The sequence below is a fragment of the Gopherus evgoodei genome, chromosome 1 (genome assembly GCF_007399415.2).
Source record: "Gopherus evgoodei ecotype Sinaloan lineage chromosome 1, rGopEvg1_v1.p, whole genome shotgun sequence".
NCBI classification, from domain to species: Eukaryota; Metazoa; Chordata; order Testudines; family Testudinidae; genus Gopherus; species Gopherus evgoodei.
Window position 1 is genome coordinate 311,620,973 of NC_044322.1, and position 144,179 is coordinate 311,765,151.

Consider the following 144,179-nt stretch of genomic DNA (forward strand, 5'->3'; position numbering starts at 1 on the left):
CACGATTGTGGTTTAGCTCAGGACTCAATCAATTAACTCACATTAATACAGGCTCACTAACTCTAATGTAGGCAAACCAGTGTACATGTACTTTGCAAGCCTCCACACATGGCTCTGCCAATGTCAGGCCTGATGTAAATCACCAATACTGTCCTAGGGTGATCAGATGTCCCGATACTTGGGAGTTTTTTCTTAATATGGGCTCCTATTACCCCCCACCCCCATCACAATTTTTCACATTTGCTATCTGGTCCCCTATACTGTCCTGACTGTGTCTTCAGCAGTTGTGCCCAGTTACGTGAGGTTTCTGAAGGAGCCTAAATAGCAACATGGATGAGGTGCCCAAGCTCACTGCCAGTTGTGATTTACCTATAAAAATGGGATTTAAACAATTATTTCAAGTGGTAAAAATCAGAGGAGCCAGGATTTTATCCTTCAAAGTCAATAGTAAAATTTCCCGTTGACTTCAGTGGGCTCAAGTTTTCACTCTAGACTGGGATCCTGCAGGCTCAGTGAGATAAAAAGGCAACATGATGAGAATTAAGAAACAGGTTGAACATTTTGGGGCTGATTCTCTTCCCACTATAGTAATTTACTGGTGTAGTTCCTGATTTATGCTGGTGTGTAAGTCACTGGAGAAACAACCTTTAGGTATTGGGGCTGGAAATACACCAGTAGAAAAGTTGGTTAACTACTTCCAATGGATTGGATGCCTAAACATCTATCATTACAACACTCTGTGCATTCCTGATAACTGACTACAGCAAGAGCCATGCGGGTCTTTTTAAAGCTGAAAATTGGCAAATCACATGCATTTTTTTTGACATGAGTCCAGAAGGCCTTGCACTAGAAACAAGTGCATGAAATATTTTTAAGTTTTGTGATGTGTACATTTTAAGGCATTGTTTTGGCTCCCGTTTTCTGTAGGAATTCTGATGTTTATGGAGGGAAAAGCATACCCTGTCATGGGGATTCAGAGCAATGACAGGAAATTCTTACTGGCCATAAAAAATAATTGTTTCAGTTCATGAAATAGCAAAGCCTTTTTGTTTGCATTATTTTTTGGGATGTGAGAAATGGAAAATAGTTTCCATAGACAAAGGCCTCTCATTTTACACCAGAAAAACTGGTGAATATTTTCCATAAAACTCTGCCTAGGAAAAATTTATTGAAATCTAAAACTTTGCTCCTCCAGCTGAATTCCTACTCACTTACCCCACCCCAAGAATGCAGAATGCAGTGGCTGAAATGGTGACATTTTCAGTCTGATGCACATATATTGGCACACTACTGAATATTAGTTATTTGCACATTACTGCTTGTGATGCAAACATTGGTCACTTTGCACAGCTCTAGTTTTCGTTGGTAATTTGTTGTTGTTGGGAATGCAAAAAAGTCTGACTACCTTCAGCTTCAAAACTCTAGAGAACGTGTTGCAGCATCACTGGCAATTTTCTTAATTCCCCATGATAGGCCAGATTTGGTTCTGTCCTATCCAGGTGTGCGTGGTGTAGAGGCCACAAAGGAGCTTTCATCAGTTTTTCCCCCAGCGCAAAAGCAGGGCAAAACAGTAGCCCTCATGCTCTCCTGAGCAAAGTACTCCCCAAGGCTAGTGCCCATAGCAGTGCTAGCCTCCCACAGAGGGCAGAAGGATGTTGGGCCATGGCCCCACAAAGTGTGTGTGATGGGTTGAGTCACAGAAACTCCCTTGGGAACTGCAACCTGATGTGCCGGGACTACCTCTGAGCCCATTTTCCTGGCAGTTTGGGACTTCAGTGCCCTGCCTGGTTGTGCCAGGCCCACTAGCCTGCTACAAACACAGACCCAGGTCTGAACCACATCCCCCAAAAGCTGCAGGCTTAACTGAAAACAGCTTAAGAAGTGCTCCTGTCTCCAACACCTAGATATCCGGTTCCCAATGGGATCTAAACCCCAAATAAATCCATTTTACTCTGTATAAAGCTTATACAGGGTAAACTCATAAATTGTTCACCCTCTATAACACTGATAGAGATGCACAGCTGTTTTCTCCCCAAGGAATTAATACTTGCTCTGGATTAATTAATAAGTAAAAAGTGATTTTATTAAATATAAAAAGTAGGATTTAAGTGGCTCCAAGTAATAGATAGAACAAAGGGAATTACCAAGCAAAATAAAATAAAACATGTAAGTTTAAGCCTAATACCTGAATTTAGTGTCCTACTGTAAATCTCACCCTCAGATGTTCCAAAAAGCCTCTTTTACAGATTAGACTTCCTCCTAGTCTGGGTCCAGCAATTACTCACATCCCTGTAGTTACTGTGCTTTGTTCCAGTTTCTTTCTGGCATCTCTTTGGGGTGGAGATGCTATCTTTTGTGCCAGCTGAAAACAAAATAGAGGGATTTCCAGGGGCTTATATAGCCTCTCTCTTGTGGGTGGAAACCCTTCTCTCTCCCTGTGGAGAATCACAGGTACAAGATGGTGTTCTGGAGTCACATGGGCAAGTCACATGTCATGCATGACTCAGTTTTCTATAGGCCGAATCTTTGCCCACATATTAGCCTGAATGTTCCCAAGAAAGCTCAGATGTGGATTGGTGTCTATCAAGGTCCATTGTTAGCGAAGTACTTCCATTTACTTGAATAATCCCTTCCCACTATGTTGATCAAATCTGCCTTAGGTGCTTTCTACAGCAAACACTTTAAATACAAGCATAAAGCCAATGCTCATAACTTCAGATATAAATATGATACATGCATACGAATAGGATGAATACATGGAGAAGAACATAATCTTTGCAAAGATATGTTACATGACATATCTAGCATAGAACATATTCCAGTTATGTCATATTTACACTCATAAGCATATTTCTATAAAGCATTATGGGGTGCAACATCACAGTGTGCACTGAACATCTCACTCTCTCCGAGGGTGCATTTGCACTACAAGAATTTCCAAGTATTTTTCTGCATCACTGCAGCTATTTCTGGGCTACCAATAGCTGTAGCTGTAGTATAGACAGGACACTGGCATACTTTACCACTCTGTTTAATCTTGAGAGCAGGGTTAGATGACATGGTCCAAAAAATACCCTGGGAGCAGTAGTGCAAAGAACATTGGAGGTTTGGAGTAGATGTATCAATGCAGAAAAAAGTTTACAAACTTTTTGTTCCTCAGTGCCTCCCAGATCTCCTGCTGCAGGGCAGTGATCTTTTGCAGCATCCCCAATCTGGAATGGTGCCATCAAGGATCGGCTGAGTTCTGTATCTTTGGAGATATTCCTGTGTTAACCCTTGTGGCTGAAACATTGCTACTATTTTCTATGTGTAGCTTTTTATAACTTCCTTGCTCTGTGTGTTACCTGCCTGCTGGCTCTGAATCCCCATTGTTAGTCTCTGTCTATAACATCTGGCTGATTCCATCTCAATGCTGTGAAATGAAGCCATAATGCGAGTCACTGCTAAATATTTTGTCAGCATAAAATTAAGTGGACTGTTCATTCTGTGCGTACTCCTAAACATACATAGATATGCACAGTAGATGGTGCTGTGCTTCCCTGTCTTTCTGCACTGAATGTGATATCTCATTAGCAAAGCTTTTCAAAGCTAGACTTTAAATTATTAATAATTTCTTCTGAATTGGCTGATCAATTGATATTACATATTTGGAGAGACAGTTTTCTTAACTGTGCACCTGTTTTGTTCTATGGAACTTAAAGACTTAAAGACTGTGTGGTAATTTACAACACTAATCTAAATTCTTCATACACTGAGAGAATAATATTGACTCTTAAATCTTTTAAGAGGGGCTTTTAATACACGTGGAGACCAAGCTTGTTTTGGATTGATAATTCTTTACCATGGTAATATTTAACATGTAAATTACAAAGGACAATGCAGAGTGGTGTATGTAAATAAATCTGGAACAGTTAATATATTAGGAAGCCTTGAGAAATCCCTGTCTTTAGGAAATAGTATTTTGTAAGAGAGCTGATAATAGGATACAAAGATCCTAATCTGATTAGAGGAGGAGTTGATAATGGATTTTTTTTCATACCAGGGATTTACATTTTACGCTAGCAATGCTGAGCTCTTTAATATAATAAAAAGCTGGGCATGGTGTCAAAAATGGAATTTATGTTGCAAAGTCAATAACTTTGCAGACCTAGGAAGATTAGATTTTAAAATAATGTTGGGGGTGGGAGGGAGGAAGGTATTCTCTAAGGCAGCACCTGTGGGTCTTCTAGTACGTTATATGATGTCTATCTAGTTCCCTGATTCTGGAATTTGTTCCATATGGACAGACACCTGCTTTCTTACTGAGCTCCACTGAAATCAGTAGGGATCTGCATAGGTGCAAGGTTTTTGTGTGGAACAAGTTGCATGACCGGGGCTTTATTTTGTAAACTTGTTTCCTTGGGTTAGGGATTGTGAGTAAAATCCTGGTCACATTCAAGTCCCATTTTAAGAAAAAAATTCCCATGGACTTGACTAGAGGAAGGATTTCCCCTCTTCTATTTCTTGTTAAGCATTGGTGCACTGTTATAGTAAATAATATTATTTCTAGAGCTAGTCAGGAATTTTTCAGCACACGTTTTTTTCATTGGAAGATGCCAATTCATCAGAATTGAAACATCCCTTAGGAATGTGTTAGCATTAATGAATTGTTTGTTTAAAAAAATTATAAGTAGGAGAAATTGTCCTGTTTTGATGTTTTTGGAATAAAACATTTCAATTTTCAATTAGAAATGACATCAGGTTTTGAATTTTTTGTTTAATTTTTAGCTTAAATTTATTTTAAGAAAAAAATCTAAATGAAACAACTTGAATTTATAAAAATGATAAATTTCAATCTACCTGAACCATTATTTCCCCTGGGTTTTCTATTTGTGAAAATTTTTGAAATTTTGACTTCCTGTCCCAATCCTAGATGGCAAAATTTTTCAAACTCTTGACAATTATGATAGAAGAAGACAACCACTTCTTGTCCAGCTTTAATTATTTCAAGCCTGCAATATGCCTGCATTCCTGTCCTATCAATTTTCTTACTCCTATTTCAGTGATACCAAATCAAGAAACAGCCCAACAAAAAATAGACTTTTTTTTTGGTTGACAACTTCCCTATGCATTTGTGAACAATGAATTTAATGTCATGTTAGTGAAGCTAAAAGTATGATACTGTATTGACATATGAGTGGTTCACTAACATCTGGAATTATCAGTTCTGAAGTGCCAGAGAGTTACTGATGACAGGTTCAAAAAATGAATAAGGGAGGGTTTTTCCTTAATAAAACTATGAACCTCTCAGAAGTAATGTTGTTGCAGCAGCTTTCACCAGTGGAAGTTGAGAGCACTTATCACATTATAGGAAGGATCCTTTTCAAAATAGGCCCTAAAGGAGAAGTTGCTTCATCTGAATGACCTAGGCTCCAGAGTCATAGCCAATCTGATTTTAAAGAAAAAGTAGTAGTAGTAACTGAATGTCAAAGCTTTGATTGGAAAAGAAAAAGCTATTATTTATACCATAGTAATAGAACAAATCTCAAGGGGAACCTACTGCCATAATCATCTTTTCATTATTTTTGTATTACTAATATGATATGGAACATACCACTCAATGTAGTAGAGTCAGTCTTTCGTCTTCTAAATTATTACTATATTACCACTAAAGGTTGGTAATCACTGACAAATCACTTCTGTACCAAATGACTGGAAGATAGCTAATGTAATGCCAATATTTAAAAAGGGCTCTAGAGGTGATCCCGGCAATTACAGACCGGTAAGTCTAACGTCAGTACTGGACAAATTAGTTGAAACAATAGTAAAGAATAAAATTGTCAGACACATAGAAGAACATAAATTGTTGGGCAAAAGTCAACATGGTTTCTGTAAAGGGAAATCGTGTCTTACTAATCTATTAGAGTTCTTTGAAGGGGTCAACAAACATGTGGACAAGGAGGATTCAGTGGACATAGTTTACTTAGATTTCCAGAAAGCCTTTGACAAGGTCCCCTCACCAAAGGCTTTTACGTAAATTAAGTTGTCATGGGATAAAAGGGAAGATTCTTTCATGGATTGGGAACTGGTTAAAAGATAGGGAACAAAGGATGGGGATAAATGGTAAATTTTCAGAATGGAGACGGGTAACTAATGATGTTCCCCAGGGGTCAGTCCTAAGACCAATCCTATTCAACCTATTCATAAATGATCTAGAGAAAGGGGTAAACAGTGAAGTGGCAAAGTTTGCAGATGCTACTAAACTGCTCAAGATAGTTAAGACCAAAGCAGACAGTGAAGAACTTAAAAAAGATCTCACAAAACTAAGTGACTGGGCAACAAAGTAGGGGAAGGATAGCTCAGTGGTTTGAAAATTGGCCTGCTAAGCCCAGGATTGTAAATTCAGTCCTTGAGGGGGCCATTTAGGGATCTGGGGCAAAAAATTGTCTGGGGATTTGTCCTGCTTTGAGCAGGGGGTTGGACTATATGACTATATGACCTCCTTCTAACCCTGATATTCTATGATTAACCTTAACTTTACTGGCCTTTTCATTTAGTATCATGCCAAGCTCAGACTGTTCAACCACCAGCAGCAAATGACACACAAATTTTGAGTTCACTAACATTCTCAACAGCACAGCATGGGGCTTTAGTTTAGTAGTTATTATTCGTATTACCAGAATGCTTAGGAGCCTTAATCCTGGACCACCACCCCCATTGTGCTAGGTGCTGTACAAACAAAAGCATGTCCCAAGCAGCATGCTGAGCTAGGAAGGATCGAGCTCTTGTCCTTCATGTGAGAGAGAGGCTTGACAATGACAATCAAGCAAATCTAATTTAGTTCAAATAGGTAGGTGCATCTTGGCTTTTTTGTCATTTTATTTTATATTTGTCCCACCTTTCCCTATAGTATGAGGGATTTCCCTCTGCTGCAGGCATGATACTAGAATTGATGCACCAAAGTCTAGCCGTCGTTGGCAAGAAGAAAGATAACGTAGCCCTGGGTGCTCTTTTTAGAACTCTAGTGTATCCCCCTGTACGTGAAATGGAATCTCCTCAGACATCTAATAACTCAGCAATAGCTGATCCTGTGCTGGCAAGTATGACTGCTGGATTGCTTGGGGAATCTCAGAAGAAAAGTGTTGGCAGTAGCAGTGGACGGGTCTCTTTCCTCTGGCTTATTAGCAGCCAAGTAAACCAACTCCAGTGGCAGTGAAGAGTCACTTCATCAGAGGCCTTGTTTCTACGCGTTGGACAGAGAGAGTTGAGGTCACATCCTGTGAGATCTGACCTCAGGTTCACCAACTCCTTCACAGAAGTGGATGTCACATAAAATATACTCAAGCTACCACTCAGGTAAGCCATCCTCTGCTCAGGAGATAAAGTTCTGTTGGTGTTTCCTCTTCTCAAAGCAATGGGTCGTCTTACCCAGCTGGAACGTTTGGGAGCTGGTACAAGTTTTCTTCACTATCTCACATGGAAGAGCCAACTGGGGTAGTCTGGGTAGGGATCATTATTCTTTCCATGGAGGACAAGGAAGAGGGTGCTGAGGGTCAGGAGGGTTCTTTTATCTTCTCTCGTGTGGCTGGGAAGTAGGACAGCTTATGTCTGATGGCTCAGAGGTCATCAGGTCTTCTGGCAGCTGGAGCAATAATTGATTATTGCTTCCCAGTTCTACCTGGGTGAGCATTAAAGAAGGAAACCAAATTTTCTGTTTCACAGGAAATTCTGAAATTTCCAAATTTTCCTGTTCCAAAATGAAATGAAAAGGGGGGCGAGAGAGAAGCTATTTCCTGCCAAACAAAATTCTAAAAAACATTTTATTTCATGTCAATCAAAACATTTCATTTCAATACAATAAAAATGTTTTTGTTTCAGTTTTGACATTTAAAATCTTGAATTATAATTTTATAACTTTTCTTTTTTAATTGTATATTATAAAAGTCATTTTGAAGTGGAAAATCAAACAATCCATTCTGAAGCAGTCTGTTCTGACCATATCAGAATACTCCATTATGTTTTGTCTAAATAAAATGTTGTCAGAATCAACATAGTTCCACACAACATTTCCATTTCAATGAATCAGCATTTACCTTGTGGAAAAAACATTGTCAGGAAATTTCTGAGCAGCTCTACTAGTCACTCAGCAGTAGACCCAGTCTGAATATTTTTTTTTGACTGTAAATATTACATAGACTCTAAGGCCAGAAGGGACCATCATATTCATCTATTCTCACCTCCTGCACATTTCAGGCCACAGAATCTCACCCACCCACTCTTGTAATAGGCCCCTAATCTCTGTCAGATTTACAGAAGTCCTCAAATTATGATTTAAAGACTTCAAGTTACAGAGAATCCACCATTTGCACTAGTTTAAACCTGCAATGTGATTGATATAATTTGTCTGAACATGAGTAGCACAATACTTGATGCATGACAGAGGTGGGGGATAAAGGGGTGGGTGAGTTAGTTTTTTCTGAATGATACCAAGTACAAATAAAATAGTGTGCTGGCAAATGGTAACATTGTGTCTAACAGATATATTATTAATAACCATAGTTTATATAGTTATAATTCCAGCAAAGGGTCCTTATGCTGTAATAAACCACAAGAACAAAGCTCAGCTGTGGGCTATAATTGTAACCTTGCAATCAGCATATGCAAATGCTTTTATTTGTAATAATGCATAACTTTTAAAATATTTTTTTCTTGCAAGAAGAGAGATGATCTCACTGTTCTTTGCCACCTTTTCTCCTAGGTTGTTATTTGTGTACTACTAATGCTTATTCGTTGAAAATATGTTAATAGTTTAGAAATGAAATTGGAATTTTGAAGTATCTGATGCCCTTTTAACACATTTATGCTGTGCCTTAAGCAATAACACTGGTTCTAAAACACAACCAGATTAAAAAAATGTGGCTTTCATTGCAGTTTATGTGTCTACAAGCTAGAAAACTGTCACTGATTGCTGGGATATAATTGACCACTACATATGATAAACGCATTATTGATTGAGTGAATGTGACCTGCTTGTGTTTGAAATGTCAGAGAAAAAAATTGAGTCGTCATACTATATTGTGGTGGTGTTGGAGAAACAGACAAATATTATAACTAATGACAGCCTACCAAGGGTTATCTCAAGAATGTAGGGAATATTAATCATATGTGGTAGATTCACATTGATTCATCTTTGGTTGTAAGAAGTAGACAGGGAAATAACGTGTTATGCTTTGCAATGTGTGGGGGGTTTTTTGGTTTGTTTTTTTAAGGAGGCACTTCTTTAATTATGCAGATCCATCCTCTGTGACGGTCTCATTTTTACTATGAAAATCTGTCTACTCTACGCAAGAGATGACACTTCCGGCCCCCCAATCTTCATAGTGCTGCCAATCTCTCTGAGGATGCACACATCAGAACTTAGTCCTTCAAAGGTTTCACAGCTTGCTCACTTGCTCCTCATTATTCGGTCTAGAAGAAGAGGGAGGAGCCAGCTGTAATAGTTATCTTGTATGGGTCCCTTCCACTTCAGTTTTGGTAACTGGCCCTGGAGAAGCTGCCATGGTTCATAGTGTGTGAGATTGGTGACTGGCTATGCAGTAAAAAGCAACTCTCTTGACAAGCCAAAAAACATGGGAGTGAGTGTGTTTCAGTACTTTATAAATCAGTTGAAGTATTATGTTTTATTTATGATTTATAAATGTATTTGAATTTTAATTATAGATACTTTTTCAAAGATCTATGCATTCCAGAGGGGAGAAAAGTACCTCAAAAGAATACTGGGAATGACCTGATTATGAATAATTGTCATTTCTTCAGCCAGTCTAGCTGAACTGACTCTCTAGGGCAGTGGTTCTCAAAGCTGGTCCGCTGCTTGTTCAGGGAAAGCCCCTGGCGGGCTGGGCCAGGCCAGTTTGTTTACCTGATGCATCCACAGGTTTGGCTGATCGCGGCTCCCACTGACTGTGGTTCACCTCTCCAGGCCACTGCAGGTTGCAGGAGGTGGCAGCCAGCATGTCACTCAGCCCATGCCACTTCCCGCAGGCCCCATTGCCCGGATTGGTGATTCGCTGCCAGTGGGAGCTGCGATCGGCCGAACCTGTGGACTTGGCAGGTAAACAAACTGGCCCGGCCAGCCAGGGACTTTCCCTGAACAAGTGGCGGATCGGCTCTGAGAACCACTGCTCTAAGAGAACAACTTGGCATAGAATTCCAAAGTTTTATGCATGGTCTTATTGCAGAAGATTATAAGGAAATGAGTTAGGATCGCCTTTTCTGGAGAACAGATCTTTCCTGAAGCTCAGGAAAAGATGATGATGATGATGATGATATCGTGAGCAGAAAAGGGTTTCTAATGGTACTGAAAATATTTTTAATTTAGTATAAAGAAAAGTGTTGCCATTTCCATTAGGGAACAGTGTCCTGAACTGAAAAAGGACCCAATTTCCATCCTAGACTTAATCTCAAATTTTCAAGCTTGACCTCAGACTAAATTTTTTAAAATTAAGAGAAATGTTACCACCTTTTCAACAAAAACTGCTATTTGCCATTGGAAATCATGGGGCAACATGCAGTGGTGTCACTAGGCATGGTGTCACTTAGCAGCTCAAAGGGTTCCTACTATACTATTACCTCCCAACACTTAAAAAGAACGAGGAGTACTTGTGACACCTTAAAGACTAACAAGTTTGAGCTTATGCCCAAATAAATGTGTTAGTCTCTAAGGTGCCACAAGTACTTCTCATTTTTTTTGCTGACACAGACTAACATGGCTACCACTCTGACACCTCTCAACACTGTTCATTGTATTTAACATGGACTTGTTAGCAAGTGTATTAGTATGTGTTGTGTATGTATATTGGTGAGTGGTAAAGGGGGTCCTAAAATATTTCTTGTTAGGGCTCTCAGTGGGTTAGCACTGCCTCTGCCTCCATAAAAGGAGTAAGAACCCCCTCTAATACACCACATTGGGCTACCCTAGAATTTGGGTCTGGATAAGACTCCTTCTGCTCCCATCCCAGATCAAGTGGGTGGAGCCTTGACTCCATCTCCCCACTGATTGGCCAGTGCAGCTGAAATGGCAGGAGGTGACTGAGGGTGGAAATGATCATATTGCAATTTTGCTGCACTGTATACTGACTGTCTGAATCCAATTAATTTGAAATGGCAGCTGCTGACAAGCACACACTAACCCAGCCACTGAGTAGCCAGCTGCTATTGTAAAGCTTCTTGATCTTTTGAGAACATGGAAAACAAAATTACACCTTTCTAAACAAGAGGCAACCACTTGTATATGACAGTTATGCACAATGGATAATGTTTTCAGCAAATGTTTAATTACAATAGACCGGTGCCTAAATTGTCATAATTAATGTGAACCTGTGCTAGAGTTCACAGCAGCCAAGACTTTTTATACTGGTGGATCACTCTCTTTGAAATTCTCTGCACCTAAATAGCAGGAAAAGCTGCTATTAGAAATCTCTGTAATAGCTTTTATGAAAGCTGTGGCTAATTTAGAGCCCAATTAAACTCAGAAATCCAATTATTTCTGAATAACATAATTGCAAGAAAGTAGCTAGCATTGTAAGTATGCACTAACTATTATGGAAAATGTTTTTTTTATTAAAAGCAATCAGTTCTATACCAGTGAAAAGATGTTTGTAGTTATCATGAAGATGGCCTGCAGATTTTTGGAATTCTTCTCCATCACTAAGATGCATCAAAAGTAAGAAATCCTATATTTTGGTCCCATGCATGTTTTAGTACATATATTTTCTAACTCCAAATGGAGAACAAAAACATATTCAAGTTGAGCCATTTAAATGAATATTTGAACAAATAGTCTCCCTCCCAAACCTCTAACATATATCTACACTGCAAAAACCCTCTGTCAGTGAATCTCAGAACCTAAGTCAACTTAGACTTGAGGCTCACAGTATGGGTCCAAAAATAGCACTGTAGGCATTCCCGCTTGGGCTGGAGTCTGGGTTCCAGGAGCCTCCCCTTTTGCTGTGTTTCAGAGACTGGGTGCCAGCCTGAGGGGGGGGATGTCTATACTGCTACTTTTAGCCCAGTAGCATGAACTCAGATCAGTTGACATAAGTTCTGAGACTCAGTGCCATGGGTTTTTTTCAAGTGTAAATGTACCCAGAGTCAGTACAATAAAGCCTTTTTTAGTGAAAGAGCAACAAAATTGCTAAGCTCTCACTGTACAAATAAAAACAATTGACTTGATCAGCTTAGACAGTGACAAACAATAAGAACGTTGCTGGAAAGAGTTGATCCTTGATGTGCAGAAGCTAACAAAAGACCTGCCTTATAACAGAGCTCTGGATGAATATGAATGATGAAAACAAGAAATCTGGAAACACAAAGATGGATTTGCCAACTCTGGATGTCAAATGACAAATTCGCTAGGGGCACACTCATGGCCCTGGCTATGCATCTGCACACATTTGTAAGGGGCAAAGGTAGCTCTTATTCCCTTGTCTGGGCTTTCTGTATCTCTGGTAGCAGCACAGGGAAGAGTCCTTTGCAGGACTGCCACTCTCCTTCCTATGCAGTGGTCAGAGGCAGGGAGTGAGCAGAGACTTAGCTCCGCCCCTCCAACCACTGACCCAGGTATAGGGCTGCTGAAGCAGTGGGGAAACAGGATCTGAGTTGTGACCCTCCAAGTCCCTGGCTGGGCCCTAGCCTGTCCATACATGCTGCTCTTTACGCACGGCTTGTGGCAAAGCCACAATGGAGTCTAATATGATAGCTCATATGTTGGGCTAAATATATTACTTGAATGTATTGGGCTAACTACTGCAGTCCCTTACTGAGGAACAGATCATATCATTCTTATTTATGCACTGAATATAGACAAACCCACAAAAAAGATGCCTATAGTGAGGGAAGGTAGACAGTTTCAGCCCTTTTTGCACTATTTCACAGAAAACCCTACCTGTAAATTTACACACCGGGGACTCTCTAGTTCCAGGGTCAGTAAGGCTGAGTGAGGAGGGGCTGTGACTAGGGAAAAATCCCTCGCTGTGGCATCATTAATTTCTAAGCCTGTAGGCAAACAATGTCTTCAGTATCTTATAGGGAATCCTCACCCATGCTGTCCGACCCTCTCAGCCCCCCGCCCCCTGGGGAACTTTGGGCTGGGCCTGGGCAGGGAACTACTGGGAGCATGGCTGCAAAAGGAGCTGGACTGCCATGAGTTTGAAGTGGGCCTGAGAAATAGCACAAAGTTACTGGGCCTGCATGTAAACGTACTGGCCATCTGAAGATGCTCAAGATCTGCACAATTTTCCTATGAATCTTGAGACAGCCACAAGTGAGAAGGGTACTGCCACAGGGCAGGCTAAAGCAGATACCTTCTCTACGTCACAAGATGATTTGGAAGAAAGCCTACAGCTGAAATTCACATTCCTGTAAAGTTTTTACCTTAGGAGACCACAATTTGGCTTTCAGTCCTTATTCAGAGGCAAAACTACAGTTCAAGTTAACTGGAGTTTTGCCTAAATGAGGACAGACTAGGACAGTAGGATTTGGCCTGCTGCTATGAAATATCATTCTTGCTGACCTGCATTGTTTTATAACATACTGTGTAACAATATGAGACAATATCAGTAAAATATTATACATCGGGATGGGAGGGGGGTAGGGGGAGAGAAACATCCTGTAAAAGATTAAAATCTGTAAAGATCTGTAAAATATCTTTATACATGTACCCAAACAAAAATAGATTTCATGAAACTCTTGAGCCCCATTACACAAAAGAACAAATCCGTTCAAATGAATAACACAGTGTTGCAGCAAGGTTATCTGTTTAACATGCCTCTGCTATACATACAGCTTTGTGCAGAACCTCTCCTGGTTTGATGAAAGCCAAGGTCATTGAAGCTAAAATGCTTCGTCTGGTTTTTTTAAAAAAACAGATATCTGAATTATGAGCACTTAAAAAACTATCTGTACAGAGCTGACAGGAAGAATTTATTATTTCAATTCTGGAAACAAGATAAAAGAAATGAAATAAAGTCAAACTTCGAAGTATAAATTAGGGAAAGAAAGTGTTCATCTTCCAGGAACATGTAAACTGCTATCTATTTGGCATGCTTAGACATAACATCTTTTGTGTTACAGATGTTGTGAAATAATTGCCCTAAAGGGAATCAGATGTATTAAATGTAAGGTATTAGTTTTACATATTGATTTTTAGAAGGTCAGTGGCCCTTTAGATTTAGAAGAAAAATCTATTATGCCCTGTTTAGGAACAGTGTCAATGATCTTAATTTGAAACTATTTCAGCACTAGAAAGATTTTTTTCCATGCTAATAATACTTTAACATGGGGGAATCTTTGAAAACCACATTTGAAAATATTGAAGATATATGGAAGAGTTCTCCAAGGATGATCAAATCAATTATCAGCAAAAGGTTACACAAATCAAATGCATCAGTATTTTGTCCTTGGTAAAACAAACTAAAGAAATTATACTGCAGAAATCAAATGATGATACTATTGGAAAGTATAATGCTTGATATAGTTGGCAGAATCCAGTGCCAGTGAACTGAAGGTCTCTATAACCAAGTGCTTTGTTGTGGGTTTTTTTTTTAATTTGGTATCAGCATCACATCAAATTTACATGTTTAAGTTGTAATTATCCAGCCTGATTACAAAAAATCAACTATCATTTTAAAATATAAATTAACATAAAATGACAAGCATTAAAAGTTAATATCAACTAAGTTCTCATTTATTTTTGCATTCAAATGAATCTTATTACATTATTTAGTTCATCTAAATATCAGTATAATTTTCAGCTAATATAGGATGAGCACCATAATCTTCTTTCGCTACCCTTCCATTATCTCTGTCTTTCAGTCTGTGTAGTCTAATACAAAGTTTAGAATGATATTATTTTCATGTTATGTTAACTTGAGTTTAGAAAAATAGTTTTAATACAAATTACCCCTTTGCTGCTCATGTGCTGCTTTGATTCTACTTCTGTTGGTAAACTTATAGCCTCTCTTAGATCAGTAGGACACAGTCAGCAATGAAATGTACAGAAAGAAGCAATATGTGAATTTAAACAAGCAAATCAAGCCAATTGGCTTAGAATTATGATGGTTGCTTTTCTAATGCATATTCAGAGTAGGCTGGAAAGAAAGTATGAAATTTAATTGTACTGTAAAACTGTCAAGAGAAACCATATTTAATGGTTAATCAAGCAGGGTAACACTCCTTCAGTAGTGATAATCTCTGGAAGGTTTTTTATATTAGGAAGTTGTTTCATTTTTAATGCTATATTTCTGGATAAAAAAAGTAATTCTCAGAACCTATTCTTTGAAAAAGAAAGTAGCATTAGAATGCATAATAAAATATAATGGGCCAGATTCATCCCAGGGAACAGAAACAGCAGGTTTCTGCACCTTTTCTGTATTCAGAATTTCTCTATTCAGCATATGGAATAAAGAATTAAGAAGAGTAAAGGATCTTACTGAGTGCTCCTTTGTGTTCATGACAACATATGTAGAACATCCTTCAAGATAGTGGCGTGAGGCCTACAGAAGTCTGTGAGCTGCAAAACATCTAGGTCCCAACTAATTACATGCATGATTTCTCCAGAGAATTTACATGTCTCATGGACCTGCAATTGTCACAGCATTTTAACACACCTAGGGCTTATATACTTCTCACTAAAACCCATCGCTAATTTGTATTATATATATGCACACAATAATTTTGTATGTCTCCTCTTTGTCCATACTGAAGAAAAATAAAATGAATAGATCATAGATATCAAATATACTTTTCATACGGACACCATATAGCATCCTGCATAGTCACCTAGAAGTCCTTGGATAATAATGCTTATTCTCTTCTGTAAAATGCTTTGAGACCTATGACTGGCAAGTACTATATGGCATGATTCCCATTGACTTCAGTGGGGTTTGACTCAAGCTCTGTTGGAGCTAAATATTATTATTATTGCCTATGCAAAGGTGAAGACACTTCTAATGCTGCTTATAAAGAACCAATAAATTAACTACTCTGAATATGTTTGTCACATAGCACCAACAACACATTTTTAATTCTCATAAGCACCATCTGAACATTATTTCTACATTTTAATATACGAACTAGGATTGACTATGATGACTACTAATGACTGAAGATGTCAAGAAGAAAGGGAAACAATGTTACCCATATAAAATATTGGCACTGCATACCTTCTAAGTATAAAGGAAGGGGAAGAGTTGTAGCCCCTGACTTTTTCTTCTTGATGGTCTCTGTTTTGGAGTCAGTAGCCTTATCTGATCAGTCTCTTTCTTAAGAGATTGACGCTCTTCCCACAACTTTTATAGCTGTCCTTTTCTATGTAACAGTTCTGAGAAGAGAATCTAAGATTATAATGTGTTAATCTTAAAACATGAGGTTCCATTAGAAAATGTATCTATATTTAATTAAATAGTCACATTCTGACACACTCTGGCTCAGAAATATTGCAAGAATCACCTTCCTTGAGATTTTTCAGTACTTCTCCTTCAGTGCTGGCTGAAAATAGAAGTGCAGAGGTGCATGAAAATGACCTGTGTGTTGTGATTTCAGAGGGAAAAAATCAGACCAGAGTGCTTTGGTCTAAGTGGTTCTGAAGTAGTACAGACTTTCTCAGATAAGATATTTTTCCACATGAGAAATGGAGTGTTTCAGTTTCTAAGGAAAAAATCCATTCGGATTCATATGACCGTAGCCATCCACCATCATCTTATATAGAGAATACTTTTCAAATACAAATTTGATCTTTCCAGCTTTCTGCCAGGTCAAGGGTTATAGTAACCATGTAGATGACTACTGAGAACTGTGGGAGATGTGCCAAAAGTGGCCTAAAGAAGCATAACCTGCTGACAAAAAGAATAATTTAACCAGCACTGGTTTGAAAGCCTCTGAAATAGACCTTTGTGTAATAAACAACCTTGGAATAAGAAATTCTTAGCTAATATTAGTCTACATGATTTTTTTATTGGGTTCCATGATTTGAATGCATCTTGGATATTTAGAATATGAGAAGAGGTATTTAAGGATTAAACTTTCATTTTGGCCTTCTCTTAGTTTTCAGTATGCAAGGACAGAGAACAGCCTACCTGTCAAATCTGTGAGAAATAATACCTGGGTCTTTTCACCACCAGCCTTTTGCTGAAAATCCAGCACAGTATCCAATAATACTAGTCTCCGCAAGCTGGTACTAATGTTTTGTGGCCTGTGATAAATGAGTAAGTTGTATCACTCCACTTCTTAAGTGGAATGTAATCACACCTGTACTAATTGGATACCAATGGCCGATTCTCAGCACAAATGCAAAATATGTAAATCGCCCCGGAAAGCAATTCAACCTGAAAAGGTAGCACCCCCCCGCCTCCCCGAGCATGTTTTCTCTGAAGCACAGGACAGTTTGCAGAAGTTCCATGTCTGGAACAAAGGATAAGATGCTTCACACTCTAGCACTCGTACTAAAGATATTTTTAAAGAAAAAGTTTGAATATTTTTCTTTATATGCCAAGAGAAGAAGAATACATTATTGTTGTTTTAGTCTAAATCCCTTACACTTCATTTTATTTCTAGTAGGCAATAAGATTTCAGAGAAGACCTTTTGTGCCCTATGTTTATCCGCACAGCTAAAGTCTATACCAGGGGTCAGCAACCTCTGGCAAGCTGCTCGCCAGAGTAAGCACCCTGATGGGCTGGGCCAGTTTGTTTATCTGCCGCGTCAGCAGGTTCGGCTGATCGCGACTCTCACTGGCTGCAGTTTGCCGTCCCAGGCCAAGGGGGTGGTGAGAAGCCGCGGCCAGCACATCCCTCGGCCCACAGTGCTTCCCGCCGCCCCTGTTGGCCTGGGATGGTGAACTGCAGCCAGTGGGAGCTGCGATCAGCCAAATCTGCTGACACGGCAGGTAAACAAACTAGCTCGGCTTACCCTGGCGAGCCGCGTGCCAGAGGTTGCCGACCCCTGGTCTAGAGCTATGTGGTCCCTGCTCCAAAGAGCTGACAGTTTAAAAGAGACAAAATATACAAAGATAAAGCTGAAGGGTACGGGAAAGGGATGGGGATACAAAACAGAAGTGAAGAGTTCAAGGTGATGATTCTTCATATTTTCATAACAATGTTTGAGATCACAATGACTTTGGGGACTTTTTGTTAAGCTGTATAGACCATTCCCAAATCCCCTGGAACTTACTGTCATGAGTAAGGCTACAATTTAGTCACTCCATGACTTCCAGTGACCTTTATGACTTGAGCTTGCGGTGGTCGGGAACTGTAGGGTCCCTCGCCATCCATGGGGCAGAGAGCTGCAGGGTACCCCTGCCACCTCTAGCGGCCCCCAGAGCGCCAATCCACCTCAGGTGGTGGGGTACCCCACAGCTCCCAGCTACCACAGGGGGAACCCCCAAGCTCCCGGCTTCCATGGGCCCCCAGAGCTGTGAGCATCGGAGCATCCCACAGCTCCCAGCCACTGTGGTCGCAGGGGATCCCCTGAGCTCCTGGCAGCTGTGGGCCCCTGGAGCTGCGGGTGGCAGAGGTAACCTGCAGCTCTTGGCTGACATAGGAGGCAGGGGCACCCCACAGATCCTGGTCCCTATGGGCAGTGGAGACCCCCGAGCTGCAGGTGGCAGGGGTACTCTACAGCCCCCAGCTGCTGCAGGTGGCTCCTCGCCCCTGTGATTTTTTCTTTTGTGCCTGTGACATGTCTGTGACTTTTACTAAAAATATCTATGACAAAATCTTGGCCTTAATCATGAGTCTGCATCCAGACAGTCTCAGCAAATTCAGTACAGTATGTTACATTATTGAATCAAGACATGTATTGGTTGGTACACTGATTCCCCTTCTGAGCTCCTTTGATAACAAAGTATGGACTGGTCTCAGCACAATACAGAGAGATGGAAACTGTTTCTACATTCCTTATTAAAAGTATGGTAGTGTGCTTGGTTACATTTACATTTATAGTAATCCCTAGCCTTGCTGAACATCTGAAAAGATAATTCTGACAATAATGCAAGTTATTTTAAAATGACTATATGATTATACATTTTTACATATGTTAAGTGTGTGTTTTTATCAAATGAAAAATGTCTGTCTGTTATTCATTCATTAGCAAAATTGTGCATGCACAGTAAAATATTTGGCTTTAACTGAAAGTAGGTTCATTACACCTCCAAAAGCAAAAGTGTAGAATTAGGTAGAAATTCAATTTGTGCTCTCTTTGACAGCATGCTAAAATTGTATGTTACAGTAATAGAGTTGGAAATTACTATGGTCTAAAGTTCCCCAAGAATAGTCTTCCATTTCTGCAACAAAACACTTATTAATCTTATTAGCAGCAGGTAAAGTTATTAGTATAATAAAGGGGAAATGACCACTTCATTTGTATTATCTTCCTTTAAACATTTGCTGAAAACTTACATCAAGATTCATTTCAAAGCATATTAATGAGGCATTGAAGGTTACATTCCTAGGCCCTCTTGATAAGCTTCTTACTTTTTAATCTACTGTCAAGAAGATTACTGACCTTCCCTTTGATGCAATGCAAAAGTTAGAAGGTTGAGTAATAAAATTTCAGACCTCTTAGTCACACATGAAGCCACTTATTCAGAGAGAAAAGGCTTGTGTGTGTGCTTAGCCTAAGGAATGGAGAACTTTACTGTACAGCACAGAGGTGGCTGTTTAATGAAGAAGTATGAGTATACAAATATGGAAATAGAATGTGATGATGGACATTGTGTAACTCTGAGGAAGGCAGGCAAATTATGAAGAGAAAAAAGAGGATGGGAGGACTAGTAGAAACATAAAATCAGCTTGAAGGACATGATGAAAATGATCACTAGAATGGCGTCCACTCTTTGTAATACAGTTTGGGGGACTCATGGGGTCTGAGGTACTTTTGGATCCCCAAGTAGTAGGAAGTGGCTAGCAGTTCTTTTCTTCCATGTATGCTTTTCTGCAAGAGTTTGTCCTTTTCTTGTGGATGAGACCCTTGCCACAATTTTCCGTTGCTTTGGTTCTTTGAGATTAGACTATTGCAATAATGTGCTATGTGCCAAGGCCAGTGGCAGAGAGATAGCCATGGGGGGGAGGGATAGCTCAGTGGTTTGATCAGTGGCCTGTTAAACCCAGAGTTGTAAGTTCAATTCTCAAGGGGGCCATTTAGGGATCTGAGGCAAAAATCTGCCTGGGGATTAACCCTGCTTTCAGCAGAGGGTTGGACTAGATGATCTCCTGATGTCCCTTCTAACCCTGACATTCTGTTTGTGCAAAATGTGGCTTCCTGCCTAGTTCCACATAGTGAACACATTACTTCAGTGCTCAGAAATTTGCTCCACTGCCAATTGGAGTTCAAGGAAGTGCTTTTAATTTAGAACACTAATTAGGTCAAGATTTTTAAATGGGACTTAGAGATTTTTGGGTGCCTCCATTTTTGGGTCCCCAGTTTGAGACACTCTCTAGAGGCTTGATTTTTTTGAAGGTGGGTGCTCAGCTCTTTTAAAAAAACAGGTCTCTTAATGTCTTGCAAGTGCAGCACCCCAAAACTGAGGCACTCAAAATCACAGGTCAATTTTGTCCTAAATGGCTTGAGATCTGGCTGCACAGGAATTGCCCCCTCTCCACATGAATTATTGCTACAGCTGAGAGTAGCCAAGGTGTTTGAGCTGGAACCCTTTTGATTAGAAACAGAGGAGGTTGTTTGCAGGGCACTTGCTGTGAAGATATCTCAGTAAGTAATCCAAATGGCAGCAGAACTATGGCACTGAAAATATGTCAGCTTTTAAGAATGAACCTCTTACACGTTGTAACTAAAGTTAGTACTATGGTTCTGTTCATATATTACTGGTATAAGCACAGATTTTGCCCTGGGATACATGGGTACAAATCCCATTGAAGTAAATGAGTATTCACAGGCTAACCAAGGGAACAATTATACCCCAGAAACTGCAATTTATGAGACTTCAGAAGTTGTTTTATCCCTTGCTGAAAGCTGTAGGCTCCTTCAGACAGGGCAACAGTTATAGAGGGAAGCCATCAGATGTACTCTGTGTAACTGGCATAAAGGAGAGGCCACTGCAGAGACAGCACCTGAGACTATTTCAAAAAGCTCTTTGAGAATTTATTCCCCAGGAAATCTTCCAGTGGATTGAGTTACAAGCTTGTTCCCATTGAAAGGTCAGTTTTGCTATAAGCTTTCAATGGGAACTGGATAGAGCTCACAGAGAAGGAAATGTCTCAGTATTAGCTAAGGGAAAAGAAAGGAGTGAGCCTCTAAAGCCCAAGACATCAACTAGGATGTGCAATTCTATTCTGTTCTATCTTATATAGGTTCTTGCACTGTTCTCATCACTGTAGTATCAGAACACCTTACTGTAATGTGTTAAGGTACTTCACTACACATCTGTCATGCATTGTTTACTCTCTCTTCCTCCGCCCAGAGGGAGAAGTGTGTGCAGTGGACTGTCTTGTTTTGATAGGTATAGATTATTTTTAATATAAATATACCCGTTGCTATCTGTTTCTGTTAGAGAAGATGAGGGCAAAGAAATGCAATCAAGCAGCAGTTCCTCTCCATACCAAGTGATTTTTTTGATACTTTACGAGTGAAATCCTGGCCCCATTGAAATCAATGGCAAAACTCCCATTGAAGGCAAGTTGACATTTAATGCTGCTAAAACCAAGAGATTTAGTTGTGGTGTCTGTAGAGTGGTTGTTACCTAGACTTGTACTGGCTCTCAACAACATCTTGAATTAATACAGTTGCAATCCCTTCACTTACAATCAGTTGTGTGAGAACATAGGCAGCAAAGGTGGTGGGACTAGTATAATCAGCTCCAAGCACTCAGAAATTAGGATTCAGAGCACAAAAATCATGAGATTGGCTTTAAAATCATGGTTTTTTTAAAATAAATGTAGGGGGGTTTATTTCCCTTCTGGCTTTTGAACATTTAGAGTACACTTGGGTCATCTTTTCAAACTTTCTTCCTCCACAAGGAGGGCTAGAAACCCTGCCTCTTTTTTCTTAAAAGAAACCTGAAATTCTCACATCACTAGATGACTCCAGGAGCAGAGACTGTAAGTAAAAGCAGGAGACTTGTGATAAAATCATGAGAGTTCGCAGTACTGTGATGCCTATAGTTAACGTTGCCCAACACTTCTCATTATAAGACTTTGTTTTCAGTTGCATATAATTACATTAAACTGTAACCATTTTGGCTGAAGTTTCCATGTTGGGCGTCTACCTGAGGCTGAATTTATTTGGAAATTGCAGCAATTATGATTCAGCCATCTCAGAGTGAGATTAAAGAAGAATATATTTGTGATGGATTGGACCCCCCTTTCCAAGGCGCCAGCTGCTGTGCTGGGGTCCCACTGAGCCCACCTGTCCCATGAGCCTGGATCCCCCCTCCACTCTGTGCTGCTGTGTCAGGCTCTCAAACCTCTCTTTCCAGCACACAGGTAGGGACACGTTCAGCTGTAGAATCACATAGAGTCTGCGATCAGCTCTGTGTGGAAGGGCTCAGCTTGGGGAATTGCCCAGCGCTCCGTTACACATCGCTTCTGGAATGTAACCCCAAAATTATATTGTCCTGCTCTGTATAGAGATATATGTAGCATAAGTTCATGAAAATTTCCCCCTCCTTCAATGTGGAAGAAGATATGCACAGCTTTTTGCCTCCCCAGTTATGAAATGCACAAACTGGGTATTGGAATAAACAAGAAACAAGTTTATTAACTACACAAGGTAAATTTTAAGTGATTATAAGGGATAGCAAAGAGAACAAAGCAGATTACTTAGCGAAATAAAGAAACACACACCCCAAGCTTAATTCACTAAAGAAACTGGTTACAAATAGTGATTTCTCACCCTAAATGTTGATTGAGGAAGGTTGCAGATTTTCTGCAGTTTAGAGTTCCAAGTATTTCTCTTTACAGGCTAGACCCCTGTCGCAGTCTGGGTCCCAGTACAGAAGTCACCCCAGGCAGGGATTCACTGAAGAACCAGTGACTTTGATTAACTCACTCTCCAACCTTAAATAGAATTTACATATAGAGGGAATCTTTTGTTTCCCTGTTTGATCCCCACCGTCTTTCTTCAGTGGAAAAGTACTAGCAGTGTATAAGGTGGTATTTTGTACCAGGTGACATCATCACATGATCTTGCAGTGTTAAAGCAACCATGAGACAAAGTCTATTTGTAACATTCACAGGAAAGAACTATAGGAAGATGGGAGATCAGCATCTTCAAAGACCTTTTGTCTTTCCTAATGGCTTCCTGTGTGGTGGGCATTCCCGAGGCATAATCACAGTTGTAATTGTTACATAGTCAATGTGCTGAATTTCAGATACAGAAATGATACATGCATATAAATTGGATAATCACATTCAGTAAATCATACCCTTTAATGATATCTCACAAGACTCATCTTGCATCAAATACATCTTAGTTATACCATATTCATATCATAAGCATATTTCTATAAAGAATGTGGGGCGTAATGTCACAATGTTGTTTTGTCAATCATTTTGTTGAGAAGCTCTAATGCTTCTATGTTTTGGAGCACGGACATAACATTTGGCTTGGGGGTTGCCTTTGTGTCAGAGATGAAAACCTGCCTGTAGTGAGGTGGCCTGGCTCTCAGCCGCCCCAGAGAGGGACGAACCCCTGCAGACTCCAAAGTGGGTGGAGTCTCTGGAGCCTGCGCCCACCCCCAGGTCAAGGCACAGGGCAGGAAGTATAAAAGCCCAACCCCAGAGCTCAGAAGCGGCCTGGCCACCAGAGAGGCCAGACGCTGATGCCCTAGCTCCCACTGGGGAGACTCCTGCTGCCTGTGACTGACACGAGGACTGGCCATACCTGTGGAGGCTGGACGCCAACCAGATGCCGGAAGAGCCAGTAAGCTGACCGGTACAAAGGGACCCAGAGCAGCTGCCCAGTTTACCCCCCGCTCAGTATCCTGAGGAGCCCATGGTGTTGGATGCTGTGGAAGACGCTGCTGAGATGCAGGTAGAGGGGGAGGTCGGAAGTAGCCTGGGGGCACTTGACCCTAGTCTGACTGCAGCACACCTAGAGCCAATGTCAGTGTGTTGCGGCCAGGATCCCTACTGACACAGCAGCAGGCTGCCTGCCGCTGTTAGAGCCCTGGGCTGGGACGCAGAGGAGTGAGCGGGCCTGCATCCTCCCTGCCACCCCACTCACGGGTGGCAGTTCCCCCCACCCCCCGGACTCTCAGGACCTAGGGCCTGGGCTTAAAATACTGAACTGTTTGCTCAGTCTCTGTGCGAGGGTCTGAGCCCTGAACTGTTGTTTGCTGCCCCGCCCTGACCTAGGGCCTGGGCTTAAAGTACTGAACTGTTTGCTCAGCCCTCCCCGGAGGTCCTGAGCCCCTGACTGTTTCCTACATCATCAGGCTAATCCACCAACTCACCGGACTCGTGTAGTGAGGCAGCCTGGCTCCTAGCCACCCCAGAGAGGGGCGACCCCAACAGCGGACACCTACACTGCCCAAATTTCACCATAATGAACTTCTTAAATTCTCATTCACACACTGCTCTGGAGACTTGTTAGAGTTTGGTAGCTAAATTCTCTGAAGATTTTGTCTACACTGAGCTTGCTTCATCTTAAGCCTGTAATAGCTGAGCAGGACTGTCCTGGAAAGCCAGGGGCTGCTATGTGTTTGGGCACAGGAGCCGACAGCAGGGACACTGTCTTGCCTATGCTCTCAATTCTCCCAGTGCTGGCACCCAGACAGTGAGAAGAAGGAGAAATAGTCTGACTAGACTGCAGAGGGGTTGAGGAGCTGGGTGGGAGATTAGGACAAGAAGCCTGAGAGGTAAGGGAAAGACTGAAACAAAGACTCAGGGTTGGGGGCATAGGGACAAAGAGCTAGCGAGACTAGAAGGAGAAGGAAGGATGAGACTGGGACAAGGACGCGAGGCAAAGGAGGGATGCAATGTGGAGCTGGATGGGCAGGGACACTGGGACAGTGTTGAAGAGCTGAAATGAGGGGGGAGAGTGGGACTGGGATAAGGACAGGCTTGGGGGTGCAGGGACAGAAGGGCATTCTGTAACCATTAGAGTGCACTCGCCTAAGAATTCTTGAGTCTCGTCATTCCACTGTGTTCAACAAATAGATGTGAAACCCACTGGCAAAATGTGTGCTTCATTTCCCTCTAGTGACTGGCCTACACAGAGGAAGATATCCTACCAGTTACTCTGCTAACTCAAGTGGCAGATCTGGACTGTGGATCTAAAGGCTCTAATCCTGTTGAACCACATAGGACTCAATGTGATTCCAAAAGATGGAATTTCCATTTTTCAGTTTGTCTTTTAACAAGGTAGGCAACTGAAGACAAAAAGCTTCATTAAAAGTGCATTAAGGTTGCAAAGCTAAGCACTTAAAAGTTAGGAAATGCCAGAATTAAGGTTGCCTTAATTTTACTCCTTTCCGTGTATACAATATGATCATATACTATAATTACATAATCATATACTATAGTTGTACAACATAAACTTTGTTTGCTTGACATTGCAACCTTAATGTTCTTTTCATAGAATCATAGAACCATAAGATCAGAAGGAACCGCAAGGGTCATCTAGTCTAACCATCTGCTAAGATGCAGCATTTGTTGTGTCTAAAGCATACAAGACAGATGGCTATCCAGCCTCCTTTTGAAACTTCTAGTAAAAGAGCTACCACAACCTCCCTAGGCAATTTGTTCCATTGCCCTACCGTTCTTACTTAAAAACTTAAAAAGTTAGGACATTTTTCCTGAGATTTAATCTAAATCTGGTATGCTGTAGTTTAAACCCATTGTCTTTTGTCCTTCCCTCTGTGGAAAGAGAGAACAACTTTTCTCAATCTTTTTTATGGCAGTCGTTGAAGTATTTGAAGACAGCTATCATGCCCACCCTGAATCTCCTCTTTTCTAAACTAAACATACCCAGTTCCTTCAGCCTTTGCTTATATAGCTTGCGTTCCATCCCTTTGATTGTCTTTGTCACTTGGTTCTGGATCCAGTACTCCAGCTGAGACCTAACTAGTGCTGACTAGAGTGGTACTATCATGTCCCATAACTTGCATACTATGCCTCTGTTAATGCAACCTAAAAATGCATTTGCTTTTTTTGCAACAGCATTGCACTGTTGACTCATGTTGAAGTTGTGATCTACCACAACTCCAGATCCTTCCTAGCAATACTGCTGCCAAGCCAATTATCCCCCATTCAATATTTCTGCATTTGTTTTTTCTTCCTTAAGTGTAGCACCTCACATTTGTCGTTGTTGAATTTCATTTTGTTCTCTATAGCCCAGTTTTCCAATTTATCAAGATCTCTTTGAATTTTAGCTCTATCCTTCAAAGTGCTTGCAACCCCCCTACCTTTGTGTCATCTGCAAATTTGATCAATATGTTCTCTATTCCTACATCTGGATTATTGATAAAGATGTTAAATAACACTGAACCCAGAACAGATCTGTGTGGAACCCCACTCAAGACCTCCTTCCAATCTGACATCATTCCATTAATAGTTACTTGTTATTTGTGGTTGTTTAACCAATTATGTATCCACTTAATGGTAGTTCTGTCGAGCCTGCATTTCTCCAGATTTGATTACTTATCAAATGTCATGTAGGACTGTGTCAAAAGCCTTGATAAAGTCCAGGTATATTATGTCCATCACATTCCCCCTATCCATCAAACCACTTATTCCTGTGAAAGAAGGCAATCAAGCTAGTTTGGCACAGTTTATTCTTAATAAATCCATGGTAGCTGCTAGCGATTACCCCTTTATCCTCCAGGTATTTGCAAATTGAATCTTTTATACATGGTTCTAGTAGCTTCCCAGGTATCAAGGTTAGGCTGTCTAGTCTATAGTTCCCGGCTCCTCCTTTTCTCCATTTATAAAGATGGGCAGTATGTTAGCCCTTCTCCATTCTTCTGGGACCTCTCCTGTCATCCATGTGTTTGCAATCATAGAAGTGTAGGACTGGAAGGGACCTCCATAGGTCATCTAGTCTAGTCCCTTGCACTCAAGGCAAGACTATGTAATAACTAGACTGTCCCTGACAGGTATTTGTCTAACCTGTTCTTAAAATCCTCCAATGCTGGAGATTCCACAACTTCCTTAGGCATTTTGTTCCAGTGCTTAACCACCCTGACAGTTAGGAAGTTTTTCCTAATGTTCAACCTAAACTTCCCTTGCTGCAATTTAAGCCTATTGCTGCTGGTCCTATCGTCAGAGGTTAATGAGAACAATTTTTCATTCTTGTAACAATCTTTTCTGTACTTGAAAACTGTTATCATATCCTCCCTCAGTCCTCTCTTCTCCAAATTAAACAAACTCAAGTTTTTTAATCTTCCTCAGAGGTCATTATCTTCTAGACCAGTGGTTTTCAACCTTTTTCATTTGCGGACCCTTACAAATTTTGAATAGCAGTGCAGACCCCTTAGGAAATCTTAGACATAGTCTGTGGACCTCCAGAGGTCCACAGACCATAGGTTGAAAACTACTGTTCTATGGCAACAACACCTTTCACAGACCCCTTAGACATAGTCTGTGTACTTCCAGACGTCTGCAGATCACAGATTGAAAACCATTTATCTAGAGACCTTTAATCATTTTTGTTTAATCATGCAGTTTTTGGGATTTAATAATTAGAACAGCAAATAGCAATGGGAGTGTAGGATGAAAATACGGACTAATGGCTTAAATGTTTGGAAAGGCCAGTTAGGCTTCTCCCTAATCCTGGAATACCTTTCTCCAGAAAATACTGTTGGGAGAGAGGGCCCCTGTTACATTATATTGAATGTTGTATTGTTATACAATTTGACTTTCTGCGAATCAGAACTGAAATTTTATTCAGTCTTCTAGAATTGTTTCCATATGGTAGATGGTATTAAATATTATTCATCATAATGTTTTACTAGCTCTTTTGTATTGTCATTTTTTTCAGCTTTGTATTTTTCCACACCATTCATTAAAGTCCTAATTGAGTTCCCTTTTCTAGAGGAAAAAAAACATTGACATAACATGCCTACTTTATTTCATACACAGAGAAGGAGTAGAGTTGACCCAGAAAAAAGATTTTGATTCAAAGGGGAATATATTTATTGATATTTTTGTAAAACCATTGGAAGTGCATGGTGCTGTGCAAACAAGTGAGATATCATGATCCCTGCCCTAAGACGCGTACTAGATTGATAACATAATGAATAATGACAATAGACCATGAAGGGTCAGGAAGTGGCAGGGGTGAAGAAGGAAGAGAAGTAACAGAAAACAAAGGACAAGGAATTCTGTGCATAGAAGAGTCATTATTTACAAAGTATGGAAATTGATTCTTTCAGTTTTTTCACTGGGATTTGTTTTTTGCTTTGTTGTATTTTTAATACTCAGGCATAAGTGAGATAGTGCATAGATTAAAGAGGAAAGGCTAACTGAAAGCCATGAATTTTGAGGAGAGATTTGAAGGGAGATAAACATTTGTTTTTTTCAGTCATGAAAACCAAGGCAGTTCAAGCATAAAACACACTCGTGCTTCATTTTAACTTTTATAAGTACTTAATTTAAGACAATGCATAAATCTTTGCAGGAATTGGGAACTAGGTGGGCTGATTACAATATAATTAACTGCAAAGTTTGACTAGCAACAACCAATAAAGAAGCCAAAAGAAAGAAGCCAAAAAAACCCTATATAAAAGAATCCAAAAAAACCCTAATAAAATTCTGACCAATAAAAAAACAACCATGAAGACATTTTTGGAAAAATGGGTGAATCCTGCTATTATATGGTTAATGCCAGTAATAGAAAGAACAGAGGGGAATTCAGCACTTATTATTATAATCATTTGGAGATTTTTCTTTTAAGATTTTCTCACTTGGCTTCAACTCCACTGTTCCCCTCCCCCCCCCCCCCCCCCCGAAATCATCATTCTGTGATGTCACAAAGGAAGCACTTACTGGATTTTGGAGCTGATCTATAGGGAGTCAGGTAAGTGGCATTATGTAATATATGACACAGTTTTCGAAATGCTTTTATATATCATGTTGACTCCCAAAAGGATCTAAACATTTCTTAACAAGTTTTGGAAATGGACAGAATTATTCAAATTAGAGATCAATGGGTATCTGGCCTAAATGTTCAGGGATCAAATGAAACCCAGTCAGGAGGTTATACCAGAAATAAAAGATTTTCCTTATAGACTAAGATACTGTGTGATTTACTTTGTTACTGCACAGAATTTATCTAATAACTCAAAGGCTGGTCTCGTTTCAAAATGTACATCTTCCATGTGTCAAAGATGTAAGAAAAATGAAGGCACTTTTCTTCATATTTTCTAGGATTGCCTCAAATTAAATAAATTCTTCAATGAAATATATGTCTGCATATCTAAAAATATCCATGTGAAACATCCATAAGTCCCATTTTCTTTCTTCTGTATATATTTGATGAGAGGGTAACAGATAAACAGGGGGATAATTTTTATGTATATATTTTAATTGAGCAGAGCCTTATATTGCTAAATTCTGCACCATTTACAACATAAACATGGAGGAGTGATCTTAAGAATATTTTACCCTCTGAAAAAAGCTGTGTATTTACTTGAGGAGCTTGAAATTGTCTTTTGAGTTTATATGGAATTCTATTGTTAACATTCAACTGCAAAAAGTATGTTAGATCTTGTCTCTGTAGAATAACATCTTGTATTGGAGGGATAGAGCATTGTGATTGCAATATCGTCATAGCCAGGGAAACATGGGGGGGAAAACGGCTAATTCTAATTCCATAAAACCTTGGCTTGTGGATGGGGCCTAAATGAAGAGTGGACAGGGAATATTAGTTTGGCCTTCTTATCTTGTTTAAGTTTCCATTTAAATTTTCAGTATTATTAAAATAAACGGTGCATTTTAATGTCCAGAAGCAACACAACCCTTGCCCCGACAGCCTTCTGCTTTGTACAGGCAAACAGGAATTCTATACTGGCTCTCTCTCTCTAGCTGTATAGTATGTGTGTGTGTTTATACACAGAAAAAAAAATCCCCTTCCATTTTCGTGCCTGGGCTCAAAGGCCAACCTCCATGTTATATATATGGAGAGAGAAATTATATGGAATTCCAGTTTATCTATATATAAAAACTAGTTATGATATACTCTAAGAGAGACTACACAAAACACAGCCATTACCTCTGTGAAAATGAGTCAAAATGGCTTCTAGTCACCTGTTAGACCACATGGATTTGGTTCAGCCAATCAGAGAAGAATAATAATATCACATATTGAGTTTTATGACCAATCACAACTGATCAACCCTACTGGAAATTTGAAGAAGTAATGTGAAAATTAGTCACACAAGATTTGCAGTTTGCCTAGCCGCAAAGAAATACTCTCCCACCCAACCAACCAAAATCCCAACAAATAAAAATTCACTTGAAAATTTTAAATTTTTCTACAAAATTCCCTCTTTTATACTCCCCGCTGTTATAAATTTACCTATCTGAATTTTTTTATGGTTAAAATTCACTATACCTGTCACCTTCCATTCTTATGTACTGCGTATAAGGGTCAAGCAATCCAGCCACAGCATGCAGTATAATTACAGTTGTACCATGTAATCTTAATACATCCCTGAATTTAATGTCCATGAATATATGTTGTTGTTGCTGTTAGTGCTTTTATTTTAGTGTACTTAGGGTGCTGTGTGTATTATACTATCCTCTGTCACTCCCATTTATGCCAGACAGTCTCAGTCCCCTGTACTTTTCAAATTAAAGTGAATCCTCCCTTTGCCATCAACTCTATTAACTGCTTTTTATTAGCCTCCCTGGTATTATATTGCTTTCACAAATCTGATGCAAAAGATTAATCTGAGACAGCTTGATATATTAATGATAAAGAAAGCCCTGAGTACAACAATTGTGTCAGTACTGGAATATAAATTCCTATTTCCAGGGTGTTCCATCTTGGCTGGGTTCAGTTGCAGTTGGCAGAATCTTGATATATAAAACCTGGATGTGTTTTCCACTTATCCAGAGCATTTCCATTGCCATTAAATGAAGCCAATGGGGATGTACAGATGTGACCAAGAACAGAATTTGGCCCTTTAATTTTTCAGTGGTTTAAATTTTTTTTTTGGTTGTGGAATACCCATAAAAATAAACATGGTTTCAGATGATCTCTGTCTTAAAAATGCCTTTCAGTGGAAAACAGAGGTGGGGTGGGGTGAGTTTGCTCACATTAATTCTAGTTCTTAATGCAGATTGGTGAGTTTGGCTAATTTGAAATTTATTTTTAAACTGCTCAGAGATTTATATTTGGAAACAGCTACTGAGCATGACCTAGTAGCTACTTTTTGTAACATTTTATTATCTTGACTTTGCTTATAATGGTGATTTGGTGCACTGTCACTGACATCTTTATGGCTGCAGCAGCAACAGTGATGTTGGTGGAAGTATATGGGACTGACTTTAACATCTATAACGATATGGTAATGTGAGCCATTACAACGTCAGTGATAGTTCATTGATTATGGTTTAAGATTATGAGGGCATTACAATGCCACTGTAAACAAAGGCTGCTGTTTTTTTTAAAAATAAGCAAGTTAAACACAAAAATGTGTCAAAAGGCATGTAATATTAAACCCACAATAGCAAAAAAAATTTCAGTTAAGGAAGCCACTACCCCAAAAGTCATCTGTGAGCAAGTAATTCAGAAGGCAAGGTATTCTGCTAGACTCCACATCACCAGCCAGTTATAAAGAATGACCCAGTAGATTCACAATTTTTTTTGGTTATGAGAAAGTTTTATAGAATTCAACCAAAATGTTAGGCCCTGATCCTGCAATTGACAGTTAATTGCAGGTCAGGACCTTAACTTGTGAGCCAAGTGAGAATATTTGTGAAGTTCCAAGTTTGTAAATTACTTTTAAAAAACCCTGTATTTTCCCTTTTTTGCTGTTATAAGACAGAGGATGGCTGGGAGGTGGAATAAAGAAGCATGCAAAGCAGGCAACATTGTTTGATTAAAGACTGGCTTGGACCAAAACAATCAATCTGTGAACACTTGAGCAGTAGGACTGTTCAAATTCTAAAGCCACACACTGATTTGAATTTCACAAATAGCCTTGATTGTTATAGGATAGAGTTTGGAAAAGCATTCTGTGTTGGCCTAATTCTGCTCCCACTGAAGTCAATGAGAGCAGAGCTAGGCTAAATGATGAACGTTTTGAAAATCCTGACAATAATAAACAGAATCAAGATCCCAGATCTGAACAGCCCCAGACTTCAGGTCTTGTCAGATCTAGCTCTGAATATTGCACTTTGGATTCATTGAGTCATGCCAATCCCTTCTTTGAATCTTTCTAGGATTCTCCCTTTTCTACTACATCAAGTTCAAGCCACCAACCCTCACTTTCAGGACCCATTTACAACTCTGCCCTTCCGTATTTATCAACCCTTATCTCTCATTGCCTCAGCCCTAATTCCCTCTGTTCTGCCTTGATACCAGCATTGATGCTCTGTTTATCCACTTTTCTCACAACCATTTCCATGCCTTCTTTCATGTTGTATTCTGCACATGGAATTTATTTCCTGAGCAGGTCTGCAAAGCCACTGCCCCATCTTTCTTCAAATCCTCATCAAGGCCCACTTCTACCATGATGCTCACAACCAACCAACTAGTAATGGTGATATAGATAGCCAGCTGGAGAAATATGACACTTATTAAAAATGGATTTGTATGTTCTATATGTCCATTTACCTACCTATCTCTAGGTTCTAAATGGTACATAAGGCTGTCTTATCTAGGCTGTTCCCTAGAAATAAAATTAAATAGAATAGGTTTCAGTAGTAAGTAACTTGACTTAGACTTTTTGGGGGAAAGTGAAGAGAGCAAGGTTGAAGTGTGTATGAAGAACTACTATATGAAAGCAATGAGTTCTATATTTAATTCCAAATGCTGTGAGGTTAGTGGGCATTCTTTTCTCTTAGGAAGGTAATAAGTTCCATGGCCTTGGTCCAGCTGCTGTGAAAGTAAGTTTCCTGTGCTCATAAGTCTTCCCCGATTTGTTAACGGTTTCATAGCTGCAGTATAACATAGCTGTTGTGGAAGATCATGACTACGGAGGGATAGACAAACTCTCAGATAGGTAGAGCCAGTCTCATACAGAGTTTTGAAAGTTGGGACATAGACCTGGAACTGAGCTCTCTATATTCAATGGGAACTGGTACAGAGACTAGAATACGAGGGTGATGCTCTTACAGTGTTCTATGTACCAAGCATATATGCTGCTGAGTTATGTATCAGGTTTTTTTTTTCATGGTGTCCAGTTTTATTTCTAGATATAATGACATGCAGAAATCAAGCTTGGAGGTTGCACACATGTGGATTATCATAGCCACGTCTATGTCCGATGGGGTAGGGTTTAGTCTTGTGGTCAGTCTCAGATGGAAGTGGGCTTTTTGCCACTGTGACTCTTCAGGTATCCAGTAGCTTTGCATCATCCAAAAAGATGCCAAGGCTGAGGACCAATTTAACAATCTGAGGGCAGATGCACTTAAGAGCAGGAAATCATATTGAAAAGACAACTTTTCTGAGGCATTTCCCTTTTCCCACCAGAATCACCTCAGTCTTGTTTATGCTCAGTTTAGCTATGTACTCTTCTTCCATGTTCACATTTTTGGCTAAGCTCTGAAAAAGCTAGACAATGTTGCTATTTACATTTGGAGAAGGGAAGTGTAGAGATGGGTGTCAGCTGTGTACTGCTGAGAACTGAGCCTGTTTTAGCTCATTAGCTCTCCCTATGGCTTCATAGAGATGTTGAACCATAGAGAGAAGGCTTGAACCTGATAGGTCACTGCTGGGGAGGGTTTTGGAGAAGAAGGAACAGGTGCCCATAATGCTTCTTTAGATTTGATCTGAGAGAAAGGACTCAAGTAGTTTTAGGTCATTTCCATTCACTCCTGCAGACTGGTAGAAATAGGATAAGAGTATTTGTTGATGAATACTATCATAGCCACAGAGAGGTCTGGTAGGATGAGTATAGATGTATTTCCCTTATGTATAGACAGAAGGTTTATTTATCAGAGCAAGAACTGTGTGTGAAGTACTACTTGGCTTGAAGTCTGAGTGAGATTCAGGATAATGGAAAACCTGATAAACTGGCAATGAAGATTTTCTGCTATCTTCTTGGTTAGCTTGCTTAGAAAAGGGAAGTTAGCCACTGGGTGGTAGTTTATGAGATCATTAGCACTGAGTGTGTGAGGCTTTTTCAGTCCTGGTTGGACTATTGTATGGTTTAGGGTAAGGCCTTAAGTAAATAATTTGTTAACTATTTCTGTCTGTAGGAATCACTCCCGTTTGCCTTTCATCTGTTGCTTGTTGTCTTCTACTGTAAACTCTGTGGGGGCAGGAACTGTGTCTTCTTGGGGGGAGGGGTGTACAGAACTTGGCACATTCTGAGCACTACTGTAATACTACTACAGATGTTGATGATATGTAGGACAGGATGGAAGAAAGCATAGATATTCATGATTCCATACCACCAGTAGATACAGGAGACTCAACTGGGCAAAGGGCCATTGAAGTCAATGAAACTAAATTAATTTATATCAGCTGAGGATCTGCCCCAAACTTCTTAAAATTGATGATGGCAGTAGTGCTGTTAGAGTTACCAACAAGTCAGAGGAAGAAAGTTTAAGATAAGAGTGAAGTTTAAAAAAGAAGTAGAAATAAAGGTCCTAGAGAGAAACCAACTGAAAAGTGCAAAGTTAATAGAGAGGAGTATAGATGTGCATCATTGCCCAGCAACCTGAAAAGAAAATCTCATCTATCTAGAGTAAGAGGATGGCAGCGATGTCTATTGTACATACAAGAAGAATATTGGTAGAGGGCTAGAAGGTACCTATATTATAACATCTGTTCTAACAACCCACTTGAAAAATAGCCTGAATGGAAGACATATTTAAGCAGCATATGGCAGGCCACCAGTGTTGCAGAAGGCAAAAGGTGAGTATGAGGAAATGGGGGATGAAAGTGAAACCAAACATAGCAGCTCCAAGGCTAGAACAGGAAACCTATGGAGTGGCATAATATAACCTTTATGAGTATACATATGCAATCTCTTTTTTCACTCCACCTCAGCAAGAAGTAGCTAGTTATCTCGCCCACTGACCTGTGTCTATCAGCAGGATACTCTACACAGGCAGCTGTAAAGAAACTACTCTGCAGTGAAATGCTGAAAGGGGCTGTATGACACAATTACATAAAATACAAGAATAGAGACAGCAGCCTGTCTTTGGTGCTCAGAGGAGCTTCTGCTTCTCATTAACTGTTTGTGCCCAGCTAGTGAAACCAAACATCTTGAACTCTGTGCCAGCTCACCTAGGGCTCACCGACCAGAGCCATGTCACCCTTTTATGTAACCCTTCTCCCAGGTGGAGTTGGTAGCAAAAAGGGCAGGGCTCAATATCTAAGGGTTCTTCTTAACAATACAAAAGAGAACCAGCTTGAGCCCCCCCACAGTAATCTGGGAAAATTAAAAAAACACCCCTGGGTGCCTCTAAAAGGCAATACTGCCCCACTTGTAAGGGGGTCTGTGTATAATAAACGTTTTCTTTTGTTAAAAGGGAAAGGGAACCTAGCATTAATTTGGGAAAGTAGCATAACTGTGACTCAAAAGCATCTAACCATGAGCAAACACCCACCCCACAATGTGTTAGGCAGTGTCCTTTGCCTCAGTTTTCCACCTTGTGGTCTGAAAGTCTAATGAAAGCATGTGCCTTTAACATGCTCTGCCCTTTCTGTGTGCTATACCCCACTCACATTTGGTTGTCGTTGGTCAGCAAGGACCCGGAGTTCAGAGGTGCATTCATGTGTAGGGCCCTACCAATTTCACAGCCGTGAAAAACATGTCACGGACCATGAAATCAGCCCTTCCCCATGAAATCTGATATCCCCTGCTGCTGGGAGCCCAGCAATCCCCTAGCTGCTGGTCCGGACACGCTGGGGAGAGAGAGGAGTTTCCTTCCCCTGCATGGCCACTCTTGGTATGGAGATCAGACACACCTCCAGAGACAGTGCAAAAATGAGCACACCCTCACTTTTGCACTGCAGCAGCCTGGGAGCTGGGTTCCTGGCTTCCTTCCCTGCCCCCTAGCCTCTGATTTCCTGCCACGGCTCTGGGCACTGAGCTTGGGGCTTCCTCCCACAGCTTTAATTTAATTTAAAAATTCTCTGGCCATGAAATTGATCAGAATGGACCTCAAAAAGGGATGAGGCTCAAGCAATGTATTTGTGGCTACTGTTGTCCCTGCCATTGGCTCACTGCTGCTGCAGTTATCTCTGCTGCCACTTGCCACTGCCTCTGTTGCTGCTTGCTACTGCTGCCACTGTTATCTCTGCCACCGTTGGCTCCTTGCTGCCATGGTTATCCCTGCTGTTGCCTGCTACCACCGCTCTCCCTGCCCCTGCTCAGCACTGTTGCTGCTTACCACTCACTGCCTCTTCTGCAATGTTATGTTCTGAGGTTCCACCACATAGCCCAACTCTTGGTGGTTTCACAGCTCATGCAGCTTCTGCACTGTTTTTCACTACAACACTGTTGCCAAACCAGCTCTGAGGTTTAGCCCCTAAATCTGTTTATCAGTGATTTCAGTGCTAGTAATCACTGAACAGAAAGAAGGACACTCTTGAGTTCAATCAGCTCTATCTTTAAACACTAGACAGGAAGGGATCAAATATGTCTAGGACTCTTTAAGCAAAGTCCACACAACCAAGTTGGAATATCTGTCCCCTCTAACTTTCATTGTGATCCCTACCCCCTGCTTAACAAGTGAGGTTTAGTTTAGGATGACTCCTTCCATCAGAGATGCTATGTAGAGTTCTGCTACCCTTTACTTGTACAATAAGGATAACAACATTTCCTTACCCCTGCATTCAAAAATAAAAGTGAATAATAACCCAAAACCAGCCAAAATCAATCACTTTGGCAAAGCAGCTCTGTCTGTTGAACATCCAGGCAGAGTAGGAGGGTGTCTATTCAAATACAGTCTGCTCCTGAAGTCTTTCTCCCTGGGGTTCCTAGACGTCATGAGAAAGCTCATTCAGAGCCTCCCTACATGCACAAATAAAGAGGAAGAAAAGGAGGATGGATAGATGGATGGTATAAATAGGGCCCAATGCATTATGTACTCCTGTGACCTCCGAAATAACTGTGGAATCTCCTTGTCTCTATATAAAACAAGTCTGATGAGTTTGGAGTACCTTGAAGAGTCCGCTCACTGACATTTTCAAAATCCCAAGATGGTTACTGGGGGGCAGTGTAATCCTGGTATACAGAAGTCATTTATGTTTGGGAGTGTTGAAACATTGTTTTGCAGACAAGTTTTAGCAATTGGATTGCTAAAATGCTAAGGCTGGTTCTTTCAGTAACAGCAGAGCAAAATTCCCCTCCCAATTTGCCTTTACTTTCAGACTGGCCTGGAGAGACCTCTGCTAGGCGGTCTCCATACCTAATGCTTTCTTAGCATGTCTGCTGAGACTGCCAACACGCATGTCAACTGTAACACTACTTTTAGTGTTCTGGATGCCTCATCACCACTAGGAACTGGCTGAGAGACCATCAACTCATTTTACACACCAGCAGGCCACAAAAGCCATTAGATAGTAACAACATCCAGTAACTACCAATGTGGGTTACAATCCAGCAAGTGAGCTAGAGGTGAAAGATCATTACATTCCTTTAACGGACTCTGGTTCTTATAATTCTGATAGACAATTCTTACGTAACTAGTATTCTCACACGGATCAACATGCACTAATGAATTAAAAGCCGAAACTAGATGGTCAGTAGAGAAAAGAAAGTGATTCTCTCTTTCCTCCAGCAGCGATATGGTGACCCAAGCAACCATACAGCATGTGAGAAAAGCCAGAGGCAGGTCTCAAGCTGTTATTATCCATCTGTGGAACCCACTAAGGAACCTATTATTGCAACTAAAACAAGGAATATTTTCTTCTGGGGCCTAGTAAATGCAAATGAAAAATCATCCTATCTGAAAAAAAAATTTGTTTAGGAATTTTGTATAAATACAAATAGCAAAATCCACTGAGTGAAGTAATATGTGGGACATCACAGAAAATGTAATAAAAATATACAACATTCTCATCAAATAAAACCACATTTTAAAGTAAGGCTGGGGGTGAGATTTTAAAAAGTGCCTAAGTGACTTGTACTTGACACTTATGCTCCTAAATCACATAGGCACTTTGAAAATCCCACCCTGGGAGTTTAGCACAACCCCCCCAAGAAACACTCAGTTAATGTTCCCACGCCAATCTTAACTTGCTCTTGGGATGGATGCAGCACAATAAGAACTAGAGTCAAGCCATAATATTTGTGAAGAGAAGCTCAGTGCCAGGACCAAAAGAAGAGGACCCTGGGAGGTTTTTGTGCAGGAAAGGAGATAAGAAAAAGGGGAGAGAATGATTCAACCTTTGGCTGGGGTTTGGGGAAGAGAATGACAGATTTATGGGTGGGATTGTTGGTACATATGTGGGAAGACAGGTGTATATGTGATAGATATAGGAGTAAACTGATGGATTTGGGGAAAGCTGTGTTGTGAAATACCCATTTTGGGATTATAGGGAAATTTTCTCAGGGTTTTTGCTGTGTATGTCTGATTATAATTAGGGCAGAGAGATTCCATATGCTGATTAGGAGCCAAGGAACTACTCATTCAACCACCCCTCATTGGATCCTGATCCTCTTTCCCCAAGTTGGGCCCACAGCTGCAATAACTCATGTGAAGATCTTGTGGGGCTGTGGGGGAGAAAGAAAGCTGGGGGGAAAGGGCCTGGCTAAGTGCCCCCAGAAAAAGGTTTCAAGAGTTCACTGAAGGCCTGTCTCCCTCTCCCACCTGATTGCTGTTGTTTCTTTGACTGGATGGTCCCCATCCTTTCCCATCTGAGAGCTTCAGGGCTGCATGGCCCATTCGCTCTCCCCAGCTGTCACTTCTCTAGGCAGGATTCCTTCTTCCCCCCATATGGACATCAGAGAAGTACAACTGGTGGTCACTATGAAGGAATCATAGACTGTGCCCTTTGTGTGTGTGTGTGTAGAGGGGTGTTTTCAAGAAAAGTGGGCACTATAGCCTAGATGTTTAGAAGAGCTCAGGGCCATATTTTCAGGTGCTCAGTGTCCATTTAGGTACCTAAATGAGGGCTCAGCACCCAGCTATTCTTAGTTCTTTTTAGATCTAGCCATATGCCCATGGCTGATGGGTGCCCCTCTGTATCTGATTTAGCCTCTATGGTGGTGTAACACATCCAGACTACACAACATGACATTCTAGGGACAAGAAGTGGACCCTAAGAAATTAAGTTTCACAGGAAAGAGCACAGGTCGATATAGTGTTTCACAGTCATTTTGAAAATATTGCCTTTTTGGATATACTATGATTTTTAAAAATTGATATTACTAAACCTATAATTAGTGATAGCTTTGGGGAGAACTGTGAAATCACTTTGTTCTCATCATGATATCCCAGGGAGCATGAGCTTTCATACTTAGTAGGAGAAGCCCATCAACAGCAGTCCTAGAGGAGTGCTAGCAGGGCTTGTGGAATCTTGTTTGAAAATGTTAGTAACTATGAGCTTCCAAGACCCAATGGGAAATTGGGAAACATATACAGAGTGATTTATTGGCTAGTAAAAACTTTTCAGCTGGGAATTTCAAAGCCATGTACAAAATTAAAATGCTCAATTTCAATCAATTTCTAATGGGAATTGAGTTTCCAAATCCCCCATGCAACTTTGAAAAGCAATTAAACTCCATCTCCTCATTCCCTTTACCTTCCTACCCCAAAGAAAAAAACTTTTATATTTATATTTGACTCCTGAAAACCTTTGAGAAAACCATTTTGAAGTAAAACCGCCTTTATATTCAGGCCACCATGCTAGAAATGCACAATGATTTGAACACGTTTCAAGAATAAAGCTGTGGGAGCTTATCTCACATATGCACCAATCTCTTAAATGTTACTGGTTGTACCAATTTTTAAGTTATGCATTACAATAACATTATCAATCTTGTAACCACTCATTGATATGGTTAATGGCTTGTTCGTGAGCGCATTAACAGCCTGAGGCGAAGCATCTTTGCTGTAAAAACCTAAAGAAAACACAATGGCTGCTGGTGATGACTGATTTGCAAGGAATTATTGATGGGAAAATGTCAATGAATGTTCAAGGAGCAAGAGAATGATTACTGTAAGGGAAGAAACTTTCTCTTTTGAAGTTTTCAGAACAGAAGTTGTGGGAGGAGCTGATTTGGTGATGGGAATTTAATTTGGAGAACCACCATGATTTCAGGGTATCAGAAGACAGGGATAGATATTTGGTCAGTTCTGGAAGCTGACCTATGATGAGTATCATAGTTGGCAACTTTGTAGACCTCATGCTCTCTTCCCTGTGTAATGTCCCCTCTTTGGAGTTTGTCAGCTGCTGCAGCCCTGGATTGGACTCAACAGGAATTACCCTATGGACTACAACAGCAATGGCTCCAGAGCCTCTGGACACCATTTCCAAGTCTACTTACAGTCTGGGGCAGGGACAGAAAAGGTTGGAAATTCTTGCAAGAGCCAGTAGAGGGAGGCTTCTGACTAGGTGATGTACACAGACAGTTTGCTAGACCAATGAGGAGCCAGGAATGCATACTCCCTTAGTTGGAGGGGACAGGCTGACTCAAGAGAAAAAGGGATGAGTAGTTTTAGTTTCACTTTTGGAGCTTTTGAGTTTGGGACTTTAGAAGCTGAGAGAGATGCAGAATAGCTCAGGGAGTCTCTGCTTTGAACTGGTATGGGATGTAGTATATGGTCAGACAGTTCCTGCCCTGCAGAGACCAGTGGCCAGAGAGGCAGAGGATCAATCCTTCACTGGCTACTGAAAGTCAGCAGAGACCTCCAGAGCACTCCAGACCAGGGAGCCTGAAGAGGACTGTGCCCCACTAAAGGTTGAAAACACTGTAAGAGGGCCCCCTTGCACTTTTCCTAAGCTGGCTAACGCATGCAGCACTGCTACACCCATCTCCGGACTCATCCTAGGCATTCCATCTGCCTGGAGAGGTGCCAAGGAGGGAGCTGGGAGTTGGGGTATAGTTGTGAATGTTGGGAGGTGGGAACTTTGTTATATTGTTGATGTTATAGCTTTTTAGTTACTCTGAACACTTTCCTTCTGTTTCTTGTCCCCAGTAAAGTCCCCTTTGCTATATTGTTATTTTAGAATGTGGCATTTCATTTGTTCAGGTTCGTATTAGTGTATTTTGTTTCTTATGTACTGCATTATATTCCTTGCTAAGATTAGTAGTTTTCCCAGAGGACAGCACCCCCTGTGTCCTATGCACAGAGAGGAGTCACCTTGGGCATAGGCACCAGGTATCACAACAAAGCCCATAGGATCCAACCCATGTGAAGAGGGAGAAGTAACTCTGATTGGCAAGTACAAGGGGCCAGGATTGAGCCATGCTTAGGAAAAGGGGTTGCACTCATTTTCCTAGTAAAAAGAATCAAATGTTGATTGTTGCTGAGCTTCTTGAAGGTATAAAGGATGAGTGCTTGGAGAAGTCCTGTGAAGTGTCTATGCTGACAACCTTTGTGCTATAACTTTTGATATACAGCTATCATTTTGTATGTATGGCTCTTTTAAAGGAATCTGACTCTGAAATGTTGACTTGTGTAAATCTTGGATTCAAGAATTAATTCAGAAGGTCATCATGGGTCAGAACTGCAGTATTTTCAAGTACTTGATACATATACTTAAGTCTAGATAATATATCCAAGCGTATATCTTTCAGACCTTTAAAAACCTTATCTCGGGCTCTATGCGTCAGTGTCATGCCATGTGTTGTTTGGTTTCACTTACAAGCAAGTATGAAAGTGTCTGGGAATGGCAGCACACTGCATTGGGGATCTACACTGGGATTGGTAACCAACCTTAATCCCTTGCTTCTAGACCAGGAGAGGGTGGAAACACTATGAAGGGCAGTGTGCTTCATCACTAGGGGAGAAGAGGGAAGAGGGTAACTCCTGCCATCTTTGAAAGCTCCTAGGCATGATCCAAGATATACATTGGCAGACTTGGAAGAAAGTCACAACCTGTCCTGTTCTTTTTGTTCAGTGGGCCAGCCTACTGAAGGACCATTGAGAGGGGGAAAATAGCAGGGGGCACAAACACCTCTTAGAACAAAGTATAAATAAAAATGTCTCTGATTGACAGTATTACTGAAGTGCTCTGACATCAGGCTACTTATATGCATGCTGGGTCAGACTCAATGATCATGTTTACATTACAAAAATCCAAGCTGGCTGAATTCATATATGTAACCCTTCTGCCCCTCTGAGTTGGCAGCAACAAGGGCCGGGTTCAGTATCCAGGGGTTCCATTCAATAACCCAATGCCAAACCAGCTCGAGCCCCCACCCAGTGACCTGGGAAAATCTTACACACACCCCTAGGCGCCTCAAAGAGGCAATGCTTCCCCTCTCGCAAGCACAGAGTCTCGGTGTAGCAGAAAAGGTTTAATACATGAGATAAACAACAAACATTAAATTGGGAAAAACACCTCAACTAGAGTTCATAGACCAAACCGTGAGCAAAGACCCACCCCAGGAAATTGGGCTGTGTCCTCTTTCCTGGGCTCTTGAGTCTAGCAACCCCCCAAATCACCCACAGTCCCAAAAGTCCCACAATCCCAAAAGTCTCTGTCCTGGGTCAGTGCAGCCCCAAAGTTCAAGAGTCTATCTGCAGAGGTCCTCCCCCCATCCTGGGCAGAAAGGGGCACCTTACGTGTCCGGGGCCAACTGCCCTGCCTCTCCGTGGGTTCTGCTCCCGCCTTCTCCACGAACTGCTCCGCTTTATCAGCCGCTCCACTCTGCTCCTCCAGCTGTCCTTACAAACTGCTCCACTCCACCAGCTGTCCCGTGAGCTGCTCCAGTTGTCCCTGCAAACTGCTCGCTCTGTGGGCCGCTCCACCCGTCTCACAGCTACTCCGCTCTGCCAGCCGCTCTGCTCCACCAGCTGTCCCGTGATCCACTCCAGCCATCCCCACAAACTGCTCCACTCTGCCAGTGGCTCTGTTCCACAGTATAGCTTTGGGCTCCCCACTAGTTAGCACAGTACCCAGTGCTCTCAGCTCAGTAATTTCAGCTCTTTAGTGATTTTCAGCTCTTAGTGATTTCAGCTCATAGTAGGGGAGCCCCAGTGCTAGTGCACCATTAGCCCAAAGTGAGTTCAGCTCAGTAACCTGTATTTAGAGTCTTAAAGGAATAAAAAAATCAACTCTAACATTCCACAGTGGAGAGAGGAGGAGCTAGAACTGGTGCTTCTGACGCCACAAGGCAACTGCACCAGCAGACACAGATCTCTGTCCCCAGTCTCTCTCAATTCTCTGGGTTTTGGAACCCATGTCCCTTGTCTAGCAAGTACCACCCAACTGAGGGTGAGTCATTTGTCACCAAGCAGTCCCACAGCTCAGCAGTCTGGGATAGGGTAGGTGTGCCTATGCAAATACACTCTCTGAAATTCTTTCCACCAGATGTCAGTGTAGAGCTTATCCTGACACTGCTTACATCCTCCCCCCAGCCAAGAATTTGTCATCCGACAAATCACATTCCCTACTATACCAACTTATTGGTCCCCTCCAAAAGGCATTAGATAGCCCACTTTAGCTTTCACAAACCTGTGTGTGCTAAATGTATAGGCTCCTCACTAATCACGCCAGGTGCATCGTAAGTTAACCGTTTCACTGGTCTTATTACCCTGTCTCGCCTATTGAGAATCTCTGTTGCTATGGTAGGAGGGACATCCTCTTGAGTGACGGATGGGGAGGTTTCCTGTGAGTTCCTCTCGGATACTGGCATAGGCCCCTGCATTTCTAGTTCTAACAGTGGAGGGTCGCAGGTGCTCTGGACTTTCTCCATCTGTATGTCACCACTGTCCAATAGCCTGTGTAAGTCATTACACGGGGGTCCCACCAGTGGCTCAGGGATGTCAGGAATGGGCCTAAATACTTCTGCCATAGGGTTTAGGGCGGAAGAGGATGTGCTCTCTTCTGATTCAGCGGATCGAGACTGAAATCTTGTCTTCATCCCAGGATACACCATGGTTGTGTCTTCCTCCTCAGACTCACTCTCAGATGTGCTGAGTAGGGGTAGGTTAGCTGCAGGAGGCCGGCTGTCCAAGTTGGAAGGCGGCTTTGGTATAGCACCTTCGTTCTGCCCAGTTGCCGGGTTGTGGCCAATCTCATAAGGGCTGCCTACCAATTCCCCCACAGGGAGCAAAAGGTTTCTGTGCACGGTCTTTGTCTGCCCTGTACCCTCTTCAGGTTTGATCTTATAAACCGGCAGGTCTCCTAGCTTTTCCATCACTAGGTAAGGTATTGCCTTCCACCTGTGAGCTATCTTGTATTTGCCAGCAATACCCAAATTTCGCAGCAGGACTCTGTCCTCTGGCTGGAGCTCTTGCAGACGTACCCTAGCATCATATCGATGTTTGTTGCGGCCTGCATTCTTCTGAGCTGCAGATGTAGCTAAGTGATAAGCATCCCACAGCTTTTCTCGTAGTCGGGATAGATATTGCTGGTGAGTTTCATAGCTATCTCCATCCTCGGATACACCAAAGCACAGGTCTATGGGTAATCTTGGTTCTCACCCAAACATTAAGAGATATGGGGTGACTCCCATAGCGTCGTTCTTTGTGGCGTTGTAGGCGTGCACTAGAAATGCGACATGTTGGCTCCAGGTTGCCTTCTGCTCTGGCCGCAAAGTCCCTAACATATCTAACAGTGTTCGGTTGAACCTCTCTGGCTGAGGATCACCCTGTGGGTGATAAGGCGTTGTCCTTGACTTTTTAATTCCCGCTGTCCTCAGCACCTCCTTCAGAAGGTGACTCTCAAAGTCTCGTCCCTGATCCGAGTGTATCCGGACTGGGAATCCATAAACTGAGAAATATTTTTCCCACAGTACTCGAGCGACGGTAGTGGCCTTCTGATCACGTGTGGGGTATGCCTGCGCATATCACGTATAATGGTCGGTCACTACTAGAATGTTCCCAATATTCCTCTTGTCTACTTCTAAGGACAAGAAATCAATGCAAACCAGCTCCAGAGGTTTGTTGCTGGTGATGTTCTTCAGATATGCGGCCCTTGTGGGCAGAGTTTTCCTTTGAACACATCGAGCGCAGGTGTCACATTTTCTGCGAACATCTTCGGCCTTCCGAGGCCAATAGAACCTACTGCGGATAAGTTCCAGGGTCCTCTCCATCCCTAAATGTCCAAAGTCATCATGCAGGGCCCTCATGGCCAGGGCTCTGTACTCTTTTGGCAGCACTAGTTGATTTCGTTGCTTTTGTAGAGGGTCTGTGGTCACGCGGTGTAGCACTTCCTGAATCAGTTTCAGTTTGGTCCATTTTCTTAATAGTAGTTTACCCTCTGGAGTAGGTGAGACAACCGCAGCTGGGCCTCGCCCCTCTCTTTTGGCAAGTAGTGTATCACGAATGTCAACATCTTGCAGCTGGGCTTCCTGCCAGTCAGCTGCATTGAGCATGGGCAAGGGAGATTGGTCCAAAGCAATATAGTTCACTGAAGCAGAAGGCACGCATTCAGGGGGCAGGCCCAAAGCTTCAGCAACACATCCATGAAGGCTTTCAGGGGCCTCCGGCTCTCGGCGACTCACACTGCAGATAGCTCTCACGCCATCCGTGGGTATTACAGCAACATCAGGTGCCTGCGGACGTCTGGACAAGGCATCTGCATCTACATTGCTCCTTCCTGATCGGTATTGAATGCTGAACTCATAGCTAGCCAAGGCGGCCACCCATCTCTGGCCTGTAGCATCCAATTTAGCACTTGTTAACACATAGGTCAGTGGGTTGTTGTCTGTCCACACCTGGAACTGAGCACCGTACAAGTAGTCTCGAAATTTCTCAGTGATGGCCCATTTCAAGGCCAAGAACTCCAGTTTGTGGATGGGGTAGCGAGTTTCACTGTCAGACAGTCCTCGGCTGGCAAAGGCTACCGGTTTGCATTTGCCTTCCACTTCCTGATACAGTACTGCTCCCAGACCCTCCAAACTGGCATCAGTATGCAGGATAAATGGTTTGCTTGGGTCAGCAAAGACTAGGATGGGAGCATGAGTTAGGCGAGTAATGATTTCCCGAAAAGCTCTCTCACATCTTTCATCCCACCGCGGCCCAAATGGTTCGAAGAAGCCATAGTGTCTCTGCAAAGGAGGCTTTGGAGGCCTCCGCTTATTCTGGGTCTTAGATTTGTTCTTGTTGGACTGGTATCCCCTGGTAAGATCATTCAGAGGTTTTACAATTGTAGCATAGTTCTTCACAAATCTGCGGTAGTAGCCACTAAATCCAAGAAACGTCTTGAGTTCTCTGTAGTTAATGGGACTTGGCCAGGTAGTGAGTGCTTCTATTTTATCGTGGTCAGTACTCACACCCTCTTGGGATACGATGTGACCTACATACTTCACTGAGGTTTGGCAGAACTGGCATTTATCAATTGAAAGCTTCAAACCGTATGCCTCCAACCTATCGAGCACTTTAAGAAGTCTTTCTTCATGTTCTTCCAGGGTTCTTCCAAACACAATCAGATCATCCAAGTAAACTAACACCTGCAGTAAATTCATGTCTCCCACGACTTTTTCCATAAGTCGTTGAAATGTGGCAGGGGCTCCAGAAATCCCTTGTGGCATGCGTTCGAACTGGTAGAACCCTAACGGGCAGATGAAGGCTGTCTTCTCCTTATCCTCTTCTCCCCGAGGGAACTGGTAGTATCCACTCCCAAGATCCAACACAGAGAACCATTGACTACCCAGCAAACAGTCCAAGGCATCTTGTACTCGAGGCATGGTGTATTGATCAACTGTAGTGCGCCTGTTTAGGGTGCGGTAGTCAATACACATCCGGATTTTTCCACTCTTCTTACGAACGACCACAATGGGTGAGGCATAAGGGCTTCGTGACTCTGTGATGATACCATTCGCGATCAGCTCTTGAAGATGATGGCGCATGTCTTCCATCTCAGAGAGGGCAATCCTCCTAGACCTCTCCCTGAAGGGTCGGGGATCTTGTAGCCTGATATGGTGTTCCACTCCCTTTGCACATCCCACGTCCCACTCATGTAGTGAGAACACCTTGGATCTCTCGCAAAGCTTCTTCCTCAGGCGATCCTTCCACTCCTCAGACAGCAGTGAGTCCCCGAAGTCAAACTTCGCAGGATCTATCCTTGGAACTTCAGCTTCACACTGGGGTCTCACAACGCTTTCAGGCTCAAAGATGTCTGCAATCTTCTGCCCTGGTTTTACAAACACATCACGGCGTGTTTCATTAGCAACCAGTATCGTCACCTCCTCCTGGGCTTCAGCAGGTAGGGTTATGACTCCACTGAGAACCAGCACTCCTTCTGGGAACCCTCCCTTGGTTGGCTGCTCTACCACTGCTAATGTTCCCTTACTGCCTTTTAGGCAGGTACTCCTGACAATCACCTCCTTTTCTGACATGGCAGGCACCACTAAAGGGACCGGGCCTGCATACCTCAGTGCTCCTACTGGCAAATCAGGCATCACTTTTCTTGTGTCCTCAATTTTTCTGTAAGCCACGGCACAGTGTGTGTGTATCACCAAGGTGTTCAGATATTGGTCTCCTGCTCGCTGTCTGCAGTAATCGGCCAGTATCCTAAAGAGGCTGGAGTTGGTCCCTATTAGCACAGACACATCAGAGGCTCCTTTGGGGTCAGGGCATATTAAAGCAGCAATGTCCACCTCCTGTCTTACCCCAGCAATCTCTTCTGGGAATTCCAGGTGTACTATGACATAGCCCTGATAAGGGTATTCATCCATGCTGAGGCCACATAGGCCAAGCCCTGTCAGGGGCCGTATAGGCAGATGCCCAAGCATCTGCTGGTAGAAAGACTGGAATATGATAGTCACCTGGGATCCAGTGTCAAGCACTGCTCTACATTCTGTCCCTTCAACCTTTACAGTGACCTCCACTCGGGGTCCTATCAATCCTGGGGGGATTCGGGCCGCATGGTTCCTTCCAGGGGAGCATCCTGCAGGCCTAGGCGGCTCCCTTCCCAGGCCCTGGGGCTGTTTCCCGACTTTCCCCAGGTGGTCCTCAGCTTTTGATATACCAGCATGGGATTCTCTGCATTCTGACACCTTGCAGCAATGTGCCCGCTCTGGCCACACCGGTAGCAGAAGAAGGATTGTCCTTTCCCTTGCTGTTGAGGGGGTGCAGATGTTCTAAACGTAGTCCTCTGGACCATGGTAGTAGAGGGTTCCTTGCACCTTGAAGTCTTTGCTGAATCGAGGGCACTCTCTAGTTCAGTCACTTTCTGTGTCAAGGCCTGCACTCGCTGAGTAAGTTCCTCTTGAGGATTCACCATTAGTGCCTTGGGTGTCCGTGTGGATGTTGTGCCAGTTGGTTGGTGTTGCTGCACCTCCCAAACCTCGCCAGCTGCCTGCCTCTCTTCTTCCTCTCGGACCTCTTTTATCAGGCGAGAGTAACTTGATGGATTATCTTGCTGTTCCCTTAATCGAAGGTGGAGAAGGATTGGGTTCTGATATTGAATTCCTCTCACAATCTGAGCCAATCTAGTCTGGTCCATTTGCTCAACGGCTACTGCTCCCCTCATGATGGCTCTCTGTAATAATTTCTCCAATCTTTGGACATAGGCAGAAACCTTCTCTCCCTTTTGTTGCCTGGCATTGAGGAATTTGCAATAAACATCCTCTGAACCCTCAGTTCTCCCAAAGGCATGGTCCGGGGCCTCTCGGCAGTCCCTCACCTTGACTCCAGGGTTACTGAGCTTCAGGGTGCGAATCACATCTAGAGCTGGCCCCCGACACACTCTACTAGTCGCTTTCTCTTTTCAGCCTCAGGCACCGCCCACTCCTGCAGCATATCTGTGGTGTGCTCCAGCCAGGGTTCAAATGCTTCCTCCCCAGGTATTGGGGTGGGACCCCCAGAAAACAACCTCAGTTTACGATAGGGGCTTGACTTGGGGTGGGGTGGCATGACCTTCCCTAATGCTTGCCCCAAAGCCTTCACCCACTCATCAGGTGAAGGAGCAGTCTCCTGTTGTGGGGCTCTCGGCTTAAGGCCCAACAGACCCGGCATATCAGCCAAAGTTTTTCCCTCTTTCCCCAAAAAGTCTGACATTTTCTTTAAAAACTCTACATCAGCAGCAGGGGCTGGTGAGGGCTGGCTCCCAGTGGTTATTACCTTCCAGTCACCATCATCCACTGCTATCGTGCCTGGAACCTGTAGAGGGTCCACAGCCGAGGGCAGCTCACACAATACAGCAAAAGCCCCCTCTTCCCTCACAAAAATGCGCCCACGCATTTTGCACTTACATAGGTACTCAGATAGGTTCTATTGAGCCCTCATCGACTACCTCCAGCACCCCCGTTACCAGAAGACAGTTCCTGGGGTCAATATTCATCCCCTTGCACCAATCCTCTAACAAGTGTAGGGCCATTATACAAACTCTAATCTTTTCCCAATACAACAGATCAAAAACAACAAGGTAGTTAGGGGTTTTCCCAATTCAATGGATCACTCAAAATGTGCTCGCGAGGGGTACTGACCTAGGATATCCCGGACGAGCCCCCAAAAATGTAACCCTTCTGCCCCTCTGAGTTGGCAGCAACAAGGGCTGGGTTCAGTATCCAGGGGTTCCGTTCAATAACCCAATGCCAAACCAGCTCAAGCCCCCACCCAGTGACCTGGGAAAATCTTACACACACCCCTAGGCACCTCAAAGAGGCAATGCTTCCCCTCTCGCAAGCACAGAGTCTCGGTGTAGCAGAAAAGGTTTAATACGTGAAATAAACAACAAACACTAAATTGGGAAAAACACCTCAACTAGAGTTCATAGACCAAACCGTGAGCAAAGACCCACCCCAGGAAATTGGGCTGTGTCCTCTTTCCTGGGCTCTTGAGTCCAGCAACCCCCCAAATCACCCATAGTCCCAAAAGTCCCACAATCCCAAAAGTCTCTGTCCTGGGTCAGTGCAGCCCCAAAGTTCGAGAGTCTATCTGCAGAGGCCCCCCCCCATCCTGGGCAGAAAGGGGCACCTTACGTGTCCGGGGCCAACTGCCCTGCCTCTCCGTGGGTTCTGCTCCCGCCTTCTCCACGAACTGCTCCGCTTTACCAGCCGCTCCACTCTGCTCCTCCAGCCGTCCCTACAAACTGCTCCACTCCACCAGCTGCTCTGCTCCACCAGCTGTCCCGTGATCCGCTCCAGCCGTCCCCACAAACTGCTCCACTCTGCCAGTGGCTCTGTTCCACAGTATAGCTTTGGGCTCCCCACTAGTTAGCACGGTACTCAGTGCTCTAGCTCAGTAATTTCAGCTCTTTAGTGATTTTCAGTTCTTAGTGATTTCAGCTCATAGTAGGGGAGCCCCAGTGCTAGTGCAAGTGCACCATTAGCCCAAAGTGAGTTCAGCTCAGTAACCTGTATTTAGAGTCTTAAAGGAATAAAAAAATCAACTCTAACATTCCACAGTGGAGAGAGGAGGGGCTAGAACTGGTGCTTCTGGCTCCACAAAGAGACTGCACCAGCAGACACAAATATCTATCCCCAGCCTCTCTCAATTCTCTGGGTTTTGGAACCCATGTCCCTTGTCTAGCAAGCACCACCCAACTGAGGGTGAGTCATTTGTCACCAAGCAGTCCCACAGCTTGGCAGTCTGGGATAGGGTAGGCGTGCCTATGCAAATACACTCTCTGAAATTCTTTCCACCAGATGTCAGTGTAAAGCTTATCCTGACACTGCTTACATCTATAAAGAACATGTTCTGAAAACCCCATTTAAAAATAGGTTCAACTTAGCACAGATTTGAGTACCGGGCGCATGAGGGGTGCATGTTGTGCTGACATTATGTCCCAGTGCTATTGCTTGCCATATGAGAGAGAAGGTTTGCATTCCTGGTTTCTTATTCCCTGGTCTGGGAGTGATATAGACACAGCCTCTGTATATGATTGAAGAGTAGTGTCAGTAGAGCTGCTGCCTTCAATCCACGAAGGGCCTTGTTCAAGGTCTGGCAGCTATAATGTGCAAGCAAGTCCAATGACTGGATGGAGGACCCTGTTAATTGTTTAAATCTGCTCTAATGTCTGGTCAGCATTTTGGCAGACACAGTTCTATTCTCTTCTTGATGTACTCGCTAACTTCCTTTAATGTTAATAGGAGTTATACATGCCTACTGAGGAGCAAACAAATCTCACAGACTATTTGAAACAGACCAGGCAGGCCTGCAAATATTTCTGTTGCATTTGTTTTAACCTATTACTGTTATAATCCATATGCTAAATCTGTCTCATCCTCTATTCCCATCAATTGTTATTTCAGCTCCTTACTTAGAGCTTCTCTTTATTCCTGCAGATTGTCATATTTCCTTGCCTTTTCTTCCCTTGCATCAGAACTTCACCATTTTCATTTCTGTAAAATGGTTCCAGTGCCTTTTCCTTTCATGGGGAACAAAATAAATTGAGGACAGAAGCTCTTGGTAATGTTTTCCAGACTCAAATTTGGGCAGCAATCAGCTGAAATAGCAGCATACCACAGAAGACTTGGAAGAAAATTTAAAGGGATATGGTCCATTTGCAGGGATGTTTAATTAGAGCTGTCTGGGATAGAAATGAAACTCTCCATTACATCAGTCATTGCTAGGCACCTAATGGCTTACTGTGACTGGGAACCATACCACAACACAGAGATTTCCACCTGTTAAAATACTTCATATGTAATTAGATATGGATTTTTTTGATGGAAATAAAAGGAAATATTGTACCTCCTTTCATGATCGTCTAACAATGAGCTCCTCCTTAACACCCATACTACTCATAAATGGACCCATAGAAAAAAGAAAATTAGACATAGATTTTAAGTATTCAGCTCTCATATCCAATTTTTTGTTTGAACTGAAGCTTCTTGTCACATGGGAACTGTGGGTCTTTCAAAATTTGTGACAAAATAACTAAACCCAGGCAGAGGAAGAGAGGATTGAGGAAGAAGAGCAGGGGGATTCATGGAGAGCTAAACCGTATGTGCTTAACCTGCGCTGTCCTACTAAAGTCAATCAGGCCTAAAGAGTAAGGAGGCCATAGAAAGAGTGGATTATATAAGAATATGAATGATGAACAAACTGATTTATATTGCATGTTCATACCACTGTGACAGGTGGCCTGAGAAAACCCTAAGGTGAATGGATAAAGAAAAAGAAGAGCCAAATGAAATAATGACCAGTGGAAAAACAGTGACTCATTAATTTTAATGACTGTTGTCTGACCTTTGTTAGAAATGATTGAATAGAGGGGAAAAATTAAATGGCGAGAAATGTTATTGAACAACTGATGGAACAGATTAAGAGCTAGATTACTTGGCCATACACATGAGTAAGAACTCCCCAACATCGAGCCAGAGGCTGGACAGAGGATTAAGTGGTTGCTATGTGCCTGCTTACTCCCTTTCCAGAGCAGACCTGGGGTAGGGAGAAGATGGGGTAGGGAATGGGCATAGCTTTGACTCCACTCCTTCATACTCACCGCTAGAGACCAGACAGAACATGGGGGAAGCAGAGGAACTATTGTGACTCAAAGGTGAGTCACATCTACTCCCAGGGCTACTCCTGGGTGGGGTAGTTGATGTACCACAACCTGCTCTGAGCTGTACTGCATAAAAAGCTGGATACTGTTGAGTAAAATATTCTGGATGTTGCTCAGTCAGCTCTAACAGATACCTAGGAAAAGGCATCACCCTGACCAACAAAAATATTGACACTCCAAAAGTGTAGTTTAAGAATAAAAATGTACAGTATATGCCTAGAAATAGGTTTAAACAGTGAACAAGCTGGTAGGGACTAAAGAGACAGACAAGAGAAATAACTTCGTAGTTATGCTGTTGGAATATCATTGGGTATACGGCCTCCTGTAGGGGTAACCCTCTCTTTCACTGTTAATGTGGCCCAAATCTTGTTCTAAGTTGATAGCATCTCTCTGAGAAGCTGATATATTGACTTATTCGTTAATAGGCTGCTTGTATGAATAATGCATCATCTACATACTATATCTGTATTTTAAATGCATTACAAAGCATATATTAGACAGAGATTGACCTCTACTGTGGTTAACATCAAGATTTATTGTTCCAGGAAGCTCCAGAAATATTGACTTGAAACAAAGCCTTGAGGTTCAGTGAATGTTGATACTGTATTACCAAAAGGACACAAGTCACGTTTCTTTTATACTTTAAGTTTTGTGGCAGATGTCGGTCCCCCTTTCTTGGTTTGTTATTTTTATACTGTAATATGAGTGTGGCTTTAATCATTAGCCACTCACCAACATCAGTTAGGCTTTGTGTTTTGTTCAGCTGCCTCTGGGGTCCTTGCTAAATCATTATTAATGTGATTCCTCCTTTCAGCCTGAAAATAATGTTTGTTTTCATTCATTATAATAAATATTTTTCTTTATAAATCCTTTTCCTCACTGTATTGTTATTAATTGTTTGGTTTTCCTCCTTCTAACTCAGACAGAGGAAAACCTATTTTTGTTTAAATGAGATCCCATCTGAGGGCTCTGATGCTGGCTGGAGTTGCTAACAATAAGATGGGTAGTGTGGAGAGAATTCTTTGTATTTATCTCTCCTCTTTTCCCTTAAGGTTGAGGGTAAGTGAGGAAGGAAGATTTTTCTAAACAGTCTGGGGATCTGCTCTCCTCTCTGACTGCTGCTACTAATGATTTTCTAATTTATTGACTGATTACTACCTATGTGGGTTTCTTTTGTTTAAAGAAAATGCCCTTTTTGTGTCTTTAGTCTTATCATGTGCTGCAGGCTTTATCGCAAAGCAGCAATTATCAGTATGAATCCTATGTGCTGCTATTTCAACCGGCACTTCCTCTGTACTTTCACTTTCATCTCTCCGAAGCATGGCAACAGGGCTTTCTCTACCACAGAAACTGTTCCTGGAAGGATGTGCCCCTGAATGGAGAGAGAGCAGGGAACTGACAGATATTTCTGTGTGTGTATGTGTGTTTCAGCTTTAAGGATTATTCATGAAAAAGTCTACTCTAATTAGACACACATGAAAATGTGGAAGTAATGTTAAGAGATGCACTCAGAGAAGCTAGACAATCCTGATCTGAGGATGGGAACTGACAAGGATATAATCATTACACGAACCATGAAAGAGAGAAAACTACAGAATCCTCCATTTCTTTCAGCAAAGAACCTCATAAATACATGGAGGAAGAACTCTTCCTCTACCTCCGCATGAAATCCTTCCTGCACTATATCATCAATTTATAGACAAACTAGAAAAGGGGAACGAAGGCTAATTTCAGAAGAAATTGATGAGTGGGAATGAATTAAATAAGTAAACAACCTATTAAGAATCTTTCCCTTGCCAAAGGGGTACGGTCATTTCTCAGTGCATGTGCATAAATCTCACTGAAAAGTCACAAAAATGTACAAGGTTGTATCAAGGAGTGGGATGTTCCCTTGCAGATAAATGTTCCAGTTCTTCAGAGATCTACTGAAGAAACCTGAAAATTACTGCCCACTGAATGTTTCTGAAGTCTTTCCAGTTTTGCTCCTGGTAGGAAAGCACCTCTGCTGGTCTTTACTCTGACCCTTATTATTAATTACAATTTGCAGTATAATATAGAGAACAAAAACAAACTACGTATCCAGAAATATTGTAATGTTCTCCAGCACTGCCACCAATTTTTAACTATAGCTACCTGAATATGGAGGCTTCATCATGGGGTCTCACAAAGGGAAGGGGACCAAGTTGCCATTAGAGTAAGAAAGAATCGGGGATGCCTTTGATGGGCCAGAAGGTGGCCAGAAGATGACACCGCTAATGTGCATGGGTGGCTTGTTATCCCTGTGAGATCATTCAGTGCTACATTTTGCTGGAGTGCCTGAGCCTATTAGTGAATCTTACTCAAGGTTCAGGCAGTGGTCTCTTGATATTTGCTTATGGTTTTCATTGGGGAAGCAGCTGATGCAGGAACCTCTGTATGGGACCGTAGGGAAAAATTTGGATAGTGGCCCATCACGACAAAAGCTGGGGAAATTCCAATACCTATGTGCTTAGCTTCCTGGTGGTTGGATATATTGTTTGTTGTAATGGACAGCTCCAAGCAAAGTATACTCAGGCTGCTTTTAATTATCTGGTTTAATTGCTTTATCTAGCATTCAGTTTCTGGTATCTTCTGTATCCTCCTGATTTAAAAAAAAAAGAACATGTAACTACAAACCGCAAGCCATTATCTATAGTAGGTTTCCTGGACTAGGCTCTGTCTCAACAACTCTTGTCCCTTTTATTGGCTAGGATTATTCCTTGGGGAACTTTGGCTTTATCTTGAGTAGGATTTAAAAGCATGTTGTTATAACATAATAACTAACACCTTGTAAAAGTCTAATGTACACAAGGCAATGTGTACTTTAATAGGTACTAAACTGGAGCATTCAACATACTTCTCAATGATGGCTACTGGAAAAACTATGATGGAGTATATATCCTGCTACTGTGCTTACGTTCTGGAGAAGCAAATGCTTTGGAGTTTTAGGCCTGGTCTACACTACACGTTTATACTGAATTTAGCAGAGTTAAACCGGTTTAACCCTGCACCCGTCCACACAAAGAAGCCTTTTATATTGATATAAAGGGATCTTAAAACCGATTTCTGTATTCCTCCTCTACGAGGGGAGTAGGGTAGAAATCAGTGTTGCCATGTCGGATTAGGGTTAGTGTGGCCACAATTCGACGGTATTGGCCTCCAGTCGGTATCCCACAGTGCACCATTGTGACTGCTCTGGAAAACCATCTGAACTTGGATGCACTGGCTAGGTAGACAGGAAAATCCCCTCGAACTTTTGAATTTCATTTCCTGTTTGCCCAGCGTGGAGAGCTCACCAGCACAGGTGACCACGCAGAGCTCATCAGCACAGGTAACAATGCAGTCTCCTGAGAATCGAAAAAGAGCTCCAGCATGGACCGCACGAGAGATACTGGATCTGATTGCTGTATGGGGAGAGGATTCCATGCTAACAGAACTCCGTTCCAAAAGACAAAATGAAAAAACATTTGAAAAAATTTCCAAGGCCATGATGCAGAGAGGCCACACCAGAGACTCAGTACAGTGCCATGTGAAAGTTAAGGAGCTCAGAGAAGCCTACCAGAAAACCAAAGAAGCAAACGGAAGGTCCGGGGCATGGCCAAAAACATGCCACTTCTACACTGAGCTGCATGCAATTCTAGGGGGGGCCCGCCACCACTACCCCACCCCTGTCCATGGATTCCAAGGTAGGAGTGGTAATCTCAGCCATGGCTGAGGATTCTGCCGATGGGGAAGATGAGGAGGAGGAAGAGGAGGACGAGCTTGCAGAGAACACACAGCACTCCGTTCTCCCCAACAGCCAGGAGCTTTTTCTCATCCTGACAGAATTACCCTCCCAGCCCTCCCAAGCCACTACCCCACACAATGAAGCCATGGAAGGGACCTCTGGTGAGTGTACCTTTGTAAATATAAAACATGGTTTAAAAGTAAGCTTTTTTTAATGATTAATTTTCCCTGAGGACTTGGGATGCATTTGCGGCCAGTACAGTTACTGGAAAAGTCTGTTAACATGTCTGGGGATGGAGCGGAAATCCTCCAGGGACATCTCCATGAAGCTCTCCTGGAGGTACTCCAAAAGCCTTTGCTGAAGGTTTCTGGGCAGGGCAGGTCCATTCTGGGGCCCAGCTAGCTAGACAACCCCGTCTGCACTCACTTCCCATCTCCAGCCAGCTCCAAACTGAAACCCCCTCCAGCCCCTACTTCTCTGCTGAGTTCCTTTCCTGGGCCAGGAAGTCTCCTGACCTCTTTGTTTTCCCACACCTTTAATATCCCCTTGCAGGGGGGAAGGGACTGGACCATTAGTTTCCAGGAGACAGAGTGTCGGCCAGAAACTGAGGCACCCACACAGTATTCAGAGGAAACATTAAGAACAGTCCCACTTCATCACAACTGGGATAACAGCTTCTGTGGCACTACAAAACAACAATTGATTATAGCACCTTTCAGCCGGATAGAGCTATTGTAATAATTGGACCTAAAAATTTACCTTAGTTGTGAGCTGAACTGTAAGAAGCTCTTATAATAACCTATAATAAAAAATGTTGATGGCAAAAGGTTTGAAAGGGAGACAGACTGAACTAGTCCAAACTAAAAGGCCTGCTGCTATAATTCAAGGACTGTGTTAAGATCATGCCCAGTAAACAAGACAGTGTGAGACAGAAAATGAATGAACCAAAGCTGGTGTGTCAGAAACTAAGGCCTGGTCTACACTATGCATTTAAACCAATTTAACCCTGCACCCGTCCACACAACGAGACCCTTAATATTGCTATAAAGGGCTCTTAACACTGGTTTCTGTACTCCTCCCTGACGAGAGGAGTAGTGCTGAAATCGGTATTGCCATATCGGATTAGGGTTAGTGTGGCCGCAAATCGACGGTATTGGCCTCCGGGCGGTATCCCACAGTGCACCATTGTGACCTCTCTGGAAAGCAATCTGAACTCGAATGCAATGGCCAGGTAGACAGGAAAAGCCCCGCGAACTTTTGAATTGCATTTCCTGTTTGCCCAGCGTGGAACTCTGATCAGCACGGGTGGCGATGCAATCCCAAATCCAAAAAGAGCTCCAGCATGGACAGTACGGGAAATACTGGATCTGATCGCTGTATGAGGAGACAAATCTGTTCTATCTGAGCTCCGTTACAGAAGACAAAATGCCAAAGCATTTGAAAAAAATCTCCAGGCTATGATACAGAGTCCACAGCACAGTGCTGTGTGACAAGCATAACGGAAAGACAAAGAATCAAATGGACGCTCATGGAGGGAGGGAGGGAGGGGACTGAGGACTGAACTGTCAGGCTGGAAGGAGGTTACTAGTGGAGTTCCTCAAGGATCGGTTTTGGGACCAATCTTATTTAACCTTTTTATTACCGACCTTGGCACAAAAAGCGGGAATGTGCTAATAAAGTTTGCGGATGACACAAAGCTGGGGGGGTATTGCTAACACGGAGAAGGACCGGGATATCATACAGGAAGATCTGGATGACCTTGTAAACTGGAGTAATAGCAATAGGATGAAATTTAATAGTGAAAAGTGCAAGGTCATGCACTTACAGATTAATAATAAGAATTTTAGATATACATTGGGGACGCATCAGTTGGAAGCAACAGAGGAGAAGGACCTTGGAGTATTGGTTGATCACAGGATGACTATGAGCCGCCAATGTGATATGGCCATTAAAAAAGCTAATGCGGTTTTAGGATGCATCAGGCGAGGTATTTCCAGCAAAGATAAGGAGGTGTTAGTACCATTATATAAGGCACTGGTGAGACCTCACCTGGAATACTGTGTGCAGTTCTGGTCTCCCATGTTTAAGAAGGATGAATTCAAACTGGAAGAGGTTCAGAGAGGGGCTACTAGGATGATTCGAGGAATGGAAAACCTGTCATATGAAAGGAGACTCAAAGAGCTTGGCTTGTTTAGTCTAGCCAAAAGAAGGCTGAGGGGGGATATGCTTGCTCTTTATAAATATATCAGAGGGATTAATATTAGGGAGGGAGAGGAATTATTTAAGCTTAGTACCAATGTGGACACAAGAACAAATGGGTATAAACTGGACACTAGGAAGTTTAGACTTGAAAGTAGATGAAGGTTTCTAACCATTAGAGGAGTGAAGTTCTGGAACAGCCTTCCAAGGGGAGTAGTGGGGGCAAAAGACATATCTGGCTTTAAGACTAAGCTTGATAAGTTTATGGAAGGGATGGTATGATGGGATAGCTTAATTTTGGCAATTGATCTTTCATTATCAGCAGATAAGTATGCCTAGTGGTCGATGATGGGATGTTGGATGGGATGAGATCTGAGTTACTGCAGAGAATTTTTTCTTGAGTGATGGCTGGTGAGTCTTGCCCACATGCTCAGGGTTTAGCTGATCGCCATATTTGGGGTCAGGAGGAAATTTTCCTCAAGGGCAGATTGGCAGAGGCCCTGGAGGTTTTTCGCCTTCCTCTGCAGCATGAGGCATGGGTCACTTGCTGGTGGATTCTCTGCAGCTTGAGGTCTTCAAACCACAATTTGAAGACTTCAATAACTCGGACATAGGTTAGGGGTTTGTTATAGAAGTGGATGGGTATGGTTATGTGGCCTGCTTTGTGCAGGAGGTCGGACTAGATGATCACATTGGTCCCTTCTGACCCTAAAGTCTATGAGTCTATGAGACTCCAGCTATCCCACAGTCCCCGCAGTCTCTGAAAAGTATTTGCATTCTTGGCTGAGCTCCCAATGCCTATAGGGTCAAACACATTGTCCGGGGTGGTTCAGGGTATATCTCATCAATTTACGCCTCCTCCCCCCCGTGAAAGAAAAGGGAAAAAAATCATTTCTTGACTTTTTTCAGCGTCACCCTATGTCTACTGTATGCTGCTGGTAGACGTGGTACTGCAGCACTGAACAGCAGCATCATCTCCCTTCCCCTCCCCGGTAGCAGACGGGGCAGTACAAAAGGACTGATAGCCGTCCTCGTCATCATCCCATGAGTGCTCCTGGCAGGCCTCAGGTGAGGTCGGCCGGGGGTGCCTGGGTAAAAATTGAAATGATTCCCGGCAGATGGTACAGAACAGATGGTAACCATCCTCATCATAGCAACTGGGGGCTGAGCTCCATCAGCCCCCCCTCTTTCATGTCTAAAGAGAAGATTCTGTACTGTCTGGATTATCATAGCAGCGGGATGCTGGGCTCCTTCCCCCCCCGCCAGCATTTAAAGTCCTGCCTGGACTATCATAGCAGCTGGAGGCTGCCTTCCCCTCATTTTATCTCACTAAAAACTCAGTGTTTCTTATTCCTGCATTCTTTATTACTTCACCACACAAATTTGGGGATAACTGCCATGGTAGCCCAGGAGGGTTGGGGGAGAAGGGAAGCAACAGGTGGGGTTGTTGCAGGGTCACCCCCTAAAATGGCATGCAGCTCATCATTTCTGTGGGATCTGACATGAAGCAGCTGTGCTCTCTGGTTCTCTGATACACTGGCTCTCTAGTACACTTGCCCCGTATTCTAGGCAGGACTGACTCTATTTTTAGATAAACTATAAAGGAAGGAATGACCCAGGGAGTCATTCCCATTTTTTCTTTGTGCCCCCGGCCGACCTCAGCAAAGGCCAGCCAGGAGCACTCATGACAGCAACAGATAGTACAGAATGACTGATAACCGTCGTCTCATCACCAATTTACAATGGCACAGCTGACGGTACAGAACGACTGGTAACCATCTCTGCTACCTTGCAAAGGCAAATGAATGCTGCTGTGTAGCACGCAGTACTGCCTCTGTCAGCGGCATCCAGTACACATACGTTGACAGTGACAAAAGGCAAAACAGGCTCCATGGTTGCCATGCTATGGCATCTGCCAGGGCAATCCAGGGGAAAAGGGCGTGAAATGATTGTCTGCCGTTGCTTTCACGGAGGAAGGAATGAGTGATGACATTTACCCAGAATCACCCACGACACTGTTTTTGCACCATCAGGCATTGTGATCTCAACTCAGAATTCCAATGGGCAGGTATCATAACCTTAGTCCCAGATCTGGACCTTAGTGTCCAAAATATGGGGGTTAGCATGAAAACCTCCAAGCTTAGCTACCAGCTTGGACCTGGTACTTGCTGCCACCACCCAAAAAATTAGAGTGTTTTGGGACACTCTGGTCCCCCTGAAAAACCTTCCCTGGGGACCCCAAGACCCAAATCCCTTGAGTCTCACAACAAAGGGAAATAATCCTTTTTCCCTTCCCCCCTCCAGGTGCTCCTGGAGAGATACACAGACACAAGCTCTGTGAAACTACCCTCTCCGTTCCCAACCCTGGAAACAAAAAGGACTTTCCTATTCCCCCAGAGGGAATGCAAAATCAGGCTAGCCAATTCAACACACACCGATCTCCCCTGATTTCTTCCTCCCACCAATTCCCTGGTGAGTACAGACTCAATTTCCCTGAAGTAAAGAAAAACTCCAACAGGTCTTAAAAGAAAGCTTTATATAAAAAAGAAAGAAAAAATACAAATGGTCTCTCTGTATTAAGATGATACAATACAGGGTCAATTGCTTAAAGAATATTGAATAAACAGCCTTATTCAAAAAGAATACAAATCAAAGCACTCCAGCACTTATATTCATGCAAATACCAAAGAAAAGAAACCATATAACTTACTATCTGATCTCTTGGTCCTTACACTTAGAAACAGAAGATTAGAAAACAGAACTACTTCTCCAAAGCTCAGAGAAAGCAGGCAGCCAGAAAACAAAGACCCCAGACACACAATTCCCTCCACCCAAAGTTGAAAAAATCCGGTTTCCTGATTGGTCCTCTGGTCAGGTGCTCCAGGTGAAAGAGACATTAACCCTTAGCTATCTGTTTATGACAGCAGGGGAGACTGCGGGAACTATGGGATAGCTACGGGATAGCTACCCACAGTGCAACGCTCCAGAAATCAATGCTAACCTCAGTAGATTGACGCACACCACCGAATTATTGTGCTTTATGTGGCCGCATGCACTCGACTTTATACAATCTGTTTTACAAAACCTGTTTATGTACAATCGGAATAATCCCGTAGTATAGACATACCCTAAGCCTAACTGGTGGACAAAGTAATGAGAATATGGGCTGTTCCAACTATTGGTCCCTTTTGGAGTCCTTAATGAAAGAGACGTTGGAAGAAAAATTCACTACAGGCACATCCTTCACCATTATGGCTGCCACTGCATCCATCTCCTGTGACCCTGGATCTTCTTCATCCTGATCCTAAAAGATGTTCTGACCAGACTGGGCCAAAGATGGAGGGAGCACTAAACAACCTGATCCTGGTACAAGTTTGCTAGGTCTCAGAGTGGCTGATAACACCATGTGTCATGCCTGTGTTTTTCCATAGTGAGGTTGCAAATGAGTGTCAGCATTAGGGACAGAAGCTGCATGACCTGTCTTTGCTATTCTTTTCTCTCCCCTTTGGTGTGCATTTGTCTTGTTTTGTTTTCAAGGAAATGGGATCAGACTTTAATAACAACAGCAACGACAGCTTCAGTTCATTACAAATTATTTCTTCTCTTTTCCCCAAAAAGGACAGTTATTTGATACCGTCTAAACCAGTGGTTCTCAACCAGGGGTCCAAGGCCCCCTGGGGATCATGAGCAGGTTTCAGATGGTCCACGAAGCAGGGCCAGTGTTAGACTTGCTGGGGCCCAGGGCAGAAAGCCGAAGCCGCACCACATAGGGCTGAAGCCCAGGGCCCTCAGCCCCACCATCCAAGGCTGAAGCCAAAGCCTGAGCAACTTAGCTTTGTGGGGTCCCTGTGGCATGGGGCCCCATGAAATTGCCCTGCTTGCTAACTCCTAATGACAGCTATGGCTTTTATATGCAGAAAAACAGTTATTGTGGCACAGGTGGGCTGTGAAGTTTTTATAGCATGTTAGGGGGAGGCCTCAGAAAGAAAAAGTTGAGAACTCCTGGTTTAAATGAAGTTTAATGGTGTTTTTGCCATGGTACTATGCAGGCCAATCTGGGCGTGGTGGCATGCACCTGTAATCCCAGCTACCTAGGAGGCTGAGGCTGGCAGATTGCTTGAGCTCAGGGCTTCTAGCCTGTGGTGCACTATGCCAATGGGATGTCCGGTGCCACTGACAGCCTGGCCAGCAGGTGGCTGAAGGAATGGCTAGAATAACATGAATGACATGTGATCAGCGCTCTCTCTGTGAGGGCTGATGGACTGATGCCTCAAGGTGACTATCCAGGCCAAGGTCTCTGTATACCAAACCTTGTTGAATACTGTTTAGTGCTGGACAGTGACTGGGTTATGTTGATTCTTCAGGCCCATATATTTCATTTAAATGAATACAACAGAGCCCAAAGTAGTTTACGAACTGTACAGTGGGAGTACTCAGCTGTCACTATTGTCACCTCTGGATGGAACACAGTGGCTATTCTGTGTTAATATCACACACACCACCACCTTTTAGTTGGGGAAAGTGAAGAATAATCTCATCAAGACGAAGATGCAGATGGGCAGAATGTAGTAAAATTACCCAGCCACTGAGATATGAATGAGTGGTTAGGCCCTTAGTTTTACATCTCATCTAAGAAAACAACACCTTGAATGGTAGAGTGACCCGTAGCAAGTGCTGAGGCACTGGTTCAGTACTGACTCATAGCAGAGACTGTCTACTGAATCACTAATACCACTTCTTGCCAGCTTCTTCTTTTCAGAGGACGTATTGTGGTGGGAGGGACTGTATGCTACAGTGGATGGCGCAGGGCATGCTAAATAGGTGTGGATGAAGAAATCAAGGAGATTAATACTTTGATTTGCTTGTGGGCAGGCTTGAGAAAAGGTCTGCCATGATTTTATATGATCATGATTTAAAATGCAGTTGATACAAAGGTAGCTTTTTGACCTGTGCAGGCAAAATAATGTATGTTCTGAGACAGTTGTGTCCCTCAGGGAGATTAGCCCTAGGTGTTCGGTCTGTATAAAGTGGCAGCATTTTTAACCAAAATCCTCAGGTCCAAATAAATGCTATTGTTCGCCTTATATCAATTCTGGACTGTGTTAGCTACCCTATGGTGGCTCTGTAAGAAGAATGCCTCCCAAGGCAAATATCATAGTAATGGCCATGTACTGTATATGGGTTAAATTTACAGAGAGAAAAACATTAAACTAGCTTCAGGACTCTCAGTAAAACAAAAGTTTAAAAAAAAGCTGTACAAGCTATTTTGGTTTCTAGGCTGTCAAAAAGACAGCGTTAAAAAATCTCTAGAACTGAAATAACACAATAGCATTTTTGTCAGGATCTTTTATAAAAACAAATTTGTGGTTGTCTTACTAATACTTTTGACCCAACAAAGCTGTTAGAGCTTCAGACTTCTTCGTTTATAATGGAAATGCTCCCTGACCCTTGACCATAGAGGTGCTACTGAACTGTTATAATAAATACTATCCACAGCAAACATATGTGCCATCCAGGAATGTGCTGGCTCCTTGCCAGGACATTACTTTGTGCCTGGTACCTAATGCTTCTGTGGCAATAGCTGTTGGGGAATGAATGATAGTGTAATCTCTTTTTCTTGTTAGAACCTGTCCATAGATCTGATATGCTATTTGAATTGTCCTAAAGAGGGGACAGGGTGAAGTTTATTTAGGCCATTTTTATTTTATAAAGCATTTGTATGTTCTTCAATCCCCCCATAGGAATTTGTCAATGTAGTAAGAGGAGAAAACATAAACTCTTGTATCAGAGGCCTGATATGAGGCCTAAGGCCTGAACTAAAGTAATGGTCAGGACTTTGCTAACATAAAGCAAAGTTAAGCTGTGAGCCAGAGGCATGCCCTGCTCACAAGAAGTTGGCAAGGATAGGCCTGATGTTGCATAAACATATACCTACAGTGTATTAGATATTAGAAATATAAATAAGGTACCAGGACACTCTGATATTGGAACATTCCACACAGATAACAAGAAACAAGCTGACCTATCCTAAAGACAGGGTCGAAAGGGTAATATGATGGATAGAGTTGTTTTGTTCGAACCAACATGTACAAGGTGAGAGGCGGCACCTTACTACGTAGAGGGGCTGTACCTTGCTGCGTAGAGGGGCTGCACTTCAATACGTCAGGAATGATGTGTAACTTGTTTGTACCTGTGTATAAGAATGCATCCCTGGGGCAGTGTCTTGGTCCAGCCTAGGGAGCCGTGGAGAGTCCTGCCACTCACTGATCTGAGTCCATTGCCGGGGGCACATATTCGTAGTATGTCCTGTAGAGTAGAGTCTAGTGGGAACTATTACTGTGCTTCGTTTGACAATAAACCTGGCCCGGCTACCTTCGGACCTTACTAGAGTTTGTTATCATTGGGGGTTCTCTTGGGGTCTGCTGTGCTAGCGATCTGCAGAGCTGGGGCAGCACACAGAGGGAACGCACGCATGCAGCCAATTGATATCAACATTGAACAGAACAAAGCACCACACCAGGGGCGTCTGATGACAGTGGAGAGCTGTGTTTATGAATTGGGGGGAAATTCTGGGTCCATTGAAGTCAATTGGAGTTTTGCCATTGACTTCAGTGGGACTACATTGTTACCCTAGGACTTTTTAATCCTGTGTGTTTGGTATACATTACTAAGTCCATGTAGCTTCACAGCATCATCTTTTCTAGCCATAGATAATATGCATAACTTGTGGGTATTAGTTATATACTTCTAACAATACAAGGGATTTCCTCTCACTAGAGATGCTAACTTGTAAGCATTTATATTTTATTTACAAAAGTGGAAATAGTTTAACAATGGTGAGATTTTACATTTGAAACAGTTTGTTTGCTTATGTCATGTCATGTCATGTCATGTCATGTCATTCTTAGCCCAGTGATCAGCATGGGTTACCGGGCTGCTGTTGGACAGGTGCCCATTGGGAAAGGCATCCTAGCACCAAGCATACAGCCACTGGGCTGAAGTATCTCTGCTTCCCACTAAAGTGAGCTCCATTGCAAGTTAGGGTTATGTGGTGGGAGATGGGAGGATCCATGTGACAGAGAGTCCTCCAGTCTGTCCAAGATTCCACCCACTCCACCCACCCCTCCCTGCTGTGCAGAATAGTCGCATGGGACAGGACTGTGCACTAGACAAGGGACGTGCAGCCTGAGGTGCAATTCACCCCCTGCGTAGAGTGTGACAGCCCTCTGCACAAGGGTAAATTTCACCCCTTCTGCCCCCTGCATCCAAATGCTTCCCCTGTGCAGTGGGATTATACCAGTTCTGCTGCCTGGGGGCTCTCCATGACTGTAGAGAAGAAGGCTGAAACTGACCTTTAAGGATTTATTCCACTACTTTTTCAAACCACCTATCTATGTTTGAACAACCTGCACGTGCTGAAAATGTTCCCTGCTTGGTTAGAAACATTTGGAAATCTCCACATTTGCAATCTTTACCGAAGACGCTCCAGAGTTTTAAGTCATGTGAAAGATAATGACGTTCAATGATGCAAGTGGTGTAGTTGTGCCAGGATCAATGGTTATGGGGGCCCAACCAGGAAAGGCCACTCTACCTTGGGCACCTTTATAGTTATGCCAGACAGACCAGCTGGGTCTCCAAAGAGGAGGAAACAGCTCCCAACCCCTTGCCAGCCTTTCTCCCAGGCGGGGAAAGAAAGTGACTGAGACTCAGGTGCTGAGTAGCTCAGGGCTGCTCCTGGTGGCACTGCTAGTGCTGTGAGGGCTTCATGTTGCTGCCCAGCCTGTACCTCCATGGGTCCTGCTATGCAGGCAGCCCCCTACCCTGTCTGCTGCTGCTCTGGACTCACTGTGTCTGCTGCTTCCACGGTGAGGAGCTCACCTGGAAAGGTGCAGGAGACTGACTGAGGGATGCGGGGTTTGCGGGGACCAGATGGGTGGGGTGTGTGGGCTGGAATGGGCTGGGGGCACAGAGTGTGGGAGGGAAGGTGGGGGTGCTTGGGTCCCAGTGTGGATCCAGGAGAAGGGTGCAAGGGGTCCTGGTCCTGGCAGGTGAAGGATGAGGAGACTGGGAGAGCATTGCAGGAAGTGGATAGGGAATGGCCTCGGATCAGAATTAATCTCTTTAATCTGTTAGAATGTGTTTCTCCTAATTAGGCTGGATTCACTGGTGCACTTTAGCTCCTAAGTAGCATTTTGACAATGGAAAACCATTGTAAACCCAGTCTGGTCTGCCAGTTAAATTGAGTCTATGGGGTGGCCTAAAAGTATCTTGAGCATTCATGAGTGACTCTTGTCCTATATGATATCATCAAATCCTATCTGTATAGTGTGTATATCTTAGAGGTACTTAGAAGATGTTACAGATGTTGGTAAGGGCTGATTTTTTTAATCTAGGTTAGGCAACATTTCTATAATATGGAAGCAGACATATATGGTATGTGCATGACTTAGATAGTATTGTAAAATGGTCTAGGTATCATGATCTTTGAAAAGTGCTTGAGGATGTCATGGTTTTAATAGATTTTTTTTAATTGCATGGCAGTATGGATCCTTGTTTTTGGTGTCTGTGACACAAAAACCGCATTTTCAAGAGTATGTTTGTGACAACACTTGTTTGCATTTGTTGCCCAGCCATGATTAGTGAATGAAAAGCAAATACTGTCTGTGCTCTAACTACAAGTTTTTCCTTGGGAAAAATTGTGGGTTCAGATATGAATACTTGGGGCTTGATTTCCCACTTCAGTACTCCCTGCTTACAGTGTTGTATCACCAGTCTTTCAGTTCCAGTAGAGTTGTACCAACTTGAAACTGAGTAACACACTGGTGACTCAAGCCCTTAGGCTTTTTGACTAACTACATGTGTGCTTTGCATGGACCTTGTTACTTATTTGAAAGTTTTCTATATAGAGCTGAGTTGTGTGCTTTATGTTGATGTGATATATGTATTTATTAACAAAGTGTGAAATCCATTGCAACTGTGCCGATTTTCAATTAGATACAATAACTGGTAAAATGTTAGTTTTGAATATGGGTTGTTTGTCTTATGATGACATCATACACAAGATAGATTTTGGAGACTATGTAATGCCTACCGGAATGATTAACTTGAAATCAGTTCTTCTGGGCTACTGCACTATAACATTTAGCAAGACATCACTGCCAATGAGCATTTTATATAAACGTGTAAATGGCTTTCAGAGTGTGTTTGTGTATTTATGGACAAGATGGTTATATTCGGATTTTCCAAGACGGTAAAGGTAAACAAAACTGTAGATTTTTAGAATGGAAAAGGGGGTCCCTAACCTATTCTTTCATGCTGTGCCCCGACACCATTGGCAACACTTGCACAATATTCAGACATCCATGGAGATGACAGGAATGTTCCCATTGTAACTGAACCTATAGCAGGTTGAAGGAACCACAGTGCAGATAGTAACGTATTAATTTAAAAAAAAAAACCAGACAAGTATAATTGCCATAATGACTTCGGCCCTGGGCATTTCCTAGGGTTTCACCTCAGGCTATTAACAATCTCAGATCATCATTAATTCTCAGGAAATGCTCAGGGTCTTTATTGCTGCTGCTTAAGCGATGCTCAAATGTCTGTGAATATTTACATCCCTGTTGGAATGTGCAACAAATACAGTCCATGTGCAGCATTTCCAGATTCTCGTTACCCCAAAAGTCCAGCATGCTGAGGCATGTGTGAAATACTTGAAATGATCACAGAGGATTTAGTGTTCCTTTTTATTATTTATATTGCAACATAGATGTGCAGGATGCTTTATATAACACACATGAAGATGTGTTCCCTGCCGTCAGGAGCCTACAATCAAAGGGCTCAATTCAAGAAAGCTCTAAAACATATGCTTAAAACCATTCCTATTAGGGAATTTTTATCATGTGCTTAAGTCCCATTGACTCCAATGAGATGTGCACATGTGCTTATAGCTAAGCACTCACTTAAGTGCTCTCCTGAATAGGGATGGCCAAAGATAAGATGAGTATAAACAGGAGAGGAGATAGCACAGGGTGATCTAGGAGTAGGAAAAGTCAGAGGGAAGAGGACAATATGGTTATGCAGCCACTTGGGGAAGCTGTAAAATGAGGGACTCCTAAGATGAGCAGGTTCTATGTGAGCTTTCCCACACAGCTCTGCCAATGCCCTTAATGGTTGACCTGTACCACCATTACTATTCTACCACTGGGCTTGTCTTGTGTAGTATCTGCTATGTGTGCCAAGTTGTGTGGGAATTTAGGGCCCACTTTAGCCCTTCGTTTACACAGCTATAGCTTCTACTAGGGTAAATCCCTTGTTGGCATAACTCCACTGAAGTCAAAAGAGTTGCAGCCTCAGGGAATATGGTCCACTGCCTTCAATACAAATTACTTGGGTGTACCTGAGGGCAGAACTAAGCTCTGAGTTTTGTGGTGTTTAGAGGAGAATGAGGCTGTCACATTTATTTTCATTGAATCAGTATTGCAGGGCAAAAGATGAACATATTATAGACTTGGAAATCTACATATGAGAGGTGAATACATTGGCCTACATGCTACAGTGATAGGCAGTAATATAAAAGCTAGGAGAGATCGATAGACCTCACCTCGCTTGTGTAGTTATACCATCCCTTTAGAAAAAGCCCTGTAGAAATTGCTAAACATAAAACCCAGTAGGTTTCTACAGACATTTAAAGGAGTTCTCTAGATGTTATTCTAAAGTCCTATTGAATTTAGTATAGAACAGGTTTTTTTGTACCTTCCTATAGACTTCTATTGCAGGGATATAATTCTCTATTAAATTCTAAAGCCAAGTTCAAAGAATCCTATGGAAAGGTCATCATTTTCTATTAAATCATTAGGATTTTCCATGAGGGGTACTTCAGGCACAATAACAACAGAATGAATAAACTCATTTAGTGGCACTTCTGTGCAGTAAGAACGAGCCTGTTTCCACTCACAGGGTTCCAGGAGCTGCATTTTTCTCACAATTTCATAGCTAGCCCTGGTCATCATGTTTTGTTATTGCACCAGGGGAATGGACATTCAGCATACTGTATTTCAGGAAAAGGTCAGAAATAGAGCTACTACTACAATCTATGTAGCACTGGGAATCTCATTTACTGCATAGTTTTGTGGTGTTTTTCTTTGAAGAGGGCAGAGTTGACAGGTCAAATAATGTTTTGATTTCCCCTTATAGAAAAATAATATTTTCCATTTTGTAATACCCCTGTGATGCAGGGGGAAGAATCATGTCTTAAAATATGAGTAGTGCCTTCATGCTTCCTGTGCTTTGCTACATGTGCTATATTGCCCCTGCTGTATAACTGGCTATGTTCTATAATATTAGCTATATTATATCACACTTTCTGCATTATTGGTTATTAGAACTCTTGTTTCCAAAACTGTTTAAAAAAAGTGTTCTCCCTTCACTAGGATAAAGCCCTAGTCACTCACATGAGAAACTTCTCCCCAACAAACCTGGAATGCTGGGTTTGCTGAGGGTTCACAGCATGCAGATGCACATCATGATACCTTTGTGTTCTTACTGGTGCTACTTTTGTGTGCGAGCATGGGATGAATCCTAATGTCTAAGGTGCTTGGAGCACCTGAATTCTTCTCTTTTTGTAATCACCAATGTTATTACACTGCTTGATTGAGACAGATGGTTTTTGTGGCTGAGGCATTGGACAGTTCTAAAGAGATCTGAGTTCAGCTCCTGGCTCTGCTGCAAACTTCCTGGAGTAATTTAGGCCATGGTCTAGCAAAGACATTCACATGTACATCAGAGTCTGCCTACGTGGTTCTGTTTGAAGGACTCGGGGCATTAATCGTTCCATGCCTCAGTTTCCCTTCTGTAAAATGGGGAATAATAATAATAAAACTTCCTTTCTCCCACCCCTTGTTTTGTCTATTTAGTCTGTAAGCTCTCTAAGGTAGGCACTACATATTATGGTGTGTTTGTACAGAATCTAGCACAAAGTGATCCCTGATCTCGGATGGGTGCACTATTTTGATCTTCAAAATAGAAGAGGTGATTTTTATTTGTAAAAGGAGCTATTAACAAAATTCTGGGCATGTCCATCTTCATGCTTTTATTTTAAAATTCCAGCTGTGTTTTGTGTGGCACCTAAAGGGAGAAATGTTAAAATATTTGTATAATAGCTTCTAGTATTTGTTTAAGAAGTTAGTTGTAAGGGTGGTTAATGCTAGATTTCTCAGTCCTCTTTATTTCAGGCTCTCCTTGAAAACCACCTGTAGGCTGCAGCTTTTATAGAATATTTTGGCACTAATTCTTTGGGGCGGGGGGGAGGTGTTGCCTTTGAGAGCTGCTAATGCCAACACTATGAAAACTGCTCTGGCTGCCTATAAGTCAGTGTGTTTACCTCAAAGCTAAAGTTGTAAATAGCGATGAACCAGTCTGCCTTAGGGACCTCCTGATGCTCTATATCTCATTACAGCAATTCAGATTGAGGATATACTTGCCTGTTAGAAGATTATGATATGAATAGGCATTTAATATAATTTATAATTTCTGATATTGTGTCAACCTTACATTTAATGCTTCCTGTTCCAGTGGAGAAGTAGGACTGTACTGTTCCATGCTTGCATCTCATCTACCACAAAGCTTCCTCTTCCAACAGGGTGTTATACATTGATTGACAGGTTACTCAAGCAGTCAGTTCTTAAAGGTACAATATTCTTAGATCTTAAATATGCATTATTGACTGCAGGAGGGGCTATAACTACTAACAGTCCCCATATAAAAATTGAAGAGGCCAGAGTCAGGTCCTCATTAGGCCACAGTTGCACCCCTACATTTCTCTTCCCTATGCATGATCCCTGTTGTTCTCCTTCTTTTGTTACTATTTTAAATCTGAGCCTGTTGATGTTTGTCTCCCCACTCCAAAAGTTTTTGTGTTACTCTGAGGAGCAGAACTGACTAACACTCCCTTCAGACTTTGTCAACACACTTCCTTCTGTAAGTCAGAGGCTCTCCCCCAGAGGCTGAGTGTGCTTCCAGCTCTGCCATCCTGGTCTTGAAATTGGATCCTGCACCTCACTAGATTGCTGGAAAGTCCCGTTTTATTTTTTGTGGAAGCAGACATGTACATCTCCTTGCCCAGAAGCACTGCACCAATGTTTTGTTTCAGAAATAACCAAAAGGATTTTGTCAGGCTGGTAGGATTAAAGTGCTTCTGGGGGCTAACGATGACATGTAAGGACAAGCACTAAGTTCTCAGTCGGGTTTTTTTAAGTCCTTTTAAACATGGATTTTACCAAAGGATTCAGTAACGGAGCCCCAAATATATGTGGGGAATACTGTACATTCAGTAGGCTTGGAAATAAGATGTATTATAAAATCAAAGATGCATCGTTGGGAATGGTATTGACTATTTAATTTCTAGCACAGGCTGTTGCCTGTGATGGAATTGTGACGGTCTGGACATGTGCTACATGTCATTTGAGTTAATCTGCAATAAATGGACAAAGGCAGTAGGTGATGAAAGCAAACCATTTAGGTAGAAAACTGTGGGGGTGACTCATGATAATAAGAACTATTACTAGTAATCACCATTGGCATGATCTGGTGTTTAGACTGTGAACTCTTTAGGGCAGGGATCTTTATATTTGCCTGAAAGTAGCTGTGTGTTTAGTAAATTTTTTCTACACTATTTACTACCAGTGGCTTTTCTTCATCTGTGGAAAATGCTATCATCTCAAATGGCTTCCTTCTAATTGCGATGGATTTAATTGCTTGGATACACAAGGGTCTGTGTTGGCTGCTGTTGCTAGCTGGACAGATTCAGAAAAAAAATGGATATCCATGGATAGATGTCTCTCAGTGTAACAGGAAATTCAGTACTCATGTCTCTCCTTACCTGCAATGGATGTCACCAGGTTTATGATGCCATTCCTGCAATTACTTCCCCACAAAGAAGTATTTCAATCCCATACCATCTCTGTGGGAGATCTCCATAAAGAGGCTGCCCTGACGCATCTTCTCTGCTCTGTATTTTGAAATGTGTGGTGTCATTGCAGAACTTTGCATCTAGCTAGCTGTGCTTCCACTGCTTTCAGAAGGCTGACAACAAAGGTATATCTGACAGTGTTTCCTGATTAAAAAAAAAAAAAAAGGAAATGAAGAAATCGTTCACTAGGAAGACACATCTGTAAACAAAAGCAGCTTCTCTTAGCACTTAGAAGCAGAGCTGGTAGAACATTAAAACATTCATTAGTGTATATTTTCATGCCTAGAGGCACCACGTTCAGTTCACTATTATTTGTAGGCTCATACTATTAATTATTTGGACAGCTGTCAAATATTTGTGAAAATATTTATGAACCCCCAAAAGTTTCATCTTTTTTTAGCATGAATGGTTATTTGGCTAAAAATTCCCATTGGAAATGCATTGTTCACTGTTCATCATTCAGCATTCTCGTTTAGAGAGTTTCAGTCAGACAGTCAAACTGTTATCACCTGTTATAAGTGACTGCTCGCTCCATGAAGTGACTGGCTTCCAAGCAATCCATATGCAGAAATTTGTTCCTCTAAATTATTTGGCAAATACTCAGGAATGGTTCCTTTTTCTATGTTTATACAGCACCTAGTAGAAAGGGGTCCCAATCCTGACTGGGGAATTTGTTCACAGATGTAATTTAAATATTTAATTGTAATGAATAACAAATACTTTTTTAGACATCTAGATTGGCAGGTAAACATCTCACTAAGAAAAAAATGGCTAAATTTGCAATAGATATCTTCAAGAAACAATTAAATCGGCTCTATTTCAAAGTAAAAATTAGGCCAAATCCTTCTCACTTTGCTCACACGAATAATCTAACTGATGACAAAGGTGTACATTACGCAACTAAGGCAAGCAGTAGGATTCAGAGACTTGGGAATTCACATTTTAGAATGAGTAAAACCTACAGGATCTCTGAAATGACGTCAACACAAATGTAACTTTTCTAAATGGTCATAAAAAAATTAGAAAACCTCTTACAACTCAGACCGAGCATCCTTGAAAGGCATCTTAGATTTATAGTTAATATTAAAAATTGTTTATGTTTTACTTTGCCTTTTTAGCCATTCATTTTCATTGACTGCAAAATTAATGAAGTCTAAAAAGGAGCAAAAATGTACCTGTGGAAATGGAAATATTTCCTGGGAAGATTTAAATAAGAAATCTTTTTACATATATTACTTAAAAAACACAAAGTAATCCTGCTCCCTATCCCATGGCTACAGAGAGCCAGGACTGCACTGAAACTAGAGCAGTTGTGCTACATAGGTTGAAGGCAGGGTACCAGGATCACACAAAGGGAGTACACAACCTCTGCATGCCATGGAGCTATGCTGTATTCAGGCTTCCTGATCAGCAGTGTGTAGGCTGTGGGAGCCAGTGTGTTCAGGGGCAGTGAAGAAGGCACAGCAGCAGTTATGCTAATTCAGCTACTGTTTACCCCAAGGTGAGGTGCACCTCAGCTGTGAGAGCTATTGCATCCCTCAGGCATCATTAGAGACCATGGCTTACTCTGCTGCTGCTGCTGATCTACAGTCTGTGGGGAATTTTTTTTTTTTTTGCCTCACTAGCTTCCTGGAACTCCTGGAAACAGGCAGAACCAGAGGGGCTTAGGTTTGCAACATCTTACAAATTGTGCTTTGGTTTCACAAAGCCAGGAATGAATTGGGTCCAGGTCCCATTTTATCCACGTCATCGCAGTTTGGAAGGTTCAGATAAGTTTTTCTTATTCTGTCCCATCTCTTCCCTTCAAATAGAAGTAGGTGAAACCAGAGAAGTTGAATGTTTTCCTCTTTTTTTGGTGCAGAACAGAAACAAGGGTTGGTTTGGAACTGGGTTCCAATTCATCTGAACCCCCAGCAGTTGAAGCATAGGGAGGGAGGGGGATAGTAAAGGGTTTTGGTTTCACCTCAAGCTTTGATCTGATCCAGCTCTCATTGAAATTGATGGAATCTTTCCTCTGACTTCAAGGAGAGTTGGATTGGGGCCCTAGAAGTGAGCAAGTAACAATTCTACATTTTTTTTCAAAAGATGGTCTTGCCATAAAACCAGCAAATAAAAGCAAACACAGGCTAGTAAATCCTCCCCCTCCTCTCCTGTTTATGAGCTGCTTAGAATTTTTATTTATCAGCACCAAACTGCAACTGGACTCTTTGCAATGATGCTTGTTAGTGTCTGATCTGATGCTGTCTTTGTCCAGGTTTAATTATGCATGAAACAAGAACAAGCAGACAGTAATTGATAGCATTTCTTTCATTGTTTTAGACAGGGCTTTATCATCTTGCAGGAGACCAAGGGAAATCACAATAACTGCTGTAGTGTCACACATAAGAAATACAACCAACTCTGGCCATAGAAAAAGATTTTTCCTTTCTTTCTTTCTTTCTTTCTTTCTTGCTTTCTTTCTTGCTTTCTTTCTTTCACAAGAATCTCCTGGTGGGGCAGATATGCAGCTAATTCTATTAATTATGTTATCAAAATCAGTAAGACAACTGAAGCGCCCAGTTTAGTGATTTATTATCCAAAGAAAGCTAGGTATAGTATGCCTTTCATAAAGTGTAATCAGCACTAGAGGAGAGGAGACTTGTAAGGAAGAAGGTTGCTACTAGCCATTTCTATTTTCAGTGGACTATTGAACAAACAAATGGAGTGTTCTTGTTTTTCGCTTGGATAATTTTTAAATGATGAAGGTGCTGAGTAGCAATTTTACATAGGAATTAATTTCATTAATTAAATCTGAGTGTCCTCATGTGTCAGGTTTTAGTATCCTGTACATTTCAGTGTGGTCAGAAATAGATTTGCTTAACTAATTATCCTGAAAAAGATAGCTCTAAAGAGAGGTCCCAGTCAAAACCCTAGATCTCAACATCCTAAACTCTGAGGGAGAGTAGTAAATCCTGATCTGAATCCCACAGATGGACCATGGATGCATGATTCTCCACTCTGTCACACCAGTTATATGTTGATGCTTCCACTGATCCTATTGAGTTACACCAATTAAAAATTGACATAATGGAGCAGAGAATCAATCCTATGGGGCACTTTTTGAGGGACATAACCAACTCCAGAACTTTCCAGAGCCTACTTTTAATCCTCTATAGACCCATTGTCAGCAATGTCCATGGAGCACAAAAAGGTCTCCACTCTCTGTTTATTCTTGCTGCATAAATATAATGGTCCAGAGGATAAATTCAAGGTTAAATGGAAAAAGAATGTAAGTACTGAATACTACTGAATGGGCAGATTCCAGTGATCTGATCAGAACTATATCCATACAGTCACATTGAGATTATTCACATTCAGGTTTTATTCATATGGTTTACATGATGCCTGCCTGTGTGCATAAAATAAACAATGTTGATGATAAATACCTAAAGATGGACATTGTTAGTGTTTGTTTGCGGTGTTGTTGCAGCAGTGTTGGTCCCAGGATGTTAGAGAGACAAAGTGAGTGAGGTAATTTCTGTTATTGGACCAACTTCTGTTGGTGAGAGAGCATTTAGCATTTCCTTTGGAACTGATGAAAAGTTCAGGAATATTTTCTAAGGTCCCAAAGCAATTACAAGTAGAAATGTTGGCAGTGAAATTTTTGTTGAAACATTTTTTCGTTGGAAAGTGCTGGTTCACTGAAACCAAAACGTTTCATGGGAACATACTGGGTTTGATTAAACTTTCATTGAAAAGTGTTCCCAGGTCCAGGATGAAGTTTCTGGTCCAAATTAGAGAGTCAGAGTCAGACCCACCCCAGAGCAGCCTCATTTCAGATGTGGGAGGCCAGCTTCAAGTTCCTGGTCTGACTCATGCAAAGCAGCAACTTGAATCTGGGTCCCCTGCATCCCAGGTGAATGTCCTAACCAATCACCAAACTATTGGGATCCCTCTGTCTCGTTTTTCATCTTTGAAAGGTCTCAGGTTCATTTCGATGGGGAATGGGAAAACTTTAGAATAGCAAAAATGTTCCTATCTGGAAAACCAGTTCCCACTCAGCTATCCAGCACCTATACATTTGCTTCCTTTACAACTTTGCTGTGCCATGACTCCAAAATGCTAAACAAAATGCATGCATGTATTGGTAATGCAATGTCTCAAACTAAGCGCTTAAAGCATTATTGGAAAAATAGACCTTTACCCACAGCTACGGGATTGACTCAGGGATTGAAACATGTCTGCTAATTGAACAAACCAATACCTATAAGCTTAGAGGCCTTTTCAAATGTTTTCAAAAATAGACACGTGTACCTGGAACTGGCTTAACTGAAAACTGGAGAGAGTCTGATCTTAATTGTTAGTAGACTGGATACGAGCCCTTGGAAGAAGCAGCATGCCTTGTTTCCCTAGCTGACACACATGTTCCTATCCTGTACTGTTCAGTCCATTCTGCTCACAACCTCAGATTTGTCTGACCTTTCATTGGTGTGTATCAGTTTCTATTCGATGGGAATTAATAAAATTATTTAATAAAAAGATAATTTCAGTATTAAGAAATGCTACTGAAGTGATGGGAATAGAATGCAGAACGCTTTATGTAAGTAATATTAACACTTATAAAATTGCTACCACTGCTGTAGTGCAAAAAATGAGAACTAGTGTGGTGATCTGAGATAGAACTGTAGACTACAACAGTTTCTTGGTTTTTTTTTGTATGTAAGATTGTGACACACAGTGGCAAGAGATTGAGGATTCAAAGTCAAAGCTGAAATGATACCTTTTATCCATTGTTGTACCATTATTATTTTTTTTAAAGTTAAATGTCCTAGTCCTGGTGTGACAGGATGTATAAATCCTTCACTAGCCAGCAGAGGGTTAAAGAGCAGCTCTGGGCTCAGGAGGCCCCACACCTCTGCCCTTGCCAACCATGCTCCAGTTGGAGGTGGGGTTTAAAAGGGAGCCTGCTGGCTCAGTTGGGGTTGGACAAGGCAAGGAGAAGGACCTGCTCTGGGAGCTCCAGAGAAGGATTGAGCCAAACCCAGGCTGGGAGAAGGATTGTTGGTGAGTGGCAGCTCTTACATCAAACACAGGTAAGCAACCCACAAATTGGTACTTATGTGGACACCTTGAAGCCTGGTGCAGGAAAAAGGGAAGTAGGAAGTGACCCAGTGAAGCTATTTGAGGCCTCTCAGTGTGCAAGCCCTGGGAAAACCTCATAGGGCCTTGGGTCGAAACCCAGAGGAGTGGAATGGCCCGAGTTCTCCTATGCCTCCCTCAGCTAAAACCACTGGGCGGAGTGACCGCCATAGACTATAACCACTAGGTCGAGTGATTGCCAAAGACTGTGACCACTAGGTGGTGGACCATGGACCTGTTCACACCTGGAAACCAATGCCCTCTGTTTATCAACAGAATAGGTTGATCGCATGAACAGCAATGGAAATTCAAGCTTCCCTCATGTCTCTTTGCCCATGGACTTTTCTGGAGGGACAACCTTTCAGGATGAGAAGGTAGCTCAGTCTCCTAGTGCATTCAACCCTTGACTTCTGGGACTGACTATAGTGGGGCTCTATGCATCTGCATGGTCTGCCCATGTAGATCTGATTGCAAGATCCAGTCACCTAAGTCTGTGCTTCTTGGGCAGCACATGAAACCTGTTTTATGATCTGCACTGACTTTCATTTGAGGCTCCAGATTGAATTTAAGGAGATGGTTTTAACTTATAAAGCCCTACCTGGCCTGGAACCTTTCTACTTGAGAGACCACGTCTCTCTCAATGCCCTACTGCTGCAGTTGAGATTAGTGCTTGAGCTAGATCCCTCTGGATTTAAAAAAGAGGGGGCTGGCGGTAGAGTGTTCTCCCTCAGCTCTGGAACAAGCTCCCACCGTGTGGCCCAAAATATCTGTGATCTGATGACCTTCAGGGCACGTTGCAAAAGCACATTTAATGTGCAGGCTGCTGCAGAGGGTGAGGTTTGATGGAGGTTATCTCTGTAGGGGAAGCCCAGTTTGGGTTCTGCTGTCTAATTTTGTTTATGTTTGTGACTCATGCCAGGTATGCCTCCAGCCTTGGCTAGGAGCCTCATTTTCAATTCTGAATACATCTGCATAAAATAAATGTCTGTCGAAGGAGACAAAAACATGATTCTGACCACTTGTGGTCACTAATGATGCCACTTTTCATAAGACTGGTGCAGTGAGCCTAGTTCCATATTGCTTTTATAAGTCACTTGTTATAAAATTCCCCACTGTACTTTCAATTGGATACATGGTTCTTCAGTTCCCCCTGTAAAAACAGTACCCTGGACTGCGCTCATGTGGAATGACTGCTACATTTTAATGGTAGTGAAATAATTCCAGCACATACAGCTTGTAAAGCAGTTTGGAGTCCTTCAGGTTGAACGTGCTATATTAATATGAGGAATTACTTTTATTATTTCTAGTGTTATTAAGGTGGTGTTATTATTAACGTTGAATTTCCTGATTCTTGGCATTTAGCATCACCACCTGCTGTTAGTATTTTTGAATTAAATAAATACACTTTCAGTCTCTATCTGGAACTCTTCTTCTTAAGAAAATCCATAGCAGAATAAGAAACCAAATATTAAACTACCGAGAAGACATTTTGTTATTCAGCCCTCTTAATGCTTTAAGGAATTTCTCCTCTGAATTTCAGTCAGGAGACTGCAAAAGATGCCATCATCTTTTACAGTCTGCAGTACTTAGAATCTTGCTGCTGAGGAGTGTGCTGCATTTATCCCACTGTACTACAATCTACAATGATTTAGACATTTGTTTTGGCTTTTAATCTTTGCTTATATATATACACCATCCAAATAAATCCAGTGAAGTATGTATACCAATAAATCTGTCTGTACTTCCACTCTTCTGAGATATTTCAGAAAAAGCTTGACGCTTGCAATCAGAACTAGATGCTGCCTCGAATTGATTCAGTAATCCTTCTCTCCCGCCCCTCCACCTTTCCTGTCTGGGTTCATGTTAGGCATGAAGATGGCAAGAAGAGTAGAGCTGGTGTAAGGCAGCCTGAAGGAAGAAAGTGGCAGCAGCAGGAGCAGTGTTGATGCACCTGAAGTTATGCTGCCATTCTGTTTCTTTTCCCCTCAAACAGACCATGTTGCACTAGCCACATACCTTTTTCCTAGCATGCATGAACTGTGTTACACACAATTGTACTATCAGTAGAGATACTTGCCTCCTAGGATGTTTATACTGCAGCTGGGCTCATGCTTCCCAGCATAGGCCGACAGGCACACGCTGGATATGCTTGAACTAGCACACTAACAATGACAGCGTGGTTGGGGTTAGCCTGGGCTCTGGCTTGGGTTGGCCGCCCAAGTATGTACCCAGGGGCTCCGGATGGGTTTGTACTCAGGTGGCTAGCCCAAGATGCCCATGCTATCCCCAGCTACACTGCTATTTTTAGCCCACTAACTTGAGCACCCATAGAGTGTAGACGTCCCTTTAGAAATGAATTCCAAATGTAAGAGAGTTTGTTTATTCTACGTAAACAGGACCAGCAGAATCCAAAGATTAAGCTAGAAACAATGTATGCGTAAAAATGTGTCCATTGTCAATTTTATTTTTCACTTTGAAGGCCCTGATCCCCGTACCATTACGTTCAAAGGGAGTTTTACTACTGACTTCAATAGATGCAGGATCAGGTTCTACATGCAGACATGCAACTAAATAATGACACTTGGAAAAATTAATATTATTCCAGCAGCTAAACTATCAATGGCAGGTTCATTTTCTGAAAAACACTGATGAAATTTTACAAAGATATAGTGGAAGACGGAGCTGCCTCAGAAAATGGAAAATCCAGGATGAAGATGGACTTTAGTATTTTATTGACAAGCAGCACAGTTCAAGATAAAGTCCTTATTAGGAACAGAAACTATGCATAGCAATAAGGTAACAAAACTTCCTACTGCTGTGTGGTTGAAGAGTGTACAGGAAGTGTGGCACCTCTACGCTTCCTAGAGGATTGATTTTATAGCACTTGACTCAGATCTTTGGCTCTTTGGGTTATTGAAGGATCTGCTTGTTCACTTGTAAGGGCAGAAACCATAACTGTCCAAGGGCCAGATTCTGTAGCCCTCGCTCACATCATGTAGCCTCCTGAAGGCAATGAGAGTACTCACATGAATAAGAACTGCCGAACTGGGGTCCAAATCATTTGGACTGAATGGCAATGATTGCTCATATGTCTGCTTCTCCCGCAACCATCTTGTTTTACCCTGCCTCTGCTTCTTCTGTGGCACCGCCAAGAAAGGATAGGCTGAGCGGCAGCTGGGCATAGCTAAGATGTTTTATATTCGTTTTTTTAAAAGTGTGTGTGTATACATTTGATTGCAACTCTCTCTATTGTTTTGTGCATATCACTTGTCTTACAAGATTGTAAGCTTATGGGGGCAGAGGACATATCTTCCTGCCTGTTTGAACAGAGCCTCGTACAATGAGGCCAGAGAGGAGAAGGTTGCTATAGTCTAAGGGGGAAATTGCCATGCATGGATAAGGATTTTGGTAATAGAAGAGCAGGGGACAGATTTTTGGAGGAGACTCAAATAAGGTGGCTAGTTTTGAAGATGACTGAATGGCTCCAAGAATGACAGGGAATTACTGGGGAAGGGTTGGATTCCCTCATTAGTTTTTATTGAGCTGTATTTTCAATGACCTTCCCTGCCCTCCCACTTCTTGATATATTTAAACAAAATTTAAAACAAAACAAAGTGGGAAAAGAAACATTTGTTTAATATTTTATGTGAAGAAAGAGAGCACCTGAAACCTTAATACAATAGCCTAGCAAACCTGGGCATTTGTTCAGCTCAACTGCATCAATCTCATGTGCAGATCCTTCAGCTGTACACAGTTCATGCTGTGGAACTTGGAGATTATGTCAATGTAATGTGTTGGCTTAGATTCCTTGCTCAAAAGTTTCTAGGAAATTGTCCCATTTGAAAAGAATTGTCTCACTCGAGTTACTCTGGATTTAACTGAAATCAGAATCTGGCCCCATGGCAGTAGGGATAAATGGGATTAGGAAATACATTGTTTTGAGAAGGAAAAGATGATTTCATGTACTGAGCAGCAAGAGAACCATTACTTTGATTGAAGACCTTTTTGTTTCCTTTTATGCTTGTGTTTACTGTGTTTGCTATTTATTGCTGGTTGACAGTGTATCGTTAGATTTTCTATATCATTTTGGTTATTGGGTCATGTTGTCATTTGGAAATGTTCTGGGTTTAATGCCTTTTTGTGTGTGTGCAGCACATAGATGTTTCTTCTAGTAAAATAAATGTATCATTATTGATAATAATATTGAAAAAGGAAAGACATACTGAGCTGAAAATCCTTTTCCTCTTCTAAAATTTCGTATGTTCTTACTGTTTTGGAAGGTAGAAGTAAAAAGCAAAGTAAACACAGCTGCTATTTTCTACTAAATTATGGACTTTTGATGCCAACCTTTAAATAATTCACTAGTTTACTGGGCTTTTTTTTTCCTTGTAGATTTTTTTTTTTACAGGTGGAAGCTTTTAATGCCATCTGCTTATTTTTCAGGCAACTTATTCTGACTCTGATATTTTTCTTTGTATTGGGTCATGCTGGGCTATATGCTACTGTGCTGGCTTCATTTTAAAAGATGATTCAAGAATCTTACTGTATATTCGTTAGGATCACTGGTAATTAGTCTTTTAAGTTGTTGCCAGATGGAGCAGAAAATTATTAGAAGTTGCCTGGCAAGCACTAGTGGAAGTGATTCATAGATTTATTTCTCATTAATCTGCCTCTGAGGGAAAAATTCGATGAACATACAGTGTGTCTATTTAGTAAAATTGGTTGAAATATTTTTGACACAGTTTGCTGTCAGAAAATGCTTTTTTCATCTACATCAAAATGTTTTATGAGAACATGTCAACTTTGAAGAAATTTTCAATGGGAAATTTTCAAAACAATTAATTTCAGCATTCTTGTTTCCTTTCAATAATATCAAAATATTTCATTTAGACTTTTATATTATATAATAATAATGTAATTATATGTGTATATATCAGGGGTCGGCAACCTGTCAGAAGTGGTGTGCCAAGTCTTCATTTATTCATTCTAATTTAAGGTTTTACATGCCAGTAATACATTTTAACATTTTAGAAAGTCTCTGTAAGTCTATAATATATAACTAAGCTATTGTTGTATGTAAAGTAAATAAGGTTTTTAAAATGTTTAAGAAGCTTCATTTAAAATTAAATTAAAATGCAGCGCCCCCCAGACCGGTGGCCAGGACCCAGACAGTATGAGTGCCACTGAAAATTAGTTTGTGTGCCGCCTTTGGCACGTGTGCCATAGGTTGCCTACCCCTGGTGTGTATATATATATAATATGGATCTAGTGCTGTATTACATCATATCAGCATTATTGAAATGAACCAAAATGTTTCCAAAACAAAATATTTTGATGTTTCAAACTTGAAATATTTTTGAATTTCCATTATGCAAAAAATTTATAATTTTCTGTGCAACAGGAAGTCCATTTTCTGACCAGTTCTGTATCATGATCAGTGGAACTGGAGTAAGAGGGTCCATGTTCCCTAGAAGGACTTTATTGATGCAACACCAGAGGAACATGGAATGCAGGGAGCTGGGCTGGAAGCAACTCAGTCACATGGTTAGATCAGTCCACAGAGTTTAATAAAGTTTCGCTTGTTCAATATAAGCTACTGTCAGCTTCATACTTTGTAAATGAAACACGGTAGCAGCATGTGAGCTGAGAGTTCTCTGCAGTGTAGCTGCTGGTAGTGTGAGCTTATGAAGCCCCCCCAGAGCCCTGGATTTTGCAGAGGCAAACCTAGCCCAGTGGTGGACCCGGTGGAAGGAGAAGTTTGAGCTGTACACAGAGCTGGCCATACCTGAGGATAACACAGCAGAACGGGAAAACTGTTACTTTACCATATTGGGGAGCAAGGTAGAGAAGTGTGCACCACTATGAAACACCACTTTCTCAAGCTTCACAGCAGTCCTAGGACACCTGGGGAAAAACTGATCCCCAAAACAAAATGAACAAGTGGAGCAACACACTTTTTTCACTAGGGAGCAAGCCAAAGGAATGGGGCTAGACCCCTATAGTAAAGCCTTACACACACTGGCTGTTACATGCAGTTTTGGGAACTTGACAGACTCCCAGATTTGGGACAGGATAGTATGTGGCACTTGGGATCACCACCTACAGGAACAGCTGTTCCGGGAAGGTGATCTCACATTCCACATATATGTAGACATGGTGATGTGCAGCAGAAGCCTCAAGAGAAAAGGTAAAAGTTGTAGGAGCCACAACACCCTCCCCCTCCCCAGAAGTACATGCAGCCAACAGCAAAGGAGAACAGGTGGCCAAGGTTCCCTCCCCTCTGGTGAGATACATTTACTGTGGGAGATAGCATGAGAAGTGTCTTGCACCAGGGCACCATTGCAGGAATGTGGCAAGATGAACCATTTGAACCGTGTGTGCAAGAGCAGAGGAAGGTCCCAGAAAGATTCAGTCAGATTTATGTAAGTGTGGGAGGGCTCACCAGACAGCGGTGATGACATCATGACTGACTCCTTCAATCTGAGAGCATATCAGGTTCAGGCTGTTGGGACAGAAGGGATAATGATCATCTAGTCTGACCTCCTGCCCATTGCATGCCACAGAACCTCACCCACCCACTCCTGTAATAGGCCCATAACCTCTGGCTGAGTTACTGAAGTACTCAAATCATGATTAAAAAACTTCAACTTACAGAGAATCCATCATTTACACTAGTTCAGCGGTTCTCAAACTCGAGGTCGCCAGGGCTGGCTTAGACTTGCTGAAGCTCAGGGCCAAAGCTCAAGCCCAAGCCAGAACGCTTGAGTACAGGGCAGTGGGGCTAAGGTCACAGGGCCCGTGCCTGGGGCAGTGGGGCTTTGGCTTTGGCCTGGGGGCCTGTAGCATACCTAAGCATTATTTTAGGGGAACCTAAGGTAGCTTTCTTCCTCAAGTGATTTTAGCCCAAAAAGACAGTCTTATCCGTTCCATCACTTTGAATTTATATAGTCTGCCTCATCATTAATATACAATGCGCTAGACATACACTGGACATCTGCTCACAGAATAATGTGAAAACAGCTAAGAGTCTGTTACACAAGGCTGTTTCTTCTGGTTCAGACCCCTGGTTAGCATTTTAGGCACATAGGAGGAATACCCCATCCGAGGGAAGTCACAGCAGTTCAGTGCAGGCAATGATGGGTCAAGGACCAAAACCCTGCTGCCAACAAGGGAAGACTTGTTGCAGCCAGTAAGATGGAGGTGCTGCCAGGAGGATATGGCCACCAATCAGAGAAAACAGGCACTAGAGTATCACAGGTCAGGCAAGGACCTACCAGCCCTGGAGACTGGCACACTTGTGTGGATCCAGCCATTACAGTGACCCCAGAAGGAGTGGATTAAAGGAGTCATGATGGGTGCACTGGTACCCAGGTCATACGAGGAGACTACGCAAGAGGGACTAGTGATCTGAAGGAACAGGAGACACTTATAAACCAGCAGACACAATACCCAGAGATACAGAGATCATCGCAGGACAGAGAGACTGAGAACCATCCAGAGGCCATCCACAGGGAGGGAGAAGATGCCACAGAAATAATTTGCTAGACTCAGAGGTAAGTGACAGAAACAGAGATAGTCTGTCTAGGTGTGATCATTGGTAAAGAGCCCAAACTATCTCATAAACTAAGTACCCAGCTGAGTCTGTGGCAAAGACAATACTCAACTATATGTTCTAGCAACCTCTGGGGCAGTGGGACACTGGGCGGGGATCTGGTAACCAATTGTTGGTTTTAAATATTTATATTTAAATGTTTGAAAGATAGGGAAGATGTATCATGATCAACGGAACTGGAGTCAGAGGGCCCATGTTCCCTGGAGAGATTGTTATTGATGGGATACCAGAAAATCAGGGAATGCAGGGAGCAAGGCTGGAAGCAACTCAGCCACATAGGCATAGCAGTCCAAGGAGTTTATTATTATTATTGTTCAATTTAAAATACATTCAACTTCATATAACATGTTAGTTACTTCATGGATCAGGGCCCTAGCCCTAAACCTGATATCAGATTCCCTGCACATGGTTTCATATTGCATTACTGTTAGACCTCTGAGCCAGCCACTCACCCCTTTAAGATAAATCATATCAATGTATTTGCACCAGTTTTAGGTAAGAATGCTGACCGGGGACTGGGGTCTGCTGCTCCTCACTTATTAGTAAGACTGTACATTAGTTAATTTATCTCATACCTTCAATTAAAGTCATAAGGTTTCCCCCAAATAATGAGTGAAAATTTCCCTAAAATCAGGTCACTTTTAGATGAAGTAATTCTGTTCTGATTAGATAATCTGCTGAATCCTCCTATTTGAGAGGAGAGGTAAAAGTTGATTCTGAATTAGTTCTAGCCCAAAGCAATCTGAGTGCAACAGAGAGTGTGATGTTGGCAAGCTGTCCTGATCAGTAGTATGATGGGAAAGGGAATATTTGTGAACAGACTGGCCTGAAGGGACACCACATATTGGACTCTGGAGAGAAACTGTGTGGCTTCTGTCATGGGATGCAGCTAGCTGAGGTGCTTTTGTGGAGAGGCATAACCCTAAGCATAAGTCCCCAAATCCCTCTCAAAGCCAGGGGGCCTCCGACTAGTCTGTTCTCTCCCCAAAGCAGACCTAGCAGTCTGTTCAGTGTTCAGTGTCCCTGTGGTTGGAGGGTAATTGGAGTAACTATGATAAAAGAAAAGTAATTCAGATGGGCTAAGATGCTACTTATGTAAAATGTTAATGAGTTTTGGAATCTCTTTATCTATTTTCTAACCACTGTTGAATTCATATAATATTTAAAGAAGAGCTCCTAACCACTGACATCGACAATCATTTAATTCTTCAAATATATCTAGAATGAAAGGTTCAACTGACAATAAATCCTTTCAGAAAGGAAAAGGGGGCAGAACAGAGAAGGAGAGATTAAGGTATTGAATAAAATCACAGTGAGGGTGACAATCAGCCAAAGGTGCTCGCAAAGGGAGCTAGAATATTGAGCTCTTTCCCTTCTGCACATCATTTTGCAGAACTTCCCTGGTGCTTTGTGATTCAGAGAGAAAAAGGGTTGTGCTGCCTCCCCAGTGGTGCTTCTGCATTCAGCCATATTATTTCACAAAGTAAAATTATGCCATATTAGAGCAGATGGAAAAAAAGATAGTGAAAGCTTGGGGGAGAGGGCGGCGATAGAAGAGCAGTGACCAGGATAGATGGGAGGGGAGGAACAGAATGATTCTGGTCATCTTTTATTGCCTCTCACTTCTTTCTGAGGTGCCTTATGCCACATTTTTTTCTGCCTTCCAGATCTACCCAAGTATGATGTAGCTACACAAGAGTATTCTCGCAAAATTTCTCCTCTGTTGCTATCAACAGCGTAGCTGCACCACTGGTATCAACAGTGGGAGTATTAGTATAAGAAGGCCTCTGACTGCTGTCAGCATTTTAAAACCAGGTCTTTTGGACCTGTTCTGGGTTAGGCAACATTATAGACTCATAGACTCATAGACTCGTAGATCAGAAGGGACCAATATGATCATCTAGTCTGACCTCCTGCACAAGGCAGGCCACAGAACTCTACCCGTCCACTTTTATAACAACCCCTAACCCAGGACTGAGTTATTGAAATCCTCAAAATTGGTTTGAAGACCTCAAGCTGCAGAGAATCCACCAGCAAGCGACCCATGCCCCACATTGCTGAAAACAGGAGCCTGAGCTGCACAACCATTCCTACAGGTGCTGCCAGGGGTGGAGCAGAACCATTGCCAGCAAGAGTGGGACATTTTTGACAAAAAAAAACAAAAACCAAAAAACCCTAGTGCAGTCACAGCCATGGACTCCTCCTTGGTACAGGACACTCCCATAGCAACAGCAGTATAAAATCTTTTTTACCACCTTTTGCTGGCCAGGTAACTTTTGCCAGAAGCTGGGACTGGACAACAGGATGGATCATTCATAGATAGCCCTGTTCTGGCCATTCTTCTTGAAGTATCTAGCACCGGCCACTGTCAGAAGACTGGATTCTGGGCTAGATGAACCATTGGTCCGACACAGTATGGCCATTCTTAAATTCAGCTCCACACTCGGTCACAATAATCCAGGCATCTGTGACCTTCAGGCTTAATTATTGAAATATACTGTACTTGGGACAGAATCCACAAAAATAAGGTCATTCCAGCAGGTCAGAACACAGCAGCCTGCCTGCTCGTAAGTACTTTATATGATGTACTGAATGCACAATGGTTACACACTGAACATTAGATCAAAGTTAAGGCTCTATTCTCTGTCTTACTCCTGCACTGTTGCAAAGTACCAGATCTGGTCATCTTGAAATTCCCCTTGTGTGGTGGGAACGTGTGCATAGTGTAGAATTCTGCACAACTGCCATCATCACCACACAGGGGACTTTAAGGGGCATGGCAGGAGCACCTCTGTATATCAGATAGTCCTGGCTGTTGGAATGGCCTTGCTTGGCCATAGAAATCCACGTATAAGCTAGAACAGTCCTGAGGCTTTCCTAATTTATGCCAGGGGCTGAACCAGCCCTTACATGGCAACAGAACTGTGATATAAGACTACCTTTAAACTCCAAATCATAGATATTGAAATGATGACCACTTTTGAATATGTTAAACTCTAGGCAGAGAAACCAGTAGGAATGCTTATTCAGTAAGACTGAGGAGTGGTGAAGACATGATGATCAGTTGGCTCCAATTTTTCTGCATACATTGAGTGGCACATATCAGGTGCCGCTATCAGCTGCTCCCTGCGATGGGGAGCAAACTTCACTGCTATGGGACTAGTGAGTACCTCAGGCTGACAGGTTAGCCAAAGGCAGACAAAGATTTATTACAAAACTTACCTAGTGGATGAAAAATGGTTCAGTGGAGATACATGAGGTTTCCATAGGCTGAGCGTTACAACAAAGATCCTGGATAATGCAACCCATGGCAAACGTAACTTTGTTTTTAAGAAAATAGAAGTCGGTGCCAATTCTATGCAGAAGGAACTAATGATCAAATATTATCTGCAGTGTTAACTAATTCAGGACACTATCACCCCAAGTTATGCCTTAATGTTTGTCATCACCACTACACAGAAACAGAAACATTATCATTGTCTGTGATTAAATAGATCAGATTTTGCCTCTTGCAACGTGACTTCTTCCTTTGCCATTTCGTCAGCTGTAGGCCATCTGTAAACCATAGTGATCTGTGAGCCTAGCAGGGAACTAGGTGCTGCCAATGTATGCCAAGTTAACTGACAACAAGATGTCAAACACATTCCTTCTCAGAAATAAATCTGATGCTTGCCTTTTAGTCTTGAAGAATTTGGTCAATCAATGGTTAAAAGCAGTTCCAGAAGGTGGAGCTAGGGAGCAGAAACAGACCTTCAGTGCAATGTGTTCTGAAATTACACAGCTGTGTCTTCCAAATCTAAATTCTGGTGATTTCTGGAGCAAGCTCTACAATCACTGCCCCACTCTTTGCTATTTTCAGGGGACCCTCCAAGCTTAGATCTCAGTGGTTCTTGTTGTTTTAACAGTTATTTGAGAATGTTCCAGGACTTTGGTAAATGAAACATTCTAGATCTTAGAGAGCCAGAGTGAACACAGTATTTACCACCAGAAGACACGTATAAGGTGACAAACAAACTCACTAGGGCTGATGGAAAAAAATTCAACAAAACTTATTTTCTGCCAAAAAATGCAGGTTTATTTAAACCAATGTTTGTGGATTCATTTCCTGTATACCAGTTATATAATTAAATAGGTATAGTTATATTAGCAAACTCCACCATGTGACAATCCCTCTTATTCTGGAGCGACAGCAGCCAACAAACTGAGCGAGTGATAGCAGAACAATTGACAGAGGAGCAAGCCAAGGTGCCTTCTCCCCCTACCCTTGTGAGGAGGTGAACTCATGCGAATGCACCTCTGAACTGTGAACTTATGCGAATGCACCTCTGAACTCTGACAAAGGACAACTGGGAGTAGGGTGTGGTGGGGGGGAGGGGAGTGGCACATTGAAGAAACTTTTGTTGTTTGGGCTTTCAGGCAAGGGCACTGCCCGATGTACTCTGGGGTGGGTGTTTTGCTCATGGTCATATCCTTTGGAATAATACTTGTGGCATTTTCCCAAATTAAAGCTGGGTTGCTTTCCCCTTTTTATTAAAAGTTTCTTTTCTACACACAAGTGCTTCTGAGTGGAGAAGTATTGCCTTCTAGAGGTGCCCAGGAGTGGGGTGTAATTTTTCCAGGTTACTGGGTGGACCTTGAGCTGGTTTTATGTTTTATTGTTAAAAAGGAACCCCTAGATATTAAACCAGGCCCATGTTGCTGCTGACTCCACCTGGCAGAAAGGTTACACTATTCTGTATTATTGTTCTTGTTCTTTATCATGTATTTATATGACAAGTAGTATCCAGAAGCCCCAGTGGCAATGCCAGTGTAGTTCATTTGGATTGAATAGTATTGACTAACCTCTGCTCCACATTCCCCATGATGTTCTGGAACAGAATATGATTTGGTTTTTTTCACAGAACACATATCATACTCATGATATTCTAAAGTGCCTTACAATGATGGGCTAGACACTGATAGTGCAGTGACTATAGAGGCAATACAGCAGGGCAATAACTAATATGTAGTCATGGGCATTTGTAATCTAATTGACTGATACAAGGGATATTGGATCAGTCACTGGAATTACCACTACTCTTTTCCGAAAGTGACATAGACTTTTAATTAAACCATATGTTTGCTGAATGATTTATTTGGAAAAGACTGTGAAATAGAGCAAATAAAATTATTTGGCTAGTGTTTCTTAACCAGCTCCGCATGGCCTCTCTAACTCCCACCTGTGTGACAGAACGAACTTCAATGTAATATCCCATTGGAGAACAGCTACTCTCAATGCAGCATCTACCTTCAAACAGTCAACATTCAGTGTAATCTCCAGTACTGGTAAGGTGTCTGCACTTGCAGTCTTTGGCTGAACAAGCTCCAAAAAATGAAGCTGTTCTAATAAGAAATAGTTTAATGAATGAATAATTCAGGTGTACATGAGGTCTAAGGCTGACTACATCCAGATTAGCAGCCATGAGAAGTGTGTTTCCCATCAATCCCACACCAACTGAACAGTGCCGCTGTTATTATACCTAATTTTTTACAAGTAAAGTCACTTACTTAAAGATCATTTTCATAGGTCCTACACATGAAAATTAATTTATACCAGTACATGCTTGTAGACTATGTGGTGAGCGCTATAGAAAAGCTGAAGATAGAATCAAATGGGAAATGTTTCAGACTCCTCCACCTGTGTTTTATCACCATGGCAAACATGTGCCCCATGTTTGTGCCTCTAGCATGGAAGTGGGCAAACTATGGCCCACAGGCCAATCCAGCTGGCAGGACTCTCCTGCCCGGCTCCTGAGCTCCTGGCCTGGGAGACTAGCCCCATCCCCCACAGCCTCAGCTCACTGTGCCGCCGGCACAATGCTCTGTGCGGTGGGGCTGCAAGATCTTGCTGGGCAGTGCAGCTGCAGAACTGCAGCCTGACCCAGTGCTCTATGCTGCGCAGTGGTGTGGTTGGCTCCAGCCGGGTGGCGTAGTTGCCTGTCCTGGTGCTCTGGGTGGCGCGGCTGTAGCGCCGCTAGCCACCAGTGCTCCAGGCAGTGCAGTAAGGGGGCAGGGAGCAGGGGGGGTTGGATAGAAGGTAGGGAGTTCAGGGTGGTGGTTAGGGGGCAGGGGTGTGAATAGGGCTTGGGGCGGTCAGAGGGTGGGGAATAGGGGGGTTGAATTGGGTAGGGGTCCCAGGGGGGCAGTCAGGAAGGAGGGGGGGTTGGATGGGGCAGCGGTGGGCAGTCAGGGGAAGGAGTTCCGGGGCAGTAAGGGAGAAGGGGTAGTTGGATGGGGCAGGGGTCCCAGGGGGCAGTCAGGAATGAGAGGAGAGGTTGGATGGGGTGGCAGGGTGCAGTCAGGGGGGGGTCCAGGGGCGGTCATGGGACAGGGAAGGATGGATGGGGCAGGGGTCCGGGGGGGTGGGCTGTCAGAGGACAGGAAATAAGGGGGTTGGCTGAGGCAGGAGTCCTAGGGGGAACATCAGGGGGCAAGAAGCAGGGGGGGGTCAAATGGGGGTGAGGGCCGGGCCACATCTGGCTGTTTGAGGAGGCACAGCCTCCCCTAACCGGCCCACCATATAATTTCAGAAACCCGATGCAGCCCTCAGGCCAAAAAGTTTCCCCGCCCCTGCTCTAGCATATGAAAGGATTTCTTCACAAATGCCACATTTTATAAAAATATAACTTCTGTCAATCAGTTGTAAGTTTTAAAGTCTTTTAATCTTGGTTCCAATCAGTGGGGAGGGGGGGAAACCTTCTTAAAAGCCAGCATTCCTCTCAAAAAATATTCTTGCTTCAAACACGTGCTTTCAGGCCGTCTTCTGAGCTAGATCAAAGCAGGTTTTTTCAGGGAAAGGCACTACAGGTTTAGGTTCCCCAGTCTGCTAATGCCTGTCATGTTTATTTACATCTAAAATTAGCTGAATAGGAAGAAAAATACTTATAGTAAATAAAAATATTTTTCCTTCTACCTGTTCATGGATATAGTGGTACCAGCGCAAACATGACTAACAATTATTTCTGCCCTGACAAGGCTGGGAGAAGCAATATGTTTCTTGATGAGTCATGTGGACTGTAAATATTAGTCTGTTTTATTCTGTACATAAAAGAAAACTGAAACACAGAATGTATGTTATATATACATTGCACTGCACTTGATAACTTTTAAACCCCATTAAACCAAGTGGTGTTTTTCCTGTATGTAGAATAACTCTCTCAGAAGACTCTATTTTATTCATTGCATTTGGCAGTCACAGCCACATAGTAAATGATCACATTATATGCAGCATCCTAATGTTGTGCAGAATGTAAATGCTGAGGAGGATAATGAATAGGGCAATTGGAGAGCAAAATTACATTTCCTACTCACGGCTCTGATCAACCCTAGTTAACATGTTTGTAAGTAAAGAGTTAGTTATGGGAAGGTTGCTGGTGATTAAATGGGTGGAGAACCACATTTATTTCATAAAGCAGAACATATGGTAATAAATGGGTGCTTTAGCCAGCACTCCCAACGGGGTTAATTTGTTGAGGTGAAGCAATGCAGAAAGGGAGTTGTCATTCTGTGACGATATATCAAGTATCTGTACTTTATTAAGAGGACTTTTCTATTTTGGGACTGATTTTTAAATGCAACACCATGTTTTTCTGATTATACATTTCTAATCGACTTTAGTTTTCTAATTGACCTCCCAAGAGACTTGCTGCGAGAGTTTTCATTTGATCACATATCTGGCAGAATGCAGGTTCATTTGATCACATATCTGTCAAACAAACCCATGAGGGAACCTGGCAAATCTAGAAGAAAAATCAGACTTATTCAGAAAAGAAAAAGCAAACTGCTTCCACATTATGTGTCTGGTTAGTTACCAACAGACTGATAATTACCTACAGAGTGATTTTATTTTTTCCTTCTGCTAATTCTAATCTGCACTGATTTCTACTCAGGCCTGGTCTACACTACACGTTTAAACCAATTTTAGCAGCTTTAAACCGATTTAACGCTGTACTCGTCCACACTACGAGGCCATTTATATCGATATAAAGGGCTCTTGAAATCGGTTTCTGTATTCCTCCCCGATGAGAGGAGTAGCGCTAAAATAGGTATTACCATATCGGATTAGGGTTAGTGTGGCCGCAAATCGACGGTATTGGCCTCCGGGCGGTATTCCACAGTGCACCACTGTGACCGCTCTGGACAGCAATCTCAGCTCGGATGCAGTAGCCAGGTAAACAGGAAAAGCCCCGAGAAATTTTGATTTTCATTTCCTGTTTGCCCAGCGCGGAGCTCTGATCAGCACGGGTGGCAACGCAGTCCCAAATCCAAAAAGAGCTCCAGCATGGACCGTACGGGAGATACTGAATCTGATCGCTGTATGGGGAGACAAATCTGTTCTATCAAAGCTCCGTTACAGAAGACGATATGCCAAAGTGTTTGAAAAAAAAATCTACAGGCTACACAGTGCTGCATGACAAGCATAACAGGAAGCCAGAGACTCAAATGGACACTCATGGAGGGAGTGAGGGAGGGGGTACTGAGGACTCCAGCTATCCCACAGTCCCCAGCAGTCTCCGAAAAGTATTTGCATTCTTGGCTGAGCTCCCAGTGCCTGTAGGTTCAAACACATTGTCCGACGTGGTTCAGGGAATAGCTCTTCAATTTAACCCCCCCCCCCATGAAAGAAAAGGGAAAGAAATCATTTCTTGACTTCTTTCAATGTCACCCTATGTCTACTGAATGCTGCTGGTAGACGCGATGCTGCAGCAGTGAAGAGCAGTATCTGCTCCTCTCCTCTCCCTAGTGGCAGATGGTACAATATGACTGATATCCGTCATCACCATCAGCCCATGAATGCTCCTGGTTTGCCTCAGGTGAGGTCGGCTGGGGGCACCTGGGTAAAAATAGGAATGATTCCTGGTCATTCCCAGTAGATGGTACAGAACGGCTGGTAACCATCTTCATCATAGCAACTGGGGGCTGAGCTTCAATCAGCCCCCTCCCTTTCATGTGAAAAGAAAAGATTCTGTACTGACTGGACTATCATAGCAGCGGCATGCTGGGCTCCTCTCCCCTACACTGCTTAATGTCCTGCCTGGATTATCATAGCACTGGGAGGCTGCCTCCCCCTCATTTTATGTTACTAAAAACTCAGTGTTTCTTATTCCTGCATTCTTTATTACTTCATGACACAAATGAGGGGGACACGGTAGCCCAGGAAGGTTGGGGGAGAAGGGAAGCAACGGGTGGGGTTGTTGCAGGGGCACCCCCCGTGAATGGCATGTAGCTCATCATTTCTGCGGGATCTGACACAGAGCAGATGTGCTCTCTGATACACTGCTTCTCTAGTACATTTGCCCCCTATTCTAGGCAGGACTGACTCTATTTTTAGAAACCATAAAGGAGAGATTGACTTGAGGAGTCATTCCCAGTTTTGCTTTTGCGCCCCCGGCCGATCTCAGCCAGGGGTACCCATGATAGCAGCAGACAGCACAGAAGGACAGATAACTGTCAACTCATTGCCAAATTACACTGGCAGCAGACGGTACAGAATGACTCATAACCATCTCTGCTATCGTGCAAAAGCAAATGAACGCTGCTGTGTAGCGCTGGAGTATCGCCTCTGTCCGCGGCATCCAGTACACATACAGTGACTGTAAAAAAAAAAGCTCAACGGGCTCCATGGTTGCCGTGCTATGGCGTCTGCCAGGGCAATCCAGGGGGAAAAGGTGCAAAATGATTGTCTTCCGTTGCTTTCCCAGAGAAAGGAATGACTAATGACATATACCCAGAACCACCCATGACAATGATTTTTGCCCCGTCAGCCACTGGGCTTTCAACCCAGAATTCTAAGGGGCGGGGCAGACTGCGGGAACTATGGAATAGCTACCCACAGTGCAACGCTCCAGAAATCGACGCTAGCCTCGGACCATGAACGCACACCGTCGAATTAATGTGCTTAGTGTGGCCATGTGCACTCGACTTTATACAATCTGTTTTATAAAACTGGCTTATGTAAAATCGGAATAATCCCGTAATGTAGACGTACCCTTAGTCTCTTCTTTGCGTCACCTGGGATTACACCTGTACTCCATTATTTCTAGGTTCTCTCACAAGTCTTAGCTACCTCTCTCCATATTGTGACCAGAAATCATTTTGGCTCTTGACAGCTGAGTCACTCAGCTGCAGACAGCTGGATATAAGATGGAGGGGAGATCCGGATGGCCCAAGCACCATAAACAGCAGCCCAGACAGCCTCCACATCTTCACAGCCACGTATTGACTGGGGTCCTTCTTCAAAATTTGATTTTGCAGGACACAAAGACTAACTCTGTATGTCAGACAATGGAAAACTACAGTGACAAGATCTCAATCCAATGACTGGTTTATATGTTTACTACTTTATTCAGTATCATCTGCAGCCAGAGTACAGTAACACACTCAAAAGAGAAGACCGTAGGCATTTTCATCTCAGCCTCAGAAATCCAAACTTGTCATTAAGTTGCAGACTTTGCAGGTAGTGAGTGAGTCTGTGGTTCTTTACTGCATAGAATGTACCATGGGGCCATATTACTCTGAAGTCTGCAATCACAGACTTCTACTGAACTAACTGCTGTGAACAGTGCACAGATTGAATTGAACATAAACTTATTTTACTTTGATATTATTTTTTGAGTAGAGAAAGGCCTCTACTGGAAGACTGTCACTGCTCCCATACATCTGGTCTCCTTCCAGAACTACCTACTGCTCCTTTTGTATTTTTTTATATCCTCATTCCCTCCTCCAGCTGAGTGCCCACCTGGTTCTCAAAGTGACACCAGACCCCACCTACCCATCCTCCAGTTCCCAGTTTCTCTCACACACACATTGCTCAGCCAGGATAGTCAAATTCCACTTCCAACGTGTCCCAATTCTACTTCTTGAATGGCAAACCTGCCCAGAACAACTACTTTTCCTACTCTGTATCTTTTTCATGGCGACAGACAATGCTACGAGACCATGATTAACTTTTGTATAGGATCAAATTGGGTTGCAAGTCATTTTTTAAAAAATATCTTCACTAATAGCACTGCCTTACCTTCCAGGGGTGTTGGAGTGCTAAAGATTGTGAGACGCTTGCCGGAGAGGTGATGCTGGAAACAGAATAAGATGTTGGTACTGTAAAAAGAGGCAACAATACATTTTGTCTACCTTGCTTCCAACCAGATACAGAATGGTCTTTAACCAAAGTTTTAAAGTGTGTGCAGTGGGGTCTTTGTCTTGGATTTTTTAATAATAATAGTAGTAATAAATAGTAATAAATTATAAATGTATATAATATAAGTATACACACACACATCTCTATATGTCTATGTTAGGGAAGACAACATCAAAGAAGTGCACACTTGGAGCAGAAGATGGTGAGGTTTGAGATGGACCTCAGTTCCTGTGGGAGTTCATTCCATGGTCCTGTGTCAGGAACAGGGCCTTCAGCAGAGCCAGTCTCCGGACAACCTAATGAGCACAGCTGGCCTATAGTAGGCTGCCTAATTGGCTACAGTGCCTGATTTGTTGGAAGAGTCAGTAAATTGGCTCTTAAGTCCAGCAGCAGTTCAGTGGCTGTGCAAAGTGTTGTTTATGCCTGTGCCTGCTTGTTCCCAGCTTTGTTCCAGCTCTGCTCCTGCCTTGGAGCCAGCCATGCCCCTGCCCTGCCTCATTCCAGGTAACCTGGTTCTGACCCCCAGTTCTGATTCCTGACCTCTGACTCTGGTGCTGACCCTTGGCTTTGGCATCAGGCCTCTGACTCTGTTTCTGATGCTGGGCTCCAACTCCTGGCTACTAACAACTGCTCTCACAATGAAACTCAACCACTCAGATCTCGGTCACTGTCAGGGTGGCCCCTGAGAAAACTCCATCTCCTGCACAGATGAACTTTTACCTCATTGTACAAAATTCCATTGTGCTAGAGGAGTGAAGTTATTGTCCACAATCTTCATCCTGGAGATTTAGTTACCTTTTACATACCCTGGGCCCAGACCATTGTGTGCCTTGAAGATAAGGATTCAGAACTTGAGCTTAAGTTGAGATTCTATAGGAAGCCAGAGTAGAGCACCAAGGGCAGGTTTAATGTGCTTTATGTGTTGCTTAGGAATCCTGCTGAAGTGTTCTATACCAGTTGGAGTTTTCTAACCACTAAAGGCTTCATGCCCAAGTGAATATCTGAGGGCCAGTAATTGTTCGACAGGATGGGATGGAATTTCCCACCTAGCTGGTGATCATAGAAAGCATTATTTATGGATCCTGCTATGTGAGAGCTTAAAATAAGAGAGGCATTCGAGAGCAATTCTAAACTATGGACTGAATTGACCAATTGTGGGTGTGTATCTTCAACCAAAGGTAACTGCACCATGGCTGAAAACTCTTTAAAATGCTTTCCTCTGCTCACCAGTTTCATCTCTGTCTTGCTTGGGTTCAGCTTCAACCAGCTGTTCCTCATCTATGAGCTGATCTCATCCATACACTGGGCCATCCCTGTGATGGTGGGCTGTTGGTTGTTAGGTGCAGGTGGAGCAGATCCAGGTTGTTTGGGAAGCCATCCCCTATGTGTGTGATCTTTTCAGTGAAGCATGGTAATAGATCTTCACAGGCTTGGTGCTCAGTTTTGATGCCAGGCACGCAGGATTTTTGAAGTGATTTACTACCCTAGAAAGCTCCCTGGGATGGAGGGATGATTTGACAGCTTCATGTGAAGGCTAGAAGAAAGGTTCTCTTGGCCTCTAATACAGCCTCAGCACAAGCTGTGAGGAACACATTGTTTTGTTCTGTTTGTATCAGCCTTCATTTTCTGCCATCAGCACTTGTGTTTCAGCACCTCTCTCTTCATCTGGCACAGGGTATTAGAAATCCAAGGAGATCTCTGTGGCAGTGGGGAGGACAGTACCATTTAGGGGCCAGAGTGCCAATGGTTGAGGCTAGTGTACAAAGATAACAATTCACCAGATCCTCAAATCCTTATCCTGTGTGTAGAGTGTTTTTGTCCTTTGCAGACTTTGGAATTTGGTGGAGCCCATGAGACTTTGTGGTCAAATCAGGTCCTGGGTCTTTCGTGTTGCCTAGGATCTGGAAGAGCTCTGATCACCACCTTAATGAGGTGATGAATTGTCTATGACAGTGGCTGGGTTTTGATATCCTTGATTTTGACACATGAGCCAAAGATCAGGTCTACCGTGTGACTGGTCATGTGGGTTAGATCAGAGATGACCTGTGAAAGTCTTAGGAAGGCAACTATGGAGATGGGTTTGGGGACTTTTGCATTTATGGTCTTGTTGATATGCATATTGAAATTTCCTGCGGGGACAAGGCATCGGCGAGCTCCTTTATGAACCCATTAGACTGTGGTGGTCTGTAAATGAGCATGATATCTGTTAGCATTGGCTCTGGTTTCATTTGTCAGAGGAGTGAATTCAAAATAAACTTGTCTTACCTGAGGCACCTCTTTTGGATTTGATATTTCATAAGAAGATGAACACTGTGCTGTCTGATCTTGTCTTCTTGTCCTTCAGAAACTCACTTTTTAAAAATGAACAAAGAGATTCTGCTGTAATTACATGACTCCATATGCTACATCCCTAGACATGGGTCTATAATGCCTATGCCCTAAAACCCTCCTCATGCTCCCTACATTTTATATTTAGTATGTTTGTGGCAGTTGTTGTGGGGTTGTTTTGTATTGTCCTTGCTGTCCTGTGATGGATGGGATTAAGCACTCGTCTGCTATTGCTGTTCTGTTTTTGTTACAGATTGTGGTTTCAATTTTTATCAAGGTTCTTAGAGCTTGGGAGAATTGAATTTTATAGATCTCATCTGTTTAAATCTAAGTAAATACAGTAACTCCTCACTTAAAGTCGTCCCAGTTAACATTGTTTCCTTGTTACATTGCTGATCAATTAGGGAACATGCTCATTTAAAGTTGTGTAATGCTCCCTTCTAACGTCCTTTGGAAGCTGCCTGCTTTGTCTACTGCTTGCAGGAAGAGCAGCCCCTTGCAGTTAGCTGGTGGAGGCTTGGAACCAGGGTGGACCAGCAGCCCCCTATCAGCTCCCCTTATCAGCTCCCTGCTTCCCTAAGTTCACTGTGCAGCAACTGCTCAGCAGGCTACCAATTGCACTTGTCCTTCCCCTCACTGCCATGTGCTGCTCCTGCCCTCTGCCTTTTCCTCTTTGTGATTATGAGTGTGTTTACAGTATGTAAAACAAGGATGTTAGCTAGTCTTGTTTTATCTACATTCTCTCATTTGCTTTGGATATGCAAATATATTGTTTGGATTGTTTGCAAATCTAGAAAACATGGTTCAGTGCTCTATAGGGACTCCACTGTATTACTCCCTGAGTCCTTCTTTCAGAAGGAAGAGCTGTGTATTTATTTCTTCCCCTCCCCCATATTCATCCATAATGAATGACCATACATAGAAAAAACCTTAAGGTATATATTTAATGATTGCCATAGTGATATGAGTGGCCTGATAACAAATTGAAATGTCAGACACTCCAGGACCCTCAAATAATATTTAAATCTGCCAACCCCCATTAAAATGCTCTGGAATGGTGTTATTGTGTGACAGTAGATCAGTCCATCCCCCCATCTAATATAGTTACCACGTGGAATGCTGCAATATGATCCCTTTAATCAACAGAGTAAAAAAAACAGTGGAACAGAGGCTAAAAACAGGCCATTGTTATACTACCTTATAATGATCCTCCCCTTCATTAGAACCCTCTGAGAACTGCAGAGAGAGGGGAAGGAGTGAGGATTTGATTGATACTCACTCAGGCATGTCGCACTCTAAAGAGAAAAATGTAACTTCCAAATTTGGATGAACAGGCTTTTTTTTCTTTCTTTTTCTTAAATGGATGATTTTATTGCATGTCATTAGCTACTTTTATAATACAGGAGCCATCCACACTGTTCTGATGCTGACTTTTTCATCTCTACTTCCAGTTGCTCCCCTGGAACTTTTACATGGACAGTAGGGCCAATTATTATTTGTTCCCAGATAGGCACAATGAGAAGTATCAATACAAATATTATAATAATTATAATTAGCAAAAAAAATAGTAATAATCATAACAAGAATATTACATTCCTCTTCTTTAGGTTTTTGCACCTCACTGAGTATTTTAATGTGTGGAGGGCATATTCACATATTTAGATTGCATCAGTAATTGCACTTAATCAGTGCATTGTATATAGAGAGATCATTAGAGAGATGGGGGGAACTATCTTGTCATGTTTCCAGAAGCACTCCCAAAGAATCTGATCCAAAGCCCACTGAAGCCAGTTTTCATTCACCACTATAGTGGGCTTTGGATCAGGCCTGGAGTGAGGGATTCTTGCCTACACCTCCCATAAGGGAAAAGAGGCTGGAGAGAAGAAGGAGGCTTCTAAGTCATAGACCAACCCCCACCACTATCACCTTTCCTTCCCTTCCTCCTCCCCCTCCGCTCATCTTCTCCTGCTGCTTTTCAGAGGGAGGAAGTTAGGGCAGCCCTATCTTTCTGAAACAGAATAGAGATCTACTCTGCCACAAACTGTTACCTTGTCTCTCGGATCCTCAGTTCCCGGCTGTAAAAGGATTTAATAGCACTTTCCTATATCAGAGGGGCATTATATTATTAAGCTGGTTATGGAGAAAAAAATCAATGAGATGAAATCTGATTACAGAAAATAATACCCCTCCGAGTGAATTATTACAGAACATTTTCCTTTCACAAACTATTGTGGCTCAGTATATTTCCATCTATCAATTACAATGCTGGCCAGTCAAGTTTTTCCATGTGGTTGTGTGGCGCTTATATACTGTGGTAATGGAAGCCAGATAAGTACCTAAGTTAGACAGATAGATCAAGGTGCAAGCAAGTGGTTTGGCTATGTCATATCAGGGACTCTGGGGCATCCTTTACTGCTTCTCCACACCAAGTCTTTTTTAAATTACACCCACATTGGTCTCTAAGTGACCCTGACCGTCTCTTATTTACAAAAGGACGATCAAAGGTACAGCTTTACTTCATAGGAATCCTTTGAAGACTGAAAATGGTGATACGATTTTGGCAGAAGGCCACTGGGGTTTTCCAATGTGATGTTAAAACAGCTCCACTCTGAAAAGTGACTTGGTAAAATTGTCACGGTGGGTTCCATATTTATTGTCTCTCAAGAATGTCGTTATCCAATGTGCTCAGCTTGCAAATTAAAAGACAGATATTCTAACTGCTAATCCTGCAAACTCACCCTGGGCTCTCACTGCCAACTTTAGATTCTCTCCATCTCACCTATTATCAACAGTACTAAAGATCTGAAAGCCAAAGTAGGCCCTCAGTGACATGTGTGCAACACCATTGGTTTCAGAGTATGCCATCAGTGACGCTTCTGAAACTCTCTTAATATCAACAGGTTTCTAACGGGTTTCCACTGATTGGAACTTAGTAAACAATTTTGTTCATGACGTACAAAATGAAATAGAATCTGCAGCTTCTTAGCTGTGTTGACTCTGCCAGGCAAACAGGAATAAAAAGCAATAAACACTTGAAATTGTCATACCTCAAACCTTTGGTGCACTATAGTGTGTTTGTATCTGGTGAATTCTGAGAACATTTCTATAATGATTATAATCGGCTTTGGCCTGCCTTAAATGTCTAAAAGCTTTGCCTTATTTTTGTTTTTCTTACATTGGATTTTAATTTTAAGCTTTATATTCGCTTGGTATAGAAGGACCCTATCTGCGATGAGATCTGCATGGGTGTAGAAGGCTGCCAGAACAAATTGTATTGCAAGATTGAAGCGTTCAGCTCTGATCCTGCAAAGAGGTACACGCATGCTTGCTTTTATGCATTGCAAGTACTGCCACTGAATTCCCATTGGGATGGAAGTCAGTGGGATTACTGGCAATGCATGAAGTTAAGCATATGCATAAGCCTTTGCAGAATCAGGACACTAAGTCTGTAATAATAATGATTGCATCTTTCCCTTTAATTATTCCAATAATTCCTGCATGGTTAGGCCCCACTCCTGCAGTGGGACTGAATTTTCAAAGGCTGAATCCCAAACACTTGAAAGAAATTGCTCATGAATTATCTACAGACCAGGAAGTGTTTGATAAATCATTTTACATAACAAATACATTGAGAAAATCATCAAGTGCTCACAGACACTTTGTGAATGCAAACAGAAAGAAGCTAAGGCCCTGATCCAGCACATACTGAAGTATGTGTATAACTTTACTCATGTTACCCATCAGCTTCTTTGGGACCTCTGACATGAGTAAATTGTACTCAATCATTTGCAAGTCTGGGGCCTAAATTTGTTGACCATATTATTATTTGCTGTCAATTATTTACTCAAATCTATTAAGATCTATTATAAAATATCTTTTATAAACTTTATTGAATATTGTTCAATGTTCTTGTATTATCTAACTTTCTTGTCCTTAATATTTACAACATATACTCTAAGCCTCATATACTCCTCTATACCTGGCATATATACCTTGCATATGTCCTTCGCTTATTTTGACAGGTTTCAGATGGGTAACTGTGTTAGTTTGTATCAGTAAAAACATCGTGGAGTCCTTGTGGCACCTTAGAGACTAACAGATTTATTTGGACATAAGCTTTTGTGGGCTACAGCCCACTTCATCAGTTGCATGGAGTGAAAAATACTGTAAGCAGGTATAAATACATAGCACATGAAAAGATGGAAGTTGCCTTACCAAGTAGGGAGGGTCAGTGCTAATGTGGCCAATTCAGTTAGGGTGGATGTCACCCATTCCCAACAGTTGACAAGAAGAGGTCAATATCAACCCAGGGAAAATTACTTTTTCTAGTGACACAGCCACTCCTAGTCTTTATTCAGGTCTAATTTGATGGTGTCAAGTTTGCAAATCAATTCCAATTCTGCAGTTTCTCATTGAAGTCTGTTTTTGAAGTTTTTTTTGTTGAAGAATGGCCACTTTAAAGTCTGTTATTGAATGTTCCAGGAAACTGAAGTGCTCTCCTACTGGTTTTTGAATGTTACAATTCTTGATGTCCGTCAGAAACAGTATCCCCGATAATGTCATGGCAAACCTGGTGGCTGAGCTTTGTGACTTTGTCCTCACTCCCAACTATTTCATATTTGGGAACGATTTGTACCTTCAAGTCAGCAGCACTGCTGTGGGTACCTGCATGGCCCCACAGTATGCCAACATTTTTATGGCTGACTTAGAACAACACTTCCTCAGCTCTTATTCCCTAGCGCCCTTACTCTACTTGTGCTACATTGATGACATCTTCATCATCTGGACCCAATTATTTTGGTAATTTTCCTTTCAGGCCTGCTGGCCATTGTCAGTTCTGCTGTATCCATTACTAGATGGCATACATCACCTTTGGGCATGAAGTATATTAAATCATCTTTGATCATTTCCCTCTGTGTATATTTCTCTTCAGCTTTTAGATTTTCTTCCAAAATAAGCTCAACTGCAATTTAACGTCTTTATTTATATTTATTTATTTTTACTGAGATTGGTTTTGCTAAAGTTTTAATTATCAACATCTGCACTATCAGAGCGCCTGTTTTCTTTTTATTTAAATCACTCCAATATTTGGAAACTGATGCCTTAGAAATTTCCTCTTTTACTGCATTCCATTTTTCCCTCTAGATCCTGATTTTGTTTTAAAGAAGCAAATATCAAAACTGATAGCCATAAAATTGACCTATTTTATCTTAGAATAATAGAAGACAGAGATGGAAAAGACAGTTTAGATCATCCACGCCATCTCCCTGCCAATGCCGGTTTACTCCTAGAGGGCATTTTCTAGTGTTTTGTTTTGATACTTTCTCAGGGCTCCAAGAACTGCGAGTCACTTTGTTACCCTTTGCCTTAGCTAAAGTGAAACTTGCTAGTTTTAAACTATGTAGCAGTTCCCTGACCCTTGCAATCAGTTAGCTACTCAAACAATCCCTCCCAAGCTCTGTCAGTCTTTGCATTGACTTGCAAGTAACACTTGGTGCACCCCAGTTCCTGAGCCCTCTGGAAGAACATTCCCCTGCAGTATCTGTGTCACTGGGCACTCCCAGAGATGACCAGATGACCAAAGAGACAGTGCATACACCAGCTTGTTTGATTCAATTAAGAATTCGTGCTTTGCTTAAGATTACAGTACTGATATGTACTTGAGATAAATCAAGAAGTTTATTAGCAAAGATAGAGATTTAAGTGATAGAAAGCAAGGATAAAGGAAACAGATATGGTTACAAATAAAAGTATAATAGGCTTTTAAGAGACTAAACATAAGTTTAGCAGACTAAAATCTTTGTTTAAGACAAGCATCTGACCTAAAGTAATCTCTCAGCATCAGCAGCCCTCCAGGATCAGGATCCAGTTTTCATGGATGCAAAAAGCATTGTCCTTTTTACTCCTTCAGTGATGGATAGCCAAAGGGTTCTTCCTCCTCCTCCTGATAGTCCAGTAAACCTTTGAATGAGATGTGTTTTTTTGAAGTGTACCCCCAGATAAAGTTCTCTGCTGCTGTTTGAGCTCTCCACCATGCTGCTTGATTATCAGGGGCCACTCTAGCTTTTTTCCTACCCCAAGCACTGCAGGCAGCCTGTCTTCGGCGGCGTGCCTGCGGGAGGTCTGCCAGTCCCGCTGCTGAATTGCTGCCAAATCCACGGGACCGGCGGACCTCACTCAGGCAAGCCACCGAAGGCAGCCTGACTGCCACCCTCACAGCAACCGGCAGGGCACCTCCCGCGGCTTGCCACCCCAGGCACACGCTTGGAGCGCTGGTGCCTTGGAGCCGCCACTGTTGATTATCCTTCTGTTAAGTTGTATAACTTTCATCTGTATAACTCAGATGCAAATACACTCCATTGTATTTGGTTTACTCTGCTTAATTGACAGAGACCTAAGCAGACAGATAAATCAAAATTCCTTTGTCAGGGAATTTATCAATCCTGCCTGGTCACATGTTTCAAACTTAATTCTAATACATACAACTTCTTGAATAACATCCGTACATACACCTCACAACACTTATCGTGACCAGTATGACACAAACTTTCATTTAATATCTCACATGAGTTTCCTTACAAATAAATACCATGATGGCAATGTGTTAGAAGTAGTGAGTGTGTCAGGCCTCATAGGAGTTGCTGTTACAGAACTGGGAATCTTTTGCCAGTTATCACTGAGGGGTTCATAAGGTGGCATTTGTCTCCCTAGTTTTAATAGTCCCATGTGTCAGAGCTTTTACCACTTCCCTTGAGAGACTGTCCCACAGCCTAATATATCTCACTATCTGGAAATGGTTCCTAATAATCTCCCTCAATGTTCCTTGTCATCCATTCAGTTGAATTCCACCCCGTGTGCTACACTCAGTAATTACTTTCCAGGCTTGCACCCTAGTCCTTCCAGCTGGTCCATTTGGACTGGTCCCTGTGTCCGCACAGGGCCTAACTGAGGTCATCGGGGCTAAATGTTTGCACAGAGCAGCTTGCGAATAGTGATAGCCTTAGTGATTACACCCTTTTGAGATATACGCTGACTGTTATCATGTCCCTTATTAGCAAGATTAGCTTGACTAATAGTTCTTTATAAGTCAACCCCACAGTCCTTAGATCATTTTTGCTGCTCTTCTCTGAACTCTCTCCAGTTTGTCTACATCTTTCTGGTAATTTGGTGCCTTGAACTGAACACTATATTCCAGACATATTTATCTGTATAGAGTCTATTTCCTCTCTGCTCCATTGATCCAAACCCTGTGTGCTTGCAGCCCAAAATTGTGTTGGCCTTTCACAGTGATATCATACTGAAAGCTCTTGTTTAATTTGCTGTCCATAGTAGCCCTAGGATTTCCCTCTCCTATTGAGTTTGTGATTTTCTCCAACATGAGTATTTTTCCCCTGAGGTATGCATAAGTTTGTGTTTTTCAAAGCTGAATCTCATTTTGCTATTTTGAGCCCATGTTTCTCTAAATTCCTGTGTATTACATTTCTTTATCCTGATTGGTGCTTGTGATGTCTCCCGGTTTAGTAGTATCTGCAAATTTAATTAATGTGCTCTTTACTCACAAATCTTCATGGTGATTAATAAAGTTGTTAAATAAATATTGGACCTAATAGAGTTCCCCATGGTACTGCACTTCCAGCTATGTACATTACTGTTATTATTAATCTTTGCTTATGGCTTTTTAGCCATGTGACAGTGTTCTTATTGAATTTGAATTTTCCATTTGAATTTTCATGGACGCTTTTATGAGACATTGTATCAGTGTCTAAAATCCTCTATCTCTTTGTCTATCTGCAGTATTGCTAACCTCATATGGTCAAAAATCATGAGTCAGGCTCACCAAAAATAATGAGATTGGCTTTAAAATCGTGAAATTATGTAAAAATAATAGATTTGGTGTTTTTTTTATTTGCCTTCTGCTTTGTGAGCCTTTAGGGTGCATTGGGGTCACATTTTGAAGCGTTCTCTACAGTCACAAGGGCTAGAAACTTACTCTTCCTTTAAGAATGAAGGCTGAAATCATCACCTATCCATTTGACTCCAGGAGCTGGTGCTTTAAGGAAAACAATAATTATCATGAGACTCATGACAAAATCATGAGAGTCGGCAACACTGTATCTGTCTTTAGATTGCTGGCTGTTTGGGCGAGGACTGTGCCTTCTTCTCTGTAATAATAATCTTAACATCACCATTGTGCCCTGGAGGGATTAGTTTTAGGAGTGAGAATCAGTCTCCCTAACCCTTCATATTTGGCCTCCTCACCAAAACTGATAACCATGATGCTAACCATGACGATGGATTTTGTAGGCTTGGAATAATACATGGCCTGCAATGTGTGCATGGATATTGACCGAGACCATAGCTAGTCCTATGGACATATGGACACTGCCATTGTACATATTAACCCCTAGCTCCTCTTCAGTACCTAAGTTTCTACATCTGAGAACAAAAGCAATTAAGTACATTTTTCCTTTTTAAAGTAGAAAAAAGGTTGGATAAAGGAAGAGGAGTGAGATTCCCATACAGAATGGGGTAAACATGGGAGCCTCCTGGTAGAAGAAGAGAATAGACTTTGAAGAAACTTGTGCCCCCTAGGCAATTATTACATTTGTAAAACTGTATAAGGCCTACACTGATTTAGACCATCAACACATTTCACATAAACTACCAAAGAGCTGTCAGGGGGTAGTGACTGTCTGTCAGTATTGACTTGGTAGAATTTTAAGTAGTGACCTAGAAGTGAGGCTCTTTGTCCAATTACCAATATCCTGAGCCATTCATTCCCCTGTTGTGATGATAATTAGTGGATTTCTATACTGATTGGTAGCCATTTTTTATAAGTATCACATGCTTTTTGTTGTTCTCTACAGAAGTGCTGATTTCTTTCCTTATAAAGATGCAGCAATTATCTTTGCAACAATTTTGTTAAAAACAGAAAGTGGCTAAAAAGGGAACACGAAATGAGCTCACCATTGTCAAGGAGAAGAAGCAAGTAAGCGATCACTTTAGTTAGAAAACAGACTTCTGTTATATAATCCACTAAACCCATTTCTGGGTCATTACTCCATTTTTAGGGAGAGATGAAGAATCAAGCACTGAGTACAAGGAACAAAGGCTCAGATCTGCCACTAAACGGTGCCAATTACCTATGTTTCTGAGGAAGCATAAAAGAGCTGTCAGAGAACTTTGCATTGCTTATGCTAAATTTCAATTACATTTTAAAAGCTCCTAATGCTAAAGGCTGACATACCTGTTAGTGCTCTTCTTTATTGTGGAGGAAAAGGCATACGGAATACTCCCAATACAAGCAAGCGGTATTTGTTCTGAAATTTTACCATTACGTATTTTTTGTGCTAGCTTCCCTTGTAAATAAGATTGAGTGTACCGCGCACCTGTGTAGGGAGAGCATGATTAAAGAGGGAAGATGGCATTTAATCCCATGTTTTCTATAAAATTAACAGTTTAGGGTCTGATTCTGATCCCAGTGCAGCAAGTGAACATTTTGCACTGACTTGATGGTTAACAGAGTCTGGCCCACGATGGTGCTGGTTTGCATTTGGAAGCAATTTTGCCAAAGAAGTTTGTTAGACAAAGCAGCAGTAGCCTGGACACCATTCTGTTGTTCTGATGAACTGCAGTCACTTTCTTGCACATGGGAGGAGGAATGGTTGTATCTCTCCGGAGCTTGCCAGGTGTTTATTATTAAATAGCTAACACATTTGGCTCAAATATGACTTCTGGGAAAATGGCTGTAATGGGATTATCTGTTTCAGAAGACAGAATGCAATCGCATTTCCCAAACCCCTGTTGCTGCTGTGTGTGTGCAATAAGAGGGAAGGAAGCCACAGGGAGCCTCTTACAACCCTGATTCCCCATGTATTGCCGGGTCAGGATAGCAACCTAAGACTTGAGTGCATAATATGGTGCTGCACAATGTGAAGGGGGCATAGTCTGCCTGATGAGTGACATGGTCAGGCTTCCAAACTCCCAACACTTATAGTGTGTAGCAGGTGCTGGGTGAAGAGCATACACCTTATTATTCTTTTTAAAAGGAGCAGGGTATCAGTCACTCTGAGCCAGTTTGCCCTGCACTTTCAAGATCTCTCTGGTTTTATCACTTGGTCAGCATTGCTTCCTACCAAAGTGAAATTACAAATAGCCAGTCCAGGATTTTGCCTGTTGTTTTTTATATACTTCTAGGGTCAAAAAAAGGTATATTGGATTATAAGGGGTTTCCAAGAGGGACTTAGAGAGGGGTTTTGGAGTGTCATGCGAGAAATATCACTTTCTTACAGATTGGCCCGATAGGATCAGAGTCAGGAAATTCTCCCTGAAATAGAGCAAGAGATCTTTGCTTTCCAGAGAGGTGAGATGCTCTTTATGTCTTGTCTTTTTGTGTATGTTTTTCCTTAGGTGTAGCTATATTCATATGAGTAAGCTATAGGCCTGGAATTTGTCTCATGAAATAGGCATTTTTGTGCATTGTATTTATTGTCAGTGTTTCTGAGTTGTGTGATTTAGCTTGTTCTGTAGATATCTGTAAATATGTGCCAATATTTTAACAGATATAGGGAGGCTGAGTTTAAATATTAGGCTTACTCCATGCACAGTAACAAAGAGAGCATTACCTAGCCTTAAACTATATCTCTCTGCCTCAGAAGCTCATCTGAGAATAATTGTATGTAGCTAGCTATATCAAAAGAGAGCTTTATTCAGGAAGGGTCGCCTGACCAAAAGAGGCCAGTGTAGTGATCAGAGAAGAAAGAGAATAGACAAGACCATATAGGACTGAGAATCTTCATCACAGACCAAATAAAATAAGCAGTGGATATCCTATGCCACATGCTTTATGCATTAATTCTGCCTGAGAGTGAACTCCCTGTGCAACACACACACAAGTGTTGTAGCAGACATATTTTTGTGTGAACAGAGAAGCTTTTCATGAAAAGACACGATAGAGGCACAGAAATTAAAGCCAAAGTGTGCAAATTCATATCTAAAATGGTTTTAAAATTAGTAAGGATAGTTTATTCTAGCAATAACCCCCTCAGAATTGGTTATTACCACTATTAATGACTTGCTAGCTAGAGTATTAATGGTCCATCACCAAAAACTGCTGGTAATGACCTATTTCAAAGGGCTTAGTGCTTAATTAATGGCACTCCACCTATCCTTAGTCAGTTTTGTAGGTATCCATTTTATTGTCTATTTCAGGATACTAAAACCAGTTTATTACATGAAGAGAGATAAAACATATAGTAGTTTTCTGGTTGTTGTTGTCTTTTCATTTTGTGAACAGTTGACTATATTGCTTCTGGATTTACTTGTCTGTTATTAATATAATGCTTCATATTGGGGAATTTTATGGGCATGCTATACAGAAATGCAAGGAACATTTTTTGGTGGGCAGGATGAAAAAATTAATTTTTATATCCCATTTTATGTCATGTTTTACCCATATTTGATTTAAATGACAATATTTTGAAAAGGTTTTATTTTCACATCAGATTTGTCAAGTATATTTTAAAGGTGTGTTAGATTTTTTTGTAATCTATCCATCTTTGTTGAAAAAAGGGTATCTGAACCTGGAATACAACTAATGACATGAAGTATGCTTAAATATAATGGTGGTAGGTGCCAAAACAAAATGCTAAGCTAAGGAAAGACTATTATTTCCTTTCATTAAAATTCCTAAGACTGTCTTTTCCCCAGGACATTTTTGTTTCTCACACAGCTCTCTAAAAGCGGGGTGGCCACTGGCATCTGAACATGGCCATGCCCCTGTGTTGCGCCTTCCTTCTGAGGCCCTGCCCCCATGAATAGTCCTCCCACTTTAAAAGTGATGGGGCCATGTCCCCCTGTCATCCCCTGTTTCAGTGCCCCTGAACCACTAGCATGCTCAACATTAAACAGGGGGGAGGGATAGCTCAATGGTTTGAGCATTGGCCTGCTCAACTCAGGATTGTGAGTTCAATCCTTGAGGGGCAATTTGGGAATTGGTCCTGCTTTGAGCAGGGGGTTGGACTAGATGATCTCCTGAGGTCCTTTCCAACCCTAATAATCTATGATTCTATGTCAGTAATCTGACCTGAATGGGACTTTTCATGTATGTTAACAGGTTTGGGGGGCTTAAGTCACTCCATATATTTGCATTGTTTCTCAGGGGCCAATCCTGGAAACCTTTACCCAGGTGAGTAATCTTACCCAAGTACTCCCACGGACAGCAATGGGACATTTTCTTGGATGAATGAGGATTATTATTCACGAGTATAAATTTCTCTGAGTATGAGCTAAGGATTTCAGGACTGAATAGTAATAATCTGAGAAAGAAAAACTCTTTTATAAAATTATAGTGGACACACACGGGATTATTGTTAAGATACAGGATAGTTCAGATGTTCCATCCCTTTTCAGTAGAAAACTTAAGAGACTGCAAAAATTTGAGCTTCGACTACTTTAACAGCACTGTAATTTAATTCACTATTAAAATTTCCTTTTGAAAGTAAATTTGTATCAGTTTTAGTGACGATCTATCCTGTTATATTTCTAGAGCCCACATCTGAGAGACTACGAGCTTTGGTTCAAGAAAAAAAAAAGTCCAATGGGCACACAGATGGTAAAACCTCAGATTGAATTAAAAAATAAGTTAAATTAAAAATCATCCTTCATTGTCTAAGGAAATGGTGGGGCCGTGAAACAGCGTGGTTTTTCCATGCATTCCTTTGGGCATTATTGCCTTCATTTAAACAAATTTTGGATCACCAAAGGATGATTTTTTAATTTAAAATGAAGGCTTACCATCTGTGTACATTTTGAACTCCTTTCCCTTATGCATTATCTGTACAAATAGCACCAGGTCTGATATATTGTCTGTGGTATGAAGATAATAACAGTGGATAGAGGCAGGTGTATATCAAACAAATACTACACCATGCTAGCTTTCTCTGCCTAGCTCATTATTTTACTTCATGACAGACTTGTACTACCCCAATATTCAGTTCTGGGCTAAATGTGCCAAGCTGCATAGTGATTTTCTGATATGGACAACTGACCACTAAGACTAAATTGAGATTACCAAATCCATCTGTGTGGTTTTAATGCAGGTGTTCAGAGGTGAAAGGCTATTTTCCAATCCTAGTGGATCACAGCACCTAATCTCCTGTCAGTCTTTCCTGAACTTCACCCTTTAAGTTTTCCTGTGTGTAGATATTTTAAACAAGATGTGGGTAAAAAGCAAGTAGATGTTTTACCGTGTTTATATGTAACAGTAAAGTCACTCTGCCCTGTAAAACCAGCACTATTGCATAATATATAGATTTACTTTTCAAATACAGAATAAATTTTAGTATACCTTATGCAAACGGTGTGGTTAAAATTATTTTAGTGCTAAACTAACCCTATTTTGAATCCATGTTAGTGAGATGGTTTAATTAGCTAGGCAACTTCTCCTGCTCTTTACAGCCTGTGAATCCTATCTACCATCCCACACCTTGCACTTGCACAAATGATTATCTACCTCAAGTACCCATTTCCTTCTCAGTGGCCTTGTTGCAATACTTTTTTCCACAGAAAGAGAATGTGGTGAGTCAACTAGCACACAGCCATTTTTTCCCAAAGGTGTTGGTAACTTTATTCCAAAGCCATTAATTCTAATAAATACTGTATGCAATAATGGAAGTTAACCAAAAAAAGTGTCATTTTATATTTTAAAAGTGTATTTTACTTAATACACTATTACTTAAACAGGAAGAAGAGAAGGTGACTGTTTAGAACCAGAAATGTATCAAGTTGCTTTCTCATGGTTAGAAAGAGGCAGGAATTTGGGGACCATACAAAACTGAAGGTGCACCTCATGTTAAACAACTTAGTTTCATGTTGTGAGAAATGATCCACCTTTCACAGCTGGAATATATAACATCAGACCTTCTTCAGATTGTATTACAGATATGCCAACGTAGTGTCTAATGCCAACTCTATTCTATTAAGGTTCTTGTACTGTGCCAACCACCAAGTTATCCAAGTGCCTATTGCCCAGAGTGCAGAAGTGAGTGAGTGAATGCAGTTCCCACTTGAGAACACTAGAGGTTATGTAATGATGTCAATACAAAGACTGCCATAGTGTTGGAGAGTCATTATAATTGTAAATAAATAACCTAGTTTAATTATACTGCTTAAAATACATAAGCCAAAATAGGACCCTCAGACATTTCAGTACAATAGCACCCACTCTATTGATTCATATGGTAATACTGTGAATGTGTGTCAGAAAAGAGATCAAATTCCCAGGCAGAGCTACCTGAAACTTCCAAATTTTCAATTTTTAAATGATTTTTTCATCAAAATATCTGATTTCAAGAACAAAACGTGATGAATTTTATTACAGAAAGTAGTGTAAAATCCATCCAATATTTTGACCAGCTAGAGAACTGGTAAAAAAAAAATACTTCATCAAAATTCAAATATTGACCCTTCTCCAAAAAGGCTGTGTGACATACCCAGGGTACAAACTGGACTGATGAACAGCTATGTCCCCTGAGCTCTCTAACTTGTGGTGCCTTTTACACTGCTTTGTTGTGAGAGCAACCTCTGCTCGTCTGTTCACTCATAGCCTCCAACACGTAAATTGTATGAGTGCTGTAGCTGCCCACGCTTGAATTACGCTACAGAGCGACACCAGCAAACTCCCAATCCCAGACTTTCCCTAGAAATGTACCTTTTGTACTGCCCAACAGCACTTTCCTGGACAATACAAGTTCACATAAAGTCTGTCCCTTTATTAATAGAAAATGATATGCACAAGTCCTGTTCTTCCAAATGGAGTTTCCCAAACAACTCAATTTAAACACACTGGTTTAGATAACACAATAAAACAAGTTTATTAACTACAAAAGGATAGATTTTAAGTAAATATAGTAAATGAGGCCTAAAAGTCAGAGTTGGTTACAAGAAAAATAAAAGTAAAATGCAACTAATGCCTAACTTAACAAACTAGAATGAATTCAAAGCAAAGTCTCCCTCACCAGACATTTCAGCATTCCTAATAGCTAGTCAGAGTCCCTCCCCCAGGCCAGTGCTACTTTCTTTGTTCTTCAGGTGTCATCAGCTCTGTGGGCAAAGAGAAAGGAAAGAATGATTTGGGACATCTGCCCTGCCTTATAATTCTTTCCCTTCTTCAAGAAGCATCTCCAGCTGAGGTTCAGGAGACAAAAAGTTTGTGTAGATGGGAACCCCAAGCTGTTTCTTTTTAAGATGCAGATTTTTCACCTGTATCCCTTTTCTTGCCAATTTAGTAGCCAGTTAAGCAGGTGATGGCCCATTTGACCTTGTTTACACCTGGCTGGGGTGTCTGCTTGTTTATTATCTCTGAGGAACTGGTTTGGCTGCTCCCCAGAATATGTCTTAGCCCATGTGTACACAACCACTTACGTTGGGAAAATTTATATTGCTAAGGAGTGTGGGAAAAAAACCACACCCCGAGTGACATATGGCATAAGTGGTAGTGTGTGCAACCCTGTGTCAGCGAGAGAGCTTCTCCCATCAACATAGCTACCACCACTCATTGGGGATGGTTTAATTATGTCAATGGAAGAGCTCTCTCCTTGAGAGATCTCACAGCAGCTCAGCTGCATTGGAACAGCTGTGCTGCTGTAAGTGTTGGGTAGATATGGCCTTAGTAACACCATACAGTGAAATCTTATAACTGTACATAAAATGTTGCCACACATATTTTATCAGGGCAATATTGACCAGGAAGTTATTAGTTTTCAAATACCTCACAAAGCATACTGTACAGAAGCTATTACAAGAGTGTACAAGGGGTGAATACAGGGGTACAGACTCTCAGAGAGTGCGTATGTGCATTTTTCATGAAAATTGTCACAAAAAATGTTCTGATTCTTTGACCAGTTCTTTTTTCAGAGAGGGACTGAGTCAAATCCAAAAGCTTGGAATATAAAAGTAGAACCTGACATAAGATTAAGTGAAAGACAATTATTTCATTACAGGTTAGAACATGGGCAACAAAAGAAAATAATAGCTGCCAAGAATCCCCTGTAATGTCAGTAATTTCTGTTAAGAGATTCATTCTCATCAAAGAAAGGGCTAAATTGAGAGACACAGGCTACTTAGAAGGAAGGTCACAATGGGCATTTCATCCTGAGGTGTTTACAGCTGACAAGAGATCTGGTTTCATGAGACCAAGTTAATGAATGACAGATGCTGTTGATGCTGGTGGCAGGGGCTGAGTATTCTAGTGCTTCTGGGGAACTGAGCTGCCCTCTCGCCAGTGCTTGTCATGTGGTTCAGAGGCCACTGCCAGGGCACAGTTGCTTTGTGCTCAGCTACAGTGAGTGAGGCAGTTGTTTGTTCTCAACCAGGAAGGACGATGTAAATTCCACGACTTTCCTGAAGCAGGATGCACTATACAAAAGTCAGACTGAAAAGAAAACCCAACAGGCCATTTTAGAGAGCGGGCTCAGGCTAAGGCTGATTTTTATAGGCACAGCGGGCACTAAATTCCACTGTTGCCCTAGAGCTCTTATTAGTATGACAGTTGGGCTTGTTTGTGCTGGGTCCTGTGATAAAACATGGAACAGACAGTCCCTGCCCCCAAGAATTTACATTCTCAGCTGAGACCAGACAAAACAAGAGGGTATAACAAGTAGAGGGTATGAAGGGAACATTTTGCTCTTTCCTGTGTCTCTTATTGTGGCCAAAGACCTGTCATCTGAATTCCTTCTTGTAACAGCAGCTGTAGTCAGAGACACTGATGTTGTCCCCACTATGATTGCCCTTCTTACACTAGTTGCAGGGCTGTTGCCCTAGACCTCACCTCTAGGGGCGATCCTCTGGTGACACTGTAGACGTCAGTGGAGAGAGAACCCATATACACCAGCAGAAGTGGAGCAACCTGCTGAAGTAACAGAAAATTACTCTCCTTGGCATGATGAAGGCCCATCAGAAACTAAATGAAGGTAGGGGATCTGCACATATATAAAAAAGGGAGTGGGACAGTGGGTCATTGAAAGGTGCAGGAGACTGGGGTATGCCGTGTTAGGAATTAATCCAAGCTGGAATTTATTATAGAAATCAGTGAACATGAGCATGGCAGAGATTTGATAGATTTCTGCCACTCCAAAAAGTTCATATTAGACTGAGAAATTCCCTGGCCTTTCTAATAAAGGGCTGTATGCTCTAAGTAGTGGGACTAGAGGAACATTCGACTTTCCACTTTGCAACATTTTCATGGTGAGATTTTTGTGGAGTTCTTTGCCAAACTATGTTAACTGCTGAGATTCATCCAATGTTTTGTTTTTAAATTTCAGAAATGTGCCATTTCGTAAATGTCACTATGCTGATTAATTATGCCATTAATTATCATGAGTTAGGGGTAGGAGGGAGAGAGAGATTTTTATAAGCAATCTGTTAAAAGTAGTCCATAAGAAAGGAATAGTCTTTTCATAAGCACTAAATTAACTCACATTTTTAAAATAAGTAGTTTAAGGAAATGAATTCATCTGGGCTTAGCTGGGTCCTGCAGAGGCTCCCCAATGCTACTCTGTCATTTAATTTCAATGATCAAAAATTATGTGAGTCTGCTCCACATTTCACTTGTAGGCAAAAGTCTTTTATGACATTAAAATGTTGAGCCAAAATATCTGTTTGGACAGAGTCTGCCAGTTATGCTAACTAAAGTGCAATGTCTTTTGGGAAGCAGTATAATGGGAGAGTGGCTGATTGGCCAAAAGGGGTTTAATTTCGTTTGTTTGACAGCATCATATTGTCCAAGACTGAAAGCAAACAAATTTGGGAATATGAACCAAGTATTCCTTCTAGATCGAATATAAAATGGGTAGCAAGGCTGATCATCTGGAAAGAGCCAGTCATGGGCAAGAACACTGTATGTCCTCGCCTACCCCACAAGATGTTGCTGCTCAAAACAACAGCTTTCAAAACTGTTTGACACCTAAACTAAAAATATACAAAAAGTTGGGCCCTCTCTGCGTCACCGCTGACAATACACCAAACACAAGACTTACAGCTGACACTTGCCATTGTTATCCAGGCGCCTGTGGCTGTGTGGCACACGCAGGGCAACATGGGGATATTTGTCATCAGTACAGTTATTCATTTGAAATTTAGGTCATAACAAATTGAGTTACTAAGTATAAGTGTATTACTGCTTATAACAAAGAAAGCAACTAGTAAAGACAAACTAACCTTACTTAATGGGCAATGAAAGGTAATTTTCCTTGTTTTTTTCCCCACTGATTTCTCCTTTATGGATGGGTGGTGGGACAATCCCGTAAACTACGTATTAGCAAGGTAGTGTAAATCAGTGTAAGTTGCACCTTGTGGGAGGAGGGAAAGGATGTGTAACAGGAAAATCAATCAACAGTAAGGTGAAGGAAAAAATAAATCAGAATGCTTTATGCTTTCTTCCACCTTACTGTTGATTGCTTTTCCTGCTACAAACCTGCTCTTCTGCCCCTCACTAGCAAGGTAGTTATCCGTACTCAGCTTACATCAGCATATAACTGGCCATGACATTTGCATGTGGCAAGTACAAGAGTAAAAGTATAGTTTATAGATGGTAGTTATGGCATGGACTGAATATTGTGGATAAGTGAGGTAGTCATTTCCATACTAAATGTTACACATCTCTTCATTCTTTCCTTGACAAGGAAATGTCAGACTCTCGGACAGTTTTAAATCGATAGCCAGTCACTTTGAATACACTTAGCTGCTGAACTGTGCCAGTCCTGCAGTAGGAGCTACTGCTGGTTGGGCTTTGCCTCTGAAGTCTCTGAATATTAATGAGACTATGCTGTTTGATTTCAAGGTGGTATTTGAGATGTCTTCGAAATAGCCCTGTGACTGCTCTGATCAACATCAGCCCAGCCCATTAAGCATGATCTGTTTCTGATACAGATTGTCATAAAACTGAGCCAAAGGAGGAAGTACAGTATTCTTCACTGTCTTAGGGAAAGTACATTGAAACACCTATTCTGAAGGGACATACTGAACATCCGTATTGATGGCATCTCTGCTTTATATTTAATGTCTCCCTCTTCATTGTCATCATCTGTTTTAAAAGGAGTGCCTGAGTCCTAGGCCCTAGAACCTGAGCTGGGCATGAGTCTTGGCATGATCATAACAGTGAGTACAATAGTGTAGGACTGAGGGTGGCAGTTGCTGCTTCTCTGTTCTAGTGACTAATTCCAGTGAAGTCCTTGGAGAGGGATGCTGATTCAAATGCCAGCCCACATCACATTCACCACTGTCATTAACAATCTCCTCCTCTTTTGAAATAAGTCTCATATGCCTCCAATATATATATAGTAACACAATACACACACTATGCTCCTTGTGATCATCCTAGAGGTCAAAACCTCAATTCTGACATCATAGTTCCCCAAGGGCAATAGAATACATTATACAGTTCACCCAGATACAGTTATCTGACAGACATGTATGTTGATGTTCCTGAAATTAGAGTTGAGGTTTTGCCTTGCAGTGTGATGGTGGGGAGCATGATGGCTATAACCAGTGGTGAGCTGGAGCCAGTTTGCACTGGTTCACAGGAACTGGTTGTTAAATTTAGAAACCCTTTTAGAACCGGTTGTTCCAGGACAACCGGTTCTAAAATAGCTTTTAAATTTAACAAAAGCTGGGGCAGCTGTCCACCTCGTCCCCGGCCTTAGCTCACATCCCGCTCCTCCCCTGAAAGCTCTGCCCTCCTTCTCCTCCCCCTCCCCTGCTTCCCACGAATCAGATATTCGCGGGAAGGCTGAAACCAGCAGCAGGCAGGTAAGCTGGGGCTAGGGGGCGTGAGGAGGGCTCCAGGGAGGCGTGGCGCGGTGCAGCCCTGGCCGGCTCCCCCTGGCCCTGCCCTGGCTCCAGCGCCGGTCCCGCTCCTGGCCGAGTAGACCCGGCCCCAGGCAGCGTGATAAGGGGGCAGACAGCAGGGAGGGGGTGTTGGAAGAGGGCAGGGGAGTTTGGTGGGTTGTTGGGGGGTGGATAGGGGTCAGGGTGGTCAGAGGGCAGGGAACGGGGATTGAAAGGGGGCAAGGGTCCCGGGGGGGCAGTCAGGAAAGATCAGGGGTTGGATGAGGTGGGGGGGCAGTCAGGGACAGAGAGAAGGGGCGGTTGGATGGGGCAGGGGTCCCAGGGGGCTATCAGGAATGAGAGGAGGAGTTGGATGGGGCGGCAGGGGACAGAGAAGGGGAGTGGATGGGTCAGGGGTCCCAGGGGGGCATCAAGGAACATGGGAGGTGGATGAGGCACAACCCCCCCAGGGGTGAGGAGGAGGGAACCTGTTGTTAATATTTTGGCAGCTCATCACTGGCTATAACAGTGTTACTGTACATGGTGGAGATATCTGAGACACATTTGTAGAGGGGTCGAGTTGTCAGTGAAAGTGGTGAATGTGATGTGAGAGCATATAGGAAGAAGATCTGAACGGGACATTTCCTTATAAGGACTTGTGTGGGTGGTGTTTTATTGAATTAAGCTTCTGGCCACTCCTGTGAGGTAGGGAAGTACTTCTATTCCTATTGTACAGATTTCCGTAAAGGTTAGGGTGACCAGATAGCAAATGTGGAAGATTGGGACAGGGGTGGGGGTAATTGGCACCTCTATAAGAAAAAGCCCCAAATATCGGGACTGTCCCTATAAAATCGGGACATCTGATCACCCTAATAAAGGTGTTGTGGGAATTTTTGCAGGAAGGGAACCCAGATTATCATACATATAATGATTTTGTATATTTTGCTCTTCAAGACACAAGAAATCTTAGAGTCCCTTTGTAGAAAAGAACAAAAATAGTTATGATAAGAGATAAAGTAATGTACAGGGATTTTTTTAAAGGCATTCAAAAATAACTAGATAATTTCCTCTGTCCAATAATTTTTTTATATATACACTCTGGAAAAACTTACCATTACTGAGCTGCTTAGTATTTACTCATTAAAGAATATTTACTGCTTAGTATTTTACTCATTAAAGAAATACAAAGTGTAACCAAATCATGTCTTTTTTCATTTAACCCTCATCACTGCAGCCATGCACCTTAGCCCAGAGAAACAGAAAATGGACAAGAGAGAATATTTCTTCTTTCCCTGTACGTGCTCTCAGAGATAATAAAGGCGTAAATTACAGTGAAGTTAACAAACACAGAGACCCTTTGACATTTGACACAAGAGCCTTTTCTCTTTAATTTGGCATCCTAATAATACTCCGAATCCCTTCCTTCCAGCAAGATGCTGGCAAATGCTTTATTTTGTCTGTTGTTTCTCCTCTGGGGCTGTACATTAGGTTAAAATATCACAAATAGCTGCTATTAAAGTGTGAGTCACAGTAACTATAATTTTTCATGACAGCCAGAGGAAATGTGACATGTTTAGGAAATCCTGTCATTGATGCTAACACTCAGATCTTCAGGCAAATGTTTAATGACATACTCAGCATGCTGTGCAAACTTCACTATCTAGCAAACAAAAGGTTACTATTGGAGCAGTATAAATATTCGGAAATGTCACTAGACAATAGCATCGAAAGGCTCTTTTCTTCCTGATCACTGAAGGCAAGATAAAAATCAGTCTCTGTTTTGCAGCTCGTTTTTACATATCCAGTTATTTTTGTGTGGTTCCTGTAAATGTTCTGTTGAATATTCAGTGGAATATCCATGCCTCTATTTGTGTTTAGTTCAAAGCTATGAGCTTCCTCCTCTGTTCTGATATAAGCTTGTGCTTGAGTGGGAGAGAGTCCATGCTTATCTGCTTTTGTTCTACTTATATTATGGAACTATAGGAGCTGAATAAAACACACTCTGGCTCAGGGGCTGAGCAGAATGAGACAAGGCACCCTTGATTATGGAAACAGTTCCTACACTGCCCTTATGCTGCAATAGTAATGTTTTGATATGTTATCCCAGCCATTCATAGCATACATCAGTTCCCTGTCATGGTTTCATGGGCCACTGACATTTACCTTCTTAAGTTAGAGATTACATATTTATGTAGTGTTTATGGTTCCTCTTAGGTATCAGGGCTATTTTGGTAGTAACCAGCAAATGACTGGTAATGTATTCAGAAGGTCTATGTAATGACTGATGGATTGTAACAAGAATAAATATAAATCACTGCATTTTGGATCTAAAAATTGTAAGGTATTGTATCCATTGATGGGTAAAGTCCTAAATTTTATGGACATTTAAATTAACTTGGGGATTCAAATTAACTGTAATATGAAGAGGAAAAGCAAATTGTTCAGTGATATCAGAGAAGGCCAACAGGGCTGTAGTGTGCATCAAAAAAGCTCTGATAAACAGGACAAAAGAAATTACTATAGCATTATACAAGGCCATGAGAAGGCTCACCTAGTCCTCCACTATGTCAGGTTTCGGACAATTAATTTTGCCTCTATAAAGAGGAACAGTTTCTGGTGGTGATCTAGAGATGGGCTTCTGAGCGAATCAAATATATACGAAGGATTTTATTTATGGTATTATGACAGGCTTAAGACTACACAGATGGGAGATGGAGAAGCCTGGGGGTGGAAACTCATTGCAGCATATTAACACTTAACAGGGGATTACAAAATCTTGGGCAAGGAGAGAGTTATACCTATCTTCAAAAAGGGAAACAGGAAATTACAGACCAGTCAACCTACTTCAATAGTTGGAAAGATACTAGAACAAATTAAAAAACAATCAATTTGTAAGCACCTTTTCAAACTTTTTAGGCTGCGTAACCCTTTCCAAATAATGCAGCCTACTTCATATCCCCATCTGAGACAGTCATAATATACCCCTGAAAAGAGGAAAAAGGGTATACGGGATAACATGATGCAACACAACACACAGGCCCTGAAGTGTGTTGTCCCAGATATAATTATTCTAATTATTATATATACTTTCATGTTGCATAAAAATAGTCCCTCAAACAAGTTTCTAGTTGTTGTAAATATTAAATTGCAAGTTTTTAATGTCATTTTATTGTAATTAATTCAAATGAAAAAAGCATCTGTACTGGTCTCAATCACTCAGAACGGGCATAACATATGATCGCCTGTTCGTGACTAAGCAGGCCCGCTGCAGGGCTCTATAATTGTCCCAGCAATGGCTGGGCATGCTGTTCTCAGCAGATGTCTCCCCACCAGCACCCACCCACTCCATGTACCGCCATGCAATGGGATGGGAACCTCCCAACCCACTCATCCAGAGGGATCAGAGTCCTTATACATCCCTACAAGGGGATAAACAGCCCCTGCATTTTCCCTTCCCCACACAAAGGGATTAGATCTCTCTAATCCCCCAGCTCCCGCCATCCCCAGGCACAGGCAGAGAGAGTTGCCCATTACCACCTGTACTTCTCTGTTGCTGCTGGAGGCAGAGTTGCCTTCAGAGTAGAGCCCTGCAGTGGGACTGGCATCCCATGGGTCCTGCAGAACTCGCTGCCATAATAGTGGAAGTGAGATAAAAAGTCAAGAAACAATGTGGGAGCAGGTGGGAGTGGGAGTGGGCATTGCGGGATGGGATGGGAGCAGGATTGAAAAAGAAGTCCTCCTGTGCCACAAACAAATGAATGCCCCAGCCAGCAGCTGCCTTTTTCAGGCCACACAGCTCTGAAATTCTGCATTGCTGCTGATAGCAGCACTGCCTTCAGAGCTGGGTGGCTGGAGAGCAGCAGCTGCTGGCCAGGGGCCTTGCCTTCCCAAATATACAAGTCAAACTATGCCTATCATTGTCTGACATTAGAGGATTTTTCCACACATATTTCCTGCTGAGCGTTCACCAACCCTTAGGGGTACATGCACCCCAGTTTGAAAATCATTGACCTAGAGAATTGGAGGGTGATTTGTCAAGAACAAAGCATTCCAAACCAACCTAATGACCTTCTTTGACAGGGTTACTTACCTAGTGGATGGCAGGCGGGAAGAAGCAGACATGATAGATATTGATTTTAGTTAGACTTTTAGCATAGTCTCACATGACATACTTATAAGTAAAGTAGGAAATGTGGTCTAGATGAAATTACTGAAAGGCGGGTGCACAACTGGTTGAAAAACCACACTCAAAGAGTAGTTATCAATGGTTCACTGTTAATGTGGGAGGGCATATCTAGTAGGGTCCCACAGGGGTCAGTCCTGGGTCTGGTACTCGTCAATATTGTCATTAATGAGATAATGGAGTGGAGAGTATGCTTATAAAATTTGAAGATGACACCAAGCTGGGTGGGTTGCAAGCACTTTGGAGGACAGAATTAGAATTCAAAACAACCTTGACAAAGTGGAGAATTGGTCTGAATTCAATAAGATGAAATTCAATAAAGGTAAGTGCAAAGTACTTCACTTAGGAAGGAAAAATCAAATGCATACAAAATAAAATGAGGAATAACTGTGTAGGATTGGCATCACAGCCTTTACCATGGGCCATTTACAATGGATATGGAATCAACATCATCTTAGTATGACAACCAAGTTCAGGATTTATTCAAGCTGTATCCTCCCCATAGCTGTGAAACATGGACACTGTGCCACACAGACTGGACAAAGCTCGAGGCTTTCCACACAAAATGTCAATGTTGTATATTGGGCATAAAGTAGAATGACTTCCTCTGTAATGCAGATGTTTATGGTTGTTCGGGTCTACAGACTACAGGGGCCATTGTCCTCAGGCAGTGCCTTAGGCTTTTTGGACATGTCACAAGGATGCCACATGACATTCCAGTGAACGCCATTCTCCGGGTGGCTAGTAATACCCGGGATAAAATTCCACCAATCGAGGGGTGGAGGCAGCCCAGAGGCAGACCCCCATTACATGGGTTATCAAATCTGTTCCGATGTTGGACTCAGGCTGTCGAACATTTGCAGTTGTGCAGGAATGGACCAAATAGTGAATGATTGCTACAGCCGACTCTCTGACTAAGTGAAGAAGAAGAACTGGGTAGGCAGTAGCACATGGCTAACAGTGAATGCCAGTGAAAATGAGGTAGGATCAAAGACTAAAATAGGGAAAGAACAAGTTAAAAATTACTTAGATAAGGTAGCTGTCTTCAAGTCACTGGGGCCTGATGAAATACATCCTAGAATACTCAAGGAGCTGACTGAGGAGATATATGAACCATTAGCGATTGTCTTCGAAAAGTCATGGAAGACGGAAGAGATTCCAGAGGACTGGAAAAGGGCAAATATAGTGCCAAGCCATAAAAAGAGGAATAAGGATAACCCAAGGAATTACAGACCAGTCAGCTTAACTTTAGTACCCAGAAAAATAATGGAGCCAATAATTAAGCAATCGATTTGCAGACATCCAGAAGATAATAAGATGATAAGTAACAGTCAGCCTAGATTTTTCAAGAACAAATCATGTCAAACCAACCTAATAGCTTTCTTTGACAGGGTAACAAGCCTTGTGGATAGGGGGAAAGCAGTAGATATGGTATATCTTGACTTTAGTAAGGCTTTTGATACCGTCTCACATGACTTTCTCATACATAGGTGTCAACTCCATGGGTGCTCAGCACCCACTGGCAAGCTAATGGGTCAGCTCCTCCCCCTCCTCCCATCCTCTGTGATCAGCTGTTCAGCAGTGTGCTGAGGTGCTGGGGGGAAAGGGAGGAGAGTGGACAGGTGGGAAGGGGAGGGGGAAGAATGGGGACAGGAAGAGGCGAGGCAGGGTGGGGGCAGAGCAGGGACAGGAAGAGATAAGGTTGGGGCTTTGGGAAAGGGGTGGAGTGGGGGCATGGCCTGAGGCAGAGAGGGGGTCCAGCACCTCCAGGGAAATCCCAAATTCGGTGCCTCTTTTCTCATAAACAAACTAGGGAAATAGAACCTAGATGGAGGTACTATAAGGTGGGTGCAAAACTGGTTGGAAAACTGTTCCCAGAGAGTAGTTATCAGTGGTTCACAGTCATGCTGGAAGGGCATAATGAGTGGAGTCCCGCAGGGATCAGTTCTGGGTCCAGTTCTGTTCAATATCTTCATAAAGATTATTGATGGCATTAGATTATGGCATAGAGAGTACACTTATAAAGTTTGCAGACAATACCCAGCTGGGAGGGGTTGCAAGTGCTTTGGAGGATAGGATTAAAATTCAAAATGACCTGGCCAAACTGGAGAAATGGTCTGAAGTAAATAGGATGAAATTCAATAAAGACAAATGCAAAGTACTCCATTTAGGAAGGAACAATCAGTTGTACATGCACAAAATGGGAAATGACAGCCTAGGAAGGAGTACTGCAGAAAGGGACTGGGAGATCACAAGTTAAATATGTGTCAACAGTGTAAAACTGCTGAAAATATCATTCTGGGATGTATTAGCAGGAATGTTGTAAGTACGACATGAGAAGTAATTCTTCTGCTCTACTCCACGCTGGTTAGGCCTCAGCTGGACTATTTTGTCTAGTTCTGGGTGCCACATTTCAGGAAAGATGTGGAAAAATTGGAGAAAGTCCAGAGAAGAGCAACAAAAATGATTATGGGTCTAGAAAACATGACATGTGAGGGACGATTGAAAAAAATCTGGGTTTGTTTAGTCTGGAGAGGAAAGACTGAGAGGGGACATGATAACAGTTTTCAAGTACATAAAAGGTTGTTACAAGGAGGAGGGAGAAAAATTGTTCTCCTTAACCTCTGAGGATTGGACAAGAAGCAATAGGCTTAAAGTGCAGCAATGAGGGTTTAGGTTGACATTTGGAAATGTTTCCTAACTATCAGAGTGGTTAAGCACTGGAATAAATTTCCCAGAGAGACTGTGGAATCTCCATCATTGGAGATTTTTAAGAGCAGGTTAGACAAACACATGTTAGGGATGGTCTAGATAATACTCAGTCCTGCCATGAGTGCAGGGACTAGACTAGATGTAGGTGCTGGAACTAGGAATGCTGGGAGTGCTGCCATACCCCTGTCTTGAAGTGGTTTTCATCATATACAGGGTTTACAGTTTGGTTCACTGCTCTCAGGACCCCCACTATACAAATTGTTCCAGCACTCCTAGGAGAAGAAAACCTCTTGAGGTCCTACAATTCCATGATTCTATACTGCTGTAAAGGATCTGGGGGTTATAGTGGATCACAAATTGAGTATGAGTCAACAATGTGATGCAGTTGTGAAAAAGGCTATCCTCATTCTGGGGTGTATTAACAGGAGTGTTGTGTGTAAAACATGAGGTAATTGTCCCTCTCTGCTAGGATTGGTGAGGCCTCAGCTGGAGTATGCCATCTAGTCTTGGGCACTAGACTTTAAGAAAGATGTGGACAAATTGGAGAGAGTCCAGAGGAGAGCAACAAAATCATAAAAGGCTTAGAAAAATGTAACTAGTGAGGAAAGGTTACAAAAACTGGGCATGTTTAGTCTTGAGAAAAGAAAACAGAGTGAGGGTGGTGGGAGGGAGGAAACCTGAAAGCCTTCAAATATGTTAAGGGCTGTTATAAAGAGGATGGTGATCAATTGTTCTCAACGTCCACTGGAAGTAGGACAATAAGTAATCAGATTAATCCGCAGCAAGGGAAAGTTAGGGTAGATATTACGGAAAACTTTCTGTGTAGATAGCTAAGTATTGGAATAGGCTGCCAAGGGAGGCTGTGGAATCCACATCACTGGAGTTCTTAAGAGAAGGTTAGACAAACACCTGTCCTGGATGGTCTAAGTTTACTTGATCCCGCCTCTCTAGAGGGGGCTGCACTAAATGACCTCTACAAGCCCCTTCCAGCTCTACATTTCTGTGGTTCTATGTAGCTGTTTGTGGAAATTAAAACTGCAAAAATAAATACAGAGAGAGACATCTATTCCCATAGTATAATGATCATTGCTTGGGATTATCTGTCCCCAAGGATGAAGGCAGAATCCACTTAAATTCAAAGGGGAAAATGGTATTTTTTTTTTAAAGATACCATCTCCAGAGGGTTCTCATTCTTGTGGTCTCATGCTCCCACCATGAGACGGAGGCAAACTCCTTCATCTCAGCGCTTTTGTTCTCTAAGTGAGGAAAAGCCATACACACCGAAGGGCAAAGTACATTGTGGTTTTCCTGTCACCTGAAATGTTGTTTCTCACCATAGTTATTATTGATCTAAAAGGACTGCATCTAAATGGAATTTTGATTGCATCGCTTACAACTGTAACTTGGCAGGTCTTGTCATGGCTCATATTCTTTGATCCTGGAAAGCATCTCTGTTTCAGTTCAAGCCATGTGGGTGCTCCCTGCATACCTTCATGCAGCATAAATGTTTACAGCCAGGTTGTAGGAAACATTTCAAGTCTAGTCCCTTGATACAATGCTTCCTCAGTTTATCTGGGTCTTTCTGCTGAGGGGTTCGCAGCCGCAGTGTGGAGGGGAGGCCCTGAGAAGGGTTGGGGAGCGAGCCCACCCTGCAGTTACCCCACAATAGTGGCTTCTGTGTCCTGTGGGGTTAGGCCCAGCTGCTCGCTCTGAGTATTGTGACTTGGCACACAGGATCGCAGCTCCACTTTCTCAAATTTCGCCGAGCTGCCCAACCCCCATCATAACAGAGGAGTGATAGGGCCAAACCTGAGCGAGTGGTGTTGTGACACAATACCCAGCCACCACTGCCCATGCTTGAGGTGAGTTCATGGCAGCTCACTCTCAACCTCTAGCACCAGCCATGGGGGACACAGGAACTGCTACTGCCTATGCCCAGGGTGAGTGTGGGATGGGCTCTCTCACTAACCCTCACTCACCCCTGAGGCCTCCCCTCCTCACCCGGACAGGATTAGGGTTCTAGTCCCATGGTGGACAGTGCTGCTGTGGGTGGCTGGTGCTCCCTTATTTGTCAGGACATTTTTTTATTTTTATTTTTGTCAAAAATCATGGAGCCATCACTAAACCTGTGACATCTACTAAGTTTAGCAGGACTGCTCCATGACTTTTAATAAAAAATGCCCTGAGAAATCTGCAGCCCTGCTTCCCCCAGTGCCAAGTAGGTGGATAACACTCCCTGATCAGAATGGGGAGCACTTACTTCCCATGTAATTCAGGAACTCACTGCAAGTAGGGACTAAGGTACTTGCCCAGGTCTCACACTGAACTCTCATTCTTTTAGAGAGCTAATAAATCCTTTGGGGTTGTGCTGGAAGAATGACATCCAAGCAAGGATCATATCTGAAGATACCATCAAGACAGAGAAGCAGAATTACAAGTAATATTTCCTTACTTATATACAGCAAAGGCAGTGAGGGCAGAAATGAGATTCAGTGCTTAACCACAACAATCTTACCCCCATAACAAAAGGTGAAAAATGTGGGCTTTGAGCTTCTACTCCTTCCCCATCCATGTGCCCCCCAGAATTGAACAATGGAGATGTTAAGCCCAGAAGAGCCAGAGCCAATGGCCTGCTTCCTTCTCTTCACTTTCCTATCCCAAAGAAACTTCCACCAGAATTGTTGCTGGGAGCCCAGGAAAGAGACTCCTTTACAGGTATCTTTCTTTTCTTATTTTTGTTACCTACCGAATCGCAAATTGTGTGTGTGTGGAGGGGCTACATGGGGGAAAGTACACAGGGGTAAAGAGATGTCAGAAAGATGACTGCTCCCCAGCACAGCTCCACTTTACACATGCCAATTTAAATAACTTAGAGAACTGGGAGGCCCTAAAATCTCACCTAAGAAACAGCTGGAGATCCCCAGTGCCAGTATGTTAGTACAAAAATGCTCTTTGGATATTAAAATCTTCTTTGCAAGCTGCCAGAGAGAAGCAATGGGACCCACTGAGGAGCTTCCTGTGGCCAACGTTCCCCATGCAAACAAAGTACAATGGAGAAGGACTGGCAGACATTAGAGAATTACTGAGTGAAGTAACATCAGTACAGTCTGAGATGCAAGCTTCTGTCAGGGAATTCTAATAAAAAGTAGAGTAACTAAAGTTGAAGCAGGCCTAAATATTTAAACATAGTTACTGAGGTGGATAGGGGACTTTTGGTGGTTCAGAGCTAGGAGCTACAAATGGATGATTTGGAGAACTGAGAGAGAAGAAATAACACAAGAATGAAAGGACTCTCAAAAAGGACTGACAAAGGGAGATTGTGCAGGACTCTTAAAAGTATTGAGCCCTTCTTAAAGAAACTCTTGGGAAAGGAGAATTTCTTTTGTATATAGCCTGAGCACACTGTATACAGTTTCCACAACACGGTGAGAGTAATTGACCATCAGAACAACTTACCGAGGGTCTTGGTGGATTCTCCATTAACAACAATTTTTAAATCAAGATTGGATGTTTTTCTAAAAGATGAGCACTAGAAATTATTCTGGGAAATTCTATGGCCTGTGTTAGAGGAGATCACACTGGATGATCTCAGTGGTCCCTTCTGGCCGTGGATTCTGTGAGCCTAGGAATTCGCTGTGAGGTCTGACTCTAGGACTGGGTTATTCAGCTGCACTGACATGAACACAATGATCACTCTGTGAGAATCATTGCAGAATGATATGTCTCTTTAGCAGATCGGGGACAAAAAGGTTTTTTAAATCTGTCCTAACTTCCACTAAAAAGAAACATGGAGTTTAGCAGAACGAGAGAGGAAGGATGATGCAGTTATTAAGTAATAGCCAAGAGCTCGGTTCAAATCTCTGCCCCATCACAGACTTCCTGTGTGACCTTGGGCATGTTGCTCAGCCTCTTTTGCGTCAGTTTCTCTGATGCAAAATGAAGATAACTTCTCTACCTCACAGGATGTTGTCAGGTGCTCAGATACTATGGCAACAGAGCCTTTTAAATACCACAGAAAGAAAGAAAGAAAATCACTAAACCATTGAGGCTTCCCATTATACTTTTCTGCTCCCATGAAACTCAAGATTATATGATCAGGCCTGCAGGGAAAGGTAAAGAACTCTTAAAAATTGGGATTACACTATGATATTAGCAAAAGATCCCTACTGATGTGGCAGTAGGTCAAGTCCCAGAGGACTTGACCTACCAGACAATTCTACCTCTTGACAAGCCAGAAAAGAGGTAGAATAAATGTTGAGGAAACAGATGAGGTGGTAGAAGAGAAAAAGCAGGAAAGAGAAGAGCCTGCCTGAGGCATTAAACAAAGACAGTGCGATTTTGGCCCCCAAGCCTGTTAATTTACTTTATAGTCTCCTAGAATCCTCTCAAATTTCAGAATCAATTGAAGCTCATATTTAATTCATTTGAAACCTAACAAAGATAAATTTGATTGTGCTTATCATAGACCTGTATACCTGTTAAATATTGATGTTGAGCTATTCTGGCTGGCTGATTGGCTTGACTCTCTGCTGCCATGGTTAATAAGTAGAAACTAAATAGGGTTAATTCAAAGACACTAATTAACAGGTAACATATGAAGAGTTGTAGGAATGATCCAGATGCCTGGAATGTTACTGACCCATGATGCAGAGATAGCCTTCAATTGGGTTAAATGAAACTTAGGGAATAGATGGATGGATTGACTCTGGCAGAGGGGTTTAATAAAGGGATTCTAAGTTAGTAAGAGTTCCCCTGAGTCTTTAGAGAGACAAGTGTCAGGGATACCTTCTATTTGCAATGGTCATGAAACCTTTTGCACAAAAACTCAAGAAAAATGACAATATCTTGGGAATAAATGGTATGTGTGTTGTGGGGGGTTGGGAGAGGCAGGGAACAAATACACACTGTATGTGGATGAAGTTTTAATGCAGTATGTTGATTCCCTTCCCTTTTCTTATGAAAGGAAACATGAAGTACATAGAAGTCTGAGGCTTTCGAGTCAATTATACTAAATCTTGAGTGCTAGCAGTTAGAATAAAGCAAGATGCCAAACAACAACTACAAAAAAATTAGATTCAACTGGGCAAAAATTGTAATGAAGTACTTAGGGGTCCATATTACTGCCCCTCTGGGAAAATCACATGATATAAATTACATATCTACTGAAAAGATACTTAAAACATTTAATACACTGCGACAAGCTAATGATATTGTGGATTGGTAGAAGCAAAATGGTAAAAGCAACCCTTCTCTCTAAGATTATTTCAGACATTTTCAGTAACTAACCCAATACCAGATAGCAGGAGAGCAGCATTTATCCATTTTAGATATTATTTGGGGGAAGATCTCTCTGATCAATTAAAAAAAATTAATATAAGCCAGAATTGGAGGGTGGGCTACTGGTCCCAGACATTATTACTAGGCAGCACAAGTCTCAATTGCCCTTAAAATGTAGAACAAAATAAGAATGAAAACCTGCCTTGTTTCTTCTCTTCCAACAACAGTTGAAGTCATTTCCTTCAGAAGACACTGACCCCATTTTTAAAAAAATAGGAATAAGCAATCCTGAAAAGAATGATGCAGTTAATTAAAAGGCAGGAAATGCAGAACAAAAAAACATTCAATATTTATAACTGTTACAGTGGGGGTTGGGTGAGACCTTCTTGAAGCTGGTGGATGTAACAGATGTCCTTCATTTGCAGGAAATGTAAAAAGCAATTACACTACTTCTGGAGTGAGGTAGCTGAAACAAGAGGAGCCACCATCCAAAACACAGGCCATATGTAAGACCAGTCATGAGCTAAGTTATATGGGTAGAGCAGTTTCACTGGAGGCTGAATGCAAGCACAGAACCCGAATACTCGCTAACCACAAAAGGGTCCTAACAAACCAATGTTATGTACAATTAATACTTTATATTTCAATCCCTGGAAAAATTGTGGGCTTCAAGAGATCGCTTACTGAGACTGACAAAGGGGATGACATGACTGGGGGAATCTGATTATGTACAACTTATGAATTCTAGTTTGATTTTATCAACTGTCTGTATCCATGTCTTATGACTGTCTTTCACTGTGTTCTGTGTGCGGAGGAGACGGGAGCGGTGCCCAAATGTCTGTCTATGAATAGGTTGATCATTAAAGAGTATGAGCACATGACTAGATCTTACCTGAAGAGAACAAAGGAGTAAATGCATCCTAAATAAAGCTAGTGTTCTCTAACTTCTCTGCACAGGACTGAAGGAATGGAATTTCCCCCATTGCAGGACAAGGTACCTAGTATTGCTGCTAACATTTAAAAACTCAGAGGAACTCATAGAGATAGAGGAAATCTGGACAGGACGAGGAACACAGGGGTATGCTTTCATAGCAGAAGGGTCCTTTGTGACTGGGGGCCAACTCAGTAAGAAGGAAGATGGCTGGAGGAGAGAGAGGGCAAACTCCATGTTCCAGAGAGGAGGTCCTGAGGAGAGAGGCCCAGAAGAGAGGACTTGGAATCCTGAAAAAGACACTGACCCAAATCCTGAAGAACACTCCAAAGTGGTGAGAAATCTGAGGCAGGGGATGGCGTATAGGTGTGTTATTGTTTAGTCTAGATATATATGTATTTATTGTGCTGTCTAAAGTAAAGAGTGATGGCTTTGGAGCCTTTAGCAAAGTTCCTGTGTTATGTGCTGCAAATATCACATGTTCCCGGTGAGGCAAACTGTAAACCAGAATGCCCACAATGTTAGACCTCAGGGAAAGAGTGTCCTTAAGCTATTGGAGAGTCTGGGGATAGTGGGACCACAAGGTACCACATCAATGAAGGGGTAGTAGACAGACAATCTGGGCCCAGGAAGTGTGCCAGTGAGCCAAGGAAAAACTAGAGAAGCTAAACAGCGTGTGGGGCCAGCGTGGTGATACCCAAACATAGCAGCCTGGGGAAGGTTCTGCAGGGCTAGATTTATCAGGGCTGTGACAGGGGATAGTGAATTCTAGAGGTTCCAGAGTTGTAATTTCAAAACTGTATAGTGAACTTATTAATCTTGGTATGGAAGATGAATATAATTACATGAATAAGTGGGACACAGCTTCAGAGAAGGAAATTCCCCTAGAACATTGGCCCCTTATATGACATAGGACAGCCTCCTATTCCACACGTGTAACAGTAAAAGAAAATTGTAAGTTACTATTTAAGCAGCACCTGACATTCTCTCATTCAAATAAAATCTACAAAGATGTGTTGGACAATTGCTGCAGGCGGTGTGGAATTTAAGGTCCTTTTAGTTATATTTGGTTATAGTGTCCCAATGGACAAGAATATTGATCAAGGACGGTAAACCTTGAAATGGATGTAACAAAAAAGAAGTTATTAGTAGATCCATTAATTGTGTTTTTGGCTCTCTCAGTAAAATGACTGTAATGTATAAGAATAGGGTAGTTCCCCTTTAAATAGTTTGTGAGCCTTCTGGTGTTCTGTTTATGAAACTGATAGAAACCAGTCAGAGCAGCAGTATGTATGTAGGCAGGCCTGGCATATTTGAATATGTTTAGAAAAACATAGTTATTTGGGACCCAACTGTGCACTTGTGGTTTCTTCATATTGTGTGTTGGGGGAGAGGGGTGAAAAGCAAAAATCACAACCATGACCTACCCACTCCATAGTACTAAGTTGCTCTCACACTTTCAGATAGCAGGGATCCATGCCATGTGATCCACAGTCCGTATGGGAGAATCCGCTAGGTGGAGAAAAGACAGCATTCTCCCATCTCCATGTGGGGCACCTGGAGCCTCAAGTTGAACTTGGCAGAATTTTGAATTCATTCTTTCTCTAGAAGGACCTCGTGGTTCAATGGAATATGGGAAATTCTCATAATGGAAAAGATCTCAGCTCATCTGACACAGTACCTTCTCACCCATTGGGCTAACATTTCCTGAATATGAAACTGACAGAAGAAACAGAGAGACATGGGAAATATAGAAAACTTGTTTTACTGTAAAAGAAAAAAACAAAAAAACCTACAAACTTTAGTCTTTGATAATATATAGAGAGACTTTTAAAGACCCAAAAGGCAGTTAGACACCTAATCCTAATTGACAGTCAGTGGGCATTAGGTACTGTAGCCACCATTCATGCCTCATATAGTATAAATAGAACAGGTGGATTTAAACTTCACTTCCTGTATCAGCTCTTCCTCCAAAAATTGTCACAGTGCTACAAATATCATTTGAAATGTAGCAAAGATTTTTTTTCCACTTATCTACCCAAAAGTCTGCAAAATATAAACATGACACAGACTTCCCAGGATCTTATAGCGCTGGCGGGAAAACTAAATTTCACTTCCACAAAAAATTTCAAGATTTTAGAGATTTTTTTTTTTTGGTCCCTAATTGAGACAAAAAGTCAAACCCTGGACATGGTTTGTGGATGTGACATTTCTGCAATATTTTGTTTTGAAATGTTCCCACAGCATGGATGTTTCAGTGTTTCCAAAACAAATTTGCTCCCCAGGGCCCTGGAAATCCTAGCTCTGTGGCAGCCTGCAGGGCAGGCTTCCAAAGAGTTAGGAAGCCTAGGCTCCCCAGCTACAAGCCATTAAACACTCTCTTTCTCAGTGGAACTCTGAATAGTGGACAGGCAGATATGGCAAAGGGAGCATAGAGCTTCCACCTGTTAGGCTGGAATGACAGTCCTACTCTGGGTCATGCTGGTACATAGGGGCAGTATTGACAGCTTAGCTGACTGAGGAGTCCCTCCCCCGCCCCACCATGTGGAGGAACCCCTGGGTGGAGAAGAGATAGCGTGCACCACCCCCATGCACCACCATCCCTGAGAATGGTGGGGCAGAGGGATATGCCAGAGAGTGAGTGGAGGTACTGAGACTCAGAAGTGGGGGCAGGGGGCTGTCTCCAGGCTGGGAAGGAGGGTCCTGGGAACTTCTACCTGATCCTGGACATGTTCCAGCCCCTCTGGGTCTTGCTCCCTGCTCCTCAGCCCAATTATGGGCCCCATAATGGCAGCTTCAGCTCCTCTGGGTCCTGTCTCACCTCCACCCTCACCCTTGGAGGTGCACCAGTTTCTATTGCAGGGGCACTAGCTCCCTCCATCCATCTGGTTCTGCCACCCCTGAACATATGGCGCACCTAGAGTAGGAGACACGCCAGGGGAATGACCAGGAACAGGCAACATGGCTGCCTGACAGGCTCCAAGATCAAAAGGGTGCAAAACAAATTAACTGAAAAACAAATCAGTAACTAGCAGTTAGGAGCTCTGTACAGATACCTGTTGTAATTGTAGGGTCGGTGCCTAAGTTCCTTGCCCATACTGTGGCAAAGATTATCTGGCAAATGTGACCCAAGTGTAAATCAATGCAAATCTGTCATTCTGAGGGTGGTAAGTCTGTCATTTGAAATGTTAACATGTTAGCTCTTTGACTGGCTAGTCTTTTTAGCAGAAACATCCACCAAAAATTCTTATCACACAGTCCCTACCCACTTCTCATGCTTTCCCTGTTGTCAAAAGACCCGACTATTCTCTACCCAGTTGACAAAACTTCTAATGTCTCCTAATAACTGTTACAAGGCAGTAATGCATTGCCAGTACCACATTTTAGCAGCACATTTTAAATGTGGGTGCAGTGTAAAATAAATTTAATTTAATATAGAAAGATAACATAAGGAATTCTCTCCTATTTGCATTGTTACATTTAATGTAATAATAATCTCAATTTTTTAAATTTATCCACAGTGACAAAATTTCCAGTCTGCTGCACTAGAGTGTCAGAGAAGCCAGAGGATCTTACTGCATAATTTAGGTCCAGTTTGTCACAGGCCTGGCTTAGAGACTGGAATTATGGAAAAACAGATAATTAGTGAGATCTATGGTAGCTTCAAGGTGGTTACTAGATGGGAGCTGTCTTATAGCAGACAGTATAGACAGGGGCAGTGAAAGCCTAATTAGCATTCAAAAATACTTAAAGCAAGGGATGTCATAGTCACTCTGGGCAGGAAAAGAGATACTAGCATTTCAGTCTAGCTATATAGCTACATAAAGTAGCCATATAAATGGTAATAGACTGTCTTCTTCAGGGGAGAAACCATTTAGTAGGAAAGAAACTTAATTGTCTGTGCATCTTTTGATGTTAGCAAATATTTTCTGAACTAGTCTGCATCTCACAAATGCAGATTGAGGGTCTAAACCTCAGTAATGGAGTATTCTAAATACAGCAGGATCTTGTGCTGAAAAGGGGGCTGTAATAAACTTATTTCCAGGAGCTGGACCAGACAATTAAACATTGCCCCATAAGGATATAAAGGAAGATTTCCAGGGTAGAATGGTAATTAATGCAAGATGTCCACACGTAAAGATTAAAAGGCTTTATGGATGTGAGCTCCGCTAATGCAGATGAGAATGACTTGAGAGGCTGTGATTTCAAGAGAGAAACAAGAAAAACCTGAGAGAATGACACCCAAGCTCTAGGATGGAAGAGAACACTTATTTGAATCACTGAGGGTATGTCTACATCTACAATTTTGCAGCGCTGGTTGTTACAGCTGTATTAGTACAGCTGTATAGGGCCAGCGCTGCAGAGTGGCCACACTTACAGCAACCAGCGCTGCAAGTGGTGTTAGATGTGGCCACACTGCAGCGCTGTTGGGCGGCTTCAAGGGGGGTTCGGGGAACGCGAGAGCAAACCGGGGAAGGAGACCAGCTTCGCCGTGGTTTGCTCTCGCGTTCCCCGAACACCCCTGCAAACCGCAGGGAAGGAGACCTGCTTGCACGGGGGTTCGGGGAACGCGAGAGCAAACCGGGGAAGGAGACCAGCTTCGCCGCGGTTTGCTCTCGCGTTCCCCGAACCCCCCTGCAAACCGCAGGGAAGGAGACCTGCTTGCTCGGGGGTTCGGGGAACGCGAGAGCAAACCGGGGAAGGAGACCTGCTTGATTACCAGAGGCTTCCTCAGGTATGCTGGGATACCTGCTTATTCCACGGAGGTCAAGAAAAGCGCTGGTAAGTGTCTACACTTGATTACCAGCGCTGGATCACCAGCGCTGGATCCTCTACACCCGAGACAAAACGGGAGTACGGCCAGCGCTGCAAACAGGGAGTTGCAGCGCTGGTGATGCCCTGCAGATGTGTACACCTCCTAAGTTGCAGCGCTGTAACCCCCTCACCAGCGCTGCAACTTTGTGATGTAGACAAGCCCTGAAACTACAAAATGTAACCTGTCCTTGTGATACTGTTGCCCAAACCTTAGACTAGATAGGATTTTATATAGTTCACCTTTTATTTACCTTGATTAAATCATTTTTAAAGAGCAAATTAGTATCAGAATGTTACTGTGGTAACAATTGCAGACCATTCACAGAGACAAGGAAGATAAGCTGTTGACCTCTGGCCAGAGTTAGAAGAGGGACGAAAGGTACCTTTCTGTAGGCTTGATCCAAAGGCCATTTGAAGTCTACTGGAATCTTTCCACTGACTTCAGTAGGCTTTGGATCAGGTACCTGAAACACATGGTGCAAGGCATATGGCCAAATATGCCCATTCTTATTAAGAATGCCAGGGACAGTAGTTGTAGTCAGTGTCTGATGACCACAAATTGTGACAGGATCATCAGTGACTCACAGGTTAGCTTCTCCTCAGGTGGGAAGTGGTGATGCAGCCCTCTATATTCACCCATGAACGGAATGCAGCCACTTCTGGCAACATAGCACCTGCGTAATAATGCAGAACAAAATTACACAGCAGTTTAAGAAGGTTAGCAAGTAATAACATGTCCAATTGAATTGCAAGGAATATTTTGTTAGGCAATATCCCAACATGGAAAGCTTAGTCATCCAAAATTTAATCTAATTAGAAGCAAATGTAATGCTATTTTGGACTTCAAGATCACCATTTTCTCAATGCTCAAGTGATTTGGGGCAAGGCTGAAGAAGAATGTTCTGCTCCAAAACCATGCTCAGGTATTGCTCTAAATTCCTTAGTTCACATTTTAAATAATTAAAAATTCCAGCTTGGAGTTTTGTTTCCTGATTATGTACCCCAAGCATAGCCTCCTCTATTTGAAAAGCAGCCTAGTGTTTATTTTAACATTTAAAAACCCTCTAAAGCTGTGTTACATAAAACTATCCTCAACTAAATGTAGACCAAAGATAATTGAGTTCATAGGTCTTCCAATAGATAAGACCTGTTAAATGTTTTTATATTAATTAAATTATTTACTCGTTAGGGATGCCTATTACTTAAAAAGGATCAGTAATGTGTGCACACCCAAGCATGCACACATACATACCCTACACCCAAATATATTAAGCTCTTACAGAAGAGATTTGCAAATAATTCCATTTGATTTAATCTTTGTGTTGTACATGTTACTTGGAGAAAAAAAGAACAAAACCAGGGCAAAAATAGGTTTTTTTTTTTCATTTTTCCCCCCCTATTATCATGAGTTACTTGGGGGAAATTAATTTAACACTTTCTCTTTTTTCATATGCTTGTTGTAATCCCATTGTTTACTTCCACTATTTGTCGATCCTTCATTCTGGAACAACCACCCCTGATTGTAATTTTTATTCTATTGGGAACCAGACTACATTGTGCAGAACATGTGTCACTGTAAGATTTCAATGAGAAGGGTAATGAATACAATATCCTCCAACGTCTCCTTAGCATCGTAAGTATATTAAACAAAGATATCAGTAACTTGGCAAACAGTTTTTTTAAATTGTAGAATATTGTTTAAAGAATCTTATTTTTAGTGACAAAATATTGTCCATATGGAATTCACAGTGAAACCAGCAGTATATGTTGAAATGGCGCTTTCCACATTGCTCACTATCTGCTAGTATGAGGAACTGATTTGTAAGGTCTGGATTTGCAAATTGGCTGGTAGGAAAAAAGTTCGGCTTGAAATTTTTCTGTAAAAAAAAGTATATTCCATGTATTGGACTTTTGTACAATTAAAATAGTAGCTGTTAAGAGCAAGTTTTAATTCTTTTGAGTAAAATTAATGAGATAATGACAACTTACTCTTGCCTATAACCTTAAATCCACCACCTCATTAGTGAATTAACTTCCATGCCATGCCTATGAAATAGCTGAGTAAATATTATCGCAGTTTGAAAGATGAGAAAAATGAGGCACAGAAGGATTCATGCCCCAGTCCAGTGAGGTGTTGTATCCTTTCAATATTCATTCAGTTGGTGTGAGTTGAAGGTCCTCAGCTCCTCTCAGGTTCAAGCCTTACGTAATCTGCTCAGGATCACACAGGAAGGCTGTGGCAGAGACAGGAAAGGAACCCAAATTTCCTGACTCTTTGTTCTTTGCTGTACCCACAGGATCATACTTCCTTTCCCGAAACCTTCTGGTCATTTCACTGAATCCCTTGGCTCCACAAAAACAGGAGAGAGGTCAGGCAAAATGTTAACTAACTTGGAAATAAGAGACATTTTCTGAGAGGCATACTGTTCTGTCTGTATGTAGTGCTGTCTTGTTCAAAGAAATACTCTCCGCACATATAACACTGTACATTTCATGAGCCAGGAGTACATTAATCATATCAAGACTACACCTGGGTTCAAATGGTGTACATGGAATGATGTACCAAAAACATCCTAGTGGAATAGTCTCCTTTCTTTCAGATTAATTTTTGTCCAATAATAGCTACTGATTAAGGCTTGTATTTCTGTAACTGCTGACTTTCGTCCCAGCCAGTTCAAACGTGTGGAAGTTGTTAACTAATCTGAAAAATATCCATGGCTCTTACAATCCAGGCTTATTTTTGGGGAGGGGAAGAACAAACTATGGAGTTGTCACAGGGGAATTTATTGATCAGCGAGTTTAAGCAATGTGCAAATTATGTTGAGTGAAAAGCTAATATCTTACAGTAAAGGTTCACATTATTGTCTTAATTACTCGGGGACTCAGACTTGGGGTGAGTCCCACTCTACATTGCTGCTGGAACTTATGAAGCAGGTTTACCACAATGAGATCTTTTCCAAAGCTTTTAATAAGCAGTACTTTAGTTTTCCTCTTGGTACTTGCTTTGGAGGAGATAAACATGGCAAAGCTAGTTAGCCCTACCAAATGTGTTGCTGCTGGCATTTCATCCACCCTTTGATGACTGGTCCACATATCTGGTATGATGTGAGCATGATCCCCCTTCATTTGCTTTGGGTCATGCATTACTGTCCTGTGCACAGTTTAGTAAAGCTGTGGAATAGCCTTTCTCCAGGAGAACTTGTGAAAAAAAGAACATAGTAAAAGGGGTTAGTTACAGCCATAAATATGACAAATGGTTTGCTGGAAACTATATTAAACAGCTGCAATATCCATCCAGAGATAAGTTCTGCGACATTCTTATTGCAAGCCTGACGGATAGATGATTCACTGGGTGTTTGTTTTTCATGGACATCACTTAATGGAATGTCCTGTGTCACTAGTCATTTGCACGCATGCTACAGAAAACTCGTGTTGCTGTTTAACATCTCATCACAATTTTCTCATCCTCAAGAGTGCTTTAAATGATGGAGAAAGAAATCAGAGAGAGTATTTCTTTCACTAGTACCGTAGCCTTAATCTCTTTGCTGGCCAGGCTTTTTGTTCTCTGGACTTTTGGCTAATGAAGACAGTTTTTCCTGTTCTACACCACATCATAACCCCCTTGGATCAGTAGTGGCCTCTAGACTGATACTTGTGTGGCAGACTGGGTGAAAAGCCCAATATGCAGAACATTAGTTAAATCACTGAAAAAATAAAGCTGATAGACTGGTTGTTTCTTCAGCTTTGCGTTTCATGGCAGCTGGAAGCAGGGCCCTGTGTACTCAGTGGAAAGCTGGAGCTAAATTCTGCAGCAAGGACTCTTGGTTTCTGTAGTGCTCCACTGAGTTTCTGTGGAAATCCTGGTGTGAGGTAAACTCACAAACTGAGAATCCTTTGCCCTATGTCAGTCCACCTCTTACACAGAGACTCTCCTCCCCAACATGTCAAAAGCCCCTACCAGGCTGGCTCATTCACATATCTAAAACAGAAAAGGAAATTCATGTATGAAACTTAATTAACATGGAGTTAAGATCCCATCCATAATGCCTTCTGCTTCCTGTACCCTTCCAGAAGATGAGATTTCAAAAATCTCAAACTCAAACTTTGGAAGATTTATAGTTTAAGGTGCCCCCACATATTCTTTTAAAGAATGTTAGCTTTACAACAAAATCAAATTGGAAACTTAAAAACCCCAGGAAATTCACAGTTAAAATAACGCTTCTCACACAACACAACACAGGAACCTTAATTCTGCCCCCTTTTGGGAGACCAGCGTATGGAGGCATGGTAGCACCAAATGTTGTGATACTTGGAGAATAAAGAATGAATCTAGAATTTCCAGCTCCCATTATTATGCTCTGAACTTAAGACCATACGGCCTGTAGCATCATTAATTTCTATTTAAGAAAAGCCTTGAAGCACAAAATATTCTACATCCATATGGGACTGATGCACCTAAAAGGGCTTTTGTTTAGTTTGGGGGGGGTTGTTTTGGTTTTTTCCCTCCAAACAAATTTTAAAGTTTTAAAGATTTCTTTAATTTTATCTTTGTGCTTTTTTTAGCCAGTCACCATCCCAGAAACCTGGGAAAGAGAGATCAGATTGCTGCTGGGGAAAGAGCTCAAATGACACAGGAAGAGGTTCTGCTTCTGATTCTATGTAATGGCCTCACTGGCTGTGTCTTATGTTACATTCCTACAGTGTCTTAACTGTTCAGCCCTTTAGGACAGGAAGGTGGGGCAAAGCAGGGAACCGCTTCACTTACCTGCTGTTGAACTAATTCAGACAATCTGTAGTAAGTAAATATTACATAAAAATAGTGGACAATGAGGAATGATATCGGGGGAAAGAACCACAACAGTAGCATGCACCAAAATGATTAAGAACATAAGAACGGCTATACTGAGTCAGACCAAAGGTCCATCAAGCCCAGTATCCTGTCCTCTGACAGTGGCCAGTGGCAGATGCTCCAAAGGGAATGAACAGACAGATAATCATCAAGTGATCCATGCCTTGTCATCCAATCCCAGCTTCTGGCAAACAGAGGCTAGGGACACCATTTCTGCCCATCCTGGCTAATAGCAATTGATGGACCTATCTTCCATGAATCTATCTAGCACCCTTTTGAACCTCATTATAGTATTGGCCTTCACAGCACCCTCTAGCAAGGAGTTCCAGAATCTGACAGTGTGTTGCATGAAAAAATACGTTCTTGTGTTTGTTTTAAACCTGCTGCCTATTAATTTTATTTGATGGCCCCTTGTTCTTGTATTATGAGAAGGAGTAAATAACAGTTCCTTATTTACTTTTTCTATACCACTCATGATTTTATAGACCTCTATCATATCCTCCCTTAGTTACCTCTTTTTCAAGCTGAAAAGTCCCAGTTTTATTAATCTCTCCTCATATGGAAGCCGTTCTATACCCCTAATAATTTTTGTTGCCCTTTTCTGAACCTTTTCCAATTCCAATATAACTTTTTTGAGATGGGGCAACCACATCTGCATGCAGTATTCAAGATATGGGTGTACAATGGATTTATATAGAGGCAATATGATATTTTCTGTCTTATCTATCCCTTTCTTAATGATTCCCAACATTCTGTTCGCTATTTTGACTGATGCTGTACATTGAGTGGATGATTTCAGTGAACTATCCACAATGACTCCAATATCTCTTTCTTGAGTGGTAACAGCTAATTTAAACCCCATCATTATATATATATATATAGTTGGGATTATGTTTTCCAATGTGCATTACTTTGCATTTATCAACATTAAATTTCATCTGACATTTTGCTGCCCTTTCACCCAGTTTTGTGAGATCCTTTTGTAGCTCTTCGCAGTCTGCCTGGGACTTAACTATCTTGAGTAGTTTTGTATCATCTGCAAATTTTGCCACCTCACTGTTTACCCCTTTTTCCAGATTGTTTATGAACATATTAAATAGGACTGGGCCCAGTACAGACCCCTGGGGACACCACTATTTACCTCTCTCCATTTTGAAAACTGACTATTTATTCCTACCCTTAGTTTCCCATCTTTTAACCAGATACTGATCCATGAAAGGACCTTCCCTCTTATCCCATGACTGCTTATTTTGCTTAAGAACCTTTGGTGAGGGACTTTGTCAAAGGCTTTCTGAAAATCTAAATACACTATATCCACTGAGTCCCCTTTGTCCACATGCTTGTTGACCCCCTCAAAGAATTCTAGTAGATTGGTGAGGCATGATTAAAACTATCCTAAATATTATACATTCTGATATTTTATGGAAAAAGGTCTAACAAGACAAGAAAATAGCAGTGTTTTCAATTAGTCAATTCCTCTGACAGCATAGTAAAGAACAGGAAATGGTACAACAGTCTACTCTCAGTAAAGTTGGACTACTGGTAGTTAGGTGAACGTACTTTATGATATATTGTTTGACTTGTAGGTATTTATTTGTGCAAGAGTAAGTTCAGAGGCAGACGCTGTATCAAATGTAGGCAGACCGTTCTGAATAGGATGGCCATGCCATGCATGCTCTAGGTGTGTGAGGTCATGCCTGTGCGGCGGGGGCAGGGTCACACAGGCAGAGGCAAACCCATTCCATTCTGGAAGTACCTGGATGTCCAGCATTCTGAGATTGAATCAGTAGCCACCTTAATCTGAACCCAGGAACAAATATCTCACTTGCTCACTTGAGGTTCACTGATGCACTGTGCCTAATTCTGTTTCTTGAAAATTCAGTTTGTCATTCATGCTTGGTCCCATCGACACAGGGCAATTTTATTTATAGTAGTAGTATCCTACATTAATATTTATTGCATGCAGCCTCCTTTAGCTGAGCTTTGCCCTCAGATTGACCCAGATGTTTGTGTCCTATTCACTAAGGTGTTATTACTTCTGTGGGCAACATTAAGTTAAGCAGGCCAGAAAAGGCACCAGGGGCCATATAGCCTAGAAGGAACCATAACAGCCATATCAAATTACAGTTAAAGCCAGCTACATTATATTTATTCTAGCAAATACTTTTACACCTCAAGGCATTTATAGCAATTACTCAATATAAGATGAATATTATTTCAACACCTCATTACAACATTTTTGACAGCTTGTATTATTGCAAAATAATCATTGCTAAGTATATCACGGGACCTTTTCAATGCTTGCAGGTGACACATGGGTATGCTTTGGCCACTAAGCCCAATTTATAAAAGCAACAGTATTTATTTTGCTGCGGTTACTTAGAATTTAATCCACCTAGCAAGATTTATATATATAACCACTTATCCCTTTAGTGTCTAAGCCCCACTGTTCATCGGCAGTTGGCTCTCCATCTTGCTTTGGGTGTAACAGAACACCCAGCTTGCATGCACTGCTAGGTTTCTGCCTTGATGAGAATGATATGGCAAAAAGATTTGTCAGCTTGAGGATGCAGAGGAAGGGACTTTTCCTTTCTCCTTTGGCAGGGTTCCAGGATGTCAGACCTGCTGTTTTGGAACACTGTCTTCTGTTGCCTCAGAACTATCTCTGGATTTGGATATATAAATAGTGTGCTCAGGAATAATAGAAAACTTACGACAGAAGCAATCTTTGAGATAACTGGCTTGGAGAAAACAGTGCCA